The sequence below is a fragment of the Chiloscyllium plagiosum genome, unplaced genomic scaffold (assembly GCF_037043375.1).
Source record: "Chiloscyllium plagiosum isolate Xiang-an unplaced genomic scaffold, Cpla_swu_hap1 HiC_scaffold_39, whole genome shotgun sequence".
NCBI lineage: Eukaryota > Metazoa > Chordata > Chondrichthyes > Orectolobiformes > Hemiscylliidae > Chiloscyllium > Chiloscyllium plagiosum.
The window spans coordinates 84,076,380-84,220,558 of NW_028270177.1; positions in this window are offsets into that span (position 1 = coordinate 84,076,380).

The following is a 144,179-nucleotide window of genomic DNA, read 5'->3' on the forward strand; positions in this document are numbered from 1 at the left end:
CCATCCCCTACATTTTGCTACCCTGTTCTATGCATCATAAGTTCTACTTAATCGCGTTACAATTGCCCTTCCCCCATTGATAACTCTTGCCTTGTGGCATGTACCTATCCCTTTCCTTCACTAAACGAAACGTGTTTTTGGAGGTTATATCCATAAGAAAAGGTAGAGGTACGAGAGAATGCCAGAATTATGGGGTGGTATGGAAATGCTGGAGGAGGATACGAAGATCATGAGAGTCTAGTAGTTGGATGAGGTTTACAAAAGTCGGGAGCGGGGAGTGGCTGGATAAGGTTACAGCGACAGGGTATATGGGAGAGCAACTTAGACAGATATGTAGGGTTTGTAGGGGCTGAAGTAAGTCATAGATAAAGGGTAATATATAGATGATGGAGGATGTTAGAGAGATAGGGAGGAAAGTAGGGTTTGAAGGTGCTTAGTGAGAGAGTGAGGGGTGTAGGGTTTCAAAGACGTTTCAGAGATAGGGAGGGTTATAGAGTTTGGAGGAGTTTTAAGAGATAGGGAGGAGGAAGGTTCTGCAGATATTTACAGTGATAGCTTGGTTGATGAATGGACAGACAAGGCACAGAGAGTATTTGAAGGAGTGAGACCTTTGAGTGTCCAATCACGAGAGCCAAGGAGTCAGTGTCAACGACACAGGAGAGGCCCTTCTGCTGACTGTAATAAAAATAAAAGTCCCTGTCGACCCTGAAAACCCCTCCTTCCTAATGCATTGGAGCTTATGCTAGAATTGAGAGAGATGTCCTCCAGACTGTCAAGCAACAATGTGACATGCAAAACCTCATGGGTTCATATCAAAGCCTGACACGGAAACCTCCAGCTGACTCCCCTCCCTCGCCCTCACGGTGTCAGATCAAACACTGACACGGAAACCTCCTGCTGACTCCCCTCCCTCAGCCTCACGGGGTCAGATCAAACACTGACACAGAAACCTCCTGCTGACTCCCCTCCCTCAGCTTCATGGTGTCAGATCAAACACTGACACGGAAACCTCCTGCTGACTCCCCTCCCTCAGCCTCACGGTGTCAGATCAAACACTAAGACGGAAACCTCCTGCTGATTCCCCTCCCTCAGCCTCACGGTGTCAGATCAAACACTGACACGGAAACCTCCTGCTGACTCCCCTCCCTCAGCCTCACGGTGTCAGATCAAACACTGACACGGAAACCTTCTGCTGACTCCCCTCTCTCAGCCTCACGGTGTCAGATCAAACACTGACACGGAAACCTCCTGCTGACACTCCTCCTCAGCTGATGGATCAGTGTCCCTCTCCATTGAACAACACTTGGTGGAAGCACTGAGAGAGTGACAGAGCTGAAGAATGTATACTGGGTGCGCCATTTCAAAACCAACACCAAGAGGAGCTCGGCAGCAGCATTACTGATCGAGGTGATCGGGTCCAAAAGGACATAACTGCTTCACTGCGTCTGCACCGGGTCGGGGGGAACGACTGACAGGTAGAAACATCCTTGTCCTCATCCTCAACAACCTACCGGCTGCAGACACATTGTTCGATGACCGTATTGGGAACGGCGAACTACCACACACAGTATTTCTGGAGACAAAGTTCTACTTTTACATCGTGAAGACCCCCTGTGTATATGTGATACCATCACTGTGCTAAACAGGGCAGATTTCCAATAGAATTTGGAACTTTGCATTGGCCTGTGTGAGGCGGTTCGGGTCATTACCAACAGCAGCAGAATTGTACTCCAGCATAAGTTTCATTATCACTGCCTGGTGTATGCTCCACTTTATCCTGACCATCAAGCCAGGGATACACCCTTGTTAAATGGAGAATACAGGAGGGCCTGCCTATAGTATCACCAAATACACCTCAGAATGAGATGAAGTTACTAAATTGGGCCACTTACCCACCACATGGTATAAATAGAAAATGATACACAGATCTATCCAATGAATCAGGACTCATCTCTGCAATCCTCTCATATACAGTCTGGGTGAGTGGTGATGGACAATCACACAACTCACCGGAGGAGGAGGATCCATAAATACCACCTTCCTCGAAGATTGAAGAGCCCAGCACAATAATAGAAAAGCTAAGGCTGAAACTTTCACAACAATGTTCAGACAGAAATATCGATGGGAGGATCAACTTTAGTCTCCTCCAGATGGCAGTCTTCAGCTAAACGATTTACAACAAGAAAACACACAGCTGAATTCGAAAGGTGAGGTGACAGTGACTTCACTTTTAACATGATCATAACTGCATTTGACCAAATGTCGTATCCAGGATTAACGGCAAACCTGGAACAAATAGGAATCGTCTGCATTGGCAGAAGTTATACCTGGTACAAAGGAAAGTGGCTGGGGTTGGTGGAGAGCAACAATCTCAGCTCTGCCGCAGTTCCCCAGGGGCGGGGTTTCTGGGTAAGCCTGTAGATCTAAAATGGAAAGGTAGGGCACCATACCCGACAGGATGATAGGGCTGCTCTCTCGTTACACAGAGAAGACTGGCGGTAGATTAACTGGACAGTCATCATGCCTCAAGTGAGGGAGAGCTTGAGTAGGACAGCCCTTATCATGCACCTCACTTAGTGCAGGAATTGAACACACACTGTTAGTATTAATCTGCATTACAAACCAGCTGTCCAACTAACCAAGTCATCAGTCAGCTCCATGTGGTAGGTATTGTAATATTATTCCATTCAGATATGTTGCTAAACACCTTTGGAGCATGTGGAACTAGAAGCCAGCTTCCTAGCTCAGAGAGAGGGACAGCATCAGTGAGCTGTAAAAGCGCTCTCTGCCCTAGACCCAATAATTTTCAGCTGCTTCATAAATGACCATCCCTACTCAAGTGAAGTAACAACTGGGATTGTTTGCCAATGATTGGACAATATTCACCACTATTAGTGATTTACTCTGACACTGAAGCAATCCTTATCCAAAGGCAACAAGGACCTGGAAATATGAAGGTGTGTGCGTAACAGTGAAAAGTACAATTTCCATTACACACATGCCAGACAACGACTACCTCTAATAATTGAAAATGGAATCATATCCTCTAACGTTCAATGTCAGCACCATCACTGAACTCCCAACGACCAATATCCCGCGGATTACCATTAACCAGAACTGGACTGACCGTGTACTTTCATTACCCATTCCTGTTAAGGCCTTATGCTAAAATGTCGACTCTCCTGTACCTCAGATGCTGCCTGACCTGTTGTGCGTTTTCAGCGTCACACTTTGACGCATCTAAATTAATTGGCTACAAGAATATCTCAAGGGCTAGGAATCCTGCAGAAATAACATCCTCATGATTTCCAAAAGCCTGTACACGATCTATAAACACAGATTGAATGTGTGTGCGATGAAATACCCGGCCCCTCCCCATTTTCCCTGTGAATGCAGCTTCACCCCTCAACCACTGACACTCAGGAGCATCAATACCTACCATCCACACGGTGCTCTGCAGAAATTTAATAAGGCTTCTTACAACATACCTCTGAAACCATGACCGTCAAGAAGGACAATGGAAACAGACACATGGGTTTATCATCATGTTCGCTTTCTGTTCCAAGCCAACCACCATCCTGATTGGGAAGTGTATTGCCATTCCTTCAGTGTCATTATTTCAAGTTCCCCCCTCCCCCAATGTTATTAGAACATAGAACAGTACAGCACAGAACAAGCCTTTCAACGCACAACGTTGTGCCGACCATTGATCTTCATGTATGCACCCTGAAATTTCTGTGATCATATGCATGTCCAGCAGTCTCAAATGTCCCCAATGACTTTGCTTCCACAACTTCTGCTGGCAACGCATTCCATGCTCTCACAACTCTCTGTGTAAAGAACCCGCCTCTGACATCCCCACTATACTTTCCTCCAACCAACTTAAAACTATGACCCCTCGTATTAGCCATTTCTGCCCTTTGAAATAGTCTCTGGCTATCGACTCTATCTATGCCTCTCATTATCTTGTATACTTCAATTAGGTCCCCTCTCCTCCTGCTTTTCTCCAATGAAAGGAGTCCGAGCCCAGTCAACCTCTCTTCATAAGATAAGCCCTCCAGGGCAGGCAACATCCTGGTAAACCTCCTCTGAACCCGCTCCAAAGCATCCACATCTTTCCTATAATAGGGCGACTAGAACTGGATGCAATATTCCAAGTGCGTCTAACCAAAATTTTATAGAGCTGCAACAAGATCTCACGACTCTTAAACTCAATCCCCCGTTAATGAAAGCCAAAACACCATATGCTTTCTTAACAACCTGTCCACTTGGGTGGCTATTTTAAGGGATCTATGTACCTGCACCCCAAAATCCCTCTGTTCCTCCATATTGCCAAGAATCCTATCCTTAATCCTGTACTCAGCTTTCAAATTCGAAATTCCAAAATGCATCACCTTGCATTTATCCAGGTTGAAGTCCATCAGCGACCTCTCAGCCCATCTCTGCATCCTGTCAATGTCCCGCTGCAGCCTACAACAGCCCTCTATACTGTCAACGACACCTCCAACCTTTGTGTCATCTGCAATCTTGCTGACCCATCCTTCAATCCCCTCATTCAAGTCTTTAATAAAAATTACAAACAGTAGAGGCCCAAGGACAGAGGCCTGTGGAACACTCACTCACTTCCAGGCAGAATATTTTCCTTCTACTATCACTCGCTGTCTTCTGTTGGCCAGCTAATTCTGTATCCAGACAGCTCGGTTGACCTGTAACCCATTCCTCCTGACCTTCTGAATTAGCCTACCAAGGGGAACCTTATCAAGTGCCTTGTTGAGGTCCATATACACTACATCCACAGCTCGACCCTCATCAACGTTTCTCGTCAGATCCTCAAAGTATTGTAAGATTAACTACAGCACATCGACTGCAGTGGTTCAATGTGGCAACTCACCCTCACCGTCTCAAGGGCAACAAGGGATGGACAATAAATACTGGCCCAATCATATTCCATGAATAAATAAAATGAAAATATTGTCCAGACGTGCCCAATGTTGGACACTGTGCTTTGGGTTTTGTGAGCTCAGGCTGTTAGTGTCTGGGCAGTAACCTGTTTGTTGTAAACAGCTGAAGGAATGTGCTGTTTTAAACAATCTGTCAGTCTCTCAGAGGCATGGCCTACATACCGAGCATCACACAGACACTGCCATTTACATCCCATATTATTGAGCTCTGAGATAGACAGAAGCAATTCAAAATGTACCCAGATCTGACTGTAACATGTTTAAACACGCAGTGTTATTGTTGCCATGAAAATGATGATGAGTGAATATTAGCAGGGAGAAAGTGAGGACTGCAGATGCTGGAGATCAGAGTCAAAAAGTGTAGTTCTGAAAAAATAGCACAGCCATTCATGTAGCCACTGAGGAGCAGAAGAGTTGACTATGAGTTCACAATATTAATAAAAGGGAAAATAAATGTATATTTTCAAATTCCTTGTAATTAATCATAATTTGGTCTTGGGTGTGGTAATGAGACTCATCATTTCAATGCTCCTTACTGTGAGTTGGCCACTGTTTTCATCATATTGTTGTTATAAAAGTGAACTGAATTCATGGGTGGATTTTGTGCTTATTGGACAATCTAAAAGTTGGTATTATGAAAGATGTCAGACCTTCAGTAAAGAGACTTTGCTGTTAACGGTTAGAACAATGCTGCAAACATCTACACAGAGATTTCCAGCTCAAGTCACACACAAGAACGTTGGTCTGGGATGATGACGGCCATCAATGGAGCTGTACAATTCTGTTTGGATACTGACATTGTGGGACTAACATACACTGGATATGGTTTATGATGGATTCAATGTAAGATGCCATGTGCTGCAGGAGCCCATCACCTTTATAACACCTTCATTCAGGATCAGGTCCAAGCTGCAGAATTACAGAGTTTAGGTGCCATACCTGAAGCGATATACTTGCAAGACATGGCTGTTTACAGATCATTGTTACAAATGTTGAACTGCGCCATGTGCTAGTCCATTGACCAGTCTGCCCCACACACCTCTCCCCGTTGTTCAGGTATGTCTCTAACCAGTCTATTGCGTGAGTAACTGCCCAGCTCCAGTTAGGAAGCTCTCTGGACAGATTGTGGAGACGGTCAGTGTTTTGGAGGTCATGGTGGGGCCAGTAACACTGGGTCTGAATTCAGGCTTTTCCTCAAAGTCATTTCCAACAGCTTTGCTGCCTGCAAGATAGTGTGTTCACTGATCTGAACATGAATCGGCTGTTTATTACAGTCACTGAATTGTGTAATAGTTAGGTGTGCGCTCTGGTACTTCGATTATTGTTCACTTCAATTGTTTTCAATTGAAAAATATTGATGTTTGGGTTATTTTAAAATATATAAGAAACAAAGTGATATTAACACTTCATTATACAAAATGCAAAAGTGACCTGTTGTATATTTCCCATGAACTAATAAAAAAACAGTCAGATGTTGGCTGATAAGCAGGAGTCTGTGAACAGGACTATGTCACTGGCAACTTCACCATCCTCTCTGGTAGGTTCTGTCCCATGGACAGGACATAGCCAGGCTGAGGGGCCAGTTCTTGGCATATAGTCAATACAGTGCTCAGCATTGATGCTGGATCCTGTAGCTGCTAGACTGCTCTGCGGCAGGTTATGGGGGAATCAGTAAAAGGGAAACGTATCATTGACCATATCATCAGCAATCTGCCTGTTGCAGATACACTTCTACATTTCATATACCAGTAAGAATGGTCACTGCACAGTCCTTATGTGGAGCAAGGGCTACCTTTACATTTTGCAGACCCACCTCACCATGATATGGTTTTCTACTGGGACAGGCGTTAAACAGATTGAGCAACAAATGATGATGCATCAATGAGGTGCAATGGGCCATCAGCAGCAGCAGAATCATTCTCTGTACAACTCAGTCTGCAATCTCACACCCGACAGACCTGCCACTGTACAGTAACCATCACCGCCAGATATACCTCCCACTGTGCAGTAACCATCATGGCCCGGCATACCTCCCACTGTACAGTAACAGTCACAGCCTGGCATACCTTCCACTGTACAGGAACCATCACGGCCCAACATACCTCCCACTGTACAGTCACTATCAAGAGCTCAGTGCTTAGCACTGCTGCCTCACAAAGTCCTAGGTTCAATTCCGACCTTGGTGACAGTCTGTGTGGAGTTTGCACATTTCCCCCGTGCCTGCATGGGTTTCCTCCGGGTGCACCGGTTTACTCTCACAGTCCAAAGATGTGCAGTTCAGGTGAATTGGCCATGTTAAATTGCCCGTAGTGTTAGGTGAATTAGTCAGGGTAAATATAGGGCAGAGGAATGTGTTTGGGTGGGTTACTCTTCGGAGGGTTAGTGTGGACTGGTTGGGCTGAAGGGCCTGTTTCCACACTGTAGGGAATCTAATCTAACCTCCAAAGTTCAAGTCAGGAATATGATGGAATAATCACTTGTCTGAATGAGTGCAGCTCCAACAGTACGCTAATATTGACATACTAGCAACAGGCAACGCAGTTGTGTGGGGAATATCCTGTCTCACAAACTTGATTGATTATTTTGAGGAAGTGACAAAATTGATTGATGAGGGCGTGGGGCTGGATGTTGGCCGATTGGACCTTAGCAAGGCCTTGGATATGGTTGCTTATGGCAGGCTCACGCAGAAGGTGAAGTGAAATGGGATCAGTGTTCAGTTAGTAAGATGGATAGAGAACTGCTTGGTCATAGAAGACAGAATCGTGGTGGAAAAGTGTTTTTGTGACTGGAGATCTGTAAATAGATTGGCGGAGTTGCAGATTGTGAGGATGATTGCCAGACAATACCGCGGGATATCGGTCAGCTTCAGACTTGGACAGAGAAAACACAGATGTAACTTTATCTGGACAACTGTGACGCGATGCGTTTTAGAAGGTCTAATGCAGGAGAGAAGTGTAAAGTGGATGGAAAAACTACTGGCCGCATCAACATCCGAAGGGATCTAGGTATACAGCTCCTCAGTTTCCTGGAAGTGACAACGCGGGTGGATAGGGTGATCAAGAAGACTGACGGCAAACTTGCAGACATGCATCGGAGCATGCAGTATGAAAATTAGCATTTAGAATATTGTGTACAGTACTGGACGCCACACCAGCAGAACGATGTGGAAGTGTTGGAGAGGGTATGGAAAGGTTTTACCAAGGATGTTGTCTGGTTTGGAGGGTATTAGCCAGAAGGTGAAATTGAACAAACATGGTTTGTGTGCAACTGGGCATCATTGGCTATGGGGCTACCTGATAGATATTTACAAAATTATCAGAGGCATAGATAGAAATACAGTTAGCGGTTTTTTCCCCCAGAGTAGAAATATCAATTACTCAGGACCGTAGGTTTTTGGTAAAAGGGAGAAAGTTCGGGAGATATGATCGGCAAGGTTTATTTTTGCTGTTCCAGACAGAATGTGCAAGTGCTTGGAATGCGCTGATAGAGGAGAAGGAGCTAATATAGCAAGGTTTAAGTGGGATCTTGGCACAAATATGAGTAAGTAGGGAACAGAATGACATAGAGGGTGTCGGAGCAAAAACTTTCTATTTAGCTTTAGAACGGCATCATGTGTCATTGCGGGCTTGCTGGGATGAAGGGCCTGTTCCTGTGCTGGACTGAACTCTAAAACAAGATTTGAGCCCGGGCGTGGCAGGATGTTGACTGAATGATTATTGATGATCAACAGCCACATTCAGTGGATCTCTCCTCAACAACTTACAGCTTCATACCCTCCCTCCCACAGTAGGGAAACTCAATATGGAGAATTGGACGTGAAAGTCAGAGCTGGTAACTGGTGACTCCATCTCGCCCCACGCTCCTGCAGCCTTTTATCTTGGACAACGTCTCTGGGGACACTGCACAGACAGAAGCTGCATGTAATCCACACCCACCAATGCTGGCATCTGTCACATGCCAGCCTCACCATGCCATCCCAGCACATCTCCGACCCACTGACAGGATACATTTGTACTTCAATGCTGCTGCAAGGACACGGTGCTCAGGGGGACACACCCAACTCATGGTCTGTCCCTCTGTTCTACTCACTCTGTGTTTGTACGCACTCACTTTGAACTGATTTGAATGCTCACAGAATGATTGCCTTGCCTCACCCTGCCCTCAGCAGTGTTTCCCCTCAGCCAGAGCTACGAGGCTCCCCCGCCTTCTGTATTGTCTTGGTGTTTAGCACAGACACAAAACGAGGAAGCCTGATATCATTGTCCACATTCAGTCACGGTGCCCAGCACAGTGAGTCAGGGGGAGTCTCAGAACCCGGTTCGGGAGCTTGGACATGGTCAGTCACGGTGCCCAGCACAGTGAGTCAAGGGGAGTCTCAGATCCCAGTCAGCGAGCTTGGACATGGTCAGTCAGCCTCTCATGGTTGTTAGGGTCAGGATCCTTCCCTGTGATAGAGTGAGGAGCTGAATGTTGGGGAGCCTCCTATCCCTCTTGACTCTTTCTGCTCTTGTGTGGGTTGGTGCCTTCCGAAATGTGAGAATTATCAAACAGTACTAAGGGAGGTGGAATTATTTGTAACAGTTGGTACAGCTGGGGGAAAGGTAGCGAGGTGTCCCGAGTGAATGAGTAGGCTCTTTCTCTTGGGCGCCTTAACTAATGCTAATCAAAACCAATACTTCCACCTTCATCCTTTCCCCTCCCTTCTATAATTTCAGAATCCCTGATACTCAGCAATATTTAACACACAGTCCTGCCATTCCTTGAGCCAGCTCTCGGTGATCAGTCCATCAGATTTCCACACACCAATCTGCATCTCGAACTCTCCAAACTCCGAGTATTCATGTCTATGCAGAGTACCTCAGATTAACGCTTTCTTTCTTACTCCATCTCCCACTGATAAACTTGTTGTTGTAAATTAGTACCATCTGTATCTCCCATTATTTTGAGAATCCTGGTAGTCTCCTCTACTATTCCTTTTTGGATCCTATGCACCCGCCAAGTTATTTTCAATCCCTCCCAAACGCCGCACAAGGAACTCAGTCCCAGGTCTGTCACGTTAGCCCACCCAGCTCGTACAGTTGCTGCCTTCCCCAGAACCAGTCCCAATGTCCCAGGAAACCGAAGCCCTTCCTGCTGCATCATCGTTCCAGTCACACTCTCATCTACCTAAAACTCCGAGTTCTGTTCTCACGTGGACACGGCACTGGCAGTAACCAAGAGATTGCTACATTTGAGGTCCCGCTGCTAACCATCCACCTAGCTCCCTAAATTCTGATTCCCAGACCGCTTCATCCTTCCTAACCAGGTCATTCCTACCAACATGGACATGACCTTTGACTGCTCACTGTCCCCCAGACGAATGTCCTGCAGACACCGTTATATTCTTACCCCCACTATCCTGGTATTACAGAAACACTGACACCTTCTTCAATTTCCTGACTCCCCTGTGACTATTGATCCTCCTTCCTTTTCCCTCCCCTCCTGCACAGTCAGGCTGCTTGTGGTACCGCAGACACGGCTCCGACTGCCCTCCCCTGAACAGCCCGCATCTTCATCAGCTTCCAAACCAGGAAAGTGAATTGGGAGGGAGATATCAGGATATCCTTCCATTCCCCGAATGTTTCTCTTCGATTGTCTAGTCCCCTATTCCCTTTCTTCTTCTTGGCTGTCATGTCTGCAGGGTGATCTCTTCTCTGTGTGAGCTATTCACCTAATTCTCAGCATCACAGATGTCCCATAGAGTCTCTAGTTACTATCTGAGCTCCAAGATCCAGTGTTCATCTAGGACACGAGCAGAGGCTATGACTTCCCAACGTAACAGAACATATTTTCCATCTAACAAACCTGTCTTGTCATGCTTTAAAATGCAACATGTCCAGAGTAACTTACTTAATTACTTAGAATTAAATTAACATCAGGAAAAAAAACAAAATGGTTAACTCCCTTATTCAACTATGATTTACTGAGGGTAATACATATATTGGCTCAGAATTTCACTTCTCCCTCTTATTTCTGAGTTCAACCCTTATTTCAGAAGATGAAAAAATAAATTTGCTAACTTCTATCAATTTACTGACAGTCGCTAATAACGGTGTATTATCTGCCAATGAATTTACAGCCTTTTCTGTGAAGGCTCTTGTATTTCTTCCAAACTCAGTGCAGGCCCGTCCCAGCAGCAGAATGTTATCTCTGTGACTCCCAGGTACATGTAATCCTCCAGCTCCCACTCCACTCTTCTCCCTCACACGGTCACCGTCTCTGTGACTCCCAGGTATGTGTAATCCTCCAGCTCCCACTCCACTCTGCTCCCTCACAGGGTCACCGTGTGTATGACTCCCAGGTATGTGTAATCCTCCAGCTCCCACTCCACTCTGCTTCCTCACAGGGTCACCGTCTCTGTGACTGCCATGTACGTGTAATCCTCCAGCTCCCACTCCACTCTTCTCTGCTCCCTCACAGGGTCACTGTCTATGTAACTCCTCCCAGGTACGTGTATTCCTCCAGCTCCCACTCCATTCTGCTCCCTCACACGGTCACCGTCTCTGTGACTCCCAGGCACGATTAGGCCCTGATCTTCAGTGCTGATTTATATCCTCCCACTTTGCTGCCTCTGTAACTCCCCGGTGTGAGTGAGCCTCATGCTCCTGCTCCAAGTTGCTCCGTCACATGGTCACTCCCTCTGTGATTCGGTGCTGATTTCAAACCTCCTGCTCTGCTGCTTCTCCAACTCCAAGTCCTAGTCGACCTCGATCCTCGCTACTGATTAATATTCTCCCGCTCTGTGCTGCTCTCTCTCAGGTTCTCTCCCTTTGTGACTCCCAGGTAATGATAGGCCTCAAGCCTCAGCTAAGATTTATACCATCCCATTCCGCACTGCTGCCTTACAGAATCGCTGTTGTGCCTGGAGGACAGTGGGAAAGAGGAGGATTTGACAGAGCAGAGGGTGTTACAGTGATTGAGCGAGCTGTATGGGATGGAACAGGTTATCTGGGGAGCTAGGCAGACCTACAGTGTCGAAAGCAGGTTATTAGAAGATATAGTCAGAGTTGCAGACACTGAAGAAGACGAAGGAAATAGAGATAGTAGTTTGTTCATGACGGAGCTATATAGAGTCAAAAGTGTTTTTTCTGAGCTGCTTACAGAGATGTGCAGACTTCAACAAATACAAATTGAGAGTCAGCAAGTGTTGTATGGTACTGGAGACTGTTGGATGTTACAGATTTAGAAGACTTGCAGCAACTGGGGGGAATATAAACTTTTGGAGCACTGGTAGTGTTCAAGGACCCTCAGGACATGAGGAGGTGCAGAGAATGGGAGGATTCCAAATAGTGGGATTGTGGGGGCTGGAAGTCCCGAGATGGATAAGGAGGATGAAAAGTTCCAATTTACTACACGCAACCATTGTAATTATAGAGATTTAAGGAAGGGAACCTGTGCTGTCATTGATTACAGCTATATGGAGAGTTACAGAAACTGAAGGGGTTACACATTTAAAAAGGGAGAGATTTTAGGTGATCAGAAATTTAAACAAGAATAAAGAAATTTTAGTGATCTCTAACACAGATGGGAATGGAGGAGATGTGATATTGTGAGGAGCTATAAGAGTTATAAGTCGGGGAGGATGTCAGATGTAAAAGGGAGAGCTGCATTGTCTGTGTGCAGTTAGAGACATGAGGAGTGTTGTAGCGCCTGCTAGAGGCGACACGGATAACAACAGTTCCAACGGCTGGTGCAGTGGCTCAGGAAGCCAGCTCTCCACCACCTTCTCAGGGACAACTCTAAATCAATAATAAATGCTGGCTCAGCCAACAAAGCTCATGTTCATCAATGAATGAAGGAATAAAAGATCTACAAGTAGCACTGAGGTCACTCAGGCAGGCCCTTTCAACAACACTTCCCAAACCCGGAACCACTATACCCTGGAACGACAGGAGCTCCAGGTGCATGGGAACACCAGCATTTCCAAGGTGCCCTCCAAGGCACGCTCCATCCTCCCAGCACTCTTTCTGTCCCTACACCCAAAGTACCGCAATGGGTCAGGAAGGCAGCTCACCACCACCTTCTCCAGGGAATTACAGATGGGAAGGTAATGGTGAAACTCTGCTGTTTACAGCCAGACAGAAAAATAAATCTAGCAGTGTGTGTGAAATGAAATTTCCGTTTCAGAACAACATGCTGAGCATGGATAGAGGATTTGTCTGATTGGCACAAGGCAGAGAGTGTGAAGAAAGGGGTCTTTTTCACGATGGGAACTGGTGAAGGGGGCAGCTCCGCAGGGGTCAGTGTTGGGACTACACTCAACACAGTATTCATTCAGAGCCTGAACAAAGGATGTGAAGGGGTACGAGAAATGGGTTTCCAAGAAAGATCTCAGGGATGAAATTCGTGTCATATGAGGAGCAGGTGAAGTCTCTGGGTCTGCACTTGATGAAGTTTCAGAGGCGGCTGCAGAATCTCATTCAAACTTACAGAATACTGAGCGACCTGGATAGAGTGGACGTGGGCAAGATGTTTCCACGAGCAGGAGAGACTCGGGGCCAAGGTCACAGCTTCAGAGTGAAAGGACGACCCTTTAGAATAGAGATGTGGAGGAATTTATTCAGCCAGTGGGTGATGGATCTGTGGAACTCACTGCCTCATGGGGCTGTGGATGCTAAGTGATTCAGTGTATCTTACTCAGAGATAAACAGGTTCTGGATGAATAAGGAGATCAAGAGTTACAGGGAGTGAGAGAATGGGGTTGAGAAACAATTCATACACAATCGAATAGTGGAATAGACCTGATGGATTGAATGGTCTAATTCTACCCCTATACATGATGGTCTTATGGACTGCGCTTATTCCATAAGTTTCTAAGTGTGCAGTTAGCATTTCTGGCATATCGTTTAACATACATTCCAGCACTTTCGTGATTATTGCTGTCAGCTCTTGCTTTCAGATCAACTGCAGAAAGCTACGCTATGGCGTAACTTGGGAATCCTGGTGTATAAATCTCAGAAAAGTAGCATACAGGACCAGCAGGACATAGAGAATGTAAATGGAATGCTGGCATTGATTTCAAAGGGAATGGAGAATAAAAATAGGGAAGGCTTGTAATAAATATAGAGGACTCCTGTCAGCCCACACTGAGAATACTGTGAACAGGTTTGGTCCCCTATCTTGAGGGAAAATGTCCTTGCATTGGAGGCAGACCAGAGAAGGTTCACCAGGCTGTTCTTCAAAATGGAGGGATATTGATGAGAAGAGGTGGAGAGGTTGAACTTGCAGTCGTTAAAATTTTGAAAATGAGGCAAATTTATTGATACACCAAAGATTCTTGTGTTCTTACAGATTCGGTACTGAGACATTGTTTCACTGAGCAAGGATCTGTAACCGGCGATGAAGGGGAATACAGACACCAGAGAAGCTAACAGAGAAAAGCTGGGCTGTAGAGACTGGAGGATGTTACAGAGTTCGGTGGTTTGAGATCACTGTTGGTAGTTAGAGATCAGGTGGTTGTTCGGCTGAAAGATGTCAAGTAGAGTTACAGGATTATCAGTTCTGAAGGATTTACAGAGATCGGGAGGAATATAGGGACTAGAGATTACACCGTAGTAGTTGGAGCTACCGAGGTTTTTAGAGAAAGGGAGGGTTATAGGCACTGGAGAGTAGACAGATGGGGTGGTATTTGGAGCTACAGAAGTTTATAGAGAAAGGGAGGATTGGAGAGTACACAGGTAGGGGTGGTAGTTGGAGCTGCAGGAGTTTACAGAGACCGGGAGGATTGTTGGTGCTGGTAATTATACTGACATAGACAAGGGTTGGAGCTGCAGGAGTGAGTGAGATAGGGAGGGTTAAAGGGGCTGGATCAGTTCACACAGCCAGGGAGAAATGTAGGGATTGGAGGAGCCAGAGATACTGAGGGTTGTCGGGCTGCAGAAGTTCAGAGAGTTACTGAGGACTGTGAAGGCAGGTTTACAGCATTCTCATCAGTTACACAGAGATGTGGAATGCTGTTCTGGAGTGGGTTACAAAAATCGAGAGGGTTGCAGATACTGGAAGATATTACAAAGACAGTGAGCTGTAGTATTTGAGGAGGTTACAGCGACAGAATGCGTTGAGGGGTTGGAGGCTGCTACGGGTGTTAAACATGCTGCAAGGGATCGGAATCTTACATCGATCAGGGGGATTGGATGCTCTGGAGATAAGGAATGAGAATTGCAGTAACTGAAGAATATCACAGGTGATGGGCAGTAACATATGAGTTAGAGGAGTTATAACATGAGATGGGCTGCATTCAATGGAGTCAGGGAAGTTACAGGGAGATCTGAAGGGACTACAGATGATCAAAAGGACAGTAAGGCTTCTCACTGTCAGATTGGGTCAGTTTATGCAGGCATGGGGTATTTTACGGAATTGTGCTACTTACAGACATTCAGAGAGTTGTATAGAATTGAGGAAAGAACAGAGATATGGAAGGCTGTAGTTAATGAAGACTTTTGTTGATGTCAGATGCTGACGTTCTGGAAAGAATATGCACCGGCAAGCTGTACAATCTGTCAGAGCTTACAGAGACAGAAACAGCAACAGATCCTGGAGACACAAACACAGATAGGGAGTATTGCAGACACTGGAGGAGGTTTCTGCGTTAGGGATGGTTGTAGGGGAGTGTAACGTTTACACAGATAGGGGTGTAAGAGCTGGAGAAGTTTATGGAGATGATTAGATTGATGGGGAAACCGGAGGAGCTTACATTGACAGGGCGGGTGATAGCGACGGGAGAATGTTACATAGACAGTAAGTCTTGTAGAAACTGATCGGGAGAGTCACAAGCATTGGAGCTGGTTCCACAGATCGGGAGTTTTGCAGGGTCCTGAGAGGATTACGCAGATAGGGAGGTTTCTAGGATGTCCACATTTTCAGAGTGTTTCAGGAATGGAAAAGGTTACACAGTTAAGGAGGGATGTTGGAGCTGTGGGAATTCACAGAGACTCGGAGGTTTGAAGGGGTTGCGGCTGATTATGGATAGATGGATATATTTAGGGGCAGTAATATGGAACGCAGAGGGAGAGTTTAGATTAGATTCCCTACAGCATGAGAACAGGTACTTTGGCCCAACAAGTCCACACCAACTCTCCAAAGAGTAATCCACCCAGACCCACTTCTCTCCGACAATGCACCTAACACTATGGACAATTTAGTATGGCCGATTCACCTGGCCTGCACGTCTTTGGACTGTGGGAGGAAACTGGAACACTTAGAGGAAACCCACGCAGACACTGGGAGAAGGTGCAAACTCCACACAGACAGACAGTCACCTAACGCTGGAATCGAACCTGGGTCCCTGGCACTGTGAGGCACCATCGCTCACCACTGAGCCACCGTGCAGCCCAAATTGCAGAATTACACAAAGAGAGAGTGTTTGAGGTGCTGGGAGGACTGTAGGGAGTGGACGAGCAAACAGAGATGTGGAGTGTTGCTGTGGCTTGAAAAGGGTCTGGAGGTGTTTATATCGGTAAGGAGGTCGGTAGGGTTGGGAGAAAGTTACTGTGGTCGTGTGGTGCTATAGGCCAGGAGGCAGGAGTGTTATAGTGCCTGCAGAAAGTTACAGTAATAACATGTTTTCTTGGGGCTTGAGGTAAGTACACAGGTGGGTATTTTGCTCCAGGCTGGAGGATTTTACAGAGACGGGGTTACTGTAAGTATTGTGCAAAACTACAGAAATAGGAATTATTGTACTGAGTGCAGGATGAGATTATTGAGATTGGGCATGTTATGGACATTGAAGCAATTTACATACAGGGAGAGTCGTCAGCATTGGAGTAGGTTTCAAATATACAGCGAGAATTTGGGAGGGGTGGAGGTTACAGAAATAGGAAAATTTCTGGGAATTACAAGCATTCAATACATTGACACAAACAAGTTAGACCGAAAGGCATGTTTCCTTGCTGTATGACTCTATCACATGACAAGAGATAGCGTGAGGAGGGAATATAGAACAGAAAGATCCCAGGTTTCAATACCATCTCCTTGAGGGAGGCCTGCTTTCCCCTCTGTTGTACTGATCCTCACTAAGACAGCACAGGCCTGAATTGATAACTGTCAACTTACTGTATTGACATAGGAAGGCTCAGTACAGCAGAGATAAAAAGTAACAAGAGGTGAGGTTTCAGCCTGGGACCATCATGCTCTGTGTTTACCCTTCAACATTGTATCTGTGTCAAGTCTTCTGGACCAAAGTTCATCCCTTAAATACACTCTGCTCTGTTCACTGTGAGTGATCTTACATCGCTGCAGGATTTACTGAAGGCTCCAGATCTCACTCTTCATCTCTCTGGCTGACCAACTCTCTTCAGTGTGGTGATGGACGAGACAGGAATTGGGAATTCTGTTGAGTCAAGAGCATCCTGAGTATCTACAGGAGGTAGAGAAACAGACAGAATGGGAAATTAGACTGATGCAGTGAGGGCTACACATGGAGAATGGCACTGAGTCCAACAGAGATCTGGAAAATCCCAGTCTCCATCCCTGGTCTGTGTTGCCTTATCTCCCTGGAGTGGAGAATTCTGTTGGCTCAGGATCTGGAGTAGCTGCAAAAGGTGCAGTCACCGGCATCAATTAAACCCTCACAGTGGCAGATACCACATGGAGTGAGACTGTGGGATATCACTAGAGTGCAGGAAGTTATCAGGATCAAATCACGGTCAGGAAAAAGGTGCACTGGGATCAGTACTAAGGAATGAGGGAGCTATCAGTGGGCTCGGCAATGGTCTCGTGGTACTCTCACTAGACTGTTCATCCGGAATTTAATGCCAGAGTCAGGGATACACATCTAACCGCTTAATAATACCCTTTCAGTAAGCAAATCTGTTCTCGGCTGCCAGTCTGGCCTACATATGAATCCAGACACAGAGCAATGGGATTGACTCTCAAATGCCCACTGAAATGATCTGGCAAGTCACTCAGCTCTAAGACTGCTCAGGGTGGGCATGCGATGCTGGCCAGCCAGAGACAGCAACATCCCAGGAGTGATTTAAAATCAACACTGCTGGGAGCAGCGTCCTGGTCAATCATGTCGGTAGGTTTATGGACAGGGCTTTAAACTGACATGGAGGGTGCAGGGACATAGTTCAGATGTAAGGGGCTTTCCAAATACAAAGAGAAAATGTGAAGCCTCGGAACAGCATGGGAATGTGGCTTAAGACAAGCAGAAAAGAACAGGAAGGGACAGAGTTTAAGTAAAACTGTACATCAATGAATCGGTTTGTGACAGGACATTGTGGGGAAGAGGAAATTATAATGTTGCTTTTTTTGGAATGGACAAAGTATCTACAATAAGGTAATAGACTTGGGACACAGAGAAAAATGAGACTTAGTCACCAGACAGACGTGATTACAGGTTGAACAAAAGGTGGAACATAAATATTCAACAGTAAACAACCTTACAGGGTCTCAGGCAGAATGGAAAAGCAAGATGGGAACCCTGACACTAATAGATAACAAAGGCATTACACAGAAAGCATTTGGCCTTCGATTATGCAGCTGAATCAGCCTGAATGCAAATTCTGGGTGCTGTGTGTCAAAACCACAATCAGGAAGAACAGTTTTTATGCTGCCTTGCAGTATTCCATTGCTCATCCCTGCATTAAACAGGAATTCATCAGAAGTTGTAGCAAAGGTGGTGTGATAATTTTTGGAGACTTCAATCTTTGTATAATCTGGGACAGACAGATTGGCAAGAGTGATATTATCCGAGATCCTCCTTGAATGTTTTTGTCAGTGTTTCTTTGAATAACGCATTGTGCAAATAGCGAGGGATGTAACTATCTCAGATCGACTGTTGGATGATGAAGCTGAGTTAATGAGTAATATCACACCGAGATCCTTCAAGAAATTATACCGGAATTCAAAGAGATTATGACATTTTAAAGTGACCATAAAGCACATCCGAGCATCACTAACAAAGCCCATTATATGATTTTGAGAGAGAACTGACCAAGCTAAACAGAGGAAACAGACTGAAATGTCAGTCTGTAAATGAACTGTGGAAAACATTTAGAGTCAGAGAGACCTAGAGATGGACAGCACATAAACGGACCCTTCGGTCCAACTCGTCCACGCCGACCAGATATCCTTTCCTAATATCATCCCATCTGCCAGCACTTGGCCCATATCCCAAAAAACCCTTTTTATTCATATACCAATCCAGATGCCTTTTGAATGCTGCAATTGTACCAGACTGCACCACTTTCGCTGGCAGTCCATTCCATACATACACCACACTCTGCGTGAAAAGGTTGCCCCTTAGGAACCTTTTAAATCTTTCATCTCTCACCTTAAACCTACGCCCTCCATTTCTGGTCTCCATTACCTCAGGGAAAAGACCTTGTCTGTTTATCCTACCCATGCCCCTCATGATTTTATAAACCCCTTAGCCTCTGACGCTCCAGGGAAAACAGTCTCAGTCGTTTCGGCCTCTCCCGATAGCTCAAATCCTCAAATCCTGGCAACATCCTGGTAAAAACTTTCTAAACACTTTCAAGTTTCACAACACCCTTCCAACAGGAAAAAGACCAGAACTGCATACAAAAGTGCCCTAACCAGTGTGCTGTACAGCTGCAACCTCCAAACTCCTATAATCAGTGCTCTGATCAATAAAGGAAAGCATACCAAACACTTTCTTCACTACCCGCTTACCAAGGTAACACTTACGGGGGCATGGGCATGGACATGGATTGGACGATGGGTGTGGTGGGCGGGGTCGGTGTTGAACGGGTTGGGGACGGGCTGAAGGTAATGTAGGATGTGTCTGGGAGGTGGGGGCAGGCGGCGGATGGAGGGTGGTGTCAGACGGTTTTGGGGTCAGGATTCACTGTTGGGTCGGTTTGGGGGGCGACGTTGAGAGTCGGGTGGGGGCGGTGTTGGATGGTTTTGGAGGCGAGCAGGGTGTGTTTTTGGGGTTTGTCAGGGTGTGGGGGCTCGCTCATGGCTTGCTGCTGCCGAGTAACCTGAACAGGGAGCAGACTGGACTGAAAACTCCGAGCCCCAGAGGAAAGGTATTGAATCGATTAACCGAATAATCAATTATCCAAACGGAATAGTGCCCGCTCATCTCGTTCAGATAATCGAGGTTCCTCTGTAAACCATCTGGAATATACCCTAGTGTTGGGTGAGTTTTACTTTCACCCAATCAACCCCTGCTCGATCCTGCTGAATGGCCCCAATATTGGCCCAGTTCCAGTTTAAGACCTAAATCTGTCAACCTGTCTGATCTTTTTCCACAACTATGTTAAAACAAAGACAGTTGTGGTGACTGAACGCAATGTGCTCTCCGACTGATACTTCAATCACTCGCCTGACCTCGTTTTTTTGAGGCGAGGTCCAGTGTTGCACCCGCCTGAATAGCATAGAGCCATCTACGTCTTGATTGAGGAAACTTTCTTGGACACATTTTACAAATTCCACCCAGTATGGGCCTTTTACACTCTGGGTGACCCAGTCAATCCAGGGGAAGTTAAAATCTCCATCCAATACTACTCTATTATTTTTATAGATACCTGCAAACTCACTACACATTTGCTCCTCTCGTACCCGCTGGCTATTTGAGGATCTGGAACATGACCCCAGCAGACTGACCATCCCCTCTTTGTTTCTAACTTTTAAATTTACGGCCTCATTTGATGACTGCTTAACAGAATTGTCTTGATGCACAGTTGTTATGTCCTTCCTAATCAAAAGGACAACTCCCCTCCTCTCTTACTTGCCCTTCTGTCACGCCTGTAGTTTCTTTATCCTGGAACACTGAGCTGCCGGTCCTGCCCTTCCCTCAGCCATGTTTCCATTATGGCTATAATATCCCAGTCCCCAGAGCTAATCCATGATCTGAGCTTGTCTGCTTTACCAGTCACGCCTCGTGTGTTGAAATAAATGCCCTTTAAACCAGATATCCTTCCCTCCCTCGACTGTGCCCCTGGATATCCTGAATAGGTAACGTGCCCTTGATGGCTGATGTATTTCCCCTGACTTTTCGACGGTCCCTCTCTCACTCAGAGTCTCAACTCCCTGCCAAACTAGTTTAAATCCTCCTGGTAACACTAGCAAATCTCCTCCCTGGAATACTAGTACCCCTTTGCTTCAAGTGCAATCCATTCCCTTTGTACGGGTCCCCTCTACCCCGGAAGAGATCTCAATTATCCAAGAACTGAAAACCCTGCCCACTATACCAGCTCCTCAGCCACACATCCATCCGGCCTACATTTCTATTTGTATCCTCACTGGCACTTTGCACTGGGAGTAATCTGGAGATCATTAAGGTCAATATCCTGCTTTTTTTAAAATCTCATCTGACTCCCTGTACTCATTTCACAGGACCCCATCCCTTTGTCTACCTCTGTCATGTGGACCGATGTGTACAATGACCTCTGGATGTTCACTGTCCTCCTTCATAATGTTCAATAACGTCTCAGAGACATCCTTGACCCTGGCAGCCGGGAGGCAGCACACCAACCTGGGGTCTCTTCTGCAGCCACACAGTCTCCTGTGTGCCCCCCTCACAACTTTGCCTCCTATCAGTATCACGATTATTACAGGGGATCTGGCAAACGTAGACTGGGAGGAACTACCTACAGTTGGGTCCATGTTAGGAAAGTGGGAGTATTTAAAAGTGATGCAGTGAAAGCTCGGGGCCAGTGTGCTCCTTGAAGCGTGAATAGTGAAGGCAGCAATTCCAGCGAATACTGATCAAGTGATATCGTGAGTTTGATAAAGAAAATACAGTGCAATAAAATCAGGTGAAGCCCTTCACAAGTATAGAGAGTGCAAGGGGATTGTGGAAAATGAGGGACAAACAATGGTCATGAAATATATTTGGCAGACACGATTGCAGAAAAGCCACAGGTATTTTATCAGCATCGTGAGAGTAAGAGGATTCCCAGCGAAAGAGGAACCAAAGGGACAATCTGTGCATGGAGCCAGAGGAAGTAGGTGAGGTCTTCAATGAATACTTCCCATCTGTATTCACACAGGAGAAAGGCATTGTAGCCGGGGATTTCAGTTGGGATGCTGAGGTTACAGAACCTGTTAAGATCAATAAAGAGTAGGTATTAAATATTTTCACAGGCATAAAGGTGGAGAAATCTCCAGTGCCCAATGAAATGTATAGAACATAGATAGAACATAGATCAATACAGCACAGGACAGGCCTTTCGGCCCACGATGTTGTGCCGAACATTTATCCTAGCTTAAACACCCATCCATGTACCTATCCAATTGCCGCTTCAAGGTCACCAATGATTCTGACTCTACCACTCCCACAGGCAGCGCATTCCATGCCCCCACCATTCTCTGGGTAAAGAACCTACACCTGACATCCACCCTATACCTTCCACCCTTCACCTTAAATTTATGTCCCCTTGTAACACTCTGTTGTACCCGGGGAAAAAGTTTCTGTCTGTCTACTCTATCTATTCCTCTGATCATCTTATAAACCTCTATTAAGTCACCCCTCATCCATCGCCGTTCCAATGAGAAAAGGCCAAGCACTCTCAACCTATTCTCCATTCCAGGCAACATCCTGATAAATCTTCTCTGCACCCTCTCCAACGCTTCCACATCTTTCCTAAAGTGAGGCGACCAGAACTGCACACAGTACTCCAAATGTGGCCTAACCAAGGTCCTGTACATCTGCAACATCACCTCACGACTCTTGAATTCAATCCCTCTGCTAATGAACGCTAATAAAACATAGGGCTTCTTACAAACTCTATCCACCTGAGTGGCAACTTTCAAAGAGCTATGAACATAGACCCCAAGATCCCTCTACTCCTCCACTTACTAAGAACCCTACCGTTAACCCTGTATTCCGCATTCTTATTTGTCCTTCCAAAATGGACAACCTCACACTTGGCAGGGTTGAACTCCATCTGCCACTCCTCAGCCCAGCTCTGCATCATATCTAAGTCCCTTTGCAACCAACAACAGCCCTCCTCACTATCCACAACTCCACCAATCTTCGTATCATCTGCAAATGTACTGACCCACCCTTCGACTCCGTCTTCCAAGTCATTAATAAACATTACAAAGATCAGAGGACCCAGGACTGATCCCTGTGTAACTCTACTTGTAACTGGGCTCTAGGCTGAATATTTACCATCTACCACCACTCTCTGACTTCGACCGGTTAGCCAGTTTTCAATCCAACTGGCTAAATTTCCCTCTATCCCATGCCTCCTGACTTTCCGCATGAGCCTACCATGGGGAACCTTATCAAATGCCTTACTAAAATCCATGTACACTACATCCACTGCTTTACCCTCATCCACATGCTTGGTCACCTCCTCAAAGAATTCAATAAGACTTGTAAGGCAAGACCTAGCCCTCACAAATCCGAGCTGGCTGTCTCTAATCAAGCAGTGTCTTTCCAGATACTCATAAATCATATCCCTCAGTACCCTTTCCATTACTTTGCCGACCACCGAAGTAAGACTAACTGGCCTGTAATTCCCGGGGTTATCCCTATTCCCTTTTTTGAACAGGGGCACAACATTTGCCACTCTCCAGTCCCCTCGTACCACCCCCGTTGACAGTGAAGATGAAAAGATCATTGCCAACGGCTCTGCAATTTCCTCTCTTGCTTCCTACATAATCCTAGGAAATATCCCGTCAGGCCCGGGGGACTTGTCTCTCCTTAAGGTTTTCAAAATGCCCAACACATCTTCCTTCCGAACAAGTATCTCTTCTCGCTTACCAATCCGTTTCACACTCTCCTCTTCAACAATACGGTCCCTCTCATTTGTAACTACTGAAGAAAAGTACTCATTCAAGACCTCTCCTATCTCTTCCCACTCAATACACAGTCTCCCACTGCTGTCCTTGTTCGGACCTACCCTCGTTCTCGTCATTCTCATGTTTCTCACATACGCATAAAATGCCTTGGGGTTATCCTTGATCCTACCCGCCAAAGATTTTTCATGCCCTCTCTTCGGTCTCCTAATCCCTTTCTTCAGCTCCCTCCTGGCTATCCTGTATCCCTCCAACGCTCTGTCTGAACCTTGTTTCCTCAACCTTATGTAAGCCTCACTCTTCCTCTTCACAAGACATTCAACCTCCCTCGTCAACCAAGGTTCCCTCACACGACCATCTCTTCCCTGCCTGACAGGTACATACATATCAAGGACACGTTGTATCTGTTCCTTGAAAAAGTTCCACATTTCCACGACATCCTCCCCTGACATCCTATGCTCCCAACTTATACTCCTCAGATCCTGTCTTACAGCATCGTATTTACCCTTCCCCCAATTGTAAAACCTACCCTGTTGCACGCACTTATCTCTCTCCATAACCAAGGTGACAGTCACAGAATTGTGGTCACTATCACCAAAATGTTCACACATTAACAAGCCCATCACTTGTCCCGGTTCGTTACCAAGTACCAAATGCAATATGGCCTCCCCTCTGGTCGGGCAATCTACATACTGAGTTAGAAACGCTTCCTGGACACACTACACAAACACCACTGCAGGTATCCCAGGCTGCTATGTCATTCAGAGAAGGACATCTGCCCATCCTCACGTGGTCTGCACGACATAGCCACAGCAAAGTATTTGCCTCCCAATTATCCTCTTCAAAGGCCAAGCATGTTACTCAGTTCAAGGGCAGCTTGGACTGGGCAAGAAAGGCTGGTCAGCCAGAGAAATCCATATCCCACACATGATTTAATAAATAATCCATTAGGATGGTCCCACTGGAACCATGCTGGGACCAGGGTCCTGGCCGATCATTTGTGGGCGGTACGGTGGCCCAGTGGTTAGCACTGCTGCCTCACAGCGCCAGAGACCCGGGTTCAATTCCCGCCTCAGGCGACTGACTGTGTGGAGTTTGCACGTTCTCCCCGTGTATGCTTGGGTTTCCTTCGGGTGCTCCGGTTTCCTCCCACAGTCCAAAGATGTGCAGGTCAGGTGAATTGGCCATGCTAAATTGCCCGTAGTATTAGGTGAGGTGTAAATGTAGGGGTATGGGTGGGTTGCGCTTCGGCGGGGCGGCGTGGACTTGTTGGGCCGAAGGGCCTGTTTCCACACTGTAAGTAATCTAATCTAATCTAATCTAATGTCGGTAAGTTTATGTACAGGGCTTTAAACTGACAGAGAGGATGCTGGGACAGGATTCAGGTGAAAGGAACTTTCCAAATCCAAAGAGAAAAGGTGAAGCAATGGAACAGCATGGGGATGTGGCTGAAGACAAGCAGAATGGAACAGGAAGGGACAGAGATTAACTAAAATTGTACATCAGCGAAAAGATTTGTGACAGAAAATTGTGGGACAGAGTAGTTATGTTTTTTTTAATGGACCACGTCACTGTAATAAGGTAGATGGATTTGTGACACAGAGATAAAAGAGATTTAGACACCAGGGAGACATGGATACAGGGTGAACAAAAATATTCAATGGTTCACAATCTTGCGGAAACTCAGGAAAAATGGGTAACACTAAAAATAATGGATAACAAAGACATTACAGAGAAAGCATTTGGCTGCAGATCATGAAGTAGAGTCAGTCTGAATGTAAATTACTACTTGCCAAGGACACAAGCAGCAGAACAGTTTTTGCCACTGAACAGTATTCCATTGCTCATCATTGCATTACACAGGGACTCAGTGGAATTTTTGAACAAAGGCATTGTGATAATTTTGGAAAACTTCAATATTCGTATAATTTGGTACAACACACGGTAAACATTGATATTGGAATAGGACTTCGGTTAATTTTTTTTCAGTGTTTCTTTGAAAAACACATTGTGCAACTGGCTCGGGACATAACTATCGCAGAGCGACCGTGTGATGAAACTTTGTGAATGAGTCATGTCACCGGGAGAGATCCTTCGGGAAATTGTGATAAAGTGCAGTTTAAATAAATATAAAGTTTTAAAGTGATTCACAGAGGACAGGCTACAACTAGAAACAAAAAGAGCCAAACACATGTGTGTGAGAGGAGAAATGACCAAGGTAAACAGGCTAAACAGACTGAGACATGTGCCTGTAAATGGACAGCAGAAAACATTTGAAGGAACAGTGTAAAACGCTCAACAGAAGGACATTCCATTGAAACAGTACAAACCTCAGCAAGAAATCCCCACTGGTCCCGCACTCAGGACAAAAGGGATTATGAGGCTGAGAAGATCCCCAAAAGTACTTAAAATCCTGAAGTGAGAGAGTGTTTTAGGAGTAAATGTTAAACAGATTGCAAAGGGTATGCTAGCAGGGGGAGGGCAGTGGGAAGGGGAACCATTGTCAGGGTTTATTGACACAATAGGAACAGGGAGAGGTGAAGTTGCTTGAGGTGGTGAGAGTGTTCCAGAGCGTGGTCAGGGTCTGAACGGTGTTACAAAGCCAGTACGGATTGCTGAAGCTGGAGGGGTTTGCAGAGGTAGGGAGGGACATATGTATTTTTATTTATTCATTCATGGGATGTGGGTGTCACTGCATGGACTAACATTCTTTGAGCCCTCTGCTAATTACTGAGAGGATAGCTCAGATTCAGCCATATTGCTGTGGGTCTGGAGTCAAATGTTGGCCAGACCAGGTTAGAATATTTAATGCCCTTCCTTAAAGGAAGTAAGTGGACTAGGTGAGGTCTTCCTACTGATCAACAATGTTTTTATAGTGGCCCCACCAATGTATTTTACAGATACAACATGACATCCCAATTCTTACTCTTAATGCTCTCACCAATGAAGGTAACTATCCCAAACGCCTGCTTCACCAGCCTGTCTACCTGTGACACCACTTTCAAAGAACTGTGTACCTGCATCCCTGGGTCACTGACTGACAACACTACCCAGTGCCCGAACAATAACTGTTCAGGTCCCACTCTGGTTTGTTTCACCAAAATCTATCACTTCACATTTATCGAATTAAACTCCATCTGCTATTCTTTATCCCTCTATCCCAGCAGTACTGTTCATCCTGTTGTATCATAGATAATTTTCTTCACTGTCCACTTTACCACCAATTTCAGTGACGCCCAAAAACCTTACTTACCAAGAAACCAATATTCCCATCCAAACCATTTATCCAAATGACAAACAACAGTGGACCCACTCCACCGCTGGTCACATATTTCCAGTCAGAAAAACATATCTCCCATCACCCTCTGTCGCCTACCATCAAGCAAATTTTGTATCCAGTTCACTAGCTCCTCCTGAATGCCATATCCTTTTTACACTGATCTGAGCTTATTGCCCAGTTTACCAGACAGAACATAGAACACAGAACAGTTCAGCCCAAGACCCTTCGGTCATGATGCTATGCCAACCTTTTATCCGACTGTAAGATCAAACTAGCCTACATACCCTTCATTTTACTACTATCCATGTGTCTGTCCAAGAGTCTATTAAATGTCCCGAATGCGTCTAATTTTACTACCACCATTGGCAGTCCAGACAACCACCTACCATTCTCTATACTCTTATCCATCTTCCAATCACCTTAAAATTATGCCGCCTTGTAATAGCCATTTATGCCATAGGAGAAAAGATCTCTCACTATTCACTCAATCTGTGCCTCTCAGCACCATGTTCATCTCTACCAAGTCACCCCACTCCCTTCTTCACTCCAATGAGAAACGCCTTAGCTCCCTCAAACTTTCTCCATAAGAAATGCCCTCCATTCCTGGCAGCATCCTGGTAAATCTCCTATGTACACTCTCTAAAACTTGCAAATCCTTCCTGTAAAGATGGGACGAGAACTGAACATAATATTACAAGTGCGGTCTCACCAGGTCGCTATAAAAATGCAGTAAAACCTCATGGCTCTTGAAATCAATCCGCTTGCTACGGAAAGCCAACACAACATATGCCTTTTTAACAACCGTACAAACGTGCGTGGCAACCTGAGGGATCTATGGACATGGACCCCGTGATCTCTCTGTTCCTTCACACTGTCAAGTATTCTGCCTTTCACACCGTATTCGGTATTCAAATTCGACCTTCCAGAATGAATGACTTCACACCTTTCCAGATTGAACTCCATCTGCCACTTCCAGCCCAGCTCTGCGTCCTGTCAATGTCCCATTGCAACCTACAACAGCCCTCCACATTACCCACGACTCCACCAACCTTGGTGTGATTGGCAAACTTACTAACCCACTCTCCAACATCCACATCCAAGTCATTGATAAAAAATCACAAAGAGCAGAGTCCCAGAGCTGATTGTTACAGAACACCACTGGTCACTGAGCTCCAGGCTCAATACTGTCCATCTGCCGCCATACTCTATCTTCTCTGGGCCATCCGATCCTGCATCCAGACAGACAGTTTTCCCTGTATCCCAATCATCCTTCTTTTCTGAATGGGCCATCAACGTATCCTGTCATATCCTCAAGGAATTCGATAAGGCTTGTGAGGCATGACCTGCCCCTCACAAACCCATGCTGTCTCTAATTTAACTATGGTTTTCCAAGTAGTCATAAATCCTTTCTTTAGAGTCCTCGCCAGTAATCTGCACACCACAGACATTAGACCAAATCTGTAATTCCCAGAAGTCTACCTCCGTAATATGGTCCAGACGCTACAAATCTTCTCTCCTCTGCCATGTTCCCCAGAAGGGCACTGGAGGGTGGTGGGGATTACAAAGTCAGGGAGGGATATCAGGACAGGAGGATTTTGCAGACATTAGGCGGGTTTCAATGCCAAAATAAGACTTCAGTAATTGTGAGGTTACATGGTGATGAAGGCATTTGAGGAGGGAGAGGGGGAGGATTGTAGGAAAATGAGAGGTTTCACAGTTTAGATGCTTTATTAGGACTGCAAGAGGTTACTGAGTCGGGGAGGTTTAAGCACTGAAGGTTGTTACATAAACATGGTTTTGGTTGCAATGGCAGGAAGTGGATTCAGGAAGCTGGAGAGTATGGGGTCTGAACGAGGTGACACAAATGGGAAGAGTTGTCAGGAGTGGAGGTGTTTATAGAGACAGCAATGGTCTGATCTGGAGCAGAGGATCCAGATTGGGAGGGATGTCGGTACCGGAGGTGATTTCATAGGGAAGGAGGACCATAGGCCCACAGCAGGTTACAGAAATGTGGAGAGCTGTAGGGCTGACGGGTTCATGGAGTTGGGAATGTTGAGAGGGATAGAGAAGTTTACAGGGATAAGGATGTTTGTAGGACAGGGCTGGATTACACAACCAGGGACTGTTTTAGGGAGCTGAGCAGATTACAGAGATAAAGAGGTTTGTATCATCTGGCGGAACACACAGAGATATGGAGGGTCAATGTGACTGAAGATATTTATAGATATAGGAAGGCTTAGGTTATTTAGACATGGAGGCTGTGGAATCTGGATTCTTTTTTGACAGATTGGGTAGCATGTTTGGTTGGAGACAATTTCACAGATAAGGGAGCATAGCACAAACAGGAGTAAGTTCCTGCTGCAGGGAGGGTTCGAGTGGAGAGTGATGTTTACACAGATGGGAGTAAGAGCTGGAGAAGGTTATGGAGATGAGTAAATATTTGGAGATACAGGAGGAGCTTACATTGGCAGGCTAAGTGATAGTGACGGGAGGATGTTACATTGTTAATGAGTCTTGTAGGAACAGGATCGGGAGAGGCACAGGCATTGGAGTGGGATCTACAGATCAGGAGTGTTACAGGGACCTGAGAGGATAACACAGATAGGGATGGTGGTCGGGTCTCCACAGACCGATGGCGTTTTAGGGACTGTTTTAGGTTTGGTAGATAGGGAGGGCTGTAAAAGCTGCATGAGCTTTTGGAGAATTGAAGAGTTGGAGCAGTTCACAGAGGGAGGGTTCTCCGAAAGGAGTAGGTCACAGATAGTGAGGGTTGTGTGGCCTGAGAAAGTTAGAGAGGGGGAGTTTTTGGGACTGGAAGATATTACACTGACAGGGACAGTTGAAGAGACTGTAGCAAAAATGCATGGAGAAGGTTACACAGATAGGGAGGTGAGTAGGGACTGAAGGTGAATACACAAACATGGAGGGTTGTATTGTTAGACGGAGCTTAGAGGGATAGGGACTGGTGTGGGGATTTACACAGATAGGGAAGGTTGTGTTTTTGGCGACGGTTACACTGATACAGACAGTGTTAAAGAGTGTTTAATGGACTACAGAGGAGCTCAGACAGAATGTATTATGGGGAGTGGAGGAGATTACAGACACAGAGATGGCTGTCGGTTTGAAAAGAGGTTCTACAGATCCTCAGTGTTGTAAGGCTGAAGGGAGGTTACAATAATAAGGGTAACCTACACTGAATGACTTTTTGATATAGAGGAAGTCTTCGAACGGGATTGACAAAAGGAAGTATAGACAGTCCAGATGAGTTTACAGAGATATAAATGTTTTTGGGGGTTTCAGGATGGAACAATGATTGGGAGTGCAGTAACGAATGGCAATAGTTATAGAGAGAGTTCTAAAAGCAGGAAGAGGTGACAGTCATATCGATCTTTGCAAGGACTGGAGAAGCTTACATCGCCAAGGAATATTTTAGAAACTGTTGGAGATTACACATATAAGGAGAGTATTGGGGATGAGGCAAGGTTCAAGAGACAGGGATGGTTGACAGGACTGGACAATAACCTGAATAGAATCTCCACAGTGTGGAAACAGGCCATTCGGCCCAATAAGTCCACATCAAGCCTCTAAAGAGCATCCTAACCAGACCCATCCCTCTCCCTGTCCAATAAACCCTGCATTCCTCATGGTGAACTCACCTAAACCACACTTGCCTGAATTTTACAGTCAATTTATGATGGCCAATCAGGTATCGTGCAAATGTTGGACTATGGCAGGAAACCAGAGCACCTGGAAGAAACCCACATAGTCGGGGGGAGAATATGCAAAGTCCACACAGATAGTCGGCCTAGGCTGGAATTGAGGCCAGGTTCCAGGCACAGTGAGGCTGATTATACAGAGCACTGCAGAGATTGGACTCTGTCACAAAGTTCACAAGGTTTTATTGGAACAGGAGGAAAATATAGTCAGGAACAGAAGAAGTTTACATAGATGGTGTCCATGAGAGGGACTGGAGGAGGATAACGCAATAGGGAGGGTTGTGCATTCTCTCGACAATTAGAGGTAGGGACGGTTGGGGAGACTGGATGAAGTTAGTCATACTCAGAGTTGTACACACTCTGAGTAATGGCAGATGGAGTTTACTTCTGATCACTGTGAGGTAATGCATTGTGGGAAGTCTCATAAGCGAAGAATATATATCCTGGAGAACTGACTAACACCGGGACCTTGGTGGGCAAGTCCCTGGATGTCTGAAGGTGTCAGCACAGGTTGACAGGGTGGGGAAGGCACCTGAACTGGAAGCAGGACGGGGACCCACATCCTGATGGGGCGAATTGTTAGAGCTGCTTGAGAGGATATAATCTAATCTGGCAGGGTGTTGCACCTTAAACGGTCATAAGGCCAGAAAGAAGGTTGAGGTTGGTGCACAAGTTAAAGACAGCAATTTCAGCAGACAAGGCAGGCAAGAACATAGCAGGAAATGGGGGAGGGGGAACTGATGATTAAACTGCATTTATTTCAATGCAAGGGGCCTGACAGCTAAGGAAAATCAACTCGGGGCATGGATTGGAACATGGGACTGGGATATTATAGTTATTACAGAAACAAAGCTGATGGAGGGACAGGACTGGCAGTTCATTGTTTCAAGTTGGAGATGCTACAGGAAGCATCGAAGGGGAGGCAAGAGCGGACGCGTGGTGGTGGGTTTTCATTGCATGAATCATTACATCAGTACCGAGAGAGGATATTCCTGTGGGATCACCCAGTGGCACTATGTTAGTGGAGCTGAGAAATAAGAATGGGTCTTCACTCTGACACGATTGTCCTACTGATCCCGAATAATCAGTGGCAGACTGAGGAACAAACATATCAGGAGATCTCGAATATCAATCATAATAATAGGGCTGTTATCTTTGGGGTTTTTAAACTTTCCAAACCGAGACTGGGACTGCCAGTGTTCAGTGTTTGCAAGGGAGGAATTTGGTAATTGTGTTCCACAAAACTCCCAATCAATATATAAATGGCCTGAAAAGAGAAAGGGGCAAAACCTGACCTCCACTTGGGAAACAAGGTAGGAAAAGGGACTGAGGTGTGAGTGGGAAAACATTTTCCCAAAGTGACTCAAGTCTATTAGTTTGAAAATAGCGATGGAAAAGGACACGGCTGGTCCACAGGTTCAAGTTATAAAATGGGGCCAGACCAATCTTGATAATATTAGTCAGGAACTCTCAAAAGGTGATTGGGGAGTCTATTTGCAGGGAAAGGGAAGTCTAGCAAGTGAAAATATTTTAAAAGTGAGATAAATTGAGCGATCAGCGCCAGCATGTTCCTGTTTGTGCGCAGCTCAATGCTGACAGCATTCGGAAACACTGGCTGTCTACTGAGGGTCTGGTCAAGGAAAAGGGGGCACATGTCAGGTATAGCCAGCTGGATCAAGGGAATCCCTGAGGATCACAGGGACTTTAGGAATACATTTTGGATAGAAATCAGGAATGCAGAAAGGGTACATGAAATAGCCTCAGCAGAGAATGATAAGGAGAATCCAAAAGTGATTATATAAATATATTAAGAGTAAAAGAGTAACTCGAGACAAAATAGTGTCCCTTAAAGATCAAGGAGACCATTGGTGTGTGGAACCACAGGATATGGCTAAGACCTTAAGCATATTTTTTACTCCAGAACTTATTGTGGACAAAGACTGGGGAACTCAGGGAACAAGAGTAATACGTTAGACCACATTTGGAGTTCTCTGCAATTCCAGTATCCCCGCTATAGGAAGGATGTTGTGAAAGTTGAAAGTGTTCAGAAAAGATTAACAAGATGTTGCCAGGATTGTTGCTGAATAAGCTGGGGTTATTTTCCCTGGAGCATCGCAGACTGAGTGGTGACCTGACAGAGGTTTATATAAACATGAGGGGTATGGATTGGGTAAACAGTCAAGGTGTTTTCACAGGGGTTCGAGAGTCCAAACCTAGAGAGCATAGGTTTAAGTTTGAAGGGGAAATGTTTAAACGGCACTGAAGGGACAGCTTTTTTATGCACACGGTGATGTATGTATGGAATGAGCTGAGAGAGAAAGTAGCAGATACTGATACCATGACAACATTTAAAAGGTATCTGGATGGGTATATGAATAATAAGGGTTTAGAGGTACATGGGCCAAATGTTGGTTAATGAGATGGATTTATTTAGATCTTCTAGTCAGCATAGATGAGTTGGACCAAAGGGTCTGTTTCCATGCTGCCCATCTCTATGATTTAAAAAGAGTGCATGTTATGGCAAAGGTGGTGCTGGAGATTTTACAACACAAAGGAATGGATAGACCCAGGACCTGATTAAGTGAATCACAGGACATTGTGCGATGCTAGGGAAGAAATTGTGGAGCCGCGCGCAAAGATATTTGTACCATTGACAGCCATGTGTGATGTGCTGGAAAGGCTGGAGGATGGTATAGTGGGCAGTGAAGGAGGTGTTTTGAGATTACAAAGGGATCTTGATGAAATGGGTGAATGGGCTGAAAAACTGTAGATGGTATTCAACCTGAATAAATGCGAGGGAGTACACTTGGTAAAACAAACAAGGGTAGAGCTTATACAATTAATGCTCGGGCCTCGGTTAGTGTTTTAGAGCAGAGGGACCTCCGGGTTCAAGTACATAAATCTTGAAGTTTGCATCACAGGATGGATAAGGAACTGCTTGGCATGCCTGATTATTGCTCAGTCCATTGAATGGAGGATTTGGGACGTCATGTTGAGATTGTGCAGACATTTATGAGGCCTCTTCTGCACTACTCTGTCGAGTTCTGGTCGCCCAGTTATAGGGAGGATATTATTAAGCTGCAGGGTGTTCAGCAGAGATTTACCAGGACATTGTTGGATGTGGAAGGCTTGAGTTCTGAAAAATGGCTGGATAGGCTGAATCGTTTTTCACTGGAGCCTGGAGTTTGAGATGTGATGGTATAAAAGTTTATTTTAAAAAATGAGATATAGATCGATTTAATGGTAGTTGCCTTTTCCGTAGGATGCGGGAGTCTCAAGAGGAGGGACCACATTTTTAAGGTTAGAAGAGAGAGATGTTAAAAAAAAAGACATGGGGGCAAATTGTTACGCAGAGGGTGTTTTGATTGTGGAATGAACTTCCTGAGGGAGGGTGGACGTGGTTACAATTACAACGTTTAAAAGACAGAGATACTAAACGAATATTTTGCATCAGTTTTTACTGTGGAAAAGGATATGGAAGATATAGCATGTAGGGAATTAAATGGTGACACCTTGCAAAATGTCCATATTACAGAGGAGCAAGTGCTGGATGTCTTGAAATGCATAAAGGTGGATAAATTCCCAGGACCTGATCAGGTGTACCCTCAAACTATGTGGGAAGGTAGAGAAGTGATTACTGGGCCTTTTGTTGAGATATTTGTATCATCGATAGTTACAGGTGAGGTGCCGGAAGACTGGAAGTCGGCTAATGTGGTGCCACTATTTAAGAAGAGTGGTAAGGACAACCCAGGGAATTATAGAGCAGTGAGCCTGACGTCGGTGGTGGGCAAGTTGTTGGAGGGAATCCTTAGTAACAGGATGCACCTGTATTTGGAAAAGCAAGGACAGATTAGAGATAGAGATTTGTGCATGGGAGATCATGTCTCACAAACTTGATTGAGTTTTTTGAAGAAGTATCAACGAGGATTGAAGAGGGCTGAGCAGTAGATGTGATCTATATGGACTTCAGTAAGGCGTTCGACAAGGTTTCCCATGGGAGACTGATTAGCAAGATTCGATCTCATGGAATACATGAGAACTAGCTATTTGGATACAGAACTGGCTCAAAGGTAGAAGACAGAGGGTGGTGGTGGAGGTTTGCTTATCAGACTGGGGGTCTGTGACCGGTGGAGTGCCACAAGGATTGGGCCTAAGAATGGTGAATAGCCAAGGGTAAGGGAGTCCAAAACTCGAGAGTACAAACGGGACGTGAGAGAGCAAAGAATTAAAAAGGGAGCTGAGGGGCAACATTATCCACAGAGGATGGTGCACAGACTGCCAGGGGAACATGGGAGAAACAAGAACAATTACAACATGGAAAAGACACTTGGGCAGATATATGGAGGGGAGAAGGTTTGAAGAGTCAAGGGCCGAACGCAGGAAAATGAGACTCATTCATTATAGGAAATATGGAGAGCATTGATGAGTTGTACCACAGGTTCTGTTTCTGTGCTGTATCACTCTGTCGCCAGTTAAAGAGGATTACAGTACCGAAATAAAGCATGTTGTAGACGCTGAAGTAATTTACAGCGATAAGGAGGGTAGTCTGGAATGCATTACATTTAAAATATGTGGAGGACTATCGGGAAGGGAGGTAGTTACAGGGACAGGAACTATTATAGGAGTTAAAAAAATTACTGAAGACACTGGTGCACAAGCCATGCCAAAAGGCACAGAGTTGCAGAGTAGTGAGTCTTTGCACAGTGATGGAGGGAGAACACAGAACAGAAAGATCCCAGGCAACATTCCCAACCTCTCGTCGGAGGCCTGCTTGCCCCTCTGTTGTCCTGATGCTCACTAAGACAGCACAGACCTGGATTGATAACTATGAACTCCCCATGCTGTCTCAGTGCAACGTAAATTAAAGTAGAGGTGGTGATTGAGTCTGGGGTGTGTCTGTACTGTACTGTGCTCCCCCTCCAATACTGTATCTGTGTTATGTCCTGTTAGCGATGTTTGGAGCCCTCTCATTGCTCCCTGCTCTGTGCACTGTGAGTGATCTTACCTCACTGCAGGATTTATTGAAGACTCCATATCTCCCTTCCCTTTGTCTCTCTGGCTGACCAATCATCTTCAATGAGGTGTTGGACGAGACCCTCAGAACTTCCTAAATACCTACAGGAGACAGAGAATAGACAGAATAGAAAATTAGACTGATGCAGTGAGGGTTACACATGGAGAATGGAAATGAGCCCCATAGCTATCTGGAAAGTCCCATTCTATCCCTGGGTTGTGCTGTTGCATTTCTCTGGAGTGGAGAATTCTGTTGGCTCAGGATCTGGAGTAACTGCAAGAGCGGGAGGCGCTGACAGAGGCAGCAATTCGACCCACACAGTTGAGGGATACCACATGGAGAGAGACTGAGTGATATCACCAGAGTGCTGCAATACTTCAGGATCGCACAGTCATGTTGGAAGAATGGGTTTAGCTTCATGATGCTCTGGTATCAGTGCTCAGGGATGAGCAACCAGTGAGCAGGCGAAGTCATGGCCAAGTGGTATTATTGCTAGAGCATGTATCCAAACCTCAGCTAATGTTCAGGGGAAGAGGGTTTGAATCCCACCATCAGAAATGGTGGAGTTTGAAATTAATAATTTTAAAAATAGTAATTAACAATCCATAAATAAATATGAAACCATTGCTGATGTGCAAAAAAATCAAATACTTGTCCTTTAGATAAGGACATCTCCTCACGTGGTCTTCACGATGTACCCACAGCAAAGTGTTTGCCTCTCAATTACCCTCTGAAATGGCCGAGCAAGTTACTTAGCTCGAAGGCAGCTAGGGCTGGACAAGAAGGGCTGGTCAGCCAGAGGCACCCACATCCTTAACCCGATTTAATAAATAGTCCATTAGGATGGTCCCACTGGAACTGTACTGGAACCAGTGTCCTGGCCAATCATGTAGGTAGGTTTATGGGACAGGGCTTTCAACTGACACAGAGGATGCTGGGACAGGGTTCAGGTGAAACGAGCTTTCCAAATGCAAAGAGAAAAGGTGAAGAATGGGAGCAGCATGGGAATGTGACTGAAGACAAGCAGAAAGGAACAGGATGGGACAGAGTTTAACTACATCAGGGAATAGGTCTGTGACAGGAAATTGTGGGAAAGAGGAAATTATGTTTTTTTGGAATGGATGATGTCTCTTCAATAAGGTAGATTGATTTGTGATACAGAGATAAAAGAGATTTAGACACCAGAGAGACATGCATACAGGGCGAACAAAAGGTGGGCATTAATATTCAATGGTTCACCACCTTGTGCAAACTCAGGCAAAATGGGCAGCGCTAACAAAAATGGATGACATAGGCATTACAGAGAAATCATTTGACCTCAGCTCATGAAGTAGAGTCAGTCTGAATATAAATTCTGGCCGCTTCTTGCAAAGGACACAAGTAGCAGAACAGTTTTAGGCCACCGAACTGCATTCCATTGCTCATCACTGCATTAAACAGGAACTCAGTGGATTTTTTTAACAAATGCATTGTGATAATTTTGGGAAACTTCAATATTCACATAATCTGAGACAGTCACACTGACAACAGTGATATTGAAAGAGAAGTTCGGAAAATTTTTTTTTTTGCTGTTTTTTTGGAATAACAAATTGTGCAACTGGCTAGGGACATAACTATCTCAGAGCGACCGTTGTGTGATGAAACTTAGTGAATGAGTAATGTCCCCTGGAGAGATCCTCAGGGAAATTGTGATAAAGTGCAGTTTAAAGAAATATAAAGTTTTAAAGTGAACCACAGAAAGGATAAGCTACAACTGGAAACAAAAACAGCCAATTTACATGGGTTTGAGATGAGAACTGACCATAGCAACGAGGCGAAACAGACTGAAATATGTGCCTGTAAATGAACAGTTTGAAGGAAGTGTAAATCACTCAACAAAAGAACATTCCATTGAAACAGACAAAATCTCAGCAAGAAATTCCGACCGGCCCCTCACTCAGGACAAAAGGGATCATATCAGATTATGAGGCTTAGAAGATCCCCAAAAAGTACTGAAAATCCTGAAGTGAGAGAATGTTTTAGGAGTAAGTGTTAAATGGATTGCAAAGGGTCTGCAAGCAGAAGTTGGGCAGTGGGAAGAGGAATCAGTGTAAGGGTTTAATGTCACAAAAGGAACATGGAGAGGTGAACGTGCTGGAGGTGGTGAGAGTGTTACAGAGAGTGGTCAGGACCTGAACGGTGTTACAAACTGTGTTACATTATTACCCACCTTTCCATACGACACGTAGAACACAGAACAAGACCCTTCGGCCATGATGATATGTCAATCTATTATCCGACCGTAATATTTTAAAAAGTGGCAGATAGAGTTTAAATCAGATAAATGCGAGGTGCTGCATTTTGGGAAAGCAAATCTTAGGAGGACTTATACACTTAATGGTAAGGTCCTAGGGAGTGTTGCTGAACCAAGAGACCTTGGGGTTCAGGTTCATAGCACCTTGAAAGTCGAGTCGCAGATAGATAGGATAATGAAGAAGGCGTTTGGTATGCTTTATTGGTCTGAGTATTGAGTACAGGAGTTGGGAGGTCATGTTGCGACGGTACAGCACATTGGTTAGTCCACTGTTGTAATATTGCATGCAATTCTGGTCTCCTTACTATTGGGAAACTTGAAAGCGTTCAGAAAAGATTTACAAGTATGTTGCCAGGGTTGGAAGATTTGAGCTATAGGGAGAGGCTGAACTGGCCGGGGCTTTTTTCATTGGAGTGTCAGAGGTTGAGGGGTGACCTTATAGAGGTTTACAAAATTATGAAGGGCATGGATAGCGTAAATAGACAAAGTATTTTCCCTGGGGTTGGGAAGTCCATAGGTTTAGGATAAGAGGGGAAAGATATAAAAGAGACCTAAGGGGCAACGTTTTCACACAGAGGGTGGTACTTGTATGGAATGAGCTGCCAGAAGAAGTGGTGGCAATGCATTCCACATACACCACTCTGTATGTAACGAACCTCCCTCTGAGATCTCCCCTTAACCATCTGCTAATCACCGGATAATTATAACCCCTTGTAATAGCTATTTATGTCAGGGTAAAAAAATCTCTCTCTATTCACTCTATCTATGACTTTCATCACCTTGTTCACCTCTGCCAAGTCGCCCCTCATCCTTCTTCACTCCAATGAGAAAAGCCTGAGCTCCCTCAACCTTTCTTCAGAAGACATGCCCTCCAGTCCAGGTAGCATCCTGGTAAATCTCCTCTTTACTCTCTCTAAAGCTTCCACATCCTTCCTGTAATGCAGGGACCAGAACTAAACACAATATTCCAAGTGTGGTCTAACCAGGGCTCTGTAGAGCTGCAACACAACCTCACGGCTTTAAAACTCAATCCTCAAACTAATGAAATCCCACACAATATATTCCTTCTTAACAAGCCGATCAGCTTGGATGGCAACTTTGAGGGATCTATGGATTTGTTCCTCCAAACTGCCAAGGATCCTACCATTTACCAGGAATTCTGCATTCAAGTTCAATCTTCTAAAATGAATGACTTCACACTTTTCCAGATTGAACTCGATCTGCTACTTCTCAGCGTCTCGTCTATGTCCCGTTGCAACGTACAACAGCCCCCCACACTATCAACCACTCCACCAACCCTTGTGGCATTGGGAAACTTACTAACCGACTCTTCCACTCACACATCCAACTTATTCATAAAATCACAAAGAGCAGAGGTCCAGTAACCACTCCCTGCAGAAAACCACTGGTCACTGAGCTCCAGGATGAATGGTTTCTATCTATCATCGCCCTCTGTCTTCTGTGGGCCAGTAATCCCGTATCCAGACAGACAGATTTCCCTGTATCACATGCCTCCATACTTTCCTAATGAGCCAGAAAGGTGTTTCGTCACATTCTCAAAAGATTCAATAAGACTTGTAAAGCATGACCTGCCCCTGACAAAACCATGCTGACAATCTCTGATCAAACTATGGTTTCCCAATGGATAATAAATCCTGTCTCTCAGAGTCCTCTCAATAATCTGCACACCACAGACATAAGACTGACAGGTGTGTAATTCCCAGGATTATCCCTATTCCCTTTCCTGAACAAGGGAAAAATATTTTCCAGCCTCCAATCATCTGGTCCGACTCCAGTGGGCAGTGAGGGTGCAAAGGTCAACACCCAGGTGCGCAGCAATCCATTCCCTCGCTTCGTATATTAACTATGGACTCATCCAGTCTGGCTCAGTGACTGATCTTTTACAAAATTCTCAGTACATCATCCTTCTTAACATCCACATGTTCACGTACATCAGCCTGTTTCACGCTGTCCTAACAAATGACAAGGTCCCTCTCAGCAGTGAATACTGAGACATAATATTCATTAAGGACCTCCCCTACCTCCTGTGACTCTAGGAACAATTTCCTTCCACTATCCCTGACCAGCCATATCCTCACTCTGGCCATGCTCTTGTTCCTCCCATAAGTGGAGAATGCCTTACGGTTTTCCTTAATCCTTCCCAACAATGCTTTTTCACGTCCCCTTCTAGTTGCCCTAAGTCCATTCCACGTTTACTTCCTGGTACCTTCAGAGAATCCCTACTGTGTGGAAATGGACCATTTAGCCCAACACCTCCATACCAACCTTCCAAACAGTATCCAACCCAGCCCCATTCCCCACTCTATTACTCTCCATTTGCCTTGACTAATGTGCCACACCCGCACATCCGTGAACACTATGGTTAATTTAGTATGGCTGAGTCACATAATCTGCACATCTTTGGGCTGTGGGGGGAAAGCGGAGCACCTGGAGGAAAACCACGCAGACACGGGGAGAATGCGCAAACTCCCCACAGACAGTCGCCTGAGGCTGGAATAGAAATGGAGTCCGTGGTGCTATGAGGTCGCAGTGCTACCCACTGAGACACCATGCCACCAAATGTAACTCTCTGGAGCCCTGTCTGACCCTTGCTTCCTCAACCTTAAGTAAGCTTCCTTCTTCCTCTTGACTAGATGCTAAAGTCCATGTGGAAAATGTTGACTGATTTGCCTTCATCTATCTTTGGCCACCTCCTTGAAGAGTCAATCCGGTTTGTGAAACATGGTTTTCCAGTCACAAAGCCCTGCTGACCATCTCGAATCAGCCCTTGCCTTTGTAAATGTAAGGAGCTCCTTTCTCTCAGAATCTCCTCCAACAACTACCCCATCACTGGGCTCACGGGGCTGTAATTTGCTTACTTTTCCCTGCAGCCCTTAAGTGATGGGACAGCATTAGCCGCCCTCCAGTCTTCCAACACCTCACTGTGTCTGTTGACAATATAAATATCTCTGTTAAAGACACTGCAATCTCTTCCCTTGCTTCCATTAATATTCTAGGATCGACCTAATGAGCTGCTGAGGATTTATCTACCTTTATTTGTTTTAAGATTTCAGCACTTTCTCTTCTCTGGTGAGGATTCTTTCCAAGACATCACTATTTATTTCCCCAAGTTCCCGAGCGTCCATGTCTTTCGCCACAGTAAATATTTGTCTCACATCTCACCCATCTCCTCTGGTTCCACACATAGGCGACCTTATTGATCTCTAAGGGGCCCTATTCTCTACCAAGTTACTCTTTAGCCTTTTTGAAACTTGCGTAAAGGCTTCTGATAATTGAAATAAACCATATCCCCCGTCGCACCACATCCTCCTACACCATTACAATTCTGCCACTTATATTCACACCAACAAATTAAATTCAACGGGCTCAAAAACAAATTCTCTTTTATCAAATGTGTTTCTAAGTGGCCAGTTATTGTATATTGACATACCCTTTCTAACAATTTCAGTATGTTCCCGACTTACTGTCAGGCTAACACTATTTGTTTTCAGATTGACAGCAGAAAGGGTTGAGGGAGGTCTTGTTTATCAATCTGAAAAAGGTAGCTCACAGGGTCAGCAGGTAATAGAGAAGGCAGAGGTTTAGGAATTAGGGTGTTAGGGATTGGAGAACCTGACAGAGACAGAGAGAATGGTGTGAACCAGAGGAGATTCCAGACAGAGGTAGGATTATCGGGACTGGAGGATATTACAGAGATCACGAACACAGCATGGGTCATGATTGGTGCCTGCGATTCAAATATCCCTCTACCGCAACTAGCCTCCCTCAACCTTATCTATTCTGCCATTTAATGTCACACCAAAATATAGAATCCAACACATTTAAAGATATTCCCCTTTTATAAAATCATATATGTCCCGTTGTTTCTACGCATCCAGTTATCATTTATTGTCATATCCTTTATAACACATTCCAGCACGTTCCCGACTTACTATCAGACTAACACCGTTTGGTTCAGACTGACTGCACAAAGGATTTTGCGAATCCTTGTGTATCAATCTGAAAAAGGTAGCTTACAGGATCAGTAGGTAATCGAGAAGGTAAAGGGAATGGAGTCTAAAAATAGGGAGGTCTTGCTAAAACTATGCAAGGTACCAGTCAGACCAGTATGCATGCCGTAAGGAAAGGCATTCTTGTATTCCCTGGCAGGCCAGGGAATGTTCACTCGGCTGATCCTGGAGATGGCGGGATTTTCCAATGAGAAGAGGTGGAGCAGATTGACCGTGAACCTAATGGGATTTTGAAGAATGGGAGAGAAATTGAATGAAACATCTAGGATTCTGAGGGGCTTTGACAGGGTAGATGCTGTGAAGTTAGAAACGAGAACAGTACAGCAGAGTAATAGGCCCTTCGGCACACCATGGCTGTGCTGACCATGATGCTATTCTAAACTAATCCCATCTGCCTGCACATGGGCGATATCCCTCTATTCTCTGCCTGTTCTTCTTTCTGTCTAAATCCCACTTCAAAACTTTCCTCTCGTTGCCCCCTCTCCCACCTCCTGAGCAGCTTCCACCCTCTCTGTAAAGAAAAGTGGCCTCATTCTTCTCACTTCAAACTTCTCACTCTCACCTTAAACTGAGGCACCCTAGTATTTGATATTTCTACACTGGAAACTATCCACACTATTCACGCCTCTCCTAATGCTATATACCTGTCACCCCTTAGTCTCCAATACTCATGCAAAACAATCCAACTGCGTCCGACCTCCTTTCAGTAAACACATTCTCATCCAGGCAACATTCTGCCAACCCTCTGTTGCAACCTCCCCAAAACCTCCACATCCTTCCTGTAGTGTGTCAAAGAGAACGACACGCAACCTTCCAAACATGGCCGACTGAAGTTTCATTCAGTCACAACATGGCATGCAAACGTCTGTACTCAGTACTGTGACCAATGAAGGGAAACCTACCATACTCCTCCTTTACCACCACATAGAACATAGAACATAGAACATAGAACAATACAGCACATAACAGGCCTTTTCGGCCCACGATGTTGTGCCGAACATTTGTCCTAGCTTAAGCACCCATCCATGTACCAATCCAATTGCCGCTTAAAGGTCACGAAAGATTCTGACTCTACCACTCCCACAGGCAGTGCATTCCATGCCCCACCACTCTCTGGGTAAAGAACCCACCCCTGACATCTCCCCTATACCTTCCACCCTTCACCTTAAATTTATGTCCCCTTGTAACACTCTGTTGTACCCGGGGAAAAAGTTTCTGACTGTCTACTCTATCTATTCCTCTGATCATCTTATAAACCTCTATCAAGTCACCCCTCATCCTTCGCCGTTCCAACGAGAAAAGGCCTAGCACTCTCAGCCTATCCTCGTACGACCTATTCTCCATTCCAGGCAACATCCTGGTAAATCTTCTCTGCACCCTCTCCAAAGCTTCCACATCTTTACTAAAGTGAGGCGACCAGAACTGCACACAGTACTCCAAATAGCACACAGTACTCCAAATCCTACTGTGTTGTTATTTTGAGGGAGCTACAGATTTGCATCCAAGGTCATCTGTTTATCAATGTTTCCAATTAGTCAATTAGTGCACTTCTCTCTTCCATTTGACTTCATAGATGCATCAGTTCACACTTGTCCCGATGAAATTCGACTTGCGATTTCTCTGCACAGCGTTCCAGCTGATCTACATAGTGCTGCAACGTTTAACACTCTTCCTCACTATCCACAATTCCCAAAACTGTCCCTAATCATTACATGTCTTTCCAAATGTCGACTGCAAAATTAGCACTCAAACTGCTGACCTTTTCATCAGAATCACAGATATAAATTATACACAGACATCGCAGCACTGATCCTTGTGAAACACCATTGGCCACAGACGTCCAATCAGAAAGTGACCACTCCACATGCCTCTGTTTACTATCACCAAAAAAAATTGTATCCAACTTACAAACGAGCATGGATTGCGATTAGATCTTCCAGATCCCCCTTGCTATTTGGAAGCTGTCCATTCAAAATGACTCTATATTTTGATCCCAGATTAAATTGGCTGTCTCACTCATGCACTAACTGCATCCCTTCTTCCCAAAAAACGGGACCTTGTTTGGTTGTTTGCTGATCCTGCCTAATTCCCTACAATCCCTCAATAATCACATTGCTGTCATGATTATTCTGCAGCCACCCCTTCATAATAACAGTTCGATCATATCTGTTCTCTTCATTTAATGCTGTCATTCCGTCTGCCTTGACACGCATGGCGCGTGTCACCGAGAGAGGGCCTTGGAGGGATGGATAGAGGTCACAGAGTGGGAGAGATGTTTGGGGGCGCGACAATGTTGCAGGGTGAAACATAGTTACAGTTGCTACGGAATGTTCGCAGGAGAAAAGTTTTTATTGTTTGGAGGAAGTTAGAGAGATAAAGCGTCTTTGATTAGATTCCAGATATAGGGATGTGTGTAGAGTTGTGGATCGTTACATGGTCTTTGTTGATCAGGGCAAAGAAACATTCGCATGATTCCAGGATGTGGTACATTTAAACAGTTGTGGGATCTGGAGAATATCACAGCGATAGGGAGGATGGTATGGACTGGAGAATATTATAGGGAAAGGGAGGGTGGTATGGACTGGAGAATGTTGCAAGCACATGGAAGATGATATAGACTGGAGAATGTTGCACGGATAGGGAGGAAGTTGTAGACAAGATAAAGTTAGAAGGAGAGATGATTTTATGCACTGAAAGGTATGTCAGAGAGAGAGGGGTGTGCATGCTGCAAGATACGACAGGGATAGGGAGGAGAGAGTCGTAGAGAGGCTTGTGAGAGACCAGATTCACTTATGAGCATAGGATGTGCTGCAGTGAGCAGAGGCTTTTGCAGATATAAACGAGGATACAATGGCCACAAAGCAGTCGCACCTATACATAGGTATATAGGAACTGAAGGATGTGAAGAGATTACACAGACTGGGAGTGTTGTATGCAGTGGAGGAGATTAAACTGATAGGGATGGTTTTAGAGACTCAACAATGTTAGGAAATAATGGGAGTTGCAACGGTGAGAGCAGGTTTCAACAATTCGGAGGATATAGACCTGAAGGAGTTTTGACAGATAGCGATGGTACAGTAAAGGGAATTATAGTGGCTTCCGTTTCATAAGCAATCCATAAGCACTTAAAACAGCCTGTTTGACATTTGCATTATCTCTCGACCATTCATCAGACAGCGCTGCAAATACTTCACTGGGTCTGCCTACCAGCTTAGACTGAACGAGCATTACCCAGAAGACCTCGGGACACTCTATCCGTCTATGCAATCTTTCAAATGAAATACAGAGTTCCTTGACAGTAGAGTCACACATAGTTAGGATAGCGAAGAAGGCGCTTGGTGTGCATTCCTTTATTTGTCAGAGTATTGAGTACAGGAGTTGGGAGGTCATGTTGCGGCTGTACAGGACAGTGATGAAGCCACTTTTGGAATACTGCATGCAACTCTATTCTACTTCATATCGGAAGGATGTTGTGAAACTTGAAAGGGTTCAGAAAAGATTCACAACAACGTTGCCAGGGATGAGCTATAGGGAGAGTTTGAACAGGTGATGGTTGTTTTTCCTGGAGAGTCGGAGGCTGAGGGTGACGTTATAGAGGTTTATAAAATCAAGAGGGGCATGGATATGGTAAATAAACAAAGTCTTTCTCCTGTGGTGTGCGAGTCCAGAATTATAGGGCGAGGTTTAGGGTGAGAGTAGAAAGATATAAAAGAGAACTAAGGGGCAACTTTTTCACGTAGAGGATAGTACATATATGGAATGAGCTGTCAGAGGAAGTTGTGGAAGCTAGTACAATTGCAACAGTTAAAAGGCACCTGGATGTGTATCTGAATAGGAAGGGTTTAGAGGGAGATTAGCCGGGTGCTCGCCGGGTGCTAGCAGGTTGGGATATCTGATCTGCAGGATGGGACCATGAATGGGTTGTGGAACCTGGAGGATGTTATGATTTGAACCACCTGTAATATTTGATTGGATCTTTCAGCCAAACTTACAGATGGTAAAATTGCAACATTTAAGAAGCATTTGGATGGATATATGAAAAGAACGGGTTTGGGGGGAGATAGGCCAGGTACTGGCAGGTGGGACTAGATTGGCTTGGAATATCCTGTCAGCATGGCCGGGTTGGAATGAAGGGTCTGTTTCCATGCTGTACATCACTATGACTGTAAGATTGGCTGAATGGTCCAATCAAAAATTACCTGTGGTTCAAATCATAACATCCTCCAGGTTCCACAAGCTATCCTCGGTCCCATCCTCCAGGTTCAATGAATCCCGGAACCTCTAACCTCCTGCAGGATCTCCGTCCCTTCCTACATTTGTATCATCCTCCAGGTTCTGCAGCCCTTCTTACCTCGTAACATGGCCCGGATTCTCAACTCCTCCTTCTCTGCAATGTTCCCCAGAAGGGCACTGGAGGATGGTGGGGGTTACAGGGATATGGAGGGACATCAGGACGGTAGGATTTTGCAGACGTTAGGAATATAGAGACTTGGGGAGCTTTCACAGTTTATGAGTGTTGTAGGGATTGGAGGAACTTACAAAGATAGGGAAAGTTTTAGATTGGAGGATTCTACAGAAAACCTTTAAGGCAGGATTCTTAGCAGCGTGCAGGAACAAAGGGATCCTGTGCCCCTCAGGTTACCACCCAAGTTGACAGGCTGCTAAGAAGGTGGATGGTGTGTTGGCTTTCATTAGCAGGGGGATTGAGTTTAAGAGATGTGAGATTTTGCTGCAGATCTACAGAACCCCAGTTAGACCACACTTCGAATATTGTGAACAGTTCTGTTCGCTTCATTACAGGAAGGACGTGGAAGCTTTAAAGACAGTGCAGAGGAGATTTAGCAGGATGCTGACTGGACTAGAGGGCATGTCCATCGAAGGTAGGTTGTGGAAGCTAGGGCTTTTCTAGTCACAGCGAAGGAGGAAGAATGGTGACTTGATAGAGATGTACAAGGGAATGAGAGGCATAGATAGAGTGGTTAAGCAGTGACTACTTCCCATGGTGAAATGGCTATCACAAGGGGACATAAGTTTAAGCTAATTGGCAGAAGGTATAGCTTTGATATCAGAGGGATATGGGCCAGGTGCTGGCAGGTAGGACTAGATTGGGTTGGGATATCCCGTCGGCATGGACGGGACTGGTACGTTATTTACACAGAGTGTGATGGGTGCATGGAATGCACTGCCAGCCATGGTAGTAGATTCAGACACATTACAGACATCGAAGCAACTCTTGGATAGGCACATCAATGATAGTAAAATGTAAGGTATGTAGGTTCGTTTCATCTTCAGAGTAGGATAAAAGGTCAGCATAATATTGAGGGTGGAAGGGCTTGTACTGGAATGTGCCATTCCATGTTCGAAATGGCAAGGGTTATGATGGCAGCAAGAGATTTCGGGATGCGGGAGAGGATGCGATCTGAAAGAAGTGACACAAATAGGAGACGTTGCTAAGGTTGTATGAGGTAACAGGGACAGCAATGGTCTGATCTGGAGCAGATGACCGAGACTGCGAGAATTGTGGGGACTGGAGGTGCTTTCACAGGGATGGAGGAGCATAGACCCACAGGAGTTTACAGAAATGTAGAGAGCTATCGGGCCTACAGGAGTTCATGGAGATGGGGAGGTTGGGAGGAATGGAGCAGTTTACAGGGATAAGGATGTTCGTAGAATGGGGTGTTTTACACAGACAGGAATGTTTCAGGTGAATGGAGCTGAGTGCAGACATAAAGTGGGTTGTACAGATTGGAAAAACAAATAGACATATGGAGGGTAGTCGTTACTGAAGATTTTTATAGACACAGGAAGGCTTCGGTTCTGCAGGCTATTTAGATAAAGAGGGTATGGAATCAGACAGATTCTCCAAGTGACAAATACAGCAATTTTGGTTGGAGACAGTTTCACAGATTAGGGAGCATTAGTAACCTCCTCCAGTTTGGTCAGAGTGGGAAAGGTTGTAGGGGAGAGTGATGTTTACACCTGTAAGAGCTGGAGAAGATTATGGAAATGAGTAGATGGATGGAGACACTGGAGGAGCTTACATTGACAGGGTGGGTGCTGGCAATGAAAAGATTTCACATAGATAGTGGGTCTTGTAGGAACTGGACTGGAAGAGTCACAGGTATTGGAATGAACTCTGCAGTTTGGGAGTTTTACAGGGACTGAGAAGATCGTAGGGTCTCCACAGATTGATCGTGTCTTCAAGAATAGAAGAGTTTATGTAGATATGGAAAGCTTAAACTCAACGCATGCAGTGTTCATTTCAAGACCAGAGCCTTATTATCTCTCATCAGCCAAGGATCACTAACCCTGCCAGCTTTTCCCTTTACACCAAATGGGGCATACTGGCCCTGGATTCTTGAGATCACACTTTGAAAAGCCTCCCATTTGCCAGTTGTTCATTTTCCTTCAAACAGACTCACCCAATCGATTAGAATCATAATGTGGAGGTGCCGGTGTCGGACTGGGGGTGGACAAAGTTAAAAATCACCCAACACTCGGTTCCAGTCCAACCGGTTTATTTGAAAGCACAAGCTTTCAGAGCACTGCTTCTTCATCAGGTGGTTGTGGAGCACAATCCTAAGGTACAGAATTTATAGCAACAGGATGGCAGTGTCATGGAATATAATATTAAACAAATTTAATTTAAGCATTTCATCTGTTACAGTGATCACCAGCGCTTCCAAAGCGAGTTGGATTATAACTGGGTGTTGTGCAATTTTAAATTCACGGCATTGACGCTGGCCAGATCCTTCAGAATGGCCCCAATCCTGGCCCTGTTCCAGTTTTCCTCTTCAATCTGTGGACCTGCTGATCTTTTTCCATAACTATGTTAAAACGAAGACAGTTATGGGCACTGGACCCAAAGTGCTCTCTGAATGACAGTTCAGTCACTTGCCCGACCTCGTTTTCTGAGGGGAGGTCCAATGTTGCACCTGCCTGAGTAGAGTAGGGCCCTCTGCATATTGAGTTAGGAATCTTCCTTGGACACATTTGAAATATTGCTCTCCTTCCAGGTCTTTTATACTCGAGGTGGCCCAGTCAATACAGGGAATATTAAAATCTCCAGCCTGCACTCCTCTATTATTCCTATAGTTATCTGCAATCTCTCTACACATCTGATCCTCTGGTATCTGTTGGGTCTACAATAGTCTACAATACAGTCCCAACAAAGTGGCCACCCCTCTTCTTCTTTCTAACTTCTAATCATGTGGAATTTTAAATGAATATATGTTTTAAAAATTGGAATTAACAATCCATAAATAAGTATTGATAAAAATCCAAACACTTGACCTTCAGAGAAAGACAGCAGTTCACTCTCATGTGGTTTGCACGACATACCCACAGCAAAGTGTTTGCCTCTCAATTACCCTGTGAAATGGTCGAGCCAGTTGCTTAGCTTAAGGGCAGCAAGGGATGGGCAATAAAGGCTAGTCAACCAGAGACACCCACATCCCATACCTGATTTAAAAAAAAAAATCCATTCAGATTGTTCCACTGGAACTGTGCTGAGACCAATGTACTGGCCAATCACGTTGGTAGATTTATGGACAGGGCTTTAAACTGACAGAGAGGATGCAGGGACAGGGTTCAGGTGAAAGGAGCTTTCCAAATCCAAAGAGAAAACGTGAAGCATCAGAGCAGCGTGGGAATGTGACCGAAGACAACAGAAAGGAACAGGATGGGACAAAGTTTAACTAAAACTGTAGATCAGCAAATCCATTTGTGACAGGAAATTGTGGGAACGAGTAAATTATGTTTTTTATTAATGGACAAAGTCTCGGCAACAAGGTAGATGGATTTGTGACACAGAGATAAAAGGGATTTAGACACCAGAGAGATGTGGTTACAGGGCGAACAAAAGATGGAACATAAATATTCAATGGTTCACAACCTTGTGCAAATTCAGGCAAAATGGACGGCGCTAACAATAATGGGTAAGAAAGGCATTACAAAGAAAGCATTTGGCATCAGACCATGAAGTAGAGTCAGTCTAAATGTAAATTCTGGCTACTACTTGCCAAGGACACAAGCAGTAGAACAGTTTTAGACCACCGAACAGCATTTCATGGCTCGTCACTACAATAAATAGGAATTCATTGGAATTTTTAATACAGGCATGGTGAACATTTAGTGAAACGTCAATATTCGCAAAGTCTGGAACAATCACACTGACAACAGTGATATTGGAAGAGGAGTTCAGAGAAATTTTTTCAGTGTTTCCTAGAATAACACATCGTGCAACTGGCGAGGGATGTAATTGTCTCAGAGAGACTATTGTGTGATAAAACTTAGTGAATGAGTAATGTCACCTGGAAAGACCCTCTGGGAAATTGTGATAAAGTGCAGTTTAAAGAAATATAAAGTTTTAAAGTGAAACACAGAAAGGACAAGCTACAACTAGAAACAAAATTAGCCAATTACATGGGCTTGAGAGGAGAACCGATAAACAGGCTAAACAGACTGAAATATGTGTCTGTCAATGAACAGTGGAAAACATTTAAAGGAACAGTGTAAAATACTCAACAAAAGGACATTCCACTGAAACAGATAAAAACTCAGCAAGAAATCCCCACCGGTCCTTCATTCAGGACAACATGGATCATATTAGATTATGAGGCTGAGAAGATGACCACAAAGAACATAAAATCCTGAAATGAGAGAGAGTTTTAGAGTAAGTTTTAAAGGGATTGCAATGGGTCTGCTAGCAGGAGGAGGACAATGGGAAGGGGAATCGTTGTCAAGGTTTATTGACACGATACGAACATGGAGAGATGAAGGTGCTGGAGGTGGTGAGAGTGTTACAGAGAGTGTTCAGGGCCTGAACGGTGTTACGAAGCCAGTACGAATTGCTGCAGCTGGAGGGGTTTGCAGAGGTAGGGAGGGACATATGTATTTTTAGTTATTCATTCATGGGATGTGGGTGTCACTGCCTGGACCAGCATTCTTTGACCCCATGCTAATTACCTAGAGATTTCTGGGGCCCTGGTGGATAAATATAAATACTTTGCTGAACAAAGGTGAAGTGCTGAATGACTGGAGGATAGCGAATGTGGTTCCTTTGTTCAAGAAGGGCAGCAGGGATAGGTCAGGTAATTACAGAGCAGATAATCTGACAGCAGGGGGAGGGAAATTATTGGACACAACTGTGAGGATGAATCGACACTTGCAAAGGTAAGGATCAACTCGGTTTAGTCATCACGGATTTGGCAGAGGAAGATACTGTCTGAGGAATTCAATTCAGTTTTTTTGAAATGGTGCTTAAGTATATTGATGAGGGCTGTGAAGATGATGTGGTTTACACGGACTTGACTAAGTCCTTAAACAAGAGCCAACATGGAAGGCTGGTCCAAAAGGACTGGGTTCCAAGGCAAGTTGGCAAATTGGATGCAAAATTAGTAGATAGAATACTTTCACCACAGGGATCTGTGCAGGAACCATTGAACATTAATAATGCGGATGTGAAAGCAGAAGGTATCATTAGTCGGTTTGCAGATGACATGAAAGGTAAGGGTGTTGTTCACAATGAGGAGGATGGTCTCCGTCTGCAGCCCGATGTCGATTGGATGATAATGTAAGCAGAGTTTAGCTCTGATTGAAGTGAGGTAATACTCTGTGGGAGGTACGATAAGCGAAGTACAGACATAATAAACGGTAGATCCTTGCGGAGTACTGAGGAATACAGGGACCTTGGTGGATAAGTCCATAGATCCCAGAAAGTGTCAGCACAGGGAGACAGGGTGGGAAAGGCACCTCAACTGGGAGCGGGAAAGGGACCCATATCCTGGTGGGGTGAATTGCTAGAGCTGCTTGAGAGGATATAACCTAGTCTGGCAGGGTGTTGGACCTTAAATAAACGTAAGGCCAGAAAGAAGATTGAGGCTGGTACATGAGTTAAAGACAGCAATTTCAGCAGACAAGGCAGGCAAGAACATAGCAGGGAATCGGGGAAAACTGATGATTAAACTACATTTATTTCACTACAAGCGGCCAGACAGATAAGGAAGATGAACTGAAGGCATGGTTTGGAACATGGGGCTCGGATATTATAGTTATTACAGAAACAAAGCTGATGGAGGGACAGGACTGGCAGTTCATTGTTTCAAGGTGGAGATTTTACAGGAAGGGGAGGCAAGAGCGGACGCGTGGTGGTGGGGTTTGATGCATGAATCATCACAGCAGTACTTAGAGAGGATATTCCTGTGGGATCACCCAGTGAAGCTATGTTAGTGGAACTGAGAAATAAGAATGGGTCATCACTTTGATGCGATCGGACTGCTGACCCCGAATAATCTGTGACAGACTGAGGAACAAATATGTCGGGACATCTTAAATAGCATAATAATAGGGCTGTTATGGTTTGGGTTTTTGAACTTTCGATCTTAGACTGGGACTGCCAGTGTTCAGCGTTTGCAAGGGAGGAATTTGGTAATTGTGTTCCAGAAAACTTCCAATCAATATGTTAATGGCCTGAAAAGAGAAAGGGACAAAATCTGACCTCCACTTGGGATTCAAGGTAGGGAAAGGGACTGAGATGTGAGTGGGAAAGCATTTTGCCAAAGTGACCACAGTTCTAGTAGTTTGAAAATAGCTTTGGAAAATGACAGGGCTGGTCCACAGGTTCAAGTTATAAAATGGGGCCAGACCAATCTTGATCGTATTAGCCAGGAACTTTCAAAATGGGTTTGGGGAAGAGAATTATTTACAGGGAAAGGGAAATTTGGCAAGTGAGAATATTTTAAAAGTGAGATAAATTGAGCGATCACCATCTGCATGTTCCTGTTTGTGTGCAGGTCAATGCTGACGGCACTCGGAAACACTGGCTGTCTATTGAGGGTCTGGTCAAGGAAAAGGGGCACATGTCAGGTATAGCCAACTGGATCAAGGGAATCCCTGAGGATATACAGGGGCTACAGCAATACACTTTCAGTAGAAAACAGGAATGGAGAAAGGTTAAATGAAATATCCTCAGCAGAGAAGGAAAGGGGAATCCAAAAGTGATTGTATCAGTATATTAAGAGTGCACAAGTAACTCGGGACAAAATAGTGTCCATTAAAGATCAATGAGGCCATCGATGTGTGGAACTGCAGGATATTTGCTAAGATCGTAAACTATTTTTTTTCACTCCAGAACTTACTCTGGAGAAAGACTGGGGAACTCAGGGAACAAGAGTAACACATTAGACCACATTTGGAGTTCTCTGCAAATCCAGTCTCTCTGCTACAGGAAGGATGTTGTGAAACTTGAAAGGGCTCAGAAAAGATTAACACGATATTGCCTGGATTGTTGCTGAATAAGCTGGGGTTACTGTCACTGGAGAATCGGAGACGGAGGGATGACCTTACAGAGGTTTATATGGACATGAGCGGTATGGATAGGGTAAGCATTCAAGGCCTTTTCCCAGACATTGGGGAGTCCAAAACTAGAGGGCATAAGTTTAAGGTTAGAGGTGAATGGTTTACAGAGGGATTGAAGGGACAGCTTCTCCACACATATGGTGATGTGTGTATGGAATGAGCTGAGAGAGAAAGTAATGGAGACTGATACCTTTTAAATGTAGTAATTGTATCTGGATGGGCATCTGAATAGTAAGGATGTAGATGGATATGGGCCAAATGCTGGAAAAGGGAATGGATTTATTTAGTTCTTCTGGTAAGCCTGGACGAGTTGAGGACCGAAGGGTCTGTTTCTATGCTGTATATCTCTATGACTTGCAAAGAGTGCATGTTATAAAAGAGGTCGTGCTGGAGGTTTTAAAACACAAAGTTATGGCAAGTTTAAGAACTTGATTAAGTGTATCACAGGACAAGATGGGATGCTAGGGAAGAAATTGTGGAGCCCCTAGCAAAGGTATGTGTACTACTGACAGCCATGTGTGATGGGCTGGCAGGCTGGAGGGTGGCATCATGGACAGTAAAGGATGTTTTCTGAGATTACAAAGGGATCTGGATGAGGTGAGTGAATGGGCTGAAAAACTAGAGATGGAATTCAATCTGAATAAATACGAGAAAATGCATTTTGTCAAACAAACAAGGGTAGAGCTTATACAATTAATATTGAGGATTCGGTTAGTGTTTTAGAGCAGAGGGACCTCCGGGTTCAGATACATAATTCTTGAAGCTTGCATCACAGGATGGATAAGGTAGTGCTTGGCATTCCTGACTATTGCTCAGTCCATTGAGTGTAGGATTTGGGACGTCATGTTGAGATTGCATAGACATTTGTGAGGCCTGTTCAGCAATACTCTGTCCATTTCTGGTCGCCCAGTTAACAGGGAGGATATTATTCAGCTGCAGGGCATTCAGAAGAGATTTACCAGGATATTGCTGGGTATGGAAGGCTTGCGTTCTGAAAAATGGCTGGATCGGCTGTATTTTTTCACTGGAGCCTGAAGGTTGAGACATGATGCTATAAAGGTTTATGAATAAAATAAGGTATATAGATCAATTTAATGGAAGTTGCCTTTTCCTCAGGATGGGGGAGTCTCAAGAGGAGGACCACATTTTTAAGGTTAGAGGAGAGAGATGTTCAAAAAAAAAAAGATATGCGGCCATTTGCTACAAAGAGGGTGGTTTGAGTGTGGAATGAACTTCCTGAGAAAGGGGTTGATGTGTGTACAATTGCAACATTTAAAAGGTATTTGGATAAACAGGTGAATAGGGAAGGGTTAGAGTGATATGGGCTATCTTCAGACAGCTGGGAAGACTTTAGTTTTAGATAATGGTGGGTATCAACTGAAGGGTCAGTTTCCATGCTGTATGGCTCTATGACAAGAATATGGTTTTATTCCATTATTGAAGAAAGGATCAGGGCTGGGTCCACTGATGTGCATCATCTACATAAACGATTTGGTGAAAATAGAGGAGTGATTGTGCGAACGTTTGTTGATGATCAAATTAATGGTGTCGTGGGCAGTAAATACGGTTATCAAAGGGGATCTTGACCAACTGGGCCAGTGGACCAAGGAATGAAAGATGGAGTTTAATTCAGCTGTTGGAGTTTGTTAAGACAAACCATGGAGGACTAACACAGTTAATGGGAGGGCTCTGCCCAGAGTTGTTGAACAGAGAGACAGAGAGAGACCAGGGGGTGCAAGTTACATTGTTCCTCGGAAGTGGCATCACAGGTGGACAGGGTGGGGAAAGCGACATTTGGCACATTTGCCGACATTGGCCAGCACTTTATAACATACGTTGGAGACATTAGTAACATTGTCCTAAATAGTTCCCTTGGGCAGAGGAGGCCACGGGGTGACCCTATGAATGGTGAATAACCAAGGGTAGGTGAGTCCAAAACTAGAGGGTATAAACAGAAGGTGAGAGAGAAAGGATTTAAAGAGGGAGCTGAGGGGCAACATTATCCACAGAGGATGGTGCATAGACGGAACAGACTGCCTCAGGCACATGGGAGAAACAAGAACAGTTACAGCATGCAAAAAACATTTCGGCAGGTACATGGAGAGGAGAAGGTTTGAAGAGATAAGGGTCAAATGCAGGGAAATGAGACTCATTCCGTTTAGGTAACATGGGCAGCATTGAGGAGTTGGACCACAGGTTCTGTTTCCGTGCTGTATCACTCTGTATCCAGCTAAAGAGGATTAATGTTCCAAAATAAGGCATGGTGTAGACACTGAAGGAAGTTACAGGGATAGGGATGGTAGTCTGGAATGCAGTACATTTCAAATATGTGGAGGGACTATCGGGAAGGGAGGAGGTTACAGGGACAGGGACTATTGTATGAGTTAAAAATGACTGAAGACACTGGTGCACAAGCCATGCCACAGATACAGTATTGCAGAGTAGTGAGTCTTAGTACAGTGTTGGAGGGAGAACACAGAACAGAAAGATCCCAGGCAGCATTCACAACCTCTCGTCGGAAGTCTACTCTCCCGTCTGTTGTACTGATGCTCACTAAGACAGCACAGGCCTGGGTTGATAACTATGAACTCCCCATACTGTCTCAGTGCAACATAAGTTAAAGTAGACGTGGTGATTGAGCATGACATGTGTCTATACTGTGCTCCCTATCCAGCACTGTATCTATGTCATGTCTTGTTAGCGATGTTTGGAGCCCTCTCATTGCTCTCTGCTCTGTGCACTATGAGTGATCTTACCCCACTGCAGGATTTATTGAAGGCTCCAGATCTCCCTTCCCTTTGTCTCTCTGGCTGACCAACCATCTTCAATGAGATGATGGATGAGACACACAACAGTTGGGAAGTCTATTGAGTCAGCAACTTCCTGAGGACCGACAGGAGATAGAGAAATAGACAGAATGGGAAATTAGACTGATGCAGTGAGGGTTACACAAGGAGAATGGAAATGACCCCCACAGAGATCTAGAAAATCCCAAACTCCATCCCTGGTCTGTGCTGTTGCGTCTCTCTGGAGTGGAGAATTCTGTTAGATCAGGATCTGGAGTCGCTGCAAGAGTGAGAGACGCTGACAGAGGCAGCAATTAGACCCACACAGTGAGGAATAACACATGGAGAGAGACTAAGTGATATCACTGGAGTGCTGAAAGAATTCAGGATCACACAATCATATTGGAAGAATGGGGTTAGCTTCACGTATCAGTGCTCAGAGATGAGCAACCAGTGAGCAGGTGAAGTGATGGCCTAGTCACATTATTGTTAGGGCATTTGTCCAAAACCTCAGCTAATGTTCAGGGAAGGCAGGTTTGAATCCCATCATAAGTTATGGTGGAATTTAAAATCAATAATTTTAAAAATAGCAATTAACAATCCATAAACAAATATGAAACCATTGCTGATGTACAAATATCTCAATCCCTTAGGTTAGATTCCATACAGTGTGGAAACAGGCCTTTCGACCCAACCAGTCCACGCCATCAAAGAAAGGACAAGGTACAACTAGAAACAAAAATAACCATTAACATGAGTTTGAGACGAGAACTGACCAAGACAAACAGGCTAAACAGACTGAAATATGTGCCTGTCAATGAACAGTGGAAAACATTTGAAGGAGCAGTGTAAAACACTCAACAAAAGGATGTTCCATTGAAACAGACAAATCCTCCACAAGAAATCTCCATCGGTCCCACACTCAAGTAGAAAGGATCATATTAGATTATCGGGCTTAGCGGATCACCAAAAAGTACTTAAAATCCTGAAGTGAGAGAATGTTTTAGCAGTAAGTTTTAAAGGGATTACAAAGGGTCTGCTCGCAGAAGGAGGTCAGATGGAAGAGGGAATAATTGTCAAGGTTTTATGTCACAAAAGGAACTGGGAGAGCTGTAGGTGCTGGAGGTGGTGTGAGTGTTACAGAGAGGAATCAGGGTCTGAACGGTTTTACAAAGACAGTACAGATTGCTGCAGCTGGAGGGGTTTGCAGAGGTAGGGAGGGATATATGTATTTTTATTTATTTATTCATGAGATGAGGGTGTCACTGATTGGACCAGCATTCTTTGCCCCACTGCGAATTACCCAGAGGACAGCTCAGAGTCAGCCATATTGCAGTGAGTCTGGTGTCACATGCAGGCCAGACCAGGTTAGAATGTCAGATGCTCTTCCCTAAACGACGTAAGTGAACCAGATGAGTTCTTCCTACTGGTCAACAATGCTTTTATGGTGGCCTCACCAATGTCCTGTACAGTTACAACATGACATCCCAAACGCCTGCTTCATCAACCTGTCTACTGTGACACCACTTTCAAAGAACTATCTACCTGCATCCCTGGGACTCTGACTGACAACACTACCCAGGATCTGAACATTATCTGTACATGTCCCGCCCTGGTTTGTTTCACCAAAATGGCACACCTCACATTTATCTAATTAAACTCCATCTGCTATTCTTCAGCCGACTATCCCAGCAGTACTGTTCATCCTGTTGTATCATAGATAACCTTCTTCACTGTCCACTTTACCAACAATTTCAGTGTCACTCAAAAAACATACTTACCAGGAAACCAATATTCCCTTCCAAACCATTTATCCAAATGACAAAAAACAGGGGACCCACTACACCGCTGGTCACATGTCTCCAGTCAGAAAGACAACATGCCTCCCATCATCCTCTGTCTCTTCCGATCAAGCCCAATTTTGTATCCAGTTGACTAGCTCCTCCTGAATGCCATATCCTTTTACATTGTTCAGAGCTTATTACCCAGTTTACCATACAAAACGTGGAACACAGAACAGTACAGCACAAGACCCTTCGGCCATGATGCCATGCCCATATTTTACCCGACTGTAAGATAAAACTAACTTACATACCCTTCATCCATATGCCTATCCAAGAGTCTGTTAAAGGTCCCGTTCCACCCACCCACCACTCTCTGTGTAAAGAACCTACATCTGAAATCTCCCCTTACCCATCCTCCAATCACCTTACAATTATGCTCCCCTGTACCATGTATGCCATGGGATAAAGAGGTCTCTCAGTGTTCACTCTATCTTTGCCTCACATCATCTTGTTCACCTCTACCAAGTCACAGCGCACTCTTCATCAGTCCAATGAGAAAAGCCTTATCTCCCTCAACCTTTCTTCATAAGACATGCTCTCTAGTCCAGGTAGCATCCTGGTAAATCTCCTCTTTACCCTCTCTAAAGCTTCCACATCCTTCCTGTAATGAAGGGACCAAAACTGAACACAATATTCTAATTGGCATCTAAACAGGGTTGTATAGAGCTGCAGCATAAATTCGTGGCTTTTTCACTCAATCCCCCAGCTAATGAAAGCCAATACAACATATTCTTTCCTAACAGCACTATCGGCTTGGTGGCAAATTTGACGGATCTCTGGTCATGAAATCCAAGATCTATCTGTTCCTCCACACTATTCAGTATTCTGCATTCAAGTCCCACCTTCCAAAATGCATCACTTCACACTTTTCCAGATTGACTTCCATCTGCCACTTGTCAGCCCAGCTCTGCATCCTGTCATTGCCCCGTTGCAAACTACAACAGTCCTCCACACTATTCACCACTCCACCAACCTTCGTGTCATTGGCAAACTTACTTCCCCACTCTTCCACTCACACATCCAAGTCATTCATAAAATCCCAAAGAGCAGAGATTTTTTGTCCTCTCCCTGCAGAAAACCACTGGTCACCGAGCTCCAGGCTGAATGATTTCCATCTGTCATCACCCTCCGTCTTGTATGGGCCAGGACTTCTGTATCCAGACAGGCAGGTTTCCATGTATCCCATGCTCTGTACTTTCTCAATGAGCCATAAATGTGTTTTGTCACATTCTCAAAGGATTCAATAAGATTTGTGAGGCATGACCTGTCCCTTACAAAGCCATGCGGACTCTCTGTAATCAAACTATAGTTTTCCAAGGAATCATAAATCCTGACTCTGAGTCCTCGCCAATAATCTGCACATCACAGGCAGAAGACTGACAGGTCTGTAGTTCCCAGGATTATCTCTATTCCCTTTCTTGAACAATGCATGGCTGATTCACCTAACCTGCTCATCTTTGGGCTGTCGGGGGAAACCGGAGCACCTGTAGACATGGAGAGAATGTGCAAACTCCACACAGACAGTCGCCTGGGGCTGGAATCGAAATCGCATCCCTGGTGCTGAGAGGCAGCAGTGCTAACCACTGAGCCACCGTGCTGCCCCATGTAACTCTCAAGAGCCCTGCTTCTGATCCTTAGTTCCTCAACGTTAAGTTAGCTTCCTTCTTCCTCTTGACTAGGTGTTGTACTTCCCTTGGAAACTAGTCAAATGCTTTGCTGAAGTCCATGCGAATAACGTTGACTGCTCTGCCCTCATCTATCTCTTGGCCAACTCCTCAAAGAGTTAATCCGGTTTGTGAAATACTGTTTCCCACTCACAAAGCCATGCTGACTATCTCTAATCAGCCCTTGCCATTCAAAATATATGCAGCTCCTTTCGCTCAGAATCTCCTCCAATAACTTCCCCATCACTGGGCTCACTGGGCTCTAATTTCCTGGCTTTTCCCTGCAGCCCTTAAGTTATGGAATAGCATTAGCCGCCCTCCAGTCTTCTGGTAACTCATTGTGTCTGTTGAAAATATAAATATCTCTGTTAGGGACACCGCAATCTCTTCCCTAGCTTCCCAAAATATTCAAGGATAGACATAACGAGCTACTGAGGATTGAACTACCTTTATTTGTTTTAAGATTCCAGCACTTTCTCTTCTCTGTTGAGGATTCTTTCCAAGACATCAGTATTTATTTCCCCAAGTTCCCGAGCTTCCATGTCTTTCTCCACAGTAAATTCTGACAACACTATTTTGTCTAATATCTCAACCACCTCCTGACAGTTAAGGTGCCCTATTCTGTACCAAGTTACTCTTTAGCCCTTATTGAAATTTGTGTAAAGGTTTCTGAAAATTCAAATAAACTATATCCTCTGTACAACCGCTCTTACACCCGTATCGACTCTGCCATTTATTTTCTCACCAATAAAAATACAATCCAACAGGCTCAAAAACACATTCTCCTTTTATTAAAAGCGTTTCTAAGGGTCCAGTTATTGTTTATTGAAATATCCTTTCTCACACATTCCAGCTCCCGACTTACTGTCAGGCTAACACTGTTTGGTTTCAGACTGGCAGCAGAAAGGGTTATGGGAGTTAGATTAGATTAGATTAGATTAGATTACTTTACAGTGTGGAAACAGGCCCTTCGGCCCAACAAGTCCACACCGACCCGCCGAAGCGCAAACCACCCATACCCCTACATTTACCCCTTACCTAACACTACGGACAATTTAGCATGGCCAATTCACCTGACCTGCACATCTTTGGAACTGTGGGAGGAAACCGGAGCACCCGGAGGAAACCCACGCAGACACGGGGAGAATGTGCAAACTCCACACAGTCAGTCGCCTGAGGCGGGAACTGAACCCGGGTCTCTGGCGCTGTGAGGCAGCAGTGCTAACCACTGTGCCACCGTGCCGCCCACACGGTGGCACAGTTCTTGTTTATCAATCTGAAAAAGGTATCTCACGGGGACAGCAGGTAATAGAGATGTTGGAAACAGGGAAGGTCGTGGGGACTGAAGGACATTATGGAGATAGGGAGTGATGTGGAGACTGTATGAGATTATGGACACAGAGAATGCAGTGGGGACTGAAGAACATTATGGAGATAGGGAGTATTGTGGGGCCTGAAAGAGGCCAAAGAGATCTGCAGGGCTGTTGGGCCTGAAGAAGGTTGCACAGATCAGGAGGATCATGGGGATTGAAGGAGGTTACTCTGAACGGGATGGTCGTTGGGTCAGGATGAGATTATGGAGATAGGGAGGCTCGTGGGGCCTTTTGGAGGATATGGAGTTAGGGAGGTTTGTGGGGAATGATTCAGGTTACATGGATAGGAAGAGTCGTGGGGACTGAAGGAGTTTATGGAGATAGGGAGGGCTGTGGGGACTGAAGGAGATTATGGAGATAGTAAGTTTATAGAGAAGCACAAGAAAGAAGAGCAGGTATCGGGCATTTGACCACAGAGTCGGTCCCACCATTCAATATGATCACGACTGATCACCTAACCCAGTACAGTATTCCTGCTTTCACACCTTACTCTGATATGATAGTGACTACTGGTGATACAGAGGGCTGTACTAACTGGGACGGGGGTGTGTGTGTGTGTGTGGGGGGGGGGGGGTGTCTTACAAAGATAGGGAGGGTTGTGGGAGCTGGAACAGGTGACAGATACAGGGTGGGTTTTAGGAATGGGATGACTTTACACCGATTTGGAGGAATGCAGGAATGGGACGTGATAACAATCACAGGGAGGATTTTGGGAGCTCGATCTGAGACGGGTACAGCTGACAACAGAAGTGAGTCAAACAGTCAGGGCAAGCAGGGACAAGGTAGGACTAATTAATTAAACTGAATTTATTTCAATGCAAGGGGCCTAACAGGGAAGGCAGATGAATTCAGGGCATGGTTAGGAACATGGGACTGGGATCTCAAAGCAATTACAGAAACATGGCTCATGGATGGGCAGGATTGTCAGCTTCATGTTCCAGGATACAAATGCTACAGGAAGGATAGAAAGGGAGGCAAGAGAGGAGGGAGAGTGGCATTTTTGATAAGCAATAGCATTACAGCTGTGCAGAGGGAGGATATTCCCAGAAATACATCCAGGGAAGTTATTTGGGTGGAACTGAGAAATAAGAAAGGGATGATCACCTTATTAGAATTGTATTACAGACCCCCCAGTAGTCAAAGGGAAATTGCCAAACAAACTTGTAAGGAGATCTCAGATATCTGTAAGAATAATAGGGTAGTTATAGTAGGGGATTTTAACTTTCCAACATTGACTGGGACTGCCATAGTGTTAAAGGTTTAGATGGAGAGGAATTTCTTAAGTGTGTACAAGACAATTTTCTGATTCAGTATGTGGATGTACGTACTAGAGAAGATGCAAAACTTGACCTACTCTTAGGAAATAAGGCAGGGCAGGTGAGTGAGGTGTCAGTGGGGGAGCACTTTGGGGCCAGCAACCAAAACTCTATTTGTTTTAAAATAGTGATGGAAAAGGATAGACCAGATCTAAAAGTTGATGTTCTAAATTGGAGAAAGGCCAATTTTGACGGTATTAGGTAAGAACTTTTGAAAGCTGATTGGAGGCAGATGTTCGCAGCTAAAGGGACGGCTGGAAAATGGGAAGCCTTCAGAAATGAGATAACAAGAGTCCAGAGAAAGTATGTTCCTGTCAGGATGAAAGGGAATGCTGGTAAGTATTGGGAATTCTGGATGACTAAAGAAAGTGTTTGGTTCAGAAAAAGAAGGAAGCATATGTCAGGTATAGACAGGATTGATCGAGTGAATCCTGAGAAGAGTATAAATTGAAGTAGGAGTATACTTAAGAGGGAAATCAGGAGGGCAAAACGCGGACATGAGATAGGTCTGACAAATGGAATTACGGAGAATGCAAAGGGTTTTTACAAATATATTAAGGAAAAAAGGGTAACAAGGGAAAGAATAGGGCCCCACAAAGATCAGCAAGGTGGCCTTTGTGTGGAGCCGCAGAAAATGGGGGAGATATTAAATGAATACTTTGCATCAGTATTTACTGTAGAAAAGTATATGGAAGATATAGACTGTAGGGAAATCGATGGTGACATCTTGCAAAATGTCCAGATTACAGAGGAGCAAGTGCTGGATGTCTTCAAACGGTTAAAGGTGAATAAATCCCCAGGAACTGATAAGGTGTACCCGAGAACTCTGTGGGAAGCTAGAGAAGTGATTGCTGGGCTTCCTCCTGAGATATTTATATCATCGATAGTCACAGGTGAGATGCCGGAAGACTGGAGTTTGGCAAACTTGATGCCACTGTTTAAGAAGGGTGGTAAAGACAAGCCAGGGAACTATAGACCGGTGAGCCTGACCTCGGCGGTGGGCAAGTTGTTGGAGGGAATCCTGAGGGAGAGGATGTACATGTATTTGGAAAGACAAGGACTGATTCGGGATAGTCAACATGGCTTTGTGCGTGGGAAATCATGTCTCACAAACTTGATTTGAGTTTTTTGAAGAAGTAACAAAGAAGATTGAGGAGGGCAGAGTGATAGATGTGATCTATATGGACTTCAGTGAGGCATTCGACAAGGTTCCCCATGAGAGGCTGATTAGCAAAGTTAGAACTCATGGAATACAGGGAGAAGTAGCCATTTGGATACAGAACTGGCTCAAAGGTAAAAGATAGAGAGTGGTGGTGGAGGGTTGTTTTTCAGACTGGAGGCCTGTGACCAGTGCAGTGCCACAAGGATCGGTGCTTGGCCCTCTACTTCTTGTCATTTACATAAATGATTTAGATGCGAGCATAAGAGGTATAGTTAGTAAGCTTACAGATGACACCAAAATTGGAGGTGTAGTGGACAGCGAAGAGGGTTACAAAAGGATCTGGACCAGATGGGCCAATGGGCTAACTGGCAGAAGGAGTTTAATTCAGATAAATGCGATGTGCTGCATTTTGGGAAAGCAAATCTTAGCAGGACTTATACACGTAATGGTAAGGTCCTAGGGAGTGTTGCTGACCAAAGAGACCTTGGAGTGCAAGTTCATAGCTACTTGAAAGTAGAGTCGCAGGTAGATAGGATAGTGAAGGCGGCATTTGGTATGCTTTCCTTTATTGGTCAGAGTATTCAGTACAGGAGATGGGAGGTCATGTTGTGGCTGTACAGGACATTGATTTGGCCACTATTGGAATATATTGTGCAATTCCGGTCTCCTTCCTATCGGAGGAATTGTTGTGAAACTTGAAAGGGTTCAGAAAAGACTTAAAAGGATGTTGCCAGGATTGGAGCACTTGAGCCATAGAGAGAGGCTGAACAGGCTGGGGCGGTTTTCCCTGGAGCTTTGGAGGCTGAGGGGTGACTTTATAGAGGTTTACAAAATTATGAGGGGCATGGATAGGATAGGATAAATAGACAAAGTCTTTTCCCTGGGGTCAGGGAGTCCAGAACTCGAGGGCATAGGTTTAGGGTGAGAGGGGAAAGATATAAAAGAGACCTAAGGGGCAACTATTTCACGCAGAGGGTGGTACGTGTATGGAACGAGCTGCCAGAGGATGTGGTGGAGGCTGGTACAATTGCAACATTTAAGAGGCATTTGGATGGGTATATGAATGGGAAGGGTTTGGAGGAATATGGGCCGGGTGCTGGCAGGTGGGACTAGATTGGGTTGGGATATCTGGTTGGCATGGACGGGTTGGACCGAATGGTCTGTTTCCGTGCTGTACATCTCTATGACTCTATCACTCAAATAGGTTATAAAAATAAACTGTGTGGTCGCGTCTGGAGGAGATTAAAGGTATAAAGTTTTGTAGTTACCGAAGGAAATTACATCAATCGGGACCAGCAGAGTTTACAGAGACTGAGTGCGTTTTAGAGACAGGAAGAGTTCATAGTCATCATTAGAAATGCAAAAACTAATTTATGAGAGAAGCAGGGTCACTCTGCACTGTGCCCAGAGACACGTAGGAGTCTAACAGCTGGAGGAGGTTACTAAGGTACAGAGCTTTTTTGTTGTCGTGACGGGAAGGTTACAGAGATCATGAAGGTAATAGGAGTTCAAAAAAGTCACCAAGACCCAGGGAGGTTTTCCAGGTCTGGAAAGGACTACACTGACCTGGATGGCTTAAGGAACTGAAGAGTTGTTTTTCTTCAGTTAAGGAGGGATGTGACAGAACCCGGGATTAAAGGCAAAGGCAGAAACTTGGAGAGTTTCTTGATATTAGGAGCTTACAGGGATAAGCAGGATTGTAGGGGCTGATAGAGATAGGGGAAGTGGTATCTATGAAACAGACAATGGAGAAACTGACAGACTTGGGAGGGTTCTGTGGAACAGATGAATTTACAGACAAGATGGTGATAATGAAGCCTGAGATATTTCTCATGTTTCTTTCCCAGCATTGTTCCTACATCATGCCGTCAGGGTCTGAATTAAAGTCCACTAACTCCTCCCTGTGCTGTTTACTGTGAGTGATCTTACCGGCTTCAGGATTTACTGAAAGCTCCAGATCTAATTCTCAATCTCTCTCTGGCTGACCAACTGTCTTCAATGTGGTGATGGACGAGACAGGAATTGGGAATTCTGCTGAGCCAGGGACATCAGGAATACCTACTGGAGACAGAGAAGTAGACAGAATGGGAAATTAGACTAATGCAATGAAGGTTACACATGGAGAATGGCACTGAGTCCCACGGAGATCTAGAAATTCCCAGTCTCCATCCATGGCCTGTGCAGTTGCTTCCCTCTGGAGTGGAGAATACTGTTGGCTCAGGATCTGGAGTAGCTGCAAGATTGAGAGACACTGATGGAGACTGCAATTAGACCCACACAGTGAGGGATATCACATGGAGAGAGACAGTGATATCAGCAGAGTGCAGGAATGTATCAGGATCACACAATGGTATCATCAGAAGTGGTTCTGACCAGTGAGCACTGCTACCAGTACTCAGGGAAGTCTGAGCTATTTTATTGGAAAAGGCTCCTCTGGTACCAGAATATGCAGTGTGCTATCAACGGACACAGGTGAGGAGGGGGACAGGTCTGAGGTGAATGGAAATTCCCAAGTCCAAAGAGAAAGGTTGAAATTTTGGAACGCCATGGAGATGTGAATGAAGACTAAAAGAAAGAAACAGTTCGGGACTGAATTTAATTAAAATACGACATGGTCAAACAGATTTGTGACAGGAAATTGTTGGTTAAAATAAAGTAAATGCCATTTCCGCCCCTCACAATTCCTCATACACCACAAGTGACATCGCTTCCGCGCCTCACATCATCGCTGATGTCACACACTCAGTGACTTCCACGCCCCCCCACTGCCGTGTTTACCACTACTTTCGCCCCCACGAACGCCACTCATCTGCATTCTGCTGACACAACCCCCAGGTCACAACGTCACCATCCCTGTCCCCAGAACCCTGAGGGGAACATCACCCCTGCTCATGACTCCATCCCCATTCCCCCTAACACCACACCCACTCCAGGTACAGGCTCCATCGCCTCACCCAGCTCCACACCTACACTTGGTCCCTGGTCCCAGCTCCCAGTCCTGCCGAGTTTTCACCATTCCCCCTGACCTCCCCCTCACTGAGGACAAATGATCAGTCCTCAACAAAGGCCTCACATTTATCCCCCTCCGTCCACACGTCAAAGAATTTAATACACGCCGTGACATCGAACACTTCTTACATCACCTCCGTCTCAGAGTTTACTTTTACAATGAAGACTCCCGCCTATTTTCTGTGGACCCCTTTGCCGGCCTCCAATGCACTCCATCCACCTGGACACCCCGCGCTGGCCTATTCCCTGCCTTCGATTTCTTCATTTCCAGATTTCCACCGAGACATTAACCACCTCAACCAATCTACCCTCTCCGCCACTCCAAGCTCTCACCCTCACAACGTGCAGCCCTCCACTCCCTCTGCTCCAATACCAACCTCACCATCAAACCAGCAGATAAAGGGGGTGCAGTGGTAGTCTGGTGCACTGACCTCTACACCGCTGAAGCCATGATGCCAACTCAAAGACACCTCCTCCTACCACCCCCTCTACCATGACCCACCTCCCATCACCAAACCGTCATCTCCCAGAGCATACAGAACCTCATCACCTCAGGAGGAGATCTCCCACCCACAGCTTCCAACCTCATTGTCCGGGAACCCCGCACTGCCCGGTTCTACCTCCTTCCCAAGATCCACAAGCCTGACCACCCTGGCCGACCCATTGTCTCAGCATGCGCCTACCCCACTGAACTCATGTCTACCTTGTCCTATCCCCCAGTCCAGGAACTACCCACATTCGTTCCAGACATCACTCACACCCTCCACTCCTCCAAGACTTCCGTTTCCCTGGCCCCTAACGCCTCATCTTCACAATGGATAAACAATCCCTCTACACCTCCATCCACCATGACCAGGACCTCCAAGCCCTCCGTTTCTTCATCTCCCGACGTCCACAACAGTACCCTTCCACCGATACTCTCATTCGTTTGGCTGAACTTGTCCTTACCCTTAACAACTTTTCGTTCAAATCCTCCCACTTCCTCCAGACCAAAGGGGTAGCCATGGGCACCCGTATGGGCCCCAGCTATGCCTGTCTCTTTGTTGGCTACGTAGAAAAATCCATCTTCCGTCGTTACAATGGCACCACTCCCCTCGTCTTCCTCCGCAACATTGATGACTGCATTGGCACCACCTCGTGCTCACTCGAGGAGTTTGAGCAATTCATAAACTTCACCAACACATTCCACCCTGATCTTAAATTTATCTGGACCATCTCTGATACCTCCCTCCGCTTCCTGGACCTCTCCATCCCCATTAATGACAACCGACTTGACACCGACATTTTATACAAACCGACTGACTCCCACAGCTACCTAGATTACATATCTTCCCACACTACCACCTGCAAAATTCCCAACCCCTATTCCCAATGCCTCCGCCTCCGCCTTACCTGCTCCCAGGAAGACCAGTTCCACCACAGAACACACCAGATAGCCTCCTTCTTTAGAGATCAGAATTTTCCTTTCCACGTGGTAAAAGATGCCCTCCAACGCATCTCGTCCATATCCCGCATCTTCGCCTTCAAACCCCACCCCTCCAACCGTAACAAGGACAAAACGCCCCTGGTGCTCACCTTCCACCCTACCAACCTTCGCATAAACCAAATCATCCGCCGTCATTTCCGCCACCTCCAAACGGTTCCCACCACCAGGGATATATTTCCCTCCCCACCCCTTTCCGCCTTCCACAAAGACCGTTCTCTCCGTGACTACCTGGTCAGTTTCACGACCCCCAAAAACCCACCCTCCCGTCCTGGCACCTTCTCCTGCCACTGCAGGAATTGCAAAACCTGCGCCCACACCTCTCCCCTCACCACCATCCAAGGCCCCAAAGGAGCCTTTCACATCCAAAGTTTTACCTGCACATCCACCAATATCATTTATTGTATCCGTTGCTCCCGATGCGGTCTCCTCTACATTGGGGAGACTGGACACCTCCTAGCAGGGCACTTTAGGGAACATCTCTGGTACATCGGCACCAATCAACCCCACCGCCCTGTGACCCAACATTTCAACTCCCCCTCCCACTCTGCCGAGGACATGCAGGTCCTGGGCTTCCTCCACCGACACTTCCTCACAACCAGACGCCTGGAGGAAGAACGCCTCACCTTCCACCTCGGAACACTTCAACCCCAGTGCATCAATATGGACTTCACCAGTTTCCTCATTTCCCCTTCCCCCATCTCACGCCACCTCCAACCTTCCAGCTCAGCACCACCCTCATGACCTGTCCTAATGGCCTATCTCCCTTCCCACCTATCCATTCCACCCTCGTCTCTGACCTATCACCCCCATCCCCACCCCCATTCACCCATTGTACTCTTTGCTACCTTCCCCCATCCTCCACTCTGACCTATCACCTTCTTCCCCACCCCATTCACCTATTGTACTCTATGTTACTTTCTCCCAATCCCCACCCCCCTCTCATTTATCTCCCTACTCTGCAGGCTCCCGGCCTCTGTTCCTGATGAAACGCTTTTGCCTGAAATGTCGATTTTCCTGCTCCTCGGATGCTGCCTGACCTGCCGTGCTTTTCCAGCACCACTCTAATCTAGACTCTGGTTTCCAGCATCTGCAGTCCTTGTTTTTACCTTGTTGGAGGAGGAGACTACCGAGATAAGGCATGTTGTAGACGCTGAACCAAGTTACAGGGATAGGGATGGTAGTCTGGAATGCTGTACATTTCAAATATGTGTTAATAGATGTTTGGAGCACTCTCATTGTTCTTTGCTCTGTGCACTGTGGGTGACCTTAATTCACTACAGGATTTATTGAAGGCTCCAGATCTCCTTTCCCTTTGTCTTTCTCTGGCAGACCAACTGCGTTCAATGTGGTGATGGACGATCCACCAAGCAGCTGGGAAGGCTACTGAGTCAGGACTATTGAGTACCTACAGGAGACAGAGAAATAGACAGAATGGGAAATTAAACAGATGCAGTGAGGGTTACACATGGAGAATGGCACTGAGTCCCTCAGAGATCTGGAAAATGGAGCGATATTAAGTAATAGTCCCAGATTGCTGGAAGATGTCAGGATCACACAATTGTGTTGGAAGAATGGGTTGAGCTTCATGATGCCCTGGTATCAGTGCTCAGTAATGAGCACCCAGTGAGCAGGTGAAGTAATGGGCTAGTGGTATTATTGCGAGAGAATGTATCCAAAACCTTAGCTAATGTTCAGGGGAGGCAGGATTGAATCCCGCCATCTGAAAAGGAGACATTTGAAATCAATAATTTTAAAAATAATAATTAACAATCCACAAATAAATATGAAACCATTATTGATGTACAACAAATCCAAACACTTGTCCTTTAGAGAAGGAAATCTGCCCATCCTCACGTGGTCTGCACAACATCCCCACAGCAAAGTGTTTGCCTCTCAATTACCCACTGAAATGGCCGAGCCAGCTACTCAGTTCAAGGGCAGCTAGGGCTGGGCAAGGAAGGCTGGTCAGCCAGAGACTCACACATCCCATACCTGATTTAAAAAAAAATCTTTTAGGATGGTCCCCCTGGAACTGTGCTGGGACCAGTGTCCTGGCCAAACATGTCGGTAGGTTTATGGACAAGGCATTACACTGACAGAGAGGATGCAGGTGAAAGGAGCTTTCCAAATCCAAAGGGAAAAGGTGAAGCAATGGAACAGCATGGGAATGTGGCTGAAGACAAGGAGAAAGGAACAGGATGGGACAGAGTTTAACTAAAATTGTACATCAGCAAATAGATTTGTGACAGAAAATTGTGGAAGAGAGTATATTATGTTTATTTTAATGGACAACGTTGCTGCAATAACGTCGATGGTTTTGTGACACAGAGATAAAAGAGATTTAGACACGAGGGAGACATAAATACAGGGTGAACAAAAATATTCAGTGGTTCGGAATCTCGTGAAAACTCAGGCAAAATGGGCAACGCTAACAATAATGGGTTTCAAAGGCATTACAGAGAAAGCATTTGGCCTCAGATCATGAAGTAGAGTCAGTCTGAATGTAAATTCTTGCTACGACTTGCCAAGGACACAAGCAGCAGAACAGTTTTAGCCACCAAACAGCATTTCATTGCTCATCACTGCATTAAACAGGAACTCAGTGGAATTTTTTAACAAAGGCATTGTGATAATTTTGGAAAACTTCCATATTTGTATAATTTGGGACAATCACACGGTCAACACTGATATTGGAAGAGGAGTTCAGTTAATTTTTTTCAGTGTTTCTTTGAAAAACAGATTGTGCAACTGGCTAGGGACATAACTATCGCAGAGCGACCGTGTAATGAAACTTAGTGAATGAGTAATGTCACCTGCAAAGATCCTTCGGGAAATTGTGATAAAGTGCAGGTTAAAGAAATATAAAGTTTTAAACTGAATCACAGAAAGGACAAGCTACAACTAGAAACAAAAATAGCCAATTACATGAGTTTGAGAGGAGAACTGGCCAAGGTAAACAGGCTAAACAGACTGAAATATGTGCTTGTAAATGAACAGTAGAAAACAATTGAAGGGACAATGCAAAATACTCAACAAAAGCACATTCAATTGAATCAGTAATAACCTCAGCAAAAAATTCCCAATGATTCCCTGACTCAGGACAAAAGGGATCATACTAGATTATGATGCTGAGAAGATCATCAAATAGTACTTAAAATCCTGAAGTGAGAGAATGTTTTAGGAGTAAATGTTAATGGATTGCAATGGGTCTGCTCGCAGGAGGAGGGCTGTGGGAAGGGGAGCCACGGTCAGGGTTCATTGACACGATAGGAACAGGGAGAGGTGAGAGTGTTACAGAGTGTGGTCAGGGTGTTACAAAGCCAGGACGGATTGCTGCAGCTGGAGTTGTTTGCAGAGGTCGGGAGGGACAGGTATTTTTATATATTCATTCATGGGATGTGGGTGTCACTGTCTGGAACAACGTTCTTTGACCCCTCTGCTAATTACTGAGAGGGTAGCTCAGAGTCAGCCATATTGCTTGGGGTCTGGAGTCACATGTCGGCCAGACCAGGTTAGAATATTTGATGTCCTTCCCTAAAGGAGGTTAGTTAACGAGATGAGTTCTTCCTCCTGATCAACAATGTTTTTATGGTGGCCCCACCAATGTCTTTTACAGCCACAACATGACATCCCAACTCTTACTCTTAATGCTCTCACCAATGAAGGTAACCATCCCAAATGCCTGCTTCACCAGCTGTCTACCTGTGACACCACATTCAAAGAACTGTGTACCTGGGTCACTGGATCTCTGACTGAAAATACTACCCAGGGCCCGAACATTAACTGTACAAGTCCCACCCTGGTTTGTTTCACCAAAATGGAACACTTCACATTTATCGAATTAAACTCTGCAATTCTTCAGCCCACTATCCCAGTAGTACTGTTCATTCTGTTGCATCATAGATAACCTTTTTCACTATCCACTTTACCACCAATTTCAGTGTCACCCAAAACAATTACTTACCAGGAAACCAATATTCCCATCCAAACCATTTGTACAAATGACAAACAAGGAAAGGACGATGGATGAAGACTCGCCATCTGAGGTAGTTTGGGCTGAGGTTAGGAATAGGAAAGGTGAGATCACCCTGTTAGGAGTTTTTTACAGGCCTCCTACCAGTCCTAGAAACGTAGAAGAAAGGATTGCGAGGATGATTCAAGAGAAGAGTGAAAGTAATAGGGTGGTTGTTATGGGGGACTTTAACTTTCCTGATATTGATTGGGAAAGCTATAGCTCAAGTTCGTTAGATGGGTCAGTGTTTGTCCAATGTGTGCAGGAGGGTTTCCTGACACAATATGTAGATAGGCCAACAAGAGGTGAGGCCATACTGGATTTGGTTCTGGGTAATGAACCAGGCCAGGTGTTAGAATTAGAGGTAGGTGAGCACTTCGGTGACTTTTACTCTCGTGATGGAGAGGGATAAGTGTGCACTACAGGGCAAGAGTTATAACTGGCGGCAGGGAAATTATGATGCTGTGAGGCATGACTTAGGATGTGTGGCCTGGAAAAGTAAGCTTCAAGGCAAGGGTGTAATTGATATATGGAGCTTGTTCAAGGAGCAACTATTGAGTGTCCTTGATAAGTATGTGCCCGTCAGGCAGGGAGGAAAGGGTCGTGTGAGGGAGCCGTGGTTTAATAAGGAATTGGAATCCCTTGTTAAATGGAAGAGGGCGGCCTATGTAAAGATGAGGCGTGAAGGTTCAATTGGGGCGATTGAGAGTTATAAGGTAGCCAGGAAGGACCTGAAGAGAGAGCTAAGAGCAGCAAGGAGGGGACATGAAAGGTCCTTAGTTGGTAGGATTATGGAAAACCATAAGGCTTTCTATAGGTATGTCAGGAATAAAAGAATGACTAGGGTAGGAATAGGTCCAGTCAAGGATAGTAGTGGGAAGTTGCGTGTGGAGGCTGAAGAGATTGGGGAGACACTGAATGAATACTTTTCGTCAGTATTCAATCAGGAACAGGACATTGTTGTCAATGTGAGTACTGAGTCACAATTAAGTAGAATGGACGGCTTTGAGGTATGTAGAGAAGAGGTGTTGGAAATTCTGGAAAGGGTGAAAATAGATAAGTCCCCTGGGCCTGATGGCATTTATCCTAGGATTCTCTGGAAGCAAGGGAGGAGATTGCAGAGCTATTGGCCTTGATTTTTATGTCCTCGTTGTCTACAGGAGTAGTGCCAGAAGATTGGAGGCTAGCAAATGTGGTTCCCTTGTTCAAGAAGGGGAGTAGGGATAACCCTAGTAATTATAGGCCGGTGAGTCTCACTTCTGTTGTGGGCAAAATCTTGGAGAGGATTGTAAGGGATAGGATTTATGAACATCTGGATAGGAATAATGTGATCAAGGATAGTCAGCATGGTTTTGTGAAGGGCAGGTCGTGCCTCACAAACCTTTTTGAATTCTTTGAGAAGGTGACTAAGGAGGTGGACGAGGGGAAATCAGTAGATGTGGTGTATATGGATTTTAGTAAGGCGTTTGATAAGGTTCCCCATGGTAGACTACTGCAAAAAATACGGAGGTATGGGATTGAGGGTGAGTTGGAGGTTTGGATTAGGAGTTGGCTGGCTGGAAGAAGACAGAGGGTAGTAGTTGATGGCAAAGGTTCATCTTGGAGTGCCGTCACTAGCGGTGTTCCGCAAGGATCTGTTTTGGGACCATTGCTGTTTGTCATTTTTATAAATGACCTGGAGGAGGGGTTAGAAGTTTGGGTGAGCAAGTTTGAGGATGATACGAAAGTCGGAGGAGTTGTAGACAGTTAGGAAGGATGTGGCAGGTTACAGCGGGATATAGATAAGCTGCAGAACTGGGCAGAAAGGTGGCAAATGGAGTTCAATGTAGCTAAGTGTGAGGTGATTCACTTTGGTAAGAGTAATAAAAAGATGGGGTACTGGGCTAACGGTCGGATACTTGGTAGTGTGGATGAGCAGAGGGATCTTGGTGTCCATGTACACAAATCTTTGAAAGTTGCCACCCAGGTAAATAGTGCGGTGAAGAAGGCATACTGGCTTTTATTGGTAGAGGAATTGAGTTCCGGAGTACTGAGGTCATGTTGCAGTTGTATAAGACTCTGGTGCGGCCGCATCTGGAGTATTGTGTGCAGTTTTGGTCGCCATACTATAGGAAGGATGTGGAGGCACTGGAACGGGTGCAGAGTAGGTTTACCGGGATGTTGCCTGGTATGGTAGAAAGATCGTATGAGGAAAGACTGAGGCACTTGGGGTTGTTTTCATTGGAGAAACGAAGGTTTAGGGGTGACTTGATAGAGGTGTATAAGATGATTAGGCGTTTAGATAGGGTTGACAGTGAGAATCTGTTTCCATGGAGTCAGCTATTACAAGGGGGCATAGCTTTAAATTAAGGGGAGATAGGTATAGGACAGATGTCAGGGGTAGGTTCTTTACTCAGCGATTCGTGAGTTCGTGGAATGCCCTGCCAGTAACAGTGGTGGACTCTCCCTCATTATGGGCATTTAAGCGGGCATTGGATAGGCATATGGAGGATAGTGGGCTAGTGTAGGTTAGATGGGCTTGGATCGGCGCAACATCGAGGGCCGAAGAGCCTGTACTGCGCTGTATTCTTCTATGTTCTATGCTCTATGTAACAGGGGACCCACTATACCGCTGGTCACATGCCTCCAGTCAGAAAAACAACATGTCTCCCACCACCCTCTGTCTACAACCATCAAGCAAATATTGTATCCAGTTCACTAGCTCCTCCTGAATGCCATATCCTTTTTACACTGATCTGAGCTTATTACCCAGTTTACCAGACAGAACACAGAACGCAGAACAGTTCAGCCCAAGACCCTTCGGCCATGATTTCATGCCAACTTTTATCCAACTGTAAGATCAAAGTATACTACATACCCTTCATTTTACTATTATCCATGTGCCCGTCCCAGAGTCTATTAAAAGTTCCAAAAGTATCTAATTTTACTACCACCATTTTCAGTCCATCCAACCACCTACTATTCTCTATCCTCTTATCCATCCTCCAATCACCATAAAATTACACCCCCTTGTAATAGCCATTTATTCCATAGGAGCAAACGTCTCTGACTATTCACTCTCTCTGTGCCTCGCATCATCTTGTTCACCTCCACAAAGTCGCCTCGCCCCCTTCTCCAATGAAAAAAGCCTTAACTTTCATCGTAAGAAATGCCCTCCATTACAAGCAGCATCTTGGTAAATCTCCTGTGCACACTCTCTAAAACTCGCACAGCTTTCTGTAAACAGGGGACCAGAACTGAACACAATATTCCAAGTGTGGTCTCACCAGGGCGCTATAAAGATGCGGTAAAACCTCACGGCTCTTACAGTCAATCCCCTTCTAAGGGGAGCTAACATAACATATGCCTTTTTAACAACCCTACCAACGTGCGTGGCGATTTTGAGGGATCTATGGACACAGACCCCATGATCTCTGTTCCTCCGCACTGCCAAGTATTCTGCCTTTCACCCTGTATTCTGTATTCAAATTCGACCTTCCAGAATGAATCACTTCACACTTTTCCAGATTGGACTCCATCTGCCACTTCCAGCCCAGCTCTGTGTCCTGTCAATGTTCCATTGCAACCTACAACAGCCCTCTACATTACCCACCACTCCACCAACCTTCATGTTATTGGCAAACTTACTAACCCACTCTCCAACATCCACATCCAAGTCATTTACAAATATCAAAGAGCAGAGTCCCAGAGCCGTTTGTTACAGAACACCACTGGTCACTGAGCTCCAGGCTCAATACTGTCCATCTGCTACCACCCTCTGTCTTCTCTAGGCCATCCAACCCTGTATCCAGACAGATAGATTTCCCAGTATCTCAATTTTCCTTCTTTTCTGAATGAGCCATCAACATATTCTGCCATATCCTCAAAGAATTCAATAAGGTTTGTGAGGCATGACCTGACCCCTCTCAAACCCTTACTGACTGTGGCTAACTTAACTATGGTTTTCCAAGTAGTCATAAAACCTGTCTTTAGAGTCCTCGCCAAGAATCTGCACACCACAGACATTCGACCAAATCTGTAATTCCAAGAATTCTACCTCCGTAACATGGCTCGGACTTTACAAATCTTCTCTCCTCTGCCATGTTCCCCAGAAGGGCACTGGAGGGTGGTGGGGGTTACAGAGTCAGGGAGGGATATCAGGACAGGAGGATTTTGCAGACATTAGGAGGTTTACAATGCCAAAAGGAGGCTTCAGTAATTGTGAGGTTTCATGGTGGTGAACGCATTTGAGGAGAGAGGGAGGAAGAATTGTAGGGAAATGAGAGGTTTCACAGTTTAGGTGTTTTGTTAGGACTGCAAGTGGTTACTGAGTCGGGGAGTGTGTAAGCACTGGTAGATATTACATAAACATGTGGTTTTGGTTGCAATGCACGAAGAGAATTCAGGAAGCTGGAGAGTATGGGGTCTGAACGAGGTTACACAAATGGGAAGAGTTGTCAGGAGTGCAGATGTTTACAGAGACATCAATGGCCTGATCTGGAGCAGAGGACCCAGATTGGGAGGGATGTGGGGACTAGAGGTGGTTTCACAGGGAGGGAGGACCATAGACCCACAGGAGTTTACAGAAATGTGGAGAACTGTAGGGCTGACGGGCTCATGGAGATGGGAATGTTGGGAGGGATGGAGAAGTTTACAGGGATAAGGATGTTTGTAGGCCAGGGCTGGGTTACAGACAGGGACCGTTATAGGGAGCTGAGCAGATTACAGAGATAAAGGTGTTTGTATCGACTGGAAGAACAAACAGAGATATGCAGGGTAGTCGTGACTGAAGATGTTTATAGACATAGGAAGGCTTAGGTTCTGGGGCTTATGGAGGCTGTGGAATCTGGATTTCTTTTCAGAGACTGGGATAACAATTTTGGTCAGAGACAGTTTCACAGATAAGGGAGCATAGCACAAATAGGAGGAAGTTGTAGGGGAGGATGACGTTTAAACAGATAGTGGTGTAAGAGCTGGACAAGATTATGAAGATGGGTAGATGGTGGAGACACAGGAGGAGCTTACATTGACATGGGGGTGATAGTGACAGGACGATGTTAAATAGATAGTGGGTTTTGTAGCGACTGGATTGGGAGAGGCACAGGCATGGAGTGAGTTCGACAAATCAGGAATACTGCAGACACCTGAGAGGATTACACTGATAGGGATGGTGGTCAGGTCTAACAGACTGTTTGTGTTTAGGGAATGGAAGAGATTTGGTAGATAGGGAGGGCTGTAAGAGCTTATGGAGAGTTGAAGAGTTGGAGCAATTTGCAGAGGTAGGTTTCTCAGACAGGAGTAGGTTATAGATAGTGAGGGTTGTGTGGTCTGCGCAAGTCAAAAAGAGGAGAGTTTTCACGTCTGGAAGAGGTTACACTGACAGGGACAGTTGAAGAGACTGAAGCAAAAATGCATGGAGAAGGTTACACAGATACGGAGGTGAGTAGGGATTGAAGGTGAATACACAGACATGGAGGGTTGTTTTGTTAGACGGAGCGGAGAGGGACAGGGACTGGTGTAGGGATTTACACAGATAGGGAAGGTTGTGTTTTTGGAGAAGCTTACAATGATACAGACAGTGTTAGGGAGTGTTTAGTGAACTACAGAGGAGCTCAGAGAGAATGTACTCTGGGGAGTGGAGGAGATTACAGACACAGAGATGGCTGTCGGGTTGAAAAGAGCTTCTACAGATCCTTGGTGCTGTAAAGCTGGAGGGAGATTATAACAGTGAGGGTTGCCGAGACGTAATTACTTCACTGATATCGAGCAGGTCTCAGCATGTAACTCAAAGGGAAGTTGAGACAGTCCAGATGAGTTTTCAGAGATACAATTTTTTATGAGAGTTTCAAGAGGGAACAATGATTGGGAGTGCTGTACCAAATGGTAATAGTTATAGGGAGGGTTCTAAACGCAGGAAGAGGTGACAGACGTATCGATCTTTGTAAGGGCTGGAGAAGATTATATAGGCAAGGGGTGTTTTAGAGTCTGGAGGAGATTACAGTGTTAAGGAGAAAATTGGGGATCAGGCCAGGTGTAAGAGACGGGGATGGTTGACAGGGCTCGACAATAACGTGAATAGAATCGCCATAGTGTGGAACCAGGCCATTCGGCAAAACCAGTCCATTCCAAATCTCTGAAGAGCATCTGACCCAGACCCACTCCTTTACCTGTACATTAAACCCTGCATTTTCCGTGGTGAATTTACTTAAACCACACATTCCTGAATACCACAGTTAATTTATGATAGCCAATCCACTGATGGTGCACATTTTGGACACACACACACACTCTCACAGCAAGGCAGCGACACGCAAACATACACAGTGAGGGAGATACCCACAGACACACAGCGAGGGAAGGACATGCACACACACACACAGTGAGGGGGATACACGCAGACACACAGCGTGGGAAGGACATGCGCACACACACACAATGAGGGTGATACCCGCAGACACACAGAGAGGGAAGGACATGTACACACACAGTGAGGGGGATACACGCAGACACACAGCGTGGGAAGGAAATGCACACACACACAATGAGGGGGATACCCGCAGACACACAGAGAGGGAAGGACATGTACACACACACAGTGAGGGGGATACACGCAGACACACAGCAAGGGAAGGACATGCACACACACACACAGTGAGGGGATATACACGCAGACACACAGCGAGGGAAGGACATGCACACCCACACAGTGATGGAGATACCCGCAGACACACAGCGAGGGAGGGACACACGCAAATCGAGGGACGGACACGCACACACGAAGCGAGGGAGGGACACACACACAGGAAGCGAGGGAGGGACACACACACAGGAATCGAGGGAGGGACACACACACAGGAAGCGAGGGAGGGACACGCACACAGGAAGCGAGGGAGGAACACGGACACACACAGCAAAGGGGGGGCATGCATACGCATACACACACAGACACAGCGAGGGAGGGACACGCACACACAGAGGAGGAGGAGGGACACACACTCAGTGAGGGGAGGACATGCACACACACAGTGAGGGAGGGACACGCGCACACACAGAGCGAGGGACACGCACACGAGGGAGGGACACACGCACACAGCGAGGGAGGGACACACACAGACAGCGAGGGAGGGACAAGCACATACACAGCAAGAAAGGGATACGCACACGCAACGAGGAAGAGACACGCACACACACAGTGAGGGAGGGATACACACACAGCGAGGGAGGGACATGCACATACAACGAGGAAGAGACACGCACACACACATCCAGGGAGGGGCACACACAGAGCGAGGGATGGACTCGCACACAGCGAGGGAGGGACACGCACAGACACGCAGCAAAGGGACACACACACACACAGCGAGGGAAGATTAGATTAGATTACATTACAGTGTGGAAACAGGCCCTTCGGCCCAACAAGTCCACATCGACCCGCCGAAGCGAACCCACCCATACCCCTACATTTACACCTTACCTAACACTACGGGCAATTTAGTACGGCCAATTCACCTGACCCTGCACATCTTTGGACTGTGGGAAGAAACCGGAGCACCCGCAGGAAACCTACGCAGACACGGGGAGAACGTGCAAACTCCACACAGTCAGTCGTCTGAGGCGGGAAGTGAACCCGGGTCTCTGGCGCTGTGAGGCAACAGTGCTAACCACTGTGCCACCGTGCCGCCCAAAGGACAGACACACACAGCGAGGGAGGGACTCGCACACACACAGTGAGGGAGCGACACGCACACACACAGCGTGGGAGGGACATGCAAACACGGAGCGTGGGAGGGACACGCACACACGGAGCGTGGGAGGGACACGCACACACAGAGCGTGGGAGGGACACGCACACACAGAGCGTGGGAGGGACACGCACACACAGAGCGTGGGAGGGACACGCACACACAGAGCGTGGGAGGGACACGCACACATACAGCGAGGGAGGGACACGCACACACACAGCGAGGGAGGGACACGCAGCGAAGGAGGGACAAGCACAAACACAGCGAGGGGGATGGCATGTGCACATAAATTGAGAGGGGGAATTCACACGCAAAGTGAGGGAGGGACACGCACAAATATGCACACACACAGCGAGGGAGGGACAAGCACATACACACAGCGAGAGGAATACATGCAGACACTCAGCGAGGGATGGGGACACACACACGCAAAGCGAAGGAGGGACACATGCACACATGCAAACACAGAGCAAGGGAGAGACGCCCACACACAGTGAGGAAGGGACAAACACACACACTTATGGTGAAGGGAATACACGCAGACACACAGTGAGGGAGGGACACGCACATACACTGCAAGGGAGGGACATGCACACACCGCAAAGGAGGGACAAGCACACATATGTCAAGGGGGAGGGCATGTGCACTGAAATTGAAAGGGCGCACAAACACACAGCGAGAGGGGACACACACAGACATGGCAAGGGTGGGACACACGCACACAGCAAGGTGGTCACGCACTCACACACACAAGGGACGGACACACATACACAGCGAGGCAGGGACATGCACACACACACAGGGAAGGAGGGACAAGCAGACACACGGCGAGGGGGAGGGCATGTGCACAGAAATTGAGAGGGGGCACGCACACACAGCGAGAGGGGAACGCACAGACATGGCGAGGGGGGGACACACGCACACACAGCGAGGGGCGATGCGGACACACAATGGTGGGAATATGCACAAAGAGCAAGGGAGACACACACACACACACAAGGGACGGACACCCATTTACAGAGCGAGGGAGTGACACGCGCACACACAGCAATAGGCGCACACACACACACACACAAAGCAAGGGAGGGACACGCACACATACACACAGACACACAGCAAGGGAGGGACACACACACAGTGTGGGAGTGACACACATATACACACACACGCAAGGAGGGAAGGATACTCACATACACTGTAAAAGGATCACACGGCGAGGGGGAGGGCATGTGCACAGAAATTGAGAGGGGGCACGCACAGACAGCGAGAGGGGACACGCACACACAGCGAGGGATGGACACGTGCATGCTCAAGCCTACAAACACAGATATACAGCGAGAGAGGGACACGCACACACATAGCCAGGGAGGGACGTGGACACACACACACACACACACACACACACACAACAAGAAAGGGACACGCGCACAAACAGCGAGGGGGAGACACATGCACACACAGCGAGGGCGGGCCACGCACAGAAAGAGTAACACACACACATACAGGGAAGGAAACTGACACATAAACAGTGAGGGAGGGACACACATGCATACACACACACAGCGCGAGGGAAGGACACTCACATACACTGCAAGAGGGACACACATACTCACAGCAAGAGGGGGACACGTACATACAACGAGGGACGAACACGCACATGCGCAAGTACAAAATTACAGACACACAGTGAGAGAGGGGCATACACACACACACACACACACACACACACACACACACACACACACACACACACACACACACACCAAGAGAGGGACATGCGCACACACAACGAGGAGGAGACACATGCACACACAGCGAGGGAGGGCCACACACACAGGCACAGCAAGAGACACACACACACAGAGCAAGGGGGTAACTCACACATATACAGCGAGGGAAGAACACGCATGCACACACAGCAAGGGAGGGACACGCACACACAGACAGCGAGGGTGGGACCACACACACACACACACACACACACAGAGCGAGGGAGGGACACACACACACACACACCGACAGCGAGGGAGGGATACGCACACACAGTGAGGGAGCGACACGCGCATGAGGAAGCACACAAGCACAGACACACACAGCAAGGAAGTGCCACGCGCGCGCACACACACACACACATACACACACAGCAAGAGAGGGACACGTGCACACACAGCGAGGAGGAGACACATGCACACACAGCGAGGGAGTGACACACACACCGACAGCGAGGGAGGGATATGCACACACAGTGAGGGAGCGACTCGCGCATGAGGAAGCACACAAGCACAAGTGGGAGGGACACACACAGCGAGGGACAGGGACACACACACACAAAGCAAAGAAGGGACACGCAAACACACACACAGTGAGGGGGATACAAGCAGACACACAGCGAGGGAGGGACACACACACTGCGAGGGACGGGGACTCATGCACGCAAAGCGAAGGAGGGACACGCACACATACACACACACACACACAAACACAGAGCAAGGGAGAGACGCGCACACATAGTGAGGAAGGGACAAACACACACACTTATGGTGAGGGCAATACACACAGACACACAGTGAGGGAGGGACACGCACATACACTGCAAGGGAGGGACACGCACACACCGCGAAGTAGGGACAAGCACACACATGTCAAGGGAGAGAGCATGTGCACAGATATTGAGAGGGAGCATGCACACACAGCGAGAGGGGACACACACAGACACGGCAAGGGTGGAAACACGCGCACACAGCAAGCTGGTCTCACACACACACACACACACACAAGGGATGGTCACACACACGCAAAGCGAGGGAGTGACACGCACACATTCATACACGCAAACACAGAGCAAGGGAGGGACATGCACACACGCACACACGCACACAAGGGACGGACACACACACACAAAGCGAGGGAGGGACACGCACAGATACACACACACATACACATAAACACAGAGCAAGGGACGGACGCGTGCACACACAGCAAGGGAGGGACACAAACACACAGCGAGGGAGTGACATACAAACACACACAGTGAGGGGTTTAGCCGCAGACACACAGCGAGGGAGGGATACACACACACACACACAGCGAGGGAGGGACACACACTCAAATACAGCGAAAGAAGGGACACACACATGTCAAGTGGGAGGGCATGTGCACAGAGATTGAGAGGGGGCACAGACACACAGCGAGAGGGGACACACACAGACACAGCAAGGGTGGGATTCGCGCACACAGCAAGGGGGGGGCACGTACTCACACACACAAGGGATGGACACACAAAGCGAGAGGGGTTCACGCACACATACATACGCACACAGAAAAACAGAGCAAGGGAAGGACATGCACACACGCACAGATAAACACAAGGGACGGACACATGCAAAGCGAGGGAGGGACACACACACATACACACACACACAGAGCAAGGGAGGGACATGCACACACGCGTACACACATTCACACACACACACACAAGGGACGGAAACACACACGCAAAGCGAGGAAGGGACACACACACAAATACACACAGCGAAGGAGGGACACGCATAGATACACACAAGCACAAACACAGAGCAAGGGAGGGAATCATGCACACACAGCGAGTGTAGGATATACACAGCGAGGGAGCGACATGCAAACACACACAGTGAGAGGGTTACCCGCAGACACACAGTGAGGGAGGGGGACACACATACACACAGCGAGGGGTGACACGCACACACACACAGCAAGGAGGGACATACACACACACAGCGAGGGAGGGATACGCGCACACACAGCAGGGGCCACACACACACGCACTGAGGAAAGAACACGCACACACAGCGAGGAATGGACACACACACACACGCAGCGAGCAAGAAACATACACAGCGTGGGAGGGACATGCACACACACAGCGTGGGAGGGATATGCACACATACAGCGAGGGAGGGACACGCACACACACAGCGAGGGAGGGATACGCACACACACAGCGAGGGAGGGACACGCACACACACAGCGAAGCAGGGACACGCACAAACACAACGAGGGAGGGACACGCACGAACACAGCGAGGGAGGGACACACAGCGAGGGAGGGACACGCACAAACACAGCGAGGGAGGGACCCACAGCGAAGGAGGGACAAGCACATGCACCGCGAGGGGGAGGGCATGTACACACAAATTGAGAGGGGGCACACACACGCAAAGCGAGGGAGGGACACGCACATACACACAGTGAGGGGGATACATGCAGACACACAGCGAGGGAGGGACACACACGCAAAGCGAAGGAGGGATATGCAAACACACACAGTGAGGGGAATACAGGCACAAACTCAGCGAGGGAGGGACACACACACACTGTGAGGGACGGGACACACACACAGCGAGGGCGGGACGTGCACATACACAAAGTGAGGGGGATACACGCAGACACACAGCAAGGGACGGGGACACACAGCGAGGGAGGGATATACACAAACACACAGAGCGAGAGAGGGACACGCACACACACACAGGAAAGGAGGGACAAGCAGACGCACGGCGAGGGGGAGGGCATGTACACAGAAATTGAGAGGCGGCCCGCACACACAGCGAGAAGGGACACGCACAGACATGGTGAGGGAGGGACACTCGCGCACACAGCAAGGGGGACAGGCACTCACACAGCGAGGGGCGATGCGGACTCACAATGGTGGGGATATGCACAAAGAGCAAGGGAGGGACACACACACACACACTCAGGGAAGGAAACTGAAACATAAACAGTGAGGGAGGGACAAACATGCATACATACACATACACACACACAACGCGAGGGAAGGACACTCACATACACTGCAAGAGGGACACACATATTCACAGCAAGAGGGGGACACGTACACACAGCGAGGGAAGAACACGCACATGCGCAAGCACAAAATTACAGACACAGCGAGAGAGGGGCATGGACACACACAAACACAGACAAGAAGAGAGGGACACGCGCAGACACACACACGCACAGCAAGAGGGACACACAGAGACACATACACACACACAGCAAGAGAGGGACACGCGCATCAAAGCGAGGAGGAGACACATGCACGCACAGCGAGGGAGGGCCACACACACACACGCACAGCAAGACACACACACACACACAGAGCAAGTGGGTAACTCACACATACACAGCGAGGGAAGAACACGCATGCACACACAGCAAGGGAGGGACACGCATACACAGACAGCGAGGGTGGGACCACATCCGCACAAACACACCGACAGCGAGGGAGGGACACGCACACACAGTGAGGGAGCATCACACGCATGAGGAAGCACACAAGCACAGACACACACAGTGAGAGAGGGACACGCGTACACACAGCGAGGAAGGGCCACACACACACACGCACAGCAAGACACACACACACACACACACACACACACACACACAGAGCAAGTGGGTAACTCACACATAGACAGCAAGGGAAGAACACGCATGCACACACAGCAAGGGAGGGACACGCATACACAGACAGCGAGGGTGGGACCACATCCGCACAAACACACCGACAGCGAGGGAGGGACACGCACACACAGTGAGAGAGCAACACGCGCATGAGGAAGCACACAAGCACAAACACACACAGTGAGAGAGGGACATACAAACACAGCCAGGGGAGACATGCACACACACACACACACGCACACACACAGAGCAAGGGGGGAAACTCACACAGACACATTGAGGGGGACACACACACACACACATAGACATCGAGGGTGGGACCACGCACGCACACACACATACAGCGAGAAGGCGACACATGCACACACAGCGAGGAAGGGCCACGCACGCACAGGCACAGCAAGAGGGACACACACACACACACACACACACAGCGAGGGAGGGATACACATACACATACACACACACACACACAGAGCGAGGTAGGGACACATACACACAGACAGCGAGAGTGCGAAACGAACATGGGGACGCACACAAACACAGACACACAGCGAGAGAGGGACACACACACAGCGAGGGAGGGACATGCACACAAAGCGGAGGAGCGACACGCGCATGAGGAAGCAAACAAACACAGACACACACAGCGAGAGAGGGACATGCATACACAGCGAAGGAGGGACATACACAGAGAGCAAGAGAGGGACACGCGCACACACGCACAGCAAGAGACACACACACACACAGAGCAACTGGGTACCTCACACATACACAGCGAGGGAAGAACACGAATGCACACACAGCAAGGCAGGGACACGCATACACAGACAGCGAGGGTGGGACCACACACACACACACACACACACACCGTGAGGGAAGGACACACCCACACACAGTGAGGAGGGACACACACAGCAAGAGGTGACACACACACACACAGAGCAAGGGAGGGACATGCACACACAAGCAAGGGGGACGTACACACACACACACCGTGAGGGAAGGACACACCCACACACAGTGAGGAGGGACACACACAGCAAGAGGTGACACACACACATAGAGAGCAAGGGAGGGACATGCACACACACAGCAAGGGGGACACACACACACGCACAGCAAGAGACACACACACACACACAGAGCAAGTGGGTACCTCACACATACACAGCGAGGGAAGAACACGCATGCACACACAGCAAGGGAGGGACACGCATACACAGACAGCGAGGGTGGGGCCAAACACACACACATCCACCGACAGCGAGGGAGGGACACGCACACGTAGTGAGGGAGCGACACGCCCATGAGGAAGCACACAAGCACAGACACACACAGTGAGAGAGGGACACGCGCACACATAGCGAGGAAGGGCCCCCCACACACATGCACAGCAAGACACACACACACACACACACACACAGAGCAAGGGAGGGACACACACACACAGACAGCGAGAGAGTGAAACGTGCATGAGGAAGCACACAAACACAGACACACAGCGAGAGAGGGACACACACACGCGAGGGAGTGAGGGCCACACACACACACACGCACACACACAGCGAGGGAGGGACATGTACACACAGCGGAGGAGCGACACGCGCATGAGGAAGCAAACAAACACAGATACACACAGCGAGAGAGGGACACGCACACACACAGCGAGAGAGGGACATGAAACACAGCGAGGGAGGGACACACGCACACACAGAAAGTGGGGAGACACATGCTCACACAACGAGGGAGGGCCAAGTACACACACAAACACACACACAAACACACACACACACACATGCGCGCGCGCGCGCACAGAGCAATGGGGGCAACTCTCACATACACAGCAAGGGAGGGACACGCACATACACAGCAAGGGAGGGACACACACAGAGCGAGGGAGACACACACACACACACACACACACACAGAGCGAGGGACACACACACACACACACACACAGACACACACCGAGAGAGGGACACACACACACACACCCTGAGGGAGGGACGCGTCCACACACACACATCCAGTGAGGAGGGACACACGCACACACAGCAACGAGGGACGCACACACACTAACAGAGCAAGGGGGGAAGCTCTCACATGCACAGCGAGGGAGGGTCACGCACATACACAGCAAGGGAGAGAGAGAGAGACACACACACACACACACATACAGCAAGTGAGGCACACGCGCACACACAGCCAGGGAGGAACATGCACACTCAGCGAGGGAGAGTCACACTCAAACACACACACAGAGCAAGGGAGGGATATGCGCAAACATAACGAGGTGGAGACACATGCACACGCAGCGAGGGAGGGCCACGCACACACATTCACAGCAAGTAGGGGAAACTCACACATATGCAGCGAGGGAGGGACACATACACACACACAGACAGCGAGGGTGGGACCACACACACAGAGTGAGGGAGGGACACACATACACACACACACACACCGAGGGAGGGACGGACACACACACACGATACAGTGAGGGGGGACACGTACACACACACACAGAGCAAGGGAGGGCCATGCACAAACTCACACAGAGCGAGGGAGGGACACACACACTGCGAGGGACGGGGACTCATGCACGCAAAGCGAAGGAGGGACACGCACACATACACACACACACACACAAACACAGAGCAAGGGAGAGACGCGCACACATAGTGAGGAAGGGACAAACACACACACTTATGGTGAGGGCAATACACACAGACACACAGTGAGGGAGGGACACGCACATACACTGCAAGGGAGGGACACGCACACACCGCGAAGTAGGGACAAGCACACACATGTCAAGGGAGAGAGCATGTGCACAGATATTGAGAGGGAGCATGCACACACAGCGAGAGGGGACACACACAGACACGGCAAGGGTGGAAACACGCGCACACAGCAAGCTGGTCTCACACACACACACACACACACAAGGGATGGTCACACACACACAAAGCGAGGAAGGGACACGCACAGATACACACACACATACACATAAACACAGAGCAAGGGACGGACGCGTGCACACACAGCAAGGGAGGGACACAAACACACAGCGAGGGAGTGACATACAAACACACACAGTGAGGGGTTTAGCCGCAGACACACAGCGAGGGAGGGATACACACACACACACACAGCGAGGGAGGGACACACACACAAATACAGCGAAAGAAGGGACACACACATGTCAAGTGGGAGGGCATGTGCACAGAGATTGAGAGGGGGCACAGACACACAGCGAGAGGGGACACACACAGACACAGCAAGGGTGGGATTCGCGCACACAGCAAGGGGGGGGCACGTACTCACACACACAAGGGATGGACACACAAAGCGAGAGGGGTTCACGCACACATACATACGCACACAGAAAAACAGAGCAAGGGAAGGACATGCACACACGCACAGATAAACACAAGGGACGGACACATGCAAAGCGAGGGAGGGACACACACACATACACACACACACAGAGCAAGGGAGGGACATGCACACACGCGTACACACATTCACACACACACACACAAGGGACGGAAACACACACGCAAAGCGAGGAAGGGACACACACACAAATACACACAGCGAAGGAGGGACACGCATAGATACACACAAGCACAAACACAGAGCAAGGGAGGGACTCATGCACACACAGCGAGTGTAGGATATACACAGCGAGGGAGCGACATGCAAACACACACAGTGAGAGGGTTACCCGCAGACACACAGTGAGGGAGGGGGACACACATACACACAGCGAGGGGTGACACGCACACACACACAGCAAGGAGGGACATACACACACACAGCGAGGGAGGGATACGCGCACACACAGCAGGGGCCACACACACACGCACTGAGGAAAGAACACGCACACACAGCGAGGAATGGACACACACACACACGCAGCGAGCAAGAAACATACACAGCGTGGGAGGGACATGCACACACACAGCGTGGGAGGGATATGCACACATACAGCGAGGGAGGGACACGCATAGATACACACAAGCACAAACACAGAGCAAGGGAGGGACTCATGCACACACAGCGAGTGTAGGATATACACAGCGAGGGAGCGACATGCAAACACACACAGTGAGAGGGTTACCCGCAGACACACAGTGAGGGAGGGGGACACACATACACACAGCGAGGGGTGACACGCACACACACACAGCAAGGAGGGACATACACACACACAGCGAGGGAGGGATACGCGCACACACAGCAGGGGCCACACACACACGCACTGAGGAAAGAACACGCACACACAGCGAGGAATGGACACACACACACACGCAGCGAGCAAGAAACATACACAGCGTGGGAGGGACATGCACACACACAGCGTGGGAGGGATATGCACACATACAGCGAGGGAGGGACACGCACACACACAGCGAGGGAGGGATATGCACACACACAGCGAGGGAGGGACACGCACACACACAGCGAAGCAGGGACACGCACAAACACAACGAGGGAGGGACACGCACGAACACAGCGAGGGAGGGACACACAGCGAGGGAGGGACACGCACAAACACAGCGAGGGAGGGACACACAGCGAAGGAGGGACAAGCACATGCACCGCGAGGGGGAGGGCATGTACACACAAATTGAGAGGGGGCACACACACGCAAAGCGAGGGAGGGACACGCACATACACACAGTGAGGGGGATACATGCAGACACACAGCGAGGGAGGGACACACACGCAAAGCGAAGGAGGGATATGCAAACACACACAGTGAGGGGAATACAGGCACAAACTCAGCGAGGGAGGGACACACACACACTGTGAGGGACGGGACACACACACAGTGAGGGCGGGACGTGCACATACACAAAGTGAGGGGGATACACGCAGACACACAGCAAGGGACGGGGTCACACAGCGAGGGAGGGATATACAAAAACACACAGAGCGAGAGAGGGACACGCACACACACACAGGAAAGGAGGGACAAGCAGACGCACGGCGAGGGGGAGGGCATGTGCACAGAAATTGAGAGGCGGCCCGCACACACAGCGAGAAGGGACACGCACAGACATGGTGAGGGAGGGACACTCGCGCACACAGCAAGGGGGACAGGCACTCACACAGCGAGGGGCGATGCGGACTCACAATGGTGGGGATATGCACAAAGAGCAAGGGAGGGACACACACACACACACACAGGGAAGGAAACTGAAACATAAACAGTGAGGGAGGGACAAACATGCATACATACACATACACACACACAACGCGAGGGAAGGACACTCACATACACTGCAAGAGGGACACACATATTCACAGCAAGAGGGGGACACGTACACACAGCGAGGGAAGAACACGCACATGCGCAAGCACAAAATTACAGACACAGCGAGAGAGGGGCATGGACACACACAAACACAGACAGCAAGAGAGGGACACGCGCAGACACACACACGCACAGCAAGAGGGACACACAGAGACACATACACACACACAGCAAGAGAGGGACACGCGCATCAAAGCGAGGAGGAGACACATGCACGCACAGCGAGGGAGGGCCACACACACAGACGCACAGCAAGACACACACACACACACACAGCAAGTGGGTAACTCACACATACACAGCGAGGGAAGAACACGCATGCACACACAGCAAGGGAGGGACACACATACACAGACAGCGAGGGTGGGACCACATCCGCACAAACACACCGACAGCGAGGGAGGGACACGCACACACAGTGAGGGAGCATCACGCGCATGAGGAAGCACACAAGCACAGACACACACAGTGAGAGAGGGACACGCATACACACAGCGAGGAAGGGCCACACGCACACACACGCACAGCAAGACACACACACACACACACACACACACGCACACACACAGAGCAAGGGGGGAAACTCACACAGACACATTGAGGGGGACACACACACACACACATAGACATCGAGGGTGGGACCACGCACGCACACACACATACAGCGAGAAGGCGACACATGCACACACAGCGAGGAAGGGCCACGCACGCACAGGCACAGCAAGAGGGACACACACACACACACACACACACACCGAGGGAGGGATACACATACACATACACACACACACACACACACACAGAGCGAGGTAGGGACACATACACACAGACAGCGAGAGTGCGAAACGAACATGGGGACGCACACAAACACAGACACACAGCGAGAGAGGGACACACACACAGCGAGGGAGGGACATGCACACAAAGCGGAGGAGCGACACGCGCATGAGGAAGCAAACAAACACAGACACACAGCGAGAGAGGGACACACACACAGCGAAGGAGGGACATATACAGAGAGCAAGAGAGGGACACGCGCACACACGCACAGCAAGAGACACACACACACACAGAGCAACTGGGTACCTCACACATACACAGCGAGGGAAGAACACGAATGCACACACAGCAAGGCAGGGACACGCATACACAGACAGCGAGGGTGGGACCACACACACACACACACACACACACACCGTGAGGGAAGGACACACCCACACACAGTGAGGAGGGACACACACAGCAAGAGGTGACACACACACACACAGAGCAAGGGAGGGACATGCACACACACAGCAAGGGGGACGTACACACACACACAGCGAGGGAGGGACACACACACACGCACAGCAAGAGACAGACACACACACAGAGCAAGTGGGTACCTCACACATACACAGCGAGGGAAGAACACGCATGCACACACAGCAAGGGAGGGACACGCATACACAGACAGCGAGGGTGGGGCCAAACACACACACATCCACCGACATCGAGGGAGGGACACGCACACTTAGTGAGGGAGCGACACGCCCATGAGGAAGCACACAAGCACAGACACACACAGTGAGAGAGGGACACGCGCACACACAGCGAGGAAGGGCCCCCCACACACATGCACAGCAAGACACACACACACACACACACAGAGCGAGGGAGGGACACACACACACAGACAGCGAGAGAGTGAAACGTGCATGAGGAAGCACACAAACACAGACACACAGCTAGAGAGGGACACACACACGCGAGGGAGTGAGGGCCACACACACACACACACGCACACACACAGCGAGGGAGGGACATGTACACACAGCGGAGGAGCGACACGCGCATGAGGAAGCAAACAAACACAGATACACACAGCGAGAGAGGGACACGCACACACACAGCGAGAGAGGGACATGAAACACAGCGAGGGAGGGACACACACAGAGAGCAAGAGAGGGACACACGCACACACAGAAAGTGGGGAGACACATGCTCACACAACGAGGGAGGGCCAAGTACACACACAAACACACACACACACACACACACACGCGCGCGCGCGCGCGCACAGAGCAATGGGGGCAACTCACACATACACAGCAAGGGAGGGACACGCACATACACAGCAAGGGAGGGACACACACAGAGCGAGGGAGACACACACACACACACACACACACACCCTGAGGGAGGGACGCGTCCACACACACACATCCAGTGAGGAGGGACACACGCACACACAGCAACGAGGGACGCACACACACTCACAGCGCAAGGGGGGAAGCTCTCACATGCACAGCAAGGGAGGGTCACGCACATACACAGCAAGGGAGAGAGAGAGAGAGACACACACACACATACAGCAAGTGAGGCACACGCGCACACACAGCCAGGGAGGAACATGCACACACAGCGAGGGAGAGTCACACTCAAACACACACACAGAGCAAGGGAGGGATATGCGCAAACATAACGAGGTGGAGACACATGCACACGCAGCGAGGGAGGGCCACGCACACACATTCACAGCAAGTAGGGGAAACTCACACATATGCAGCGAGGGAGGGACACATACACACACACACACAGCGAGGGTGGGACCACACACACACAGAGTGAGGGAGGGACACACATACACACACACACACACCGAGGGAGGGACGGACACACACACACGATACAGTGAGGGGGGACACGTACACACACACACAGAGCAAGGGAGGGCCATGCACAAACACACACAGAGCGAGGGAGGGACGGACACACACAAACGATACAGTGAGGGGGGACATGTACACACACAGCGAGGGAGGGACGGACACATACATAGATACAGCGAAGGGGGATATGCACACACACACAGCGAGGAGGACCCGCACACTCACAGCGTGGGAGGGAGACACACTTACACACACACACACACACACATACACGCACACACACACAGGGAGGGACACGCACATAAACACACACAGAGCGAGGGAGGGATACCCACACACACAGCGAGAGAGAGAAACATACACACAAAGCGATGGAGTGACACACACACAAACAGCGAGTGAGGGACACGCAGTGAAGGGGGGCACAAAACACATACAGTGAGGATGTGACACGTACACACAAACAGCGAGGAAGGGCCACACGCACACACAGCGAGCGAGGGTCTTGCTGAGACATGCAGTGAGTGAGGGATGCGCAGATACACAGCGAGGGAGGGACAAGCACACACAGCGAGGGAGGGACACACACACAGCGAGGGAGGGATACGCACACACACAGGGAAGGAGGGACAAGCAGACACACGGCGAGGGGAGGGCATGTGCACAGAAATTGAGAGGGACACACGCACACACAGTGAGAGAGGACACGCACAGGCACAGCAAGGGAGGGACACATGCACACACAGAACGGGGGATCATGAACTCACACACCGAGGGGAGATGCGCACATACAGTGAGGAGGATATGCACAAAGAGCAAGGGAGGGACACACACACACAGCAAGGGAGTGACACGTGCACACACAGCGAGGGAGGGACATGCACACACACAGATCGAGGGAGGGACACACACATACACAGCAAGGGAAGGACGTGCGCGCGCACACACACACACACACACACACACGGAGGGAAGGAGACGCACACACAGAGCGAGAGAGACACATACACACAACGCGAGGGAGTGACACACACGCAACCAGCGAGTGAGGGACACGCAGCAAAGGGGGACACACACAAACACATACTGTGAGGGTGTGACACATACACATACACAATGAGGAAGAGACACACACACAGCAAGTGAGAAACACACACACACACAGACACACAGTGAGCGAGGGACACACACAGCAAGGGAGGGACTTGCTCAGACATGCAGAGAGGGAGGAACACGCACACGCAGATCGAGGGAGGACACGTGCACACACAGCGAGGGATGGACACGTACACACAGTGAGAGAGAGACACGTACACACAGCGAGAGAGAGACACATGCACACAGCGAGCAAGAGACACACAAACAGCGAGGGAGTGAAACGTGTACACACACACACACACACACACACAGAGTGAGGGAGGGACACACACACACACAGCGAGGGAGGGAAGGACATGCACACACACAGCGAGGGAGGGACACGCACACACAACAAGTAAAAGACATGTACACACACAGCGAGGGAGGGTCAGACACAAACACACACAGCGAGGGAGGGGCACACACACACAGGGAAGGAGGGATAAGCACACACACAGCGAGGGGGAGGGCATGTGCAGAGAAATTGAGAGGGGGCACGCATACACAGCGAGGGGACATGCACAGACACGGCGAGGGAAGGACACACGCACACACAGCAAGGGAGGACATGCACTCACACACCGAGGGGAGGTGCACACACACGGTGAGGGGGATATACACAAAAAGCAAGGTAGGGACACGCACACATACACACAGTTAAGGGGATACACGCAGACACATAGCGAGGCAGGGACACACACACACACACATACAGCGTGAGAGGGACACACAGACCCACAGTGAGGGAGTGACACGCATACACACACATACACACACACACACAGACACACATATAGCGAGGGAGGGACACTCACATACACTGCACGAGGGACACACACTCACAGCCGAGGGAGTGAAACGCGCATGCGCAAGCACACAAACACAGGCACACAGCAAGAGGGTCACACACACACACAAAGCAAGGGAGGGACACGCACACATACACACAGTTAAGGGGATACACGTAGACACATAGCGAAGCAGGGGCACACACACACACACACACATACACAGTGAGGAGGGACACACACACACACAGCGAGGGGACACACACACACTCACAGCGAGGGAGGGAGACGCACACACACACAGCGAGGAGGGGGACGCACACTCACAGCAAGGCAGGGAGACACACTCTCACACACAGAGTGAGGGAGGGACACGCACAGACACAGCGAGTGAGGAACACGCAACGAAGGGGGACACACAAACACATAATGTGAGAGTATGACACGTAAACATGAGAGGAAGGGAAACACACACACACAGCAAGCGAGCGACGCGCACACACACACACACACACACACACACAGCGAGGGAGGGAGGGACACACACACAGTGAGCAAGAGACACACACAGCGAGCGAGGGACACACAGCAAGCAAGAGATGCACACACACACAGTGAGCGAGGGACACACACAGCGAGGGAGGGACACACAGCAAGCAAGAGATGCACACACACACAGTGAGCGAGGGACACACACAGCGAGGGAGGGACACGCACAGCGAGGGAGGGACACGCACACACACACACATACATACACACACACACAGTGAGCGAGAGACACACACAGCGAGCGGGGGACACACAGCGAGCGGGGGACTTGCTGAGACATGCAGCAAGGGAGGAACATGCACATGCACAGCGAGGGAGGGACACACACACACACACACACAGCGAGGGAGGGACACACACAGTGAGGGAGGGACACACACACACACACACACACACAGCGAGCGGGGGACACACAGCGAGCGGGGGACTTGCTGAGACATGCAGCAAGGGAGGAACATGCACATGCACAGCGAGGGAGGGATACGCATACACAGCGACAGAGGGACGCGCACACACACACAGCGAGGGAGGGACGCACACACACAGCAACGGAGGGACACACACACACAGCGACGGAGGGACACACACACAGCGAGCGAGACACACACACACACAGCAAGCGAGGGACACACACAGAGCGAAGGAGGGACACAGCGAGGGAGGAAAACGCACACACACACACAAACACAGAGCGAGGGAGGGAAGGACATGCACACACATCGTGGGAGGGACACGCACACACAGCAAGGGGGGACATGCACTCACACACGCACAGCAAGGGGGATACACACACACGGGGGAACTAACACATACACAGCGAGGGACACACACATACGCGGCAAGGGAGGGACACACACACACACACACACACACAGTCAGCGAGGGTGGGAACACGCACACGCACACAACGAGGGAGAGGCACATACACACACACAGCGAGGGGGGAGACGCACACACACAGCGAGGGAGGGACACGCACACACACAGCGAGGGAGGGACACGCACACACACAGCAAGGGAGGGACACGCACACACACAGCAAGGGAGGGACACGCACACACAGCGAGGGAGGGATATGGACACACACAGCGAGGGACGGACACGCACGCACACACACAGAGCGAGGGTGAGACGTGTACACACACAGAAAGAGAGAGAGATACATACACTCAACGCGAGGGAGTGACACACACACAAACAGCGAGTGAGGGCCACGCAGCGAACGGGCAACACACAAACACATACTGTGATGGTATGACACGTACACACACACACGCGGAAGGGACACGCGCGCGCGCGCGCACACACACACACACACACACACACACACACAGCGAGCGGCTTGCTGAGAGACGCAGCGAGGTAAGGGCACGCTCATACACAGCGAGCGGGGACACGCACAGACACGGTGAGGGAGGGACACACGCACACACAGCAACGGGGTCATGCACTCACACAGCAAGGGGAGATGAGCACACACAGTGAGGGGGATATACACAAAGAGCAAGGGAGGGACACACACACACAAAGCGAGGGAGGGACACGCACACATACACACAGTTAAGGGGATACACGCAGACACACAGCGAGGGAGGGACACACATACTCACACACACACAGAGCAAGGGAAGGGCAATCACATACACTGCAAGAGGGATACACATACACTGCAACAGGGACACACATACTCACAGCAAGGGGGAACACGCACATACAGCGAGGGAGGGACACGCGCATGCACAAGCACAAAATTACAGACACACACAGCGAGAGAGGATCACGAACACACAGCCAGGAAGGGACATGCACACACAGTGAGGGAGGGACACACACAAACATAAACACACGCACAGAGCAAGAGAGGGACATGCGCACACCCAACGAGGGGGAGACACATGCACACACAGCGAGGGAGGGCCACACACACACACAGCGAGTGGGGCCACGCACACACAACGCCAGTGGGGGACACGCACACACACAGCGAGGGAGGGTCATGCTCACACACAGCGAGGGAGGGACACACATACACAGTGAGGGGGACATGCACACACTGCAAGAGTGAAAGACATGCACTCACAGTGAGGGAGGGACATATACACAGCGTGGGAGGGATACACACACACAGCGAGGGAGGAACACACACACAACAGCGAAGGAGGGACACGCTCACACAGCGAAGGAGGGACACGCTCACACACAGCGAGGGAGGAACACGCTTACACACAGCGAGGGAGGAACACGCTCACACACAGCGAGGGAGGAACACGCTCACACACAGCGAGGGAGGAACACGCTTACACACAGCGAGGGGGACACGCACACACTGCAAGAGTGAGAGACATGCACAAACACAGCGAGGGAGGGACACATACAAACACAACGAGGGAGGGACACGCACAAACAGCGAGGGAGGGGCACGCACACACACACAGCGAGGTAGGGACACACACACATACAGCGAGGGTGGGACACACACACACACAGCGAGGGTGGGACACACACACACACAGCGAGGGTGGGACATGCACACACACACAGCGAGGGTGGGACACGCACACACACACACACACAGCGAGGGTGGGACACGCACACACACACAGCGAGGGTGGGACATGCGCGCACACACACAGCAAGGGTGGGACACGCGCACACACACAGCCAGGGTGGGACAGGCGCACACACATAGCAAGGGTGGGACACGCGCACACACACAGCAAGGGTGGGACGCGCACACACACACACACACACACAGCAAGGGTGGGACACGCACACACACACACACACAGCAAGGGTGGGACACGCACACACACACACACAGAGCAAGGGAGGGCCACGCCCACACACAGCAAGGGAGGGACACGCACACACAGCGAGGGACACACAGAGCAAGAGTGACACGCACACAGTGAGAGAGGGACACGCACACAGTGAGAGAGAGACACGCACACACACATACTCACACAGCGAGGGAGGGACACACTAACACACAGTGAGTGAGTGATACGCATACACACACATACAGAGCGAGGGGAGGACACCCTCACAGACTGCAAGAGGGGCACACACACTCACAGCAAGAGGGACACACACAGACACAGCGAGGGTGGAACACGCACACACACAACGATGTTGAGACACGCAGAGACAGTAAGGATGGGACATGTGCTCAGAATGCGAGATGGGATACACACACACACAGCGAGGGGACACACATACAAAGTGAGGGAGGGAGACACGCAGACATACGCACACACGAAAACACACACCCAGTGAGGGAGGGACATGCACACACACAGTGAAGGAGGGACATGTACACACACAGTGAGGGAGGGACACGTACACACACAGTGAGGGAGGGACATGCTTACACACAGTGAGGAAGGGACAAACACACACAATGAGGAGAGTTATACACACACAGCGAGGGAAGGGGACACACATGCATACAAACACAGAACAAGGGAGGACACGTGCACACACAGTGATGTCTCTCCTCGGACTTGTAATCGTCCAGCTCTCACTCCAATCTGCTCCCTCACAGGGTCACCGTCTCTGTGACTCCCAGGTATAACTAGGCCTCGATCCTCAGTGCTGATTTATATTCTCCCAGGAGTGAGTCAGCCTCAAGCTCCTGCTCCAAGTTGCTCCCTCACACGGTCACTCCCTCTGTGACTCGGTGCTGATTTCGAGCCTCCTGCTGTTTTTTATCCAAATCCAAGTCCGAGTCGGCCTTGACCATCGCTGCTGATTTATATTCTTCCGCTCTGTGCTGCACTCGCTCAGGTTCTCTCCCCTTGTGACTCCCAGGTAATGGTAGGACTCAAGCCTCAGCTGAGATTTATTCCGCACTGCTCTCTTACAGGATCGCCGTTGTGCCTGGAAGACAGTGGGAAAGAGGAGGATTGGACAGAGCAGAGGGCGTTACCGTGATTGAGGGAGCTGTAGGGGATGAAACAGGTTATCTGGGAGCTAGGCAGACCTGCAGTGACTAAAGAATGTTACCGGAAAATACAGCGAGAGTTGCAGACACCGAAGAAGGCAAAGGAAATAGAGAGGTGGTGGCTTGTTCATGACGGAGCTTTGTAGAGCCTAAAGGGCTTCAAAGTTTGTGAGAAGATTTGACGCACGGGTGCTCGTTGTTGTGGTTCTGTTCGCCGAGTTGGGAATTTGTGTTGCAGACGTTTCGTCCCCTGTCTCGGTGACATACTCAGGGAGCCTCCTGTGAAGCGCTTCTGTGATGTTTCCTCTGGCAACTATAGTGATTTGCATCTGCCGCTTCCGGTTGTCAGTTCCAGCTGTCCGATGCATTGGCCGGTATATTGGGTCCAGGTCGATGTGCTTATTGATTGAATCTGTGGATGAGTGCCATGCCTCTAGGAATTCCCTGGCCGTTCTCTGTTTGGCTTGTCCGAAAATAGTAGTGTTGTCCCAGTCGAACTCACGTTGCTTGTCATCTGCGAGTGTGGCTGGTCGTGTCGTTTCGTGGCTAGTTGGTGTTCATGGATGCGGATCGTTAGCTGTCTTCCTGTTTGTCCTATGTAGTGTTTTGTGCAGTCCTTGCATGGGATTTTGTACAATTCATTGGTTTTGCTAATGCTGGGTATCGGGTCTTTCGTTCTGGTGAGTTGTTGTCTGAGAGTGGCTGTTGGTTTGTGTGCTGTTATGAGTCCTAGTGGTCGCAGTAGTCTGGCTGTCAGTTCCGAAATGTTCTTGATGTATGGTAGTGTGGCTAGTCCTTTGGGTTGTGGCGTGTCTTCATTCCGTTGTCTTTCCCTGAGGCATCTGTGGATGAAATTGCTTGAGTTTGACCCCACCCCGCAGCTCAACAATAGGATAAACAACACACTGAGAAATCATCAAAAAAAGACGGACAGATAACCAGGTTTGACCTACAGAGAATTAAACCTGAAAGTAACGACACCCTCAGATTCTATGCACTACCGAAAGTGCACAAACCAGACATCCCACTCAGACCTATAGTATCACGACCATGGACACCATCACACAAACTGGCTAAAGAACTACAGCAGAAACTGAAACACATGATCTGCAGATCCAGACACTCGACACAGTCAACACAGGAATTCTTGGACATCATCAAAAATATACACATAGACAAGGAAGTAACTATGGTCTCATTCGATGTAACGGCACTGTTCACTTCTATCGACAAAACCCTAGCCAGAGACACAATAGCCAACCTGCTGGACATACAGAACAGACAACAGGACGGTGAACCTATCAACAAAGACTGCATACTCAAACTACTGGACCTGTGCCTCACAAACACTTCACATTCAGCAACCAAATATATGAACAAATCAATGGCACACCCATGGGCTCACCCATCTCTGGAATCATAGCAGAAGCGGGAATGCAAAGGTTAGAACAAACAGTCTTACCGCAAATTTAGCCCAAACTCTGGGTCAGATATGTGGATGACACCTTTGCAATAATTAAAAACATAGAAGTAGAGAACACACACCGGATCATCAACGCCACACTCACAGGAATCCGATTCACTAGAGAGGAAGGAAAGGACAACCAACTCCCATTCCTATACGTGATGGTACAGAGAACACCGAACGGAGAATTCACCACAAAGGTATATCGGAAAGTCACACACACAGACCAAGTCCTGAACTACGAAAGCAACCACCCAACACACACAAAAGAAGTTGCATCAAGACACTGTTCAAAAGGGCCACAACACACTGCAGTACACCAGAACTGCAAAAAGAGGAAGAACACCTGTGCAATGTATTCGGCAAAAACGGATACACCCACAATTTCATTAGGGATTGTCTGTATGGATTTGCTAGACGACTGTCGTCTGATATTGATGAGGGCAGTGCAGATGATGTGGTTTATATGGAGTTCATTAAGGTCTTTGACAAGGTTCCACACGGAAGGTTGGTCCAAAAGGGAAGATCCCATTGGATCCAAGGCAAGTTGGTAAATTGGCTCCACAATTGGTGGAGGGTCTAAAGAGTGGATGGAATAAGTTGCCAGAGCAAATAGTGGAAGCTGATAGAAAAACATTTAAAAGGCATGTGGATGGGTGTATGAATAGCAAAGGTTCAGAGGAATATTGGCAAAATTGTGGCAAATGTGACGAGATACGTCATGCAGGAGTTGATCCGAAGGACCTGTTTCCGTGCTGTACATCTCTATGACTCAATGTCTTGAAATGAGTCCACATTATAGAAAAGGAAGTGCTGGAGGTTTTAAAACACAAAGGTAGGTAAAACCCCAGGACCTGATCAAATGTATCTCAGGATATTTTGGGAAGCTGGTGAAGAAATTGTAGGGCCTCCAACAGAGATATTTGTACGATAGAGTGCTACGTGTGATAGGCTGGTAAACTGGAGGATGGCATTGTGGACAGTGAAGAAGGTTTTCTGAGATTACAAAGGGAACCTGATGAAATGTGTGAATGGCTGAAAAAACTGTAGATGGAGTTCAATCTGAATAAATGCGAGGTAATGCATTTGGAACAACAAACACGTGCAGGGCTGAAACACTTAATGGCAGGACCTTCGGTAGTGTTGTAGAACAGAGGGACCTCAGGGTTCAGCTACATAATTCTTTGAAGTTTGCAACATGGAGAGACAGGATAGTTTAAAAAAAGGTGCTTGCCTCACTTGCTTTCGTTGCTCAGTCCTTTGGATATAGGAGTTGGGATGTCGCATTGAGATTATACAGGCCATTGGTGAGTCCTCTTCTGGAATACTGTGTCCAGTTCTGATTGCCCAGTTATAGGAAGGATATTATTAAACTGGAAAGGGTTGGGAGGAGATTTACTGGGATGTGGCTGGATACAAAAGGCTTCAGTGTAAGGAAAGGCTGAAGAGGTTGGTATTTTTCACTGAAACCTGAATGTTGACAGATGACCTCATAGAAGTTTATAAAATCATGAGGGGGATAGATAGAGTTAATGGGAGTTGTCGTTTCCCATGGACAGGGGAGTTTCAAGGCAAGGCACTACGTTTTTAAGTTTAGAGGAGAGACATATGAAAAAAAGACATGAGAGGCACATTGTTACACAGAGGGTGGGTTGTGTGTGGAATGAACTTCCCAAGGAAGAGGTGAACATGGGGACAATGACAATGTTTAAAAGACATTTGGATTAATACAGGAATAGGAAAGGTTTGAAGGGATATGATCACGGAACAGGCAGGTGGGATGAGATCAGTTTTAGATATGGTTAGCGTTAACCGAACAGTGCGGTCTGACTCTCTGACTATGATTATAATGTTGTATCATTAATTAAGAAAGTCTGCAAGAGAAAGCCAGGGAACTACAGACTGATGAGCGAGACATCAGAGTGGGTCAGTTGTTGGAGGTCATTCTGAGAGGTAGGCCTTACATGCATTTGGAAAGATAAGGCCTAATTACGGACAGCCAGCATGGCTTTGTGCATGGGAAAACATGACTGAAAATATCACAAACTTGACTGGAGTTTGCTCAAGATGTGACCAAAAAGATAGACGAAGGCAGAGCAACAGACGTTGTTTCTGGCTTCCACAAACCCTTGTTCAGGATGTAGCATGATACATTGGTTAGTAAGGGTAGATCACAAGGGATCAGGGAGAGCTAGCCAACTGGATACAAAATGGGATGACAGTGGGAGACAGAGGGTGGTGGGAGAGGATTGTTGTTCAGACTGGGGCCTCTGACCAGTAGTGTGCTGTCAGGATTGGTGCTGGGACCGCTGTATGCACCATTTACATAAACAATCTGATTGAAAAGATAGCAGTCCCTGTTAGTATATTTGTGGATACCAAGATTAATGGAAGAGTGGGCAGGGAATATAGTTATCGAAGGGGATGTTAATCAACTGGGCCAGTGGGCCAAGGAATGAAAGATGGAATTTAATTCAGGTGTTGGATTTAGTTCAGACAAACCAGGGAGGACTAACACAGATAATGGTTGGGCCATGGACAGTGTTGTAGAAAATGGAGAGACCAAGGGGTGCAGTTACATTGTTCCTTGGACTGGCATCACAGGGCGACAGGGTGTTGAATGCGACAATTGGTACACTTGTCTTCATTGGTCAGAGCATTGAGTACATGAGTTGGAGATATTGGTGACATTGTCGTCTATATTTCTCCTGGGCAGAGGAGGCCACGGGGTGACGTTATAAAGGTTTATGAAACTATGTAGGGCCGAAGTAAGGTGAATTGCCAAGGGAAGGTGAGTCCATAGCAGGAGGCATAAACGTGAGGTGTGAGAGCAAAGATTTAAAGAGGAAGCTGAGGGGTAACATTATCCACAGAGGATGAGGCACAGACGGAATGGTAAAAACAAGTACAATTACAACATGGAAAAGACACTTGGGCAGGTACATGGAGAGGAGAAGATTTGAAGGGATATATGCCAAACATAGGCAAACGCAACTCATTCCATTTAGGGAACCTTGGCCGAAGAGTCATGCCGCACAGAAACAGACCCAATGTTTCCAATTCTTGGAGGAGGAGACTATCGAGACAAGGCATGTTGTAGAAACTGAAGCAAGGTACAGCGATAAGGATGGTCATCTGGACTGGAGGTTTCAAATATGTGAAATAATTGGTGAGAGGGGAGGAGATGACAGAGATAGGGACTGTTATAGGAGTTAGAATGATTGAAGGCACTGGTCTTCAATACAAGCCATTGATACAGTGTTGGAGAGGGAATGGGGAACAGAAAGATCCCAGGCAGCTTTACCAACCTCTCATGGGAGGCCTGCTTTCCCCTCAGTTGTTCTGATGCTCCCTAAGAAAGCACAGGCCTGGACTGATAACTGGGAACTCCCGATACTGTCTCATTACAACAAAACTTGCAGCAGGCGTGGTGATTCAGCCTGGGGTGTGTCTGTACTGTGCTCCCCCTCCAGCACTTTCTCTATGTCATGGATCCCCCTTATTACTTTCTGCTCTGTGCACTGGAATGATCTTACCTGGCAGCAGGATTTATTGAAGACTCCCGACCTCCCTGACTTTGTCTTTCTGGCTGACCAACCATCGTCCCAAACAGCAGTTGGCAAGTCTATTGCGTCAGGAACTCCATGAGTACCTGTAGAAGACACAGAAATAGGCAGAATGGGAAATTAGATTAATGCTTTGAGGGTTAAACATATAGAATGGCACTGAGCCCACGGTGATCTGGAAAATCCCAGTCTACATTCCTGAACTGTGCTGCCTCATCTCTCTGGAGTGGAGAATTCTGTTGGCTCATGATCTGGAGTCGCTTCAAGAGTGAGAGACGCTGAAAGAGACAGCAATTAAGCCCACACAATGAGGGATACCACATGGAGAGGTACTGAGTCACATCACCAGAGTGCCGGGTCAAACAATTGGGCAGGAAGAAAGAGTTTTGATTCATGTTGCACTGGGATATACAAACTGTGAGCAGGCGAAGTGATGGCCTAGTGGCATTATTGTGTGACAATTTATCCAGAAACTCAGCAAGTGTTCTCTGGACACAGGTCCAAATCCCACCATTGCAAATGATTGAATGTAAAGTAAATGCTTCAAAAACGATGTAATTAAATCCTGTAAGTGAGTACTAAACAATTGCTGATGTTAAGAAAAATCCACCGGGTGCATTCCTTTCTTTAGTGAAGGTGGGACTGGGATATCACAGGTATTACAGAACACCAGCTGAAGAGGGATAGGACAGGCAACTCAATGTTCCAGGGGACAGATGCTGGAGGAAGGACAGAAGGGGAGCTGAGAGAGAAGGAGAGCTGCTGGTTCTGACTGGGTGAAACATCCCAGCAGGACTGAGAGAGGACATTCCTGCGGGACCGCCCAGTGAAGCTGTGTTCATGGAATTAATCAATAACAATGGGTCTTCCCTTTCCTCGGATTGTTCTACAGACCCCGAGAGCCCGCCCTCCTGCGCCTTGACCTTCTCAAGATGGCGGCCCTCAGGCCCGCGCTCCCTCTTCCCTCAAACAAATGGCGGCCGAGACCCTGGGCCACTTCCCTGATCAGCGACCGCCGCTTCCTTCCCCGAGCCTGAAGGATCTTTTTCGAGTTATTTTTAACGTGTATCCAGGACTTGTGAATTCTCTCCGCTCCTTTCTCCCAGCGAGGCTCCCACACACCGGCTCTGAGCGCCGCTCTCTGAAGCCGATCGCAGCCGCTGCCGGAGAAAGCAACTCCATGTCTCTCTCTCTCTGTGCCATGATCAATGTGACACTGCGCATGCTTCACATAGAAACCAAACTGCGCGTGCGTCTGAGAGTATCGGTGAGTTTATAGAGAAGATTTATATCTGCAAAGGATCATGGGTGAAATATTAGTCATTAACAATTGCTCTGTCGAGTTACAGTCCTTGAGATGGTTCGTGTGTAAATACATTGTTCGGTCCAATTTAACCATACCGGCCAGGTATGTAAATTACCAATCGTTCTGAGAGTTTGAAAATAAGTTTATTACTCGAGTTGTGTCAACCGACCTGTGAATTATTCACGCCGACCTGTGAATTATTCTCAGCTCGTCCCCGACACCAAAGCAAAATCACCCATGTGTTTATCTAAGGATTGTTTAAATCTCCCTAATGTACGTTATCAGATTTACATCTCAACTATTTCTTAGAAATCTCACATTGATTCATGGGAGAGGTTTAATGCGCCACTATGTAGTGAGAATGATTAATCCTACAAAATAGTTTGCTTTCTGACCAATCCTGAAGCGTTCACTCCCCGAGAATGCTTTGGCCCTGCTTCTCACTCATTCTGGTTAGACGACCGGCCGCTGCTCGGTCCTCCTATTCCGCCCCTTCCTCCCAATTGCGGAGTTGATTCAGGCGCGACTCAGCAGGCTAAGGGACAAGGGAAGTTAGAGTCGATGCTTTGTGATGTGGTGAAAATATCCCGAATCTTGGATCGAGATGCCTGAGTTCGTTTCACAGCTTGTGCAGGTGTGTATAATAACAACTTTATTAAGAAAAAACAAGGGAAGGCAGGAACAGAGTACAAACAATAGAACATGCAAACAATGTGGTGGGACTCTCAATGCTCTGGTAATTTTAGTCTTTACCATGTGTTTCAGGGCCCCAGGCCATCCACTCCTCCTTGTGCACAGCCAGATATCACGATTGTGGGGCAAAGTGATGTGGTGGGGTACAGATTCTGGATTAGTGGTGCTGGAAGAGCACAGCAGTTCAGGCAGCATCCGAGGAGCAGTAAAATCGACGTTTCAGGCAAAAGCCCTTCATATGGAATAAAGGCAGAGAGCCTGAAGCGTGGAAAGATAAGCGAGAGGAGGGTGGGGGTGGGGAGAAAGTAGCATAGAGTACAATAGGGTGAGTGGGGGAGGGGATGAAGGTGATAGGTCGGGGGGGGGTCGGATGATGGAGTGGATAGGTGGAAAAGATGATAGGCAGGTAGGACAAGTCAGGACAAATCACGGGACAGTGCTGAGCTGGAAGTTTGGAACTGGGATGAGGTGGGGGAAGGGGAAATGTGGAAACTGTTGAAGTCCACATTGATACCCTGGGGTTGAGGTGTTGCGAGGCAGAAGATGAGGCGTTCTTCCTCCAGGCATCTGGTGGTGAGGGAGCGGCGGTGAAGGAGGCCCAGGACCTCCATGTCCTCAGCAGAGTGGGAGGGAGAGTTGAAATGTTGGGCCACAGGGCGGTGGGGTTGATTGGTGCGGGTGTCCCGGAGATGTTCCCTAAAGCCTCTGTTAGGAGGTGTTCAGTCTCCCCAACATAGAGGGGACCGCATCGGGAGCAACAGATACAATAAATGATATTAGTGGATGTGCAGGTAAAACTTTGATGAATGTGGAAGGCTCCTTTCGGGCCTTGGATAGAGTAGAGGGAGGAGGTGTGGGTGCAGGTTTTGCAATTGCTGCGGTGGCAGGGGAAGGTGCCAGGTTGGGAGGGTGGGTTGTGGGGGGAGTGGACCTGGCCAGGTAGTCACGGACGGAACGGTCTTTGCGGAAGGCAGAAAGGGGTGGGGAGAGAAATATATCCCTGGTGGTGGGGTCTGTTTGGTGTTGGCGTAAATGTCGGCGGATGATTTGGTTTATGCGAAGGTTGGTAGGGTGGAAGGTGAGCACCAGGGGTGCTCTCTCCTTGTTGCGGTTGGAGGGGTGGGGTCTGAGTGTGGAGGTGTGGGATGTGGATGCGATGCGTTGCAGGGCATCTTTAACCATGTGGGAAGGGAAATTGCGGTCTCTAAAGAAGGAGGCCACCTGGTATATTCTGTGGTGGAACTGATCCCCCTGGGAGCAGATACAGTGGAGGCGGAGGAATTGGGAATACGGGATGGCATTTTTGCAAGAGGTTCGGTGGGAAGAGGTGTAATCCAGGTAGCTGTGGGAGTCGGTGGGTTTGTAAAAAATGTCAGTGTCAAGTCAGTCGTCATTAATGGAGATGCAGAAGTCAAGAAAGGGGACGGCGGTTTCAGCGATGGTCCAGGTAAATTTAAGGTCAGGGTGGAATGTATTGGCGAAGTTGATGAATTGCTCAACCTCCTCGCGGGAGCACGAGGTGGTACCAATGCAGTCATCAATGTAGCGGAGGAAGAGGTGGGGAGTGGTGCCAGTGTAATTATGGAAGATCGACTGTTCGACGTAGCCAACAAAGAGACAGGCATAGCTGGGGCCCATACGTGTTCCCATGGCTACCCCTTTTGTCTGGAGGAAGTGGGAGGTATCGAAGGAGAAATTATTAAGGGTGAGGTCCAGTTCGGTCAAACGAATGAGAGTGTTGGTAGAAGGGTACTGTTGGGGACGTCAGGAGAGGAAAAAACAGAGGAAGTGTAGATGGTTTGGATATCCATGGTGAAGATGAGGCGTTGGGGGCCGGGGAAATGGAAGTCTTGGAGAAGGTGGAGGGCTTGGGTTGTGTCTCGAACGTATATGGGGAGTTCCTGGACTTGGGGGATAGGACAGTGTCGTGGTAGGTAGAGATGAGTTCAGTGGGGCAGGAGCATGCTGAGAAAATGGGTTAGCCAGGGTGGTCAGGCTTGTGGATCTTGGGAAGGGGGTAGGACCGGGCAGTGCGGGGTTCCCGGACTGTGAGGTTGGAAGCTATGGGTGGGGATCTCCTGAGGTGATGAGGTTCTGTATGGTCTGTGAAATGATGGGTTGGTGATGGGGGTGGGGTCATGGTCGAGGGAGCAGTAGGAAGAGGTGTCTTTCAGTTGACGTTTGGCTTCAGCGGTGGAGAGGTCAGTGCGCCAGATTACCACTGCGCCCCCTTTAGCTACTGGCGAAATGGTGAGGTTGGGATTGGAGCAAGAGATTGGAGGCTGCGCGTTGTGAGGGTGAAAGGTTGGAGGGGGGAGGGGGGTAGACAGGTTGAGGCGGTTAATGTCCCGGCGGCAGTAGGAAATGAAGAGGTTGAGGGCTGGTAATAGGCCAGCGCGGGGTGTCCAGGTGGATGCAGTATGTTGGAGGTGGGCTAAGGGGTCCTCGGAAGGTGGGCAGGGATCCTGATTGTGAAAGTAAGCTTGGAGACGGAGGCGACGGAAGAATTGTTCGACATCACGGCGTGTATTAAATTAATTGATATGTGGACGGAGGGGGATGAAGGTGAGGCCTTTGCTGAGAACTGACCCTTTGTCCTCAGTGAGGGGAAGGTCTGGAGGGATGGTGAAAACTCGGCAGGGCTGGGAGCTGAGATCTGGTGTGGGTGTGGAGCTGGGAGTGGGAGTGGAGCCTGTAACTGGAGTGGGTGGAATGAAGGTGGAGTCATGAACAGGGTTCCACCCCCATTCCCCCCACGCTGATGTCATCATCCTAGGAAAAATACTTCCATTGTCTACCTTTCTAATCCTCTGATCATCTTGTATGTCTCTATCAAATCCCCTCTAACCTTATTCTTGCCAATGAGAAGAGTTTCAAGTCTCTCAGCCTTTCCTCACAATGCCTTCTCTCCAGATCAGGCAACGTTCTGGTAAATCTCCTCTGCACCTTTTCCAATGTTTCCAGATCCTTCCGGAAATATGGGCACCAGAACTGAACACAATATTCCAAGTGCGGCTGCACCAGCGTTTTGTATAGTTGCTCTATGGTATTTCAACTTCGGAACTCAATCCCTCCACAAATGAAACCTAACACACCGTTTGCCTTCTTAACAGCACTATCAACCTGGGTGGCAACTTTCAGGGATCTATGTACATGGACTCAAAGATCCCTCTGCACACCACACTGCCAAGAATTTTTCCATTGACCCAGTATTCAGCCTTCCTGTTATTCTTCTCAAAGTGCATCACCTCACATTTAGTTGCATTGAACTCTATTTGCCACCTCTCAGCCCAATTCTGCAGTTTATCCAAGTCCCCTTGCAACCTGTAACATTCTTCCACACTGTCCACAACTACACTGACTTTAGTGTCGTCTGCAAATTTCCTAATCCATTCACCTATACCTGCAGTGGTCCCAAAACAGATCCTGGTGGCACGTGACTAGTAACTGGACTCCAGGCTGAATATTTTCCATCAACCACCACTCGCTGCCTTCTTTCAGAAAGCAAGTTTCTAATCCAAACTGTTAAATCGCCCTCAATTCTATGCCTCTGCATTTTCTCCAACAGCCTACCATGTGGAACCTTGTCAAAGACTTTACTTTTGTCCATGTGTACCACGTCAAATGGCCTACATCATCGACAAGCTTGGTGACCTTCTCAAAAAACTCATTGAGGTTTGTGAAACATGACTTGCCCTTGACAAAACCAAGTTGACTATCTGAAATCAAATTGATTTTTGCCAGATGATTATAAATCTTATGTCTTAATCCTTTCCTAAACCTTTCCTACAGCAGAAGTAATGTTCACTGGTCTATAATTACCTGGGCCATTGCCCTTCTTGAACAAGGGCACAACATTTGCAATCTTCCAGTGCTCTGGTATCAAATCTGCAGACAATGACAACTCAAATATCCAAGCCAAAGGCTATGCTACCTTCTCCCTAGCTTCCCAGAAAATCCTCGGATAAATCCCATCCAGCCCAGGGGACTTGTCTATTTTCACTCCTTCCAGCATTGATAACACCTGTTCGGAACAAATCTTGATACTTTCTAGTCTAATATCTCATACCTCATTCTCCTCCTCTACAATATTCTCCTTTTCATGAGTGAAAACCGATGAGAAATGTTCATTTAGCATTTTTCCGATCTCCACAGGGTCAACACTCATCTTCCCATTCTGTCTGTGATTGGCCCTATTCCTACCCTAATCATCTTTTTATTCCTCACATACCTATAGAAAGCTTTAGGGTTCTCTTTTATTCTATTTGTTAAAGACTGCTCGTGTCCTCTCTTTGCTCTTTTTATCTCACTCTTTAAATCCTTCTTAGCTGATCTGTAATTCTCCATCGCCTCATCTGAACCATCTTGCCTCATCAACACGTAAGCCTCCTTATTTTTCGTAAAAAGAGATGCAGTTTCCGCAGTAAACCAAGGTTCCCAGATATTGCGTGTCCTTGATAGGAATGTCCCTGTCAGGCAGGAGGAAATGATCTGTTCCTTAAACCAGCTCCACACTTCCATTGTCTGCATCCCCTGCATTTTGCTACCCCATTCTGTGCATCTAATTCTTGCCTAATAGCATTATAATTGCCCTTCCCCCATCAATACCTCTTGACCTGTGGCATGTACGTATTCCTTTCCATCGCTAAACTAAACTTAACTGAATTATGGTCACTCTCTCCAAAGTGCTCACCTACAACTAAATCAAACACCCAGTCTGGTTCATTACCAAGGACCAGATTCAATGTGGCCTCCCCTCTTGTCGGCCCTTAAATATACTGTATCAGGAAACCCTCCTGTACACATTGGATAAAAACTGATTCATCCGACATATGAGAGTTATAGCATTTCCAGTCAATTTTGGGCAAGTTAAAGTCCCCCATAATGACCACCCTGTTACTTTCACTCTATCCAGAATAATTTTGCTAATCCTCTCTTCCACCTCCCTGGAACTCTGCGGAGGCCTAAAAAAAACTCCAAGCAGTGTGACCTCTCCTCTCCTGTTTCTAACCTCAGCCCACACTACCTCAGGAGACTAGTCCTCATCAAAAGTCTCTCAGCGACCGTTATACTCTCCTCGACTAAAGTGACATGCATTGACCCATTGCAGAGCTTCAAACCCCATGAGGCAGCCATACTCTCTGACAGACAGACTCAGTCTGGAACCTCCTCTGTCCTTACGACCTTATGCACTGCCTGTGCTCCTCCATTTCCCCTTTGCACGTTCCCTTTCCAACCCACCCCACATGCATCACTCCACGAATGGTGCTGTCAAGGGCAGAAGTCTGTGGAAAATCCGCCCTAACCTTCTCTATCCTCTTTTAAGATGTATTTTAAAATCATTCTCTTTAATCAATTCTCTTTGATCATTCATGAAACACCTTAGGAGGTTTGCCATTGTGAAAGATTCCATGCACTGCCAGTAGTTGTTGTTATTGCTGTACATTAGGAGAAACAGGAATGATGCATTCAAAGTTCTAACAAGAAAGTCACTGACAGGTGTAGTGTGCAGGCCACCAAATAATAACTTCACATTGGGATGGGCAATAAACAAAGAAATAACTATTGCCTGTAAAAATGGTACGACCATTACCATGGGTGATTTTAATTTACATGTAGATTGGTCGAACCAGCTCAGTCAAGGTAGCCTTGATTTCATTAAGTGTATCCATGATAGTTTTCTTGAACAGTATGAAATGTAACCGACCAGGAGCAATCTATCCAGCATCTGGCCCTGTGCAATGAGACAGGAATAATTAATGACCTCAGAGTTAGGGCTCCTCTTGAAAGAAGTGATCACTGTATGGTTGAATTTAGAATACATATAGAGAGTGTGAAGATAAAATCTAATACCTGGGTCCTGTACTTCAACACAGGGAACTACAACAGAATGAGGGAGATAAAGTAGACTGTAAACAAAGATTTTATGGTGGGACAGTTGATGAGCAGTGGAAGATTTTCAAAGACACTTTACAAAGTGCTCAGCAATGGTATATTCCAGTGAAAAGGAAGGACTGTAAGAAAAGGCATACTCTGCGATGGGTATCTAAGGAAAGCGATCAAATTGAAAGAGAAGGCATGCAAAGTAGCCGAAAACTGCCTGAAACTATAACTGGGAAAACTTTAAAGGTCAACAGAAAGCCACAGAAGAGCTATAAAGAAACGTAAGATAGAACATGAGAAAAATAAACGAGCACAGACTATAAAGACAGATAGCAAAATTTTATACTGAATGAGAAAAGAGTGGCTAAAGTAAATGTTGATCCTTTGGACAATGAGAAGGAGCATTTCATTATGGGATGTCACAGTGGAGGACACTAATAACTTGCCAATAATTAGCAAAGAGATAAAGACAGTTTCCAAATCCTCACCTATCATTATTAGGGAACAGCTAGTGTTGGACTGTTGGAGGTAATTGAACTAATAACTGAAAAGTCTTCTGACCCTGATGGAATGCATCCCAGGGTACTAAAGGAGATGCCAGGAGAAGTAGCAAATGCACTGGCAGTAATTTTCCAAAATTCACTGGACTCTGTGGCAGTCCAAGCAGATTGGAAAGCAATAAAAGTGATGCCACATTTTTAAAAAAGAAGGTGGACAAAAGTTGGAAATTATACACAAGTTAGCTTATTCCATGTAGGGGGAAAGATCCTTGGGCCGATTATCAAGGAAGAAATAGCAGGGAATCGCGATTGAAAATGTCCCATTGGACAGACAGAGCATGGGTTCATGTAGGGCAGGTCATGCTTCACAAATGTTTTGGAATTCTATGAATACATTTCGAGCAAGGTGGACAACGTCGACCCAGTGAATGTGGTGTTCCTGGATTTCCAAAAGGCCTTTAACAAGGTGCTGTTCAAGAGGCTGTTGCATAATATAAAGGTGCATGGCGTTAGGAGTAGAGTATTAGCATGGATAAAAGATTGGTTGACGAAAAGGAAGCAAAGTGTGGGGATAAATGAGTACTATTCTGGCTGGCAATTAATGAATAATAGTGTGCCTCAGGGATCAGTGTTGGGACTGCGATTATTTAGAATTGATACAGATGATTTGGAGTTGGCGACCACATGTAGGGTGTCAAAGTTTGCATATGACACTAAGATGAGTAGCAGAACAAAGTGTGCGGAGAACTGTGAAACTTTGCAGAGGAACATAAATACATTGAGTGAGTGGGCAATGGTCTGGCATTTGGAATAGAATGTTCATAAATGTAAAGTCATACTGTTTGGTTGGAGTAACATTAAAAAAGAGATTATTACATGAATTTTAAAAAGTTGCATCATTTGCTATGCAGGGGCACCTGAGTATCCTTCTGCATGAAGGTTGGTCACCAGGTACAACAATCAATTCAGAAAGTAAATGGAATTTTGGCCTTCACGCTGAAAGGATTGTGTTTAAAAGCAAAGGTTATGTTTCAGCTGTATTGGGTGCTGGTGAGGCCACACCTGGAGTACAGCATGCAGTTTCTGTCTCCTTACTTGCTCAAGGATGTACCGGCACTTGAGGAGGTTAACTAGATTGATTCTGGAGTTGAGGGGGTTGGCTATACAGAGACTGGGTAGATTGGGATTATATTGATTGGAATTCAGAAGAATGGGCAACATATAAAATAATGAATGGAATGGATAAAATAGAAGTAGAGAGAATGTTTCCACTGGCAGATGAAGCCAGGACAAGAGGGCATCACCTCATGTTTACAGGCAGCAAATTTAGGACTGAATTGAGAAGGAAATTCTTGACCTCTATGGAATTCATTGCCCAGGGAATTAGTTGATGCTAGTTCAGTAAACGTTTTTAAAGCTAAGGTAACTTTTTTAAAAAGAAATAATTAATTAATTAAGGGATATGGTGAGAACATTGGTAAATGGTTCTGCTTCCACAAAATGATCAGCCATGTTCTTAATGAATGGCAGAGCAAACTGAAAGGGCAGGACGGCCTTCTCCTGTTCCTAGTTCTTTTGTTGTTATATTTTGCATTCCTCCCGCACTCTTGACTTTCAGGTGCTGGTGTTGGATTAGGATGGACAAAATTAAAATTCACAGAATACCAGGTTATAGTCCAACAGGCTTATCTGGAAGCACTCACTTTGCAGCTTCTTCATCAGATGGTTGTGTGATTTTTAACTTTGTGTCTCACTCTTGTAACTGATAAACAGCAACAAAAGCCACGAAGTAGTGCGCATGCTCCAGGCAACATAATGGGCGGCACGGTGGCACAGTGGTTAGCACTGCTGCCTCACAGCGCCAGAGACCCGGGTTCAATTCCCGACTCAGGCGACTGACTGTGTGGAGTTTGCACGTTCTCCCCGTGTCTGCGTGGGTTTCCTCCGGGTGCTCCGGTTTCCTCCCACAGTCCAAAGATGTGCAGGGTCAGGTGAATTGGCCACGCTAAATTGCCCATAGTGTTAGGTTAAAGGGGTAAATGTAGGGGTAGGGGTATGGGTGGGTTGCGCTTCGGCGGGTCAGTGTGGACTTGTTGGGCCGAAGGGCCTGTTTCCACCCTGTAAGTAATCTAATTAACAATGGGCCGCTGGTGGTTGATGTCAGTGGAAGACCAATGGAAAGGCAGGGGCAGAGCTGGATGACCTGGCGGGGCATTTGGTCCTCCGACCAATCAGAGGGACGTGACTAGACAATACCACGTGATCATCCTCACGGTGGGCGTGGATGTGCGGGACGTGTGGACGGAGAGCTGTTGGTATGAAAAGAAATAAACAGCAGGAAGTGGGAGGGAAATGGTGTTGGTATGGGCTGAGAGATTTTGCAAACATTTGGTGCACATCGGAAGATACAAATTTGAAACTTACAGTCCCATTTTTGCAGAAAACGGGAAAATTACCTCATCGTGTGATTGCCGCCATCTTTATTCGGGGCAAAGATTCACTGGACACGTGCGCGGCCGCCAGCTTTGTCTGGGGTAAAGTTCAGAGGTGTGTATGTGCAGCCCTCACTGGTAGATAGTCATAGGGCAGGATTTACCCACAGCACATTCAAACCCAGAGAAATGGACGTGTTTTTTTTTCTGGATTTGTTTCTTCATCCATTTAAATGATTTGGATGTGAATAGAGCCGGTAGGGTTCGTAAGTTTGCAGATGACACCAAAATTGGAGGTGTTGTGGACAGTGATAAAGGTTGTCTCAGAATACAATGAGATATTGATCCGATGGGCCAATGAGCTGCGGAGTGGCAGATAAGGTTTAATTTAGATAAATGTGAGGTGCTGCATTTTAGAAAAGCAAATCAGAGCAGGACTCACACTGATTTGTAAGGTCTTGGAGAATCTTGCTGAACAAAGAGACGTTGGAGTGCATGTTCATAGTTCCTTGAAAGTAGAGTCACAGGTAGATAGGATAGTGAAGACATTGTTTGGGATTCTTTCCTTCGCTGGTCAGAGCATTGAGTAAAGGAGCTATACAGGACATTGGTTAGGCCACTTTTGGAATATTGTGTGCAATTCTGGTCTCCCTCTTATCCGAAAGAGGCACTGAAACATGGAAGGTTTTAGAAATTATTTTTTAAGGATGTTGCCAGGGTTGGAGGATATGAGTTGCAGGGAGAGGCATAATAGGCTGGGGCCATTTTCCCTGAAGTGTCATAGGCTGAGGTGTGATGTTGAAGACGTTAATAAAATCGTGAGGGGCATGGATAGCGTAAATAGACAAGGTGTTCAGTCTGATACAGAGAGCCAAAGGTCAAGCAAACATCACACTTTCCATTCACTTCTACAAAGGGCTGACATCACATTTCTTCAGTGGTTAAAGTATTTCAAAAATTGTTTGTAAAATCATTTGTCACATTAAAGAACTGGGCAATAAATGTCATTGTATGCAATAAGAGTGAAACCTATGACAGCAGATTTCGCTTTGGAGGGCTGTTTATGCGCTTTCTAAATTCTGGGATCACTTTGGGAGACTGCTCCCAGATGGTGATAGTGAGCGTATCTGGAATGCACTGTTTAGATTTGGGAATCCATGGGAAACAATCTGTGGTTTCACTAATACTTGGCTTACGTTGTTGGTGTACAGTAAGCAATTCATAAAGTTACTTATGTATTGTTGCTGACTACCTGAATGGTATTCAAATCTGCCAGGTTGCCATCAATAGTGTAAATGCATCTACTGTAAATATTTGGAATATTCCAGAACTGCCAAGTGCTTGGCAAATTCAGGGGGGACAAAAAACATCACAGAGTAATTTGAAATTAAGAATCCAAGAGGACGTAACCACTGAAGTATACAATTCAAATAGTTAAATGGAGTGCTCACATTTGAAATACCTGTTATCCACAGGAACGGATGGACTGACTGAATTGGGATCAAATTCCTGGCTGGGGAGTGTGAAATGTGCATTGATAAAGTCACCTGCATTTACCAACAATAATTTGGCAAGCTCGGAAATTTAAAAAACAATACGAGCTTCATTGCTGCTCCAGTCGGGTCCCAAGCTCTGTGAAAACAATAACAATGTTCAGGTTTATTGCATACACTCTGAAACACGTGTTCCTTCTACAGATCCTGCAAGTTTCCCCATTGAGCATAGTCCATCCAAATGATGTTGCTAACTTTGGCCAACACATTTCTTTCCGAGTTTCTGTAGCCTGAAGAGTGACCAGAAGCAATTACTCCACATATGTGGGAACATTACCAGCGAGGACTTTTTCCTTCAGAATTGACTTCCATATATTTAGTGCCCAGAACAGATAAAATGCTTGTTACCTTTTATAGAGCAATGATTCAGTGGGAGTAAAACGCCAACCTTTTCTTGCTTAACAATCACGCTGCCTAAATTTTAAACATGAAGACTTCTTCATAGTTCAGTAGATACTAACGAAATATTTTGTGCGAAACAAATCACATGATACATAGTTATTCAGATAATAAAACAAGTTTGTTCATTGAAGAACCCAGAGGAAAAGGTCATGAAATAATGTGAGTTTGATATACCTCAATCATCATTTCAAGTGCATTCTCTGCATATATTCTCCTTTTCCTCCTTGAAGTATTCAACTTCTTGAATAATTGAGAGAATGAAGTCACAGTTGTACAACACAAAATCCGACCCTTCACTCCAACTTGCCCATACTGACCAGATATCCAAAATTAATCTAGTCCCATTTGCCAGCATTTGTTACATATCCATCTTAAACCCTTTCTACTGATTACCAGTTTATTTTACTTTATCAACACTTGAAATACTGACTTTATTTTCCCCCAACATTGGCTAAAGAAATCATAAGTTCATTCATCCAATTCATTTTGTAATCTTTCACAAAGTTACAAGTGAGAACAACATATAGCTGAGTGCAAAACAAAATACTGCAGCTGCATGATATCTGGGAACACTCTAAAGCTGAGGCACTGATACTGCACAAGTTTGTCAGCACGGTTTCAATTACTGACAATAATTTGGTAATGTCTTAGCCTTCACATAGTTAAGGTAAATGTGAGATATCTGAATTTCATGAATTGGTTCGCATTGCACTAAGAGAAGATTAAACCACGAATAATTTTTGTTGATCAAAGGAGAAAGTGATGACCAAAGAAGCTGGACATCAGAGTCGAAAAGTGTCATGCTGGAAAAGCACAGCAAGTCAGGCAGCATCGAGAAGCAGGAGAGTTGATGATTCGGGCATAAGCCATTCATCAGGAATCACAGGCTTCAGAAAAATAACTGGCATAGGCTTATGCCAATACATATGCAGAAGGGTCAGAGCATGTTACTGTCAGATTAGAGACTAATTTCAGATTTGGTACCATTCAGTGCAACATTTCAGTATGATATTTACATACGTACCTAAAAGAGAAGTTGTCTAAAATTACAAGCTCGAGAATGATTATACGATTAAACCTGAAATAAAGCTGGTGAACAAGAATGTCAAAGTGAAGTCCCATCAGTATCGCCTTGGGCAGTGTCAAGTAAGAGTTAGAGAGCAGAGTTGCCACTTTGGTGTAACCTGCAGTCTGGCAAAATTGCAGCAAAAATCTGTTCAATTTTATCTGCAAACTATTGAATGCAAAATTCTCCTTGCACAATAATGAGGCAGCATTTTGGGATGTTATTTTAAAAATATATTATTTTCAAAGTTACTCACAATTAAGAGTGATCACTTGGTGCTGTCTGCATAACACAGTATGAAAAGGAATTAACAGAAAAAACATTATAACCCAAACTCAGAGTCACTAATTTATTGATATTGCATGGGTCCAGCATTGATAAGTAATCAATTTTTAAAAATAAATAGATACATTTACAAACTACATTGGAGTACAGTCGAGTTTCTTACTGAACAGTGACAGGATTGGACAGACCCCGCATGGATTTAAGAGAGGGGAATCATACCTAGCAAATCTTGTGAAAGAATCTACAGAGTCGAATATTAAAGTAAGAAATTGCAGGACATTTAGAAAAGCTTATCATTAAACATGGTAGACTGGGTTTTGTGAAAGAGAAACTATATTTGACAAATTCGCAACAGTTCATTGAGGAGATAACAAGCAGGGATGATAAAGGGCAATCCAATGATGTTCTGTATTTGGATTTAAAAATGCAAATGATAAGGTGCTACATAAACGTTAATTGCACAATTTCGGAGCTCATGGTATCGGTGTAATGTATTAGCATGGATTGGGAATTGGTTAACCACACTGGCTGTTGCTGAGTCCTCACTTGCAGTGCTGTATACAATGATAGCTCCCATATTTAATAAAGGATAAACTAACTTCGGAGACCATTCAGAAAAGATTTACTTAGGTGCTTCGAGGGCGAAAGGGTTGACGTATCAAGAATAGATAAGCAGGGTTGATCTTATGGAAACAAGATTCTGAGGAGCTTGACAGAGTAGATGTTGACTAGATCTTCTCGCACCAGTGAAGTCTCTAACCAGGGGATATTACATAAGGGAACATTCATTTTAGAAAAAGTAAAGATTTTTTTCTCTCAGTGAATGGATAGAATTTTCTCACCCAAACAATTCTGAAAGTTAAATGTGGGAGGGGAATGGTTGGTTTACTCTTCGGCGGGTTGTTCTGGCTTGTTTGGCTGAAGTGCCTGTTTTTACACAGTAGAGAATCTATGATTCTATCTCAAATTATTTTAAAAGAGGGCAGATAGATTTTTGAAATATTGAGCAGTTGAGGGCTATGTGGATCAAGCATAAAAGAGGTGTTGAGGTCTGAGTTGGCCCAGCCATGATCTGATCGAATGGGGAAACAAGCTGAAGGGAATGAATGCCTGCTCCGATTCCTTGAGGATTCGTTTCATGCTTTTTCGTTTCTAAAGAAGAGCGTGATACAATGTGCAAAAGATCTCAGATGTGAAAATGAGGTGTTTATGTACTGGTTCAGATGGCATTGATTCATCAATCACAGCTGTACAGTCATGAGTAGGAAGGCAATTCCCTCCATGAATAAAGGAAATCTGCACAGCTCACACAAAGGAAATTCTTACCCTCAGCAAACTCTCCCATCACATTACCCAACATCTCAGCTAAAGCAGGACACACTGCGCATGCTCTAGCCAACAATACGACCCCGAGTGATTGATGTCAGCACTGGAACAATGAAAGGACGGTGGGCGGAGCTGGATGACCGAGCGGGAGGTTAGTCCTCAAACCAAAGTGAATGAAGGGCGGAGCTAAACAACCATGTGATCACCCGCGCGCGCGGCGCACAGTCACTGCAATGAATCTTCAGGAAGTTATGGAGAGAAAGGATACGATAAGGAAAGAAATAAACAGGGAAACGGGAGAAAAACTGTGTTGCTATGAGCGGGGAGGTTTTACAAACAAATTGTGCACGTCGTAAACACAAATTTGAACGTCTCAGTCCCGTGTTTGCAGTAAAAGTGGAATTGCCTCAGCGCGTCTGCAGGCCTGAGTGAGCGCCGCCATCTTTATTCGGGACAATGATTCACTAGACATGTGCACCGCAGCCATCTTTGTAGGGGGCAAGCTGCAGCCAGGTGCATGTGCAGCCTTTCTCTAGTTAAGAGTCATTGTGATCAAAGCAGCCAATACTGCTCTGATTTACCTCTGGGCTCCCTCATAACCACTTTGTCAATATCTAGCTTCCTCAGTCTCGAACCATGGGTGTATATTTGGTCTGTATGTACTGTATTATTACTTTTATAGACCCTTTGTAAATTAGTTTTTCACTGCTGCCCAGCCCCTAACCATGTGCTGCTCTATTATCAGATTACTATTTTTCATTTTCATTCCCTGTAATCCGTTTTACACTCCGTCAAACATCAACTGTGTTTCTCCTTCCACAGATACCAGTGATTAATGCCAAAGCCCTGTTGCCTGTGGAGAGGGTGATGTTTGACTTTCTTGTACAGCTGCAGTTTGTGTGGTGAAGGTGCTTCCACAATGTGGTTGGGTAAGAGACATTACAGAGTATTCATGACAGCAACAGTGATTATTCGAAGATAATAAAACTACAACTGTCCTTGATTTGGACATTATCATGCTTATAATGTCACGAAAATACTGTTGAGAACTTTAAATATAAGGCCAGGGATGGAGATTTTAGGTCAGGTGACCAAAAGCATTGCCAAAAAGCAGGTTTTGAGGGATGTCTTAAAGGTGGAAAGCAGACCTGTGAGGTTTGTCTGCAAATTCCTGACCACGTTGCTTTAGTAACAGTAGAATCAGCCACACAGTTGAAGTAATGAATTAACAAATCGTTGCGAGTCTTGAAGAAAATGGGTTGAGACCTCGACAGAGGATGTGTGGTGCAGGGAGCTCGGGATGATAACAGCCAGGAATCAAATTAAGAATGAGAATTTTAAATTGTTGTTGCTTATAAATAGGAGCCTTTTGACGGATGAACATGTTTGGGGAGAAGTGACCACGTGGGTGATAGAGCTTTCATTTTTTTCTTGCGATTACAGAGAGGTTGAATCTGGGCGGCTGGCCAGGAGTGTATTTGGATAATTAAGTCTGGAGATAACACACGATGGATGAGAGTTTCAGTATATGAGCTGAGATGAGAATGGAATCAGCAAGAATTAGTGATCCTGGATTGGGACTGGGCTGTCACACTCACCTCACCTCTGGGATTCAGTTAGTTGTCAGGTTGTGAATCAGGCGGTAACACAATCGGGAGCTGAGTGGCCCTGGTGGACCCTAAAATGAGTGTCGCTCACCTGGTTGTTGCTGAGCAGCTGTTGCTTGATAGCCCTGTTAATGACTACTTCCATCACTTTACTGCTGATCGAGTGTGGACTGATGGAGGGAAATTGCCTGAGTTGGATTTGCCCTGTGTTTTTGTGTTGAACATGCCTGGGCAATGTTCTACATTGTCTGTCGATGCCAGTGCTGGAGCGGTACGTGGTTTGTGGGTGGCAAGTTCCGGAGCACAAGCTATCAGTATTATTGCCAGCATATTGGCAGGGCCCGGAGCCTTTACACGACTTAACCATTTCTCGATATTGTTCGAACTAAATTGAACTGGCTTAAAGCTCACATCTGTGGCGTTAGGAACCACTGGAGATGGCTGAGATGGATCATCCGACTTTGCATCTGGCTTAAAATTACTGCAAATGCTGTCATCTTATCTTTTGCATGGATGTGTGAAACCCCTCCATCAGTAAGGGTGGGAATATCTGTGGTGCTTCCTGCAATGAGTTGTTTTATTGTCCATTACCATTCACAACTGGGTGTGGCAGAACTCTGATCTGATCCATTGGTTGTGGGATCACTTAGCTCTGTTGCTTGCTGCTGATGCTGTTTGATGCAGGTAGTCCTTCTTGGTAGTTTCACCAGGTTGGCACTTCATTTTTTGATCTGCCTGGTGCTGCTCATGGCATGCTGTCCTTTCCTGTCCATTGTAATGGGTGAGTGAGGGATTTACAAACCCATGAGATTACAGATTGTGCTGGAGTACAGTTCTGCTGCTGTTGTTATCCCACAGTGCCTCAAAGAGATCCAGTTTGAGTTCCTACATCTGTCCCATTTAGCAGGGTGATAGTACCACTCAGCACAATGGAGGTTTTTCTCAACTTTAAGGTGAGGCTTTGTCTCCAAAAAGACTGTGGGATGGTCGCTCTTACCGATACTGTCATGGACAGATGCATTTTCACCTGGTAGATCCATACTGATAAGATCTAGTATTTTTTACCCTCTTGCTGGTTCCGTTACCGCCTGCTGCAAACCCAGTTGAGCAGCTATGTCCTTGAGGACATGACAAGCTCAGTCAGTAATCCTGCTGCTGAGCTACTCTTGGTAGAGGACATTGAAATCCTGTACCCAGAGTAGGCTTGTCACCATTATATTGCCTCAGTGCTTCCTCCCAGTGTTATTCAACATGGAGGAGCTCTGATTCATCAGCTGTGGGAGCACGCTACGTGGTAATCAGCAGGAGCCATGAGACTTCCTGGTGTCCAAGGTCAATGATGAGTACTCTAAGGGCAAATGGTTCCTGTGTGTACACTACTGTGCCATCCCTTCTGCCTGGTCTGTCCTGCTGGTGGGACAGGACATATCCAGAGATTTCAGGAGAAAGTGAAGACTGCAGATGCTGGAGATCAGAGTCGAGAGTGTGGTGCTGGAAAAGCACAGCAGGTCAGGCTGATGAAGGGGTTAGGCTCGAAACGTCGATTCTCCTGCTCCTCGGATGCTGCCTGACCTGTTGTGCTTTTCCATCATCACACTCTCGATATCTAGGGATGGTGATGGTTGTGTCTGGTCATTATCTATAAGGGGTTACTCTGTGAGTATGACTATGTCAGGCTGTTCCTTGACTAGTCTGTGAGACAGCTCGCCAAGTTTTGTCACAAAAAAACAGATGTTAGTGAGCAGGATGTTGCAGAGTCGAGAGGGCTGATTCTGTGGTTGTATTTTCTAATGCATGGTTAGATGCCATGTGGTCCATCCAGTTTCATTCCCAAACCTTTAATGTGTGTCCTGTAATCCTTGTATAATGAGCTTATGGGTATAAGATTTATTATTATAACGTGTAACTTTCTAAACCCCTCTGTCACAGCTCCTCTCAATTGCCTTTGCTGCAAGGAGAACAACCTCAGTTTCCCAAAACCCCTGATTCCCCAATGTCTGTTTGCTCTCTATAAGGCACACATCAGGATTGTGTTGGAACATTCTCCACTTGCCTGCATCAGTGCGGCTCCCAACAATATTAAATAAAGTGAACATCCTCCAGGACAAACCACTGTGCCTGAGTGGTGTCCCATCCACTAACTTCAGCATTCCCTCTCCCCACCCCCGATGCACAGTGGCATCACTGTGTAAAAGGTAAAGGCAGCATTGTCCTACCAGACCATAGGGCTGCTCTTTCATTAGGGAGGAAACTGGAGCACCTGGAAGAAACGCATGCAGACACTGGGAGAATGTGCAAGTCCCACAGAGACAGTTGTCCAAAGCTGGAATCGAACTTGCGGCCCTGGCAGCAGTGCTAATCACTGAGCCACTGTGCTACCCTCAAATTGTAATTTGATTCACAACTACCACTTCCTCTGATAGTTCATTTCACACATAAACCATTATCTGAACAAAAATAAAAAAAAATCCCAAAGGCCTTTTTAAAGCCGTTCTGCTGTCACCTTAAAAGACATGCACCCAGTTTTGAATTGCGTCCCTTCCTGGAAAGGACACCTGCTGTTCACGTTACTGATACCACCCCTCCATGATTTGAGAAACATCTAATAAGGTCACTCCTCAGCCTCCTGCGTGCCAGTGAAAGAAGTCGCAGCCTATCCATCCTCTGCTTATAATTCAAACTATCCATTCCCATCAACATCCTGGTAAATCTCTTCTGAATCCGCTCCAACTTCAAAATGTCCTCCCGATGTCAGCATGACCAGAACTGGACACAGAATTCCAGAAAAGGCCTCCCCAGCATCCAAAACAACATCCCAACTCTTGTACTCAAAGGTCTGAGCAATGAAGGCGAGTGTGCTAAACACCTTCTTAACCACCCTGTCTACATGTGACACAGACTTGAAAGACCCGAATCCCTCGGCCTCTTTGTTCCATATCACTACTCGAGGCCCTGTTTTTAATTAGTATAAGTCTGCCCTCTTTTGTTTTTTCAAGATGTAATATTTTGCATTTATTCCAATCCAAAAATCCCTGAGCATTAAAGACAGTAGGAGTATACTTTAAGAGGGAAATCAGGAGGGCAAAAAGGGGACATGACATAGCTTTGACAAATAGGGTTATGAATAATCCCAAGGGTGTTTATAAATACATTAAGAACAAAAGGGTAACTCGAGAGAATAGGGCTCCTCAAAGATCAGCAAGGTAGCCTACGCGTGGAGCCGCAGGAGATGGGAGAGATACTGACTGAATATTTTGTATCGGTTGTACTGTGGAGAAGGACATGGGCAATATAGAATGTGGGGAAATAGATGTCGACATGTTGAATATGTCCATCTTACAGAGGAGGTGCTGGGTGTCTTGTAACCCGTAAATCTTGGTTAATCCCCAGCACCTGATCAGGTGGCCCCGAGAACTCTGTGGGAAGCTGGGAATGTGATTGCTGGGCCTCTTGCTGAGATATTTGTATCATTGATTATCACAGGTGAGATGCCGAAAGACGAGAGGTTGGTTAACGTGGTGCCGCGATTTAAGAAAGGTGGTAAGTACAAGCCAGGGAACTATCGACCGGTGAGCCTGACATTGATGCTGGGCAAGTTGTTGGAGGGAATCCTGAGGAACAAGATGTGCGTGTATTCTGAAAAGCAAGGACTGATTAGTGATAGTCAGCATGACTATGTGCGTGGGAAATCATGTCTCACAAACTTGATTGAGTTATTTGAAGATGTATCAAAGAGGATTGATGAGGGAAGAGAGGTGGATATGATCTATGGAATTCAGTAAGGCGCTCGACAAGCTTCCCCATGGAAGACTGGTTAGCAAGGTTAGATCTCATGGAATACAGGGAGAGCTAGCCGTTTGGATACAGAACTGACTCACATGTAGAAGGCAGGGTGATGGTGGAGGGTTGTTTTTCAGATTGGAGGCATGTGACCAGTGGAATGCCGCAAGGATCAGTGCTGGGTCCACTACTTTTCGTCGTTTATATATATGATTTAGATATGAGCATAGGAGGTATAGTTAGTAAGTTGGCAGATGACACAAAAATTGGAAGTACAGTGGACAGCGAAGAGGGTTATCTCAGATTACAACAGGATGTTGTTCAGATGGGTGAGAAGTGGCAGATGGAGTTTAATTCAGATAAATGTGATGTGCTGCATTTTGGAAAAGCAAATCCTAACAGGACTGATACACGTAGTAGCAAATTCCTACCTAGTATTGATGAACAAAGATATCTTGCAGTGAAGGTTCATATTTCCTTAAACATAGAGTCGCAGGTAGATAGGATATTGAAGAAAGTGTTTGGAATACATTCCTTTATTGATCAGAGTATAGAAGTTGGAAGGTCATGTACAGGACATTGGTTAGGCCACTTTTGGAATATTGTGTGCAATTCTGTTCTCCGTCAAACGGAAGGATGTTGTGAAACTTTAAAGGGTTCAGAAAAGATTGACAAGGATATTGCCAGGGTTTGAGCTGCAGGAAGAGAGCAAAAGGCTGGGGCTTTCTTTCCCTGGAGCATCAGAGACTGAGGGGTGACCTTCATAGAGGTTTATAAAATCATTAGTAGCATGGATAGGGTAAACAGACAAGGTCTTTTCCCTGAGTAGGAGAGTCCAGAAATAGAGAGCATAGGTTGAGTGTGAGAGGGGAAAGATATAAAAGGGAACTAAGGAGCAACTTTTTCACGCAGAGAGTGGTGCGTGTATGGAATAAGCTGCCAGAAGAAGTGGTGGAGGCTGACAATTATAGCATTTTAAAGACATTTGGATACTTGACATGAATAGGAAAGATTTAGAGGGATATGGCCCAGGTGCTGGCAAGAGGGATAAGATTAGGTTCGGATATCTGATCGGGTGGGACAAATTTGAGCGAAGGTTCTGTTTAGTACTGTTTATCTGTGACTCACAGATCAGTGGGTTTCGGTCTCTTCAAAGATAAATCTTAGTCTGTTTTATTTTAGTAAAGCTGCAACATTCAGTAGGGCGACGTTTTATCTCTTTAAATACACATCTTATGATACTATGATTAAGTTTTTTAATATAAAATATTGGTACTAATTTATTCTAGAGTAGTGTTTTGTAAAGCTGGAAGACTGTGCCTTTTTCTGGGTCTGTGGACTGTTAAGGTGCAGAGATGGCCATTCGTACAGTGATGTGCTCTTTCTGTTGGATTTAGGAGATTAAGGAAAGTTTCAGTGATCCTGATTGTCTGCAGGAAGTGAGGATGCAAATCCTGTAGGATTTCATGGACCAGATGGAACAATGAAGGTAATGAAGAATATACAGGAGCCGGGGTGTGTGATAGGTGGCAGTTTCAGAAAGGCAGGAAAACTGCTGATCCAGTCAGGTAGATGGGTTTCCTCTCGGAAAGGGAGGAGTGGAGGGCAAGTAGTGCAGGAGTCTCCTGTGGTTATTTCCATCTCAAACAAGTATACTGTTTTGGAAAGCGTCGGGGGTAACACTGTCCGGGGAATATCGCACTGACAGCCAACTTACCAGTGTCATGTGAGGTATATCAGGTTCCACGCGATCGGTGGTGATAGGGGGCTCTCTAGTCTGCAGCACAGACTGCAGTTTCTGTAGCTAACAGTGAGACATCAGAATGGGGTGGAGCCTCCGTACTGCCTGGGTGAAGGATGGCTCCGAGGGTGCAGAATATTCTGAAAGGGGAGAATGATCAGTGGGAGGTCGCTGTACATTGGTACCAATGACATAAGAGAAAAGGATGAAGTCCTGATGAGAGAATATAGCAAATTAGCCTGGAGGATAATAAGCAGGTCCTTGTGGGTAGTAATATCTGGATTACTCCCGGTGCCACATGCTAGTGAGAGTAGGAATAGCAGGGTAGAGCAGATGAATGCGTGGCCAAGGAGCTGATACAGGGGAGAAGGATACACATTTTTGGATCATTTGAATCTCTGCTGGGGTTGAATTCACGTACATAAGAAGGATGGATTACACCTGAATTGGAAGGTGTCTAATATCCAAGCAGGGAGATTTGCTAGTGCTACATGGGAGGCATTCTGCCAATGAGGGCGTGGGGGTAAACCTAAAGAGAAAGTGAGGAAGGAGGTAAGTCTGAGGTGAGTGCAGTTGAGAAGTTAGACAGGCAAGGCAGGCAAGGGCAAGGCACAGAATGAGGTAGGAAGGACAAGGTACAATAGACAATAGGTGCAGGAATAGGCCATTCTGCCCTTTGAGTCAGCACCACCATTCATTATGATCATGGCTGATCGTCCACAATCACTATCCTGTTCCTGCCTTATCTCCGTAACACTTGATTCCATTATCCTTAACAGCTCTATCCATCTCTTTCTTGAAAGTATCCAGAGACTTGGCCTCCACTGCCTTCTGGGGCAGTGCATTCCATGTGTCCACTACTCTCTGGGTGAAGAGGTTTCTCCTCAACTCTGTTCTAAATGGCCTCTCCCTTATTTTTAAAATGTGTCCTCTGGTTCTGGAGTCACCCATTTGTGGAAACATGCTTCCTGTCTCCAGAGTGTCCAACCCTTTAATAATCTTGTAGGTCTCAATCAGATCCCCTCTCAGCCTTCTAAACTCAAATGTATACAAGCTCAGTCGCTCCAATCTTTCAACATGTGATCATTCCGCCATTCCGGGAATTAACCTCGTGAACCTCTCCAACACTCCCTCAATAGCCACAATGCTCTTCCTCAAATGTGGAGACAAAAACTGCACATAATACTCCAGGTGCGGTCTTACCAGGGCCCTGTACAGCCACAGATGGACGTCTTTGCTCCGATACTCAAATCCTCTTGTTATGAAGGCCAGCATGCAGTGAGCTTTCTTCACTACCTGCTGTACCTGCATGCTTGCTTTCATTGACTGATGTACAATAATATCTAGATCTCGTTGTACTCCCCCTTTACCAAACTTGACTCCTTTTAGATAGTAATCTGCCTTCCTGTTCTTGCTTCCAAAGTGGATAACTATACATTTATCCACATTAAACTGCATTTGCTATGCATCCGTCCACTCATCTAGCCTATCCAAGTTAACCTGTATTCTCATAATATCCTCCTCACATTTCACCCTGCCACCCAGCTTTGTGTCATCAGCAAATTTGCTAATATTACTTTTAATATGTTCATCTATATTATTAATGTATATTGTAAACAGCTGCGGTCCCAGCGCCGAACCTAGTGGTACCCCACTAGTCACTGCCTGCCATTCCGACAGGAAGCGTTTATCACTACTCTTTGCTTCCTGTCAGCCAGCCAATTTTCAATCAAAGTCCGTATATTCCCCTTTGTAAATCCATGCTGACTCTGACAAATTCTATTACTGCTATCCAAATGAACCATAATTTAATCTTTTATAATTGACTCCAGCATCTTTCTCACCACTGACATCAGGTTAACTGGTCTATAATTCCTTGTTTTCTCTCTCCCACCTTTCTTGAAAAGTGGGACAACATTGGTCACCCTGCAATCTGACTCCAATCCTGACTCTGTGTCTCCCCCTTCGCAAGGGGCTGAACGTCATCCCTCACCAACAGGGCCATCCCACCCCCTCTGCCCATCAGTCTGTCCTTTTGATGGCACTGCGCTGCATTTATTTCAATGCAAGAGGTTTGACTGGGAAAGCAGATGAGCTTAAGATATGGTTTTGAACATGGGACTGGGATATAGTGGGTATTACAGAAACGTGGCTTAGGTTGCAAAGGGCAGGTAGCTTAATGTTCCAGGGAACAGATGTAAGAGGAAGGATAGAAAGGGGGATAAGAGAAAAGGTGGAATTGTGTTTTTGATTAACGATAACATTATTGTTGTGCTTAGGGAGGATATTCATCGGGGTTCGCCCAGTGAACTTACTTGGGTGAAACTGGGAAATAGGAACAGGATGATCACCTTATTGAGATTGTCTGTGTGGGTTTCGTCCGGGTGCTCTGGTTTCCTCCCACAGTCCAAAGATGTGCAGGTTGGGTGGATAATCCAGGCTGAATTGCCCATATTGTTCAGGGATGTGCAGGTTGGGTGGAATGGCCATGTGAAATTGCCCATAGTTTTCAGGAATGTGCGGGCTAGGGGATTGGCCATGGGAAATGCAGCGTTACAGGAGTAAGATAGGAGGCTCTGAGGGACAGTGTGGATGTTATAGGCCGAATGGCCTGATTCCACACTTGGGATTCTCTGACGATAATTCTACTAGTTTTAAAAAAGTTACAGAAAATAATAGACCAGATCTAAAAGTTGGTGTTCAAAATTGGACAAAGGTGAATTTTGACGGTACAAGGTGAGAACTTTCAATATTTCTTTGCAACCCCCAGGTAAAGAGACGGCTGGAAAGTGGGAACATAAGAACAGAAGGAATAGGAGCAGGAGTAGGCCATCTGGCCCCTCAATTCTGGATTAGTGGTGCTGGAAGAGCACAACAATTCAGGCAGCATCCGACGAGCAGCAAAATCGACGTTTTGGGCAAAAGCCCTTCATCAGGAATAAAGGCAGAGAGCCTGACGCGTTGGGAGATAAGCTAGAGGAGGGTGGGGGTGGGGAGAATGTAGCACAGAGTACAATAGGTGAGTGGGGTAGGAGATGAAGGTGACAGGTCAGGGAGGAGAGGGTAGAGTGGATAGGTGGTAAAGGAGCTAGACAGGTCGGACAAGTCCGGACAGGTCAAGGGGGCGGTGTGGAGCTGGAAGTTTGAAACGAGGATGAGGTCGGGGAAGGGGAAATGAGGAAGCTGTTGAAGTCCACATTGATGCCCTGGGGTTGAAGTGTTCCGAGGCGGAAGATGAGGCGTTCTTCCTCCAGGCGTCTGGTGGGGAGTGAGCGGCGGTGAAGGAGGCCCAGGACCTCCATGTCCTCGGCAGAGTGGGAGGGGGAGTTGAAATGTTGGGCCACGGGGCGGTTTGGTTGATGGGTGCGGGTTTCTTGGAGATGTTCCCTAAAGCGCTCTGCTAGGAGGCGCCCAGTCTCCCCAATGTAGAGGAGACCGCATCGGGAGCAACGGATACAATAAATGATATTAGTGGATGTGCAGGTAAAACTTTGATGGATGTGGAAGGCTCCTTTAGGGCCTTGGACAGAGGTGAGGGAGGAGGTGTGGGCACAGGTTTTACAGTTCTTGCGGTGGCAGGGGAAAGTGCCAGGATGGGAGGGTGGGTCGTCGGGGGCGTGGACCTGACCACGGAGGGAACGGTCTTTGCGGAAGGCGGAAAGGGGTGGGGAGGGAAATATATCCCTGGTGGCAGTGTCTTTTTGAAGGTGGCGGAAATGTCGGCGCATGATTTGGTTTATGCGAAGGTTAGTAGGATGGAAGGTGAGCACCAGAGGCATTCTGTCCTTGTTACGGTTGGAGGGGTGGGGTCTGAGGGCGGAGGTGCGGGATGTGGACGAGATGCGTTGGAGGGCATCTTTAACCACGTGGGAAGGGAAATTGCGGTCTCTAAAGAAGGAGGCCATCTGGTGTGTTCTATGGTGGCACTGGTCCTCGTGGGAACAGATACGGCAGAGGCAGAGAAATTGGGAATTCCCCTCCAGCCTGCACTGCCATTCAATAAGGTCAGGGCTGATCTTTTCATGGCCTCAGCTCCACTTTCCTGCTCTCTCACCATAACCCTTAATTCCTTTCCTGTTCACAAATCTACCTTTTGCCTGAAAGACATTCAAGTTGATAACGTCAACTGCTACACTCAGCAGGGAATTCCACAGATTCACAACCCTTTCGCTGAAGAAGTTCCTCCTCAACTCTGTCCTAAATTAGATTCCCACTTATTTTGACGCTATGCTCTCCAGGTTGACCCCCCCCCCACCCCGCCAGTGGAAATAACCTCCCTGCTTCTATCTTATCTATTCCCTTCTTAATTTTAGTTTTTCCAATGCAACCTTCCATTCTTCTTAATTCCAGCAAGTATAGTCCCAGTCTATTCAGTCTCTCCACATACACCAACCCTCTCAACTCCCGACTCAAACTAGTGACCCTCCTCTGCACGCCCTCCAGTGTCAGTACATCCTTGCTGTCATAAGGAGATCAAACCTGTACACAGTACTCCAGGTGTGGCATCACAAGCCCCCTGTACAGCTGCAGCATTACCATCCCTCCAGCAAGGAAGGTCAATAGACCCTTCACCATCTCTTTTAGTCCCCTGGGATGCATTCCATCGCGGCCAGGAGACCCATGTACTTTTGGGCTGTTAGCTTTCCCAACACTACCTCTTTACTGAGAATGACTGTTTCCATGTCCTCATCTGCCATTGCCTCCATAGGCCTGTGAAAATGAGACAACAAGAGTACATAGACAGAATGTTCCTGTTAAGGCAAAGTCTGGTACGTGTAAAGAATGCTCTGTGTCTGGAGAAATTGAGGGTCTGGTCAAAAAGATGAAGGAAGAATATGGCAGGTACAGACAGTTGGGTTTGAGTGAATCCCTCGGAGTATAGGGGCAGTAGGAGTACACTTGAGGGAAAACAGGAGGGCAAAAAGGATACATGTGAGAGCTTCGGGGGGAAAGAGGTTTAAGGACAATCCAAAGAGTTTCTACAAAACACTAAGGACAAAAGAGTAACCAGGCAGAGAATACGGACCCTCAAAGATCAATAAGGCTGTCTGTGGAACCACAGAAGGTGGGAGAGATACTATCCGAGGATTTCATATCAGCTTTTACTGAAAGAGGATATGGAAGCTAGAGACTTTGGAGAAATAAATAGTGATAACTTGACAACTGTCCATATTACAGAGGAGGTTGTACTGGATGTCTTATACATAAAGCTGAGTAAATCTGTGGGACCTGATCAGGTGTATCCCAAAACTTTGTGGGAAGTTAGGGAAGTGATTGCCGGGCCCCTCGCTGAGATATTTCTATCACTGATAGCCACGGGTGAGGTGCTGCAAGACAGGCGCCATTATTTGAGAAAGGTGATGAGGAAAGGCCAGGGAACAATACACTGGTGAGCCTGAGGTTAGTGGCAGACAAGGTGTTGGAAGGAATTCTGAAGAACAGGTTTATATGTAATTGGAAAGGCATGAAGTGAGTAGGGATAGTCAGCATGGCTTTGTACATAAATCACTAACTTGGACTTCAGAAAGACATTCAAAAAGGTTCCACATAATAGACTGGTTAGCGAGTTAGACACCATGGGATACAGAGAGAACCAGCTGTTTGGATACAAATTGGCTGGAAGGTTGGAGACGGAGGGTAGTGCTTTTTGGACTGGAGGCCTGTGATGAGCAATATGGTGTAAGGATCGGTGCTGGGTCCACTGCTTTTCATCATTTATATCAATGATTTCTATGTGAATATATGAGGTATAGTTAGTAGGTATACAGTAGACATCAAAATTGCAGGCACACTGGACAGCGAAGAAGGTTACCTCAGTGTACAATGGGACTTCAATCAAATGGGCTGAGGATTATCAGATCGAGTTTATTTCAGATAAATGTGAGGTGCTCCATTTTGGAAAAGCAAATGAGGGCAGGAATTATACACTTAATGGGAAGGTCCTGGGGAATGTTGCTGAACAAAGAGACCTTGGAGTGCAGGTTCATAGTTCCTTGAAAGTGGAATCATAGGCAGGCTAGTGAAGAAGGTGTTTGGTGTACTTGCCTTTACTGGTCAGTGCATTGAGTAGTGGAGTTGGGACGCAATTTTGCGGCTGCACAGCACATTGATTCAGCCACTTCTGGAATTCTGCTTTCAGTCCTGGTCTCCCCGCTATTGGAATTATATTGTGAATCTTGAAATGGTTCGGAAAAGATCCGCAAAGATGTTGCCAGGGTTGAGGGTTTGAGCTATATAGGTAGAGGCTGAATGGGCTGGGGCTGTTTTCCCTGAAGCATCGGATACGATTGTGAGGGGCATGGATAGGGTGAAATCCCAGGGTCTTATTGCCAGGATATGTGAGTCCAAAGCTTGGGGGCACAGGCTTCAGGTGTGAGGGAAAAGATTTAAAAGGGATCTAAGGAGCAATGTTTCTAGCTTAATATGGTACGTTTATGGAATGAGCTGCCAGAGGAAGTGTGGAGGCTGGTACAATTACCCAATTATGCCTTTGAGATGTTGTATGTGATTAGCAAAAGTTTAGAAGGATATAGGCCAAGTGCTGGCATATGGGATGAGATTAATTTAGGATGTCTGGTCGGCATGGACAAATTGGATCGAAGGGTCTGTTTCTCTGCTGTACATCTTTATGGCACTACTAAAATTAAGATGGGTTTCTCTTTTATGGAGAGTTAGCAGAAGGTCAGATAATTCTCCTTGGAGCTGAGAAGGTGAGGCAGTGATTTCGACCAGGAGCAGATTTGTTTCCAGGATATTTAAGTTACGGAGAGACAGAGGTAGAAATTATTAACGTGACAATTTTTAGTAACTACCTTCAGGTAACTGGCAAATAATGCAGGTTAAAAATGTGAAGATTATTTTACTCACTAAGTTCTGAGCATCTGGAACAGTTTGGATGCAGGTTCAGTAGTTATTGTCAAAACAAATTTGGAATTTAACTTTTTAAAGACGGATTTGGAGGGCTGCAGACAAATGGGAGGTGAGTTGGGATAGACTGGCACCATCTCCAGAGGGGGAGAGTACAACCCCATTGGGCTGAATAGCTCCAAACTCCTGTGCTCTGTAACTGCCCCATTCACTGTGAATGATGAAGCTCATCCCAGGACAGAGTCATAGAGACATACAGCATGGAATTAGACCCTTTGGTCGAACTGGTCCATGCCGACCAGATATCCCAACCTAATCTAGTCCCATTTGCCAACATTTGGCACATATCCCTCTACGCCCTTCCTATTCAAATACCCATCCAGATGCCAATGGGTGTAATTGTACCAGTCTCCACCACTTCCCCGAACAGAAGATTCCATACACGCAGCAATCTCAGTGTGAAAAAAGTTGCCTCTTGGGTCCCTTTTAAATCTTTCCCCATCACCTTAAGCCTACATCCTCTCGTTCTAGACTCCCCCACCCCAGGGAAAAGACCTTGTCTATTTTTCCCATCCATACTCCACAGGATTTTATAAATCTCTATGAGGTCACCCCTCAGCATCCGTTGCTCTTGGGAGGAGCCCACTCATATCACAATGGGGCCTGGGTGATTGACAGCAGCTTCAAACCAATAGGAGAATTGGCGTGATCCTCCAGCCAATGGGAGTGAATTGGGGTGGGTCCAGCAGACCAACATGTGGCCATAAACTGTGCAGGCGCAGTGTCGCGGTGAGGGGGGAACCTAGTGAGTGTGAAGGGAGTGGGAGAGACTGCAAAGTCTGGGGAAGAAATGGAGCTATTGTGGACTGGGAGGGTTTATAAACGCACGGTTTTAGGCTGCTAGACCTGAATGAGAAATTCCTGGTAAATTAGAACCAAAAGAACTGTTGATGCTGTAAATCTCACACAACAACCAAAATGTACTGGAAAAGCTCAGCTGGTCTGGCATCATCTGTGAAGAGAAATCAGAGTTAACATTTTGGATCCGCTGACCCTTCCTCAGAACTGATCTTACTGAAAAGAAATGTCGGTTTATATGCAGAAGGTAGGGGTTAAGGAGTAAATGATAGCTGGGGATAGAGTCCAAACAGATGGGAGCAGTTGGACAAAGGAGTGGATAACGATCTGGCTGCGGGAGGGTGAGTAGCTGTTTATGGGGACTGTTAGTGGCTAACCATAGATAATGTGTAATGGTAGGCTATGTGATAACAAGAACTGGTGTGTGGGTTAAGAGGCTAGGGCACTAAGAAATTGGAGAGTTCAGGACGTAAAATTATTGAATTTGATATTGGGGCTAGAGTGGTGCAGGGTCCCCAAGTCGAAGATGAGGTGTTGTTCTTCCAGCTTGCGTTAATATGTAGCGCTGGAATAGCACAGCAGGTCAGGAAGCATCTCAGTAGTAAGAGAATCGACGTCTTGGGCATAGTCTTTTCATCAGGAATGCCGGGATTGGAGGGGGAGGGGGAGTAGTAAAAGGGCTGAGAGATAAATAAGAGGGATGTGTGCAGTTGGTGGGAAGGGAGCTAGGAAGGCAATAGGTGGAGGGTAATGGAGAGAGGGTGGAATGGATAATTGAAAAGGAAGATGGACAGGTGGGACAATCAAGAGGGTGGTGTCGAGTTGGCGGGTTGGATCTGGGATAAGGTAGGGGAGGGGAGATGAGGAAACCTTGATTCTGATGTTAAAGTGTCCCAATGTGGAAAATGAGGTTTTCTTCCTCCAGGCGTCAGGTGGTGGGATTTGGTGGTGGAGGTGGCCCAGGACTTGCATGTCCTTGGCGGAGTGGGTGGGGAAGTTGAAGTGGTAGGCCACAGGATGGTGGTGTTGGTTGGTGCATGCATCGTAGAAATGTTGCCTGCAACATTCCACAAGTTGGTGTTCTGACTTCCCAGTGGAGAGGAGACCACGTCGAAAGCAAAAGCCGTAATAGGTGATGTGTTTGAATGTGCAGGAAAATCTCTGCTGGATGTGAAAGGGTCCTTTGGAGGCGAGAGAGGAGGTGTGGGCACAGGTTTTACACCTCTTGCATTGGCAAGTGAAGGGGCTGGGAGTGGGGTTGTTAGGGAGCATGGATCTGACTTGGAATTCACAGGGAATGGTCTCTGTGGAATGCTGAAAGGAATGGAGAGGGAAATATACCTCTGGTGGGATCTGATAGTAGGTGACGGAAGTGGCGGTGGATGATGCATTGTATCTGGGTGGAAGGTGAGAACTGGGGGATTCTATCCTTGTTGCAGTTAGAGAGGTGTGGTTCAATGGCAGAGGTGTGGGAAGTGGTGGAGATACACTAGAGAGTATTGTTGACCACATGGGAGGGGAAATTGCAGTCCTTGAAATACGGGGTGTTTTTGGTATGTTCTGGAGTGTTCTGCCAGCTTGCATCAAGCTTCACTGGAACACTGGAGTAAGCATGAGACAGAGATGTTGGCCAGGGAACAGACTCGTGTATTAAAGTGACAGGCAACTGGAAGCTCAGGGTCTGTTTTGCAGCAGAACGTAGATCATCAGCTGCAAGACACAGGTTCCTGTCCCCACCATTAACAGCTATGCACCCTTCCCAGCCAGATTGTTATTCACTCCTTTGTCTTTCCTGTCTCTTTTTGGGCTCTGTCCCCACCTATTATTTACTCTTTAAACCCTATCTCCTGCAGTCCAAAAATATTCAGGTTAGGTGAATTGGCCAAGCTAAATTTCCCGTAGTGTTCAGGGATGTATAGGCTAGGTGCATTAGTCAGGGGAAATGTAGAATAATAGGGTCGGGGAATGGGTTTGGTTGAGAAACTCTTCAGAGGGTGGGTGTGGACTTGTTGGGCCGAATGGCCTGTTACCACACTGTAGGGATTCTAATTTTCCCAGCTGCCATCGGTACTGAGGAAGGGTCACTGGACCTAGAATGACCCTTGGTGTGTGCAGGAGGAGGAAACGGGAAAGGGAAGTTGGATCCAGTTTAGACTGGGAGGGTTTAATTACACTCTGTACAGATAGTTAGGCCTGCATTAGAAACCCATGTTTACAGCATATGGGAAAATGGCTGTGGCCCTCAGGCAGTGATAGGTCCTGGGTTATGGCCGCCATTTTTATTTTGGGCAAGGTACAGAGAGGCACATGGATATGTCCTCTTCCTGGGTGGGGGAGGGGTGATTTGAAGAGGAGGATTTACACACCAAACACATACCAAGGGAAGTGTTTGCCTTCACTATTCATCTTGCATTGACTGTGAGCTTTGTTTTGTGAATTCATTTTATAGGATATTAATTGAGAATAATTGAGACAGGGATCTCAAAAGCAATTTTCTATCGTCAGCAGGGTCATCAGGATCTGAATACCATTTAACTGTGGAAGGTGAAAGGTGTGCCTGTACTGTCTGTGGGAAAGGATCTATTATTGTTTAATCAAAAAGCAGAAAGATGTTCAAATTAGTGGTTGGATCACCCTTGGGGTTTGTACTCTGCAGCTGAGGAAGGAGATATTTCCCTGAGAGGGAGCACAGATTTATCCAAATTACACCTTGTCTCTTTGTACGAACTGTCAGATTTGGTCCCAGTGACCAACTTCATGATGTTAACCTTTAAACTCCTTATTTTCAATTCCCTGCAAACGTCTCATTAAAATTCCTTATGGACTCAAATTCCAGCACCATTTCAGGTGGAAAGTTTCAGATTCTGACAACTGTCTGTTCCTCCAGAAACTGCTGAAGTCTATGTTGACTCTGGGGTTACAAAGGGCTGAATTGAAAGATGAGATGCTGTTCTTGAGCTCCCATTGAGATACACTGGAACAGTACAGGAGGCTGAGGGCAGTGTAGGTATGAGCAGACAATGAAAATAATAGGGCTGCACTGTGAGGGCTGCTTGGCTCAATGAGAGTGTTTTGGAGTTGGGTGTAAACAGCGTGGTGAGACAGGGAGAGGGTGAAACTTAGCTTCAGTTTTAGTTCAGGCCGTTCAGAAATTCACATGGTCCCAATGGGAACAGGCAAGTTTGTAAGTGAAACCTGCTGAGATTTTTTAAAGTTTTTAAAAGTATAAAATGTCAGCTTAAGTAAAGATAGGGGCTTTAGATTATAATGGAAATTTTGAAGTGAAGAAATGTTGCTAGCTCATTTAAATTCTCTAAATGGGAGTAACTAGCTGAAACTAGAGAGACATTATGACAGGAGCCCTCTGACCTGTGGTGTGGTCCTCTTGTACAATTTGGGAAATAAGGGACGCTTTCAGTCTCCCTGATGGCTGTGTGTGCAGGAAGTGTGTCCATCTGCAGCTACTGGGAAACTGCTTTTCAGACCTTGAGCTGAGAGTGGACTCACTGTGGAGAATCTGCGATACTGGGAATGTTATGCACAGCACGTTTAGTGAGTTAGTCACACTGCAGGTGAGGGTTACACAGGCCGAAAGGGAATGGGTGACCATCAGATCAAGTAAAAGGCTCAGGAAGGAAGTGCAGGACTTCCCAGTGATCGTTCCCCTTCTCAAACAGATACTGTGCACCGCTTGGGATTCTATAAGTGGGGGGGGGGGGGGGGAGCAGGTGGTGGACTCTCAGGGGAAATCAACTGCCAGGTTCATGACACCACAGATAGCTTCGCTGCCCAGAACTGGAGGAAGGAGAATGGCAGAGCTATAGTGACAGGGGATCCAGTAATCAGGGTCAGAGATAAGCGTGTCTGTGCCCACAGACATGAATCCAGGACAGTGGAATTGAACCCAGGTCCATTTATTGATAAGTGCACAGACCAATAAAGGTCAGTGTCACAAATGCAACCTTCAGCACTTGATCACCCTGAAGCTCTACTTTCCAGGGACTGTGCACTTGTTCTAAGCCCTTCGGAGGGATTGAAGAGGATGGGGAGAAAACAGGAACAGGGTTGTGTTGTAGCTCTACAAAATAACCGTCACCCTCCCCTCTTGGTCTCTCCCCTCTGTCTCCCAACCCCCATCATGCCTCCTCCCCACCGCAGGGAAAAGACATTGTGTATTTACCCTATCCATGTCCCTACTGATTTTATAAACCTCTATAAGGTCACCCATCAGCATCTGACGCTCCAGGGGAAACAGTGTTTTCATCCTCTCCCTGTCGCTCAAATCCTCCAACCATGGCAACGTGCTTGTAATTCTTCTCTGACGCCTTTCAAGTTTCACAATATTGTTTTGATAGGAAGGAGAGCAGAATTGCACGCAGAATTCCAAGCGTGACCTAACCAATGTCCTGTACAGCTGCAATATGACCTCCCAACTCCTATACTCAGTTCTCTGACCAATAAAGGAAAGCATACTAAACACCTTCTTCACTATCCTATCTACCTGCGATTCTGCTTTCAAGGAGCTATGAATCTGCACTCCAAGGTCTCTTTGTTCAGCAGCACTCCCAAAGACCTTGCCATTAAGTGTATACATCTTGCTAATATTTGCTTTTCCAAAATGTAGCACCTCACATTTATCTAAATTAAACTCCATCTGCCAGTCCTCAACCATCTGATCAAGACCCTGTTGTAATCTGAGATAACCCTCTTCACTATCCACTACACCTCCAGTTTTGATGTCATCTTACTAACAATACTTTCTATGTTCACATCCAAATCATTTATATAAATTATGAAAATTAGTGGATCCACCGATCCTTTGTGACATCCCATGGTCACAGGTATCCAATCTGGAAGGCAACCTTCCACCACCACCCTCTGTCTTCTGCCTTTGAGCCAGTTCTGTATCCAAATGGCTAGTTCCCTCTGTATTCCATGATATCAAAACTTGCTAACCAATCTCCCATGGGGCACCTTGTTGAACCCCTTACTGACGACCATGTAGATCATTTCCACCGCTTTTCCCTCATCAATCCACTTTGTTGTTACTTCAAAAAAATTGACTCAAGTTCATGAGACGTGATTAATATCCAGGACTTAACACTGTGCATTGGCGTCTGCCAATGGGTGTTAATATTCTGGATAAAGTTCAAGTACACCAGCTTTGTGTTAGTGACTGTGTACTGAGTCTTGTTAATATCACCAACACAGGTGAATTCCTTTTGAAATGCAGTCCCTATATTCCTAATCCCCCTGCCATCTGCTCTGTCTCCTCCATCCCCACCGTAGACAGTAAGTGGGAGGAGGTCATGGAGTTTGCATGTGAGTGAGACTGAGAAAATCTTCCCTTCTTTCCGCTAGCCCACCAAGAAATTGTGGTAGTGTCCTTACCTCTGGACCAGGAGAATCAGGTTGAGAGTTGAGTAACAGCATCTTTGAAGAGGCTGATTGGAAAACGTGCCCAAGCCACCAGGCCATGCTGTCTCCCAGCTGTCCCTGCCTGAGCCACTAACCAGAACCTTCCTGTAGTTTGTCTCCTGTCAGACTCTCCCATTGCTCAGTTTGTCCAGGATCCCCTCCAGCTGCTGCACTGATCCTGTCCCTCACTGACCCATCCATCCCCCAGTGTCCTCCACATTCATTCATTGTTTACAATCCAATTACTCCAGTACTCCAGCCCTGCCCCCTCCACTCTATTGGGCAGCAGTTGCTGTCAATCACCCAGACTCCTATGTGATATGGGGCATGTGCTGTAGGAGGGGAGACCCACAGTGCTGGCCAATTGTTGGCGTATGTGCAGGGTGGGTCAGTGACAGGGAGTGAGGCTGTGGGTGTGTGGGATTAATCTGTCATTGGCAGCTTCCTCCCTCTAAAAGCAGGACCCAGGGGAGTGGCCTCTCCCCTTGTATCCTGACAAGTGGTCAAAGTATCAATGGGGAAGCATTTTGCAGAAAGTTATCAGAACTCTTGTGAAGATTCAGGAATGTTATGGAGAGAGACAGGGGTCGGCCTGTAATTAGAGTTCTAATTTGGTTCATTTTCGTTCAACCAGATATGATTTGGCCAGTGTGTGCAGGATGGTTCTCAGCAGAGGTCGGAGTGGGGGAAATAAATAAGAGGTTCCAGATTGGGGGAAAAAACAATGTGGGTCTGACCAGGAAGGAAACCCTGGGAGGTAGGGAGAGGATTCATCAACACCCGCGGAGGCTCCGAGTCAGCCTCATTGATTTGATTAGATTAGATTTCCTACAGTGTGGAAACAGGCCCTTCGGCCCAACCAGTCTATACCGACCCTCCGAAGAGCAACCTACCCAGACCCATTTCCCTCTGATGAAAGCACCCAACACTATCGGTAATTTAGCATGGCCAATTCACCTGAACTGCGCTGTCAGTCTTTGGATTGTGGGAGCACCCAGAGGAAACCCACGCAGACAATGAAAGAATGTGCAATCTCCACATTCATGTGGAAGGAAAGGTGTGTATTTTGTCCGCGGGCGAATATTTCAAATCTCAGTGTGACTGGAAAAAGTACTGAGACTCAGCCAAGTCCATATTAGCGTGGTGACTGTGGAGAGAGATCTCATTTGTTTTTAATAATCTGAAAAAAAATGGCTCATTTCCCAGGAACAATTAAGTTACAGATTTGTTTTTTATGAGGACAAGGTTTTAATTAACCATGCAACCAGAAAGAGACAAGGATACCTGCACCATGGAACTAACTATGAAAACGGGATTGTTGTAAAGGAGTTAATTATCGATCATGGCTTGTAATCCATTGGCGTTGTCACGTCAGTTCCAATGCCGTGGGGAACACTGGAAATGTGATGAATGTAAAGTAGGTTTCAGTTATTAATCTGGAAAAAGTGCAGAAGAAGTTTACAAGAACTTTTGCCAGGGCTCAGGGGTCTGAGTTATAGGGAGGGGTTGGACAAGCGAAGATTTTCTTTTTGTTTAGAGCAGAGGAAACAGAGGATGGGGGGGGGGATGTTTTCTGGAAGTGTATAAGACCATAAGAGGCCTGGGTAAGGTGAATGCACTCAGTCTCTTTCTCAGGAAATCAAGGAGTGGAGGGCATCAGTTCAAGGTTAGAGGAGAAAGAATGAAAGGGAACCTGAGGGGCACCTGTTCTACACAGAGGGTGGTATGTATATGGACTGAGCTGCCAGTGGAAGTGGTTGAGGTGGGTACATTAACAACATGTAAAAGACATTTGGACAAATACATGGATAGCAAAGGGTCAGAAGCAGATGAGCCAAGTGCAGGGAAATGGGGTTCGCGTGGATGGACATGTTGACCATTATGGGCCAGTTTGGGCCAAAGGGCCTGTCTCTGCTGTAGGACTCTGGCTCCAAGTATATTTACTATTTCTCCCGCTCTCTCTGGAAGCACCCTGGGATATATTCCATCAGGGCAAAGAGACTTATCTACCTTTAGCTCCATTAGATTGCCCAACTCTAACTCTCTCGTGACAATGGTTATTTCTAGGTCCTCACCTTCCTTTGTCTCCTTATCAATTACTGGCATGTTCTTCGTATCCTCCACTGTGAAGATGACTGCTGTGTACTCATATTCCTGAACCCTGCTGGATAGGAATAACGAGGTACAGAACTCTGAGAGGTCTTCTTTGAGTCTTTATTGATGAGACATGGTAGTTACCTGGATAGTGTACATGCAGAACATCTCCAGGCAGCATCAGGTAACTCCCCGCCTCGCCGATGTACAGCTCCCATTCTTATACCTTTGTGGTTTGTGGTTTTGAAAGGAGGCTGTCTCTCAGCATTATCTCCTTGGCAACGGCAGCCACATTCTCAAACAGACTCGCTACCACAGCCACATCTCCTTCCTCAGCACCTGCCTACGGAACCGACTTATCCCGCACGGACTCCGGACTACGTTCCGACCAACAAAACTTGGACCCAACCAGGACAACCAGTACCTACAACAAATCCGAAGCCTCCAGCAACAGACCTCCCTACGGATCCTCCGCTCCACGCTTGCAGCCATGCGCCGCTACCTACATTCCCTGCAACTCGACCTACCCCAGCTCAGGACAACACTCTCACAGACCTGTAAAGGCCCTCTACTGTTCTTCATCCACAGAAGGATCCATAAACTAAACAAACAGTTCTTCCTAGCCATATCGGAAAACAAAGCCAGTCAGTACCAAAAACTTTCATGTACTTACTCCCACACTCCGGATTCCTCAACTGTTCCAGAATCTTACATCGGCCTCCGAAATCACTCTGGCGCCATGACACTCGCGGCCGCTACATCGCCCGCGGCAATACCTGCCGCCGCCGCCGACGATGACGTCACCTCCGCCCCCACCGACCTCGCAGCCTCCGCGATCGCCGCCCAGACAACCGCCTCCGCGATCGCCATGAAGACAATCGCCGGCAGATTCGCGACCTCCACGGCTATGGGGAATAACTCTGTCTCTGCGGTCGCCGCAGCCACTTCCGCCCCCACTGACGTCACTAACCAACACGCCCACAACGCCGCATGTGTCTCCGCCCCCACGCCGATCTCCACGCCTCACCCCGCCCCCCCGGCGAGTTCCGTCACCTCGTCTAACCCCGCCCCTTCGTCTATCGCCATCACCACGCCCAACCCCGCCCCCACGCCGATCCCCGTCCCCGCCCCCAGACCTAACCCCGCCCCCACACCCACCTCCAGCCCCACACCAGGTCCGAGCTCCCAGCCCTGCCGTGTTTTCACTATCCCTCCAGACCGACCCCTCTCTGAGGATGAAAGATCAGTCGTCAGCAGAGGCCTCACCTTCATTCCCCTACGCTCTCGGATTAATGAGTTCAACACATGGGGTGACATCCAACAATTCTTCCGCCGCCTTCGCCTCCGTGACCACTTCTTCAACCAAGACTCCCGCCCACCCTCTGACGACCCCTTCTCCCGCCTCCAACACACCCCATCCACCTGGACACCCCGTGCTGGCCTCCTACCTGCCCTCGACCTCTTCATAGCCAAATGCCGCCGCGATATTAACCGCCACCTGAACTCCCCCACCCCACTCACCCACTCCAACCTCTCACCCTCGGAACGCGCAGCCCTCCACTCACTCTGCTGCAACCCCAACCTCACTATCAAACCAGCAGACAAGGGAGGCGCGGTAGTAGTTTGGCGCACCGACCTCTACACCGCTGAGGCCAAACGCCTGCTCGCAGATACCTCCTCCTACTGCCCCCTTGACCATGACCCCACCCCC